This window comes from Phocoena phocoena, chromosome 16 (genome assembly GCF_963924675.1).
Source record: "Phocoena phocoena chromosome 16, mPhoPho1.1, whole genome shotgun sequence".
NCBI classification, from domain to species: Eukaryota; Metazoa; Chordata; class Mammalia; order Artiodactyla; family Phocoenidae; genus Phocoena; species Phocoena phocoena.
In genome coordinates this window covers 73261007-73389554 of record NC_089234.1, presented here as the reverse complement: position 1 = coordinate 73389554, position 128548 = coordinate 73261007, and the positions used below count along the sequence as shown (strand labels likewise).

At 45.9% G+C, this 128548-nt stretch overlaps 2 protein-coding genes across 5 annotated transcripts; one reads left to right on the top strand and one right to left on the bottom strand.

Moving 5' to 3' along the window:
* Window positions 1-30190: 30190 nt before the first annotated feature.
* Window positions 30191-56829, top strand: CSGALNACT2 (chondroitin sulfate N-acetylgalactosaminyltransferase 2). 3 transcript variants are annotated; one of them, XM_065894427.1, is made up of 7 exons: window positions 30191-30851; window positions 33028-33244; window positions 34554-34655; window positions 37920-38098; window positions 39924-40018; window positions 50818-50899; window positions 56537-56829. In XM_065894427.1, exons 1-7 carry the CDS (start codon window positions 30191-30193, stop codon window positions 56827-56829), a joined length of 1629 nt encoding a protein of 542 aa, XP_065750499.1. The 3 variants fall into 3 exon arrangements, with proteins under 3 accessions (XP_065750499.1, XP_065750500.1, XP_065750501.1); XM_065894428.1 differs by having other exon boundaries at window positions 34554-34659; window positions 37924-38098; XM_065894429.1 differs by lacking the exons at window positions 39924-40018; window positions 56537-56829 and having other exon boundaries at window positions 50818-50903.
* An 11110-nt stretch (window positions 56830-67939) lies between these two features.
* RASGEF1A (RasGEF domain family member 1A) lies at window positions 67940-106567 on the bottom strand. Of its 2 annotated transcripts, none has more exons than XM_065893978.1 (13): window positions 106360-106567; window positions 78198-78398; window positions 75724-75846; window positions 73733-73870; window positions 72652-72873; window positions 71963-72037; window positions 71513-71605; window positions 70974-71076; window positions 70806-70885; window positions 69836-70027; window positions 69113-69236; window positions 68609-68681; window positions 67940-68281 (listed from the first exon to the last, which is right to left on the bottom strand). In XM_065893978.1, the coding sequence occupies exons 2-13, from the start codon at window positions 78390-78392 to the stop codon at window positions 68257-68259; spliced, it is 1443 nt and encodes a 480-aa protein (XP_065750050.1). In that variant the 5' UTR covers window positions 78393-78398; window positions 106360-106567; the 3' UTR covers window positions 67940-68256. The 2 variants fall into 2 exon arrangements, with proteins under 2 accessions (XP_065750050.1, XP_065750048.1); XM_065893976.1 differs by lacking the exon at window positions 106360-106567 and adding an exon at window positions 105637-105781.
* Between the last annotated feature and the right edge of the window lie 21981 nt (window positions 106568-128548).

Below are 128548 nucleotides of genomic sequence, written 5' to 3'. Positions count from 1 at the left end.
GCAGCAGTTAGGGCACACCTTCCCTTTAGCGTGAACTTGCACGTGGTGCTTACCCTCTGGGTGGGCCTATACATCCAGAAAACACCCTCCACTGAGGCTGCCTGCCCCGCCCCGCCCCTTCTCCACGGCAGCAACCTTGGTAGCCTCATTCCGAACATTGTAGGGACTTTCCTGGCTGTCCAGTGGTTAGAACGTTGAGCTTCCACTGCAAGGGGCGTGGGTTTGATCCCTGGTTGGGGAATTAAGATCCAACACGCCACGCCGCGCGGCCAAAAAAAGAACTTTGTAGAGTCTCCCACCTCTTTAGGGAACTGGGATTCACGTGAACGATTCTTGGCTGAGATCATGAGAAACCAGAACCTGTATGTAGAGAGTTTTTCAATGTGGGGCGCATTGCTGTGCCTGCAGCTGAGGCTGGATGGGTGGCTGGGTGACAGCTGGGAGAATAAGCTTCACACCCAGAGTTAAAGAGGCGCGTGTGTGAACACTTGAAAGAAATCCCGGTTAATCTGTGCAACTCAGGCTTTTATTGCTGTGTCAAATGGCAAGATATTTTTGCAGATGTTTCTGGTATGTGCTAAACCACAGGGCCTGGCCAACGGAGATCTCTCAGGGGAGCTGTGACAGGGAGGCCGTCTTGCTGTGGCAGCTTCAGGGACATCCGTGTCACGGGGAACTGGGCTAGGCAGTGTGGAGGCAGCCATGACCAGAGACCACGCCAATCACTGTGACTTCAGGACTTGGGTTCCACATCAGGAGAGACCATAATCCTGCATCCTCTCAGATGACATTGAGCAATCCAAGTTCAAAATTGGCGTGGGCAGGCAAGGTAAGGAAAGTACATTCTAAAACTAAGGGGAAAAAAATCATTTTTCGAGAAAGAAACCATTTTGATATTTCATACACAGACTGTATTTACCACGCAGACTGTCAGTTTCTTGAATAAAAGTTCAAAGTTCATTTTTCGTGTCCCTATTTATTGATGTCAGTTTTGTCAACGGTACTCTTTGGCTGCACTTGTTTCTCACCTGTAGTCCAGTCCTTTTGTGCACTTGTCATTTCCCCACAGAGGAAAGTCATTGCTGTGGGTTGGGAAGAAGGAGGAACGTAAGGCTGCCTTTTGCTACCTGAGGCAGGGGACTTTGTTCGGAGGACTGCAGGTAGCCCACGCATGCCTGTGTCACAGCCTCTGTCCTCGGAGTTTCCTCTCAACCAGAGCATGTGCCTTGCTCCATATTTTCTCCCTTTTTTCTGGGAGTTTTAAAGAGCTTGACAATCTTCCTTGAGGCTTTGTGGCCACAGGGCTTGTGAGGCCATAGCTCTTGGATTGCTCAAAACTCCAGGGTAAAGGGGTTGAGGGACTTCATGAATATATAGAAAGAAAGGTAAGATAATAGGAAACAATTTTTAAGGACCGGAAGGACACAGAAGCGGGAAGAATTCCGGTGCCTCACAGGATAGTCACTGAAAGAAGTTAAAAGAAGTGTTGCAGCAGAAAATTCTTTTGTTTGGCTGCACCGCTGCAGCTTGTGGGATGTTGGTTCCCCAACCAGGGATCGAACCCGTGCGCCCTGCAGTGGAAGCTCGGAGTCCTAAGCACTGGACTGCTGGGGAAGTCCCCAAAAGTTGTATTTTTTAAGAGAGGTAAATTACCTAATAATCTTTAGCTTTGCAGAAATAAGTAAGACCACCTAAAGGAGAAGGAGCAGGGGCTATTTATTTTGAACTTAACTACAGCAAGGGAAGAGGCCACCGTCACTTGCTTTTGGCAGAGACTCAAAGGCAGGCAGAGGAGTGGGAAGGCTTTACAGGAAAAAAAAATAGTGGGGAGGCTTCCGGTGTACTGTGATTGGAGGCTGTTTACATGGGGAGACTGGAGGCAGCTAACTAAGAACAGAGCGTCTTGTGATCACTTGGAGAATATATTTGGTTTTCTCTCGGTTTCAAGTTGGAAATTGGGGCCAATAAAATGGGGACTCTGGCAGTCATTGACTAAACTCTGACCGTTCTGGGCTAGTTACTGCAGAGGGAGTGGGTCAGAGTTCGTGGGTCAGAGATCTTCGGTTATATGTGTGGTCTGGCCACTGTCTGTTCGCGTGTTCAGTCTCTCAGTTCCCCCTTTTCGGTAATTTTCTTGCTTGTAGGTTGATGAGTTCAGATAAGTTTAGAAGTCCAGATCTTCACCACTTAGAAACTGATTGTTCAGTCATCTCCGTGGTTAACTGTACTGTGAGGTATTCTTGACCTTTCTGTTGTTGTGTCATCATGGTGATCATCTGATGAGAAAGTGGCTGTGCAGAAGCATTTGAGACCTGGATAGAATGCAGTGGATCAGCATCATGACCACTAGGACAGAAACAAGAACAGTTAATAACCCCCGTAAGATGCTTTGAACCAAGAACCCCAGTCCAAGCCAAGAATAAATCCCATATAGACCATGAGGATCAAATTTAGAGAGCCCAGTAGCTCTGCCTTAAGGCATTGTAAAGTCTGTCCCAGCTTCCCTGTTTCATTGATCCAAGTGTGGTATTAGGAATGGTACAGATCATGACTAACCAACAAGAAATCTAGAGCAACGCACCTGTCCATCCCTACTTGTGCCAACAAGATGGGACTGATCTGTGTTCCATCTAGGGAAGAGGTGGTACTGCTAATGACTTCTGCCAGAGTTAGTGATAAGTTTCTTACAATCCTAGATGCATGATTCCTTACCGACGGGAACACTGCTCTAATTGTTCACATAAATAGTAAGTAATTCCCCCAGGTAGAGTGCTAAATAATCAAGGTGACTGTTTTGGAGCTTGGATTTTTCAGCCTTGGTAATTTACAGACTTATACAGACAAGTCTTGGAATATAATTCCTAACGTGCATGAGATGTTAGTCTGAAGCAAACAGGACCAGGCATCCTGACCACAAAAGATGTAATATCTGGTAGGGATACGTGGAGATCTAGAAAAGAAGTTGTTCGTGACAGAGGGCTGGAACCAGGGCTTACATGAGTTGTGTTACATGTTTAGATCGCTGTTGGTCTCTTACAGGTGGCAAACATTTGACTCATCACCCTATGGAAGTTATTGAATTCGAATTTAGAATTACCTAAGGTCTGGTCAATAGATTGTAATAATTGGTTCTTTTTCTGGGAAAGCAGAAAAGTCACAGGTTAACTTGTTTAAGGTTGTTTTCCATGTTGCTGCAAACGGAGCTGCCAACAGCTGTAGTTCCTTATTGCCTCCCTTGATGAGATGATAACATCCTTGTGGTTTTCATCATGGGGTTCTGGGGATGGAGAGTAGATTCAGCAGTCAGTTTAAGATCTAGGGCACTGGCTACTGCTTGGGATAATCTAACAATGGCATTTAGAATTAGTATGCTCTGACCTAACCATTGTAATAAAGAGAAAAAACAAGAGAGGAAAAGGTCCATTATTGATGAATGACAACCAGGGATCTATAGAAAATGACAAGAAGAATAAACAAGCAAATAAAAAAAAACAAAACAAGAATTAGGGTCTTGATCCGACATCTTGGGCAGAAGTTGTCCACTGTCCTAGGTCATCTGTTGTTCTAAAGGTCTTGAGTCAGCTGTCTGCTTCTGAAGATCAGCTGCTTTTAGAGGGTCTCAGAATCCTCAGTTTGAGGTCCCCTATTGGAATAGCCCTCCAAGTGTGTGGAATTCCAGATTGCTTCCTAGTTGTGAAAGGTGAACCCAAGGATTGACGCCCTGAAGTTTCACCGCTGTAACATATTCCCTCCCCAGGTGAAGGCAAAAGGTATTGACTGTTATTATTCAGCCTTAAAAAGGAATGAAACTCTGACATGTGCTACAACATGGATGAAGCTTGAAAACATCATGCTAAGTGAAATAAGACAGACACAAAGAGACAAGCACTAGATTATTCCACTTATATGAAGTACTTAGAAAAGTCAAATTCATAGAGACAGAAAGTCAAATGGTCGTTGCCAGGCTCTGGGGGAAGGGAAAGTGGGAATTTAATTGGTACAGAGTTTCAGTTTGGGGTGATGAGAAAGTTCTAGAGATAGTGGTGATGGTTGCATAACAATGGGAATGTACTTAATGCCACTGAACTGTATACTTAAAAATGGATAGAATTGTAAATCTTATGTGTATTTTACTATACACACACAAAGAAAACTATTGATTGTCTTGTTCTAGAAGCACACTGAAAAAGCTGAGCTAAGATTCACTACAGCAAGTGGCCTGCAGGATGGTATTTGAATTAGGAAATGAGGAATAACAATTTCGTTGACGGCCCTGTGGTCTTAAACCTGAGCACGGGTTTCCTTACTGCCAGAATGGGCATATTAAAAGGGTGGGGTTTGAGAAGACCTTTGGAGCTAAGGCTTTCAACTATCTGTTTGATCCCTTACTATGCTTATGGCTTCAAGGGATATTGGGGAAGCTTAGGTAATGGTTTGGTAAGATCTATATGAACTTTAGTAGGTTCTGCTCCAATTATTTTTCCGTATCAGTGGAAATTTGAGCCCATAGAGTGTCAGGTTCGGTTTCAATACTTGTCTGGGGTATGCATTAAATATAAGAGAGAAGGCAAAGGTATATCCAGAACAGAATCAACTTGCTTATGAGTAGAGGAGTCCTCTGGAATCTCACAAATAGTCCCAGATACTCTGGTGTATATTTAATATTGCAAAGTAAGTCTCTCCCTATTAAATTTGCAGAGGTGGTATCACAGAGCAGCAAAGAATGTTTGCAATCAAGGGCTCAAGGCTTACAGTTAAGGGCCGGGAGATAGAGAACAGCTGTGGATTATCTGAAACGCTTACCACTATGACGTATGTTTGTTTACTGCCAGGCAAAGTTTGAGCAAAGGTGGCAAGATTTAATGTAGAAATATTAGCACCAGTAGCTACCTGAAACTGATGAGGTTACCATCTATAGTGGCACTGTGCTCCCCACAAGATATGTCCTCACCTCCAGAAACTGTAAATTTGACCTTATTTGAAAATAGGGCCTTTGTAGATGCAAATTGAGATGCGGGCATACTGGATTAGAGTGGGCCCTAATTCAATGATTGGAGGATAATTGGGACACAGAGAAGACACGGGGAGAATACCATGTGAAGATGGAGGCAGATATTGGAGTGATGCAGCTACAAGCCAAGGGTTGCTGGCAACCACGAGAAGCTAGAAGAGGCAAGGAAGGATCCTCCCCTGGAGACTCTGGAGGGAGCATGGCCCTGCCGACACCTTGATTTTGGACTTCTAGCTTCCAGAATTGTGAGAGAATACATTTCTGTAGTTTTATTCCACCCAGTTTGTGGTAATTTGTTACAACAGCCCTGAGAAGCCAACACACTTTCTATATTTATAGTTAATTCACCTGAGTGTTTAAGGGTACGGCAGGTATTGTGTGCTTTTCCTTCCTTGGAGCACGGTTGTTAACCTCAATTGAGGGATTTTTCTTGGTCTTGGTGTTTCTCTCATAAGATGAGACAATCTTCTTCCCAGTGTCTTTTCTGTTTATGATATCTGCAAGAGTCCTTGTCAATAGGTGGTTGGTTGAGGAGTAAGCTACCTGGCTGATCTGCAGGGCCACAAGTTTATCTGGGGTCCTGTCTTGTTTTTGTTCTAAAGTCCTTTTGAAATATTTGCCGGGTATTGTTGTTCAGGTCAAGAGGCTATTTCCCATTTTAATTTCTGTTTTTGAACTGGGTCTCCAATTTCAGGTTTAACTACATTAACAGAATGAATGATGAAAGGGCAACTTTTTAAACTCCCAAATGTTGCTACGATGTATTTTCTAGCCTATCCCGAAGGTCTCCTATAGATTCATCTTTTCTGTTTGCATGATGGAATTATGGCTCAGTCTGGTTTTATTGGAAATGTTTTAGGTAGGGATTTTAGGAGACTTCACCCTACCTTTTGAGTCTTTTTGTGGATTCTCAGGTTTATTATGGAAGGAAGGATCCTGTAGACTCCTTTCCAGGTGAGTCCACTCAGCTTTTCCATTCAGGATTTAACACCTGAGTTTCTGAGCAACACGTGTGCAAGTTGATAGAGGTCAGGTAACCTTGGATCACATACTTCCCCAAATATTCTAAATTATTCTATGAGTAGTTGCTGGTCTTGTCTGGGTTTGAGAAAGTCCTTAATTATAGCTCTTTATTCAGCTTGGATCCAAAGTTTAAATTCTACAGTTGCTGGCTTCATACCTAGTTCATGAGAGGAATGGACCTTCAGAGGCAAATGGAATTGGGGGGTCTTAGGAGAGTTGTTGGGGAGAGGGAAGGGGTCTGGACAAGGGAAAGAAGAAGGAGTGGATGGAGGCTGGTAATAGGTCAGAAGGATGGGGGGAAGGAGGGAGGGTGTATCCAGGAAGGCAACTGAGGGACAAGCAAAGGAAGGTTTTTCTAGGAAAATAAGTCTAGTTAGTTGTTGCTTAAATTTGTCAAATTTCTCATTAGCTTTGGCCAAATAATCGTTTAGGGAAACAATTTTTGAATCAGGATTCTATTTGGTGACCTCTGAGTACCAATCAAAAAATGCTACCACTGGGCCTGAGAAATCCTGTTCCCTTTCTTCTCTACTGCATCTCTCAAATGAACAAACTTGTTCACATAGAATGCTCAGAGTGGCCACTGAAGGCCCAAAGCATCCTTGGTGAAGTTTTGCCATTTAGAGAGATAGACCCAAGAACTGGAATTGCGAAGAGACCACATAAAAGAAGCAGGAGTTTTCCTGGAGGAGGAGAGAACTTAGACTTAGGCAACACCAGGAAAGCTGGCAACGGTGGGTAGGAATGTAATGCTTGTGCACCTCATGTCTCTCCGGACACAAAATCGAGATCGAAGAACCCCACCCAGTTTTACTGGCAACTGCAATAACGTTGGTCCTAGTGGATGCCAGCCCGGTGAGAACCCCAAACTCACAGGTCAGTGAGGCTGGCTGGAGCAACAGGTTGTAGGGCCTACTATGCATGTGTTCTACACCATGATTCTCCTTCTTACGACAAACAACACTTTTAGACAGTACAACACAAAACAGTAACACAAAAGACAGCAAAAAGTATGCAAAAGAATGAACTGATTATATCAAAGATGCCAAACAAATGTGAACCAATAACAAAAGCTGAGTACCAAACTGAGAATAGATAGCCAAGGCACTCAACACAAAGAGCGCAGAGGTAAGACCCAAAACCAAGAACTGCAAGGCACAAGTAGGCCACTGTGGGTGCCACACCTGATTGAAGGCTGTAGTCTGAGGTAACAAGCAGACTATGATGCAGACCATATCTTGGCGGGGCTACCAGGAAAACTGGAAGCAAATGAAGATTGCCCAAATGAAACAGGCAAAGGCTATTTATTCAGAGCTTGTGGTAGCCAGGGCATCAGACCCGTCACTTACTTTTGGCAGAGACTCAAAGGCAGGCTAGGGGAATGGGAAAGCCTCATAGTTTAAAAAAAAAAAAAGCCTCAGATTAGAGATTGATGGGAAATCTTTTTTTTAAAACTACATTCTTCTGATACTAATCATACCACAGTTGTGCTTTAGTATTTTTCCCAAGTGAGCTACTTATTTTATAAGCCCCAGTATATTATCCATTATCTGCCATAGAATTTGAATTAAGCATTATATTCTCTCCAAATTCAAATTACATACATTTAGTATTTGATTTGGCAGTTAATAATAAGCTTACAATTTAAATCCATTGATGGCAGAACCTCAGTTATTTTAAAAACAATTCTAATGGAGGATTCAAAGAACAGTTTTAAAGAAATGACCCTATGCTATGAGTTCATGCCGGGTCCTGTCCTGGGAGAGCTTATGCAGTTTCCTCTCTGAGTTTCCGTTTTCTCTGTTGTAAACTAAGGACCATAACCTACTCCACAGGGATGTCAGGAAACTCACACTAGAACATAACCAGCCAACCAGACCAGAACCTTAATTACGGCAGGCAGAAAATGTAATCAGGCATGCCGTCTGCTCGAGGAGCTGGTCAAGTGGTAGAGATTCTGAACAGGAGAGGGATTGTTGCATGCTCTTATTTTAACCAATTCAATTTATATCTGTTGAACACTTAATATGTGCAAAGTACTGGGAAATGAAAAAGACATGGTCCTTACTTTCAGGAGCTTACAGACCCATGGAGTCTATGACTAGATGAATTCTTTACTCTTGGTCCAGGTTGAGGAGGAAGGGGTGTTAGAACCATAAATGTTTTCATTTGCTCAGAAGTGACATTAGAGAGGAGTGACATCCTGAAGTTGGGTAGAGACTGGACACTCAGCAAGCCTGACTTAGAAATAGGCTGTCCAGACTCTCCTACCCATGGAATTCCCCACAGGACATATCCAAGGAGACCATCCAAGTTAAAGACATCCCAACAGCCATCATCCAATGAAGACAGCTGTGATTAGGAACAGATGCCCCTGGAATGCTGCCACTCCTAAAGGATGCACCACCACAGTCGCCCCAGACTTCTGCTCTAACTAATGCACTTAATGATAACAATGAGCTCTGACTGCCTGCCACCTACCTGCCAAGCACAGTGCCAACCACTTAGAATGCAAAATTGCGTTTAATCCTCACAACAGTCTTAGGAAGCACGTACTATTATTGTGCCCATAACACAGCTGAGGAAACTGAGGCTTAGAGAGGCTAAGCCCACATAGCCTGCCAAGGTAACCCGCTAAGGAGAGCAGAGCCCAGATGGGAGGCAGATCCCGTCTTAGCACAGCCATGTCCTGCCCAGACACAGGCAGGGGCTGGTGCTGCCCGGTATCCCCTCACCTGCTCAGCTCAGGGCCGGACAGAGTGCTTTGGGGATGTCCCTGAAATAAGCATCTGAGTGTAGGGGATGTCAGGGCCACCCACTAAAGTCATACAATGTGAGACCTCGAAGCCATTTTCCAGAAAGTCTACCTCAACCCCCTCCTTTCACATATACGGAAATTCAGATCCAAAGAATCTGACTGGCAGCCCAGGGCTTCCTCGCTGGGGCCTCACGCGCAGCCCAGCCCTCCTGAGGATGCTCGGACACTTCTGGCGACCTGTCAGTCCTTAGCTCAGTGCCCACGCAGGCACTCATCGACCCCTCCAGCTCCCAGGGCAAAGGCTCCCGGGCAGAAAAGCGCTGCCATCCCCCGCTGAGTCCCTCCCTCCTGCAAAGCCAGCCGTCTGGCCGGAGCTGGTACTCCCATCCCTGCAGACGCTCGCTCGGGCAAGAGCGGTTTCCTTCCTCCCGCACTCTCCTAGCCTCCACAAATCGTTTTTTGGGCTACACGCGCGCGCGCGCGCACACACACACACACACACACACACACACACACACAGGCACATTTGTAACAGATACAGGGTTAATCAGTACCGGACGCCAATTACTGAGCTTTTCTATGCCAAGCACTGGGCGCAGGGCGGGCGTGGGCGGGGCCGGGGCGGGCGTGGGCGGGGCCGGGGCGGGCGTGGGCGGGGCGTGGGCGGGCGCGGGCGGGGCTGGGGCGGGCGAGCGCCGCGGCGGCGGCCTCATTTCCTCACGCGCGCCGGAAGTGGAGGTTGTCGGCGCGGCGGCGCGCCCGGAGGGTGGGCGGGGAGTTGGTGGCGGCTCCAGCGAGTTGGGCGCCGCCCAGGTGTGCCCGAGGCTGGGGAGGTGGCGGCGGGGCGGCGGCCGCCGTGCGCAGGCGGGTGAAGTCGGTGAGTACCCGGGCCATCCGGCCTCGCCTGCCCGCGGCTCCCAGGGCTAGGGCCCCGCCCGTGCGGGCTCTGGGGCGCGGGCCCCGGACTGTGGGTTCCCGTCGCTGTCGGGTCACCTCACGGACGAGCTCTCCTGGGGGCCGTGTCCCCGTGGGTTCGCCGCAAGCCCTCCGGAGTCTGCTCCGGTGTCAGGAAAAGCCGCGGTTTTTCGGAGCCGTGACTTGGCTTTTCAGAACTGTGCTGCCGGAGACCGTTGGTTTGCGTGTGTTTTATTTTTATCACTTTTTTTTTTTTTAAACCAACTCACCGCCATCTCTGCTCCCCTCAGTGGGTAAACTTTGTAGTCAGCTGTTACCGCTTTATTGCGTTAAATTAGTATTCTCTGGCGGCAGCCTTTCTATGCCTGCCAGACGCTAGGCACCTTTAAAAGATGCATATTTGTGTAGGAATTAGTGGCGCCGAGGAGACCACGGGACGGGAAGCCTCTTGCATTTTTAGACTTCTTGAAAATTACACTATTCCTGAGCAACTTGCCGAGGAATAATTTGTAAACGCCATAGTGAAGCTTTTATTTATGATGTTATTGGCAGAATGAAAATTTGATTATAAACCTGAAGCTTTTATCCGTCAGACTACTTTTGAGATTTATATGCGATGTCTGGACATTTAACTATCATTGAAGGTTCTCAGGAGCTGGGCCTTGATTTTTGCTGGAGTTAATGTTGTATTAAAACAGGACTTCGAACGTGGAAGTAGGAATCCAAGTAGTATTTTATGACTGAGGATGTTAACGTTCATTTTGTATTATTATTCTGATACCATTTGTCTAAAGTTGTCTTATTACTTAATGTAAAAAGGATTTGGATATCCACTATTTATGGCTCAGAGAATTTTGACATAAGTAAACACAGTTTTAGTTCTCTCAGTTTGGAAATTACATTTTTTTCCTTCTTAACTTTTTGATTGAGATATAAAATATCTATGAAGTCATCAAGCACATAAATCTTAGTTGTACACCTCAGTGAATTTTTGTCTTTATTGTGCAACCACCAGCTTTCATATTATACCTGTAGAGCATTTCCATCATTCCAGGAGTTTCCCCCTGCTTCTTCCAAGTCAGTTATACCCCTGCCCACCCCCCATCAGTATTCTGATTTCTGTCATCATCTATTAGTTTTGTCTATTTGGGGCTTGATATTAATGGAATCCTACAGTATACTCAGCATATTGATTATGAGATCCTTCCATAATGTTTCATGTATCAGTAGTTCTTTTTTATTGCTGTGTGGTAATCCATTGCATCATTATATGGCACTCCTCTGTTGGTGGATATTTATGTTTCCAGTTTTTGTATATTATGTATTTTGAAGAATGCTATGAACATTCTTACAAATGTCTTGGTGAACATCTGTGCATTTCTGTCATCTGTGGAATGGCTAAATCATAAGGTAGGTGGAAAATTACGTTTTAACCATCATGGAGTCTTCCTTTTTAAAAAATACAATTTGTTATTTTAACTTCTATAACATTAAAGATTAGTAAAAAGCATAACTATTATGATTTCAAGACTTAAGTGATTCATTACCGTATTATTATTATTTACTCCTTGGATTGCACATCTATGACAGTCTTCTATCAGACTGTCATTATTTGTTTAAACTGTCTGTTAGACAAGTCTGTTAGAGCTGGTGATGTTCTGTCCCTGAAGCTTGCTGTATAACACTTAGATAAGAACTGTGTTACTCAAGTTAGTGGTTGCTAGGGGAAATGAAACACCAAAAGGATGTGCCTAAAAACGGATTGAAGAATCATAGGATTGCAAGTCAAAAAACTTACATTGTTGTTGTCATACTGCACAAAGTCCTAGGATAAATGTAAAATTGAATTATAAGGTTAGTTACAAATGTGAATTTACTATAGGAGTACAGTGATTTCCACCTGTACTGAGATACTGATAGATTTATAATGGGAACAGACAACAAAAATCACTAAACATTTGTGGGAAATCAGTAGCATGTAAGAGATGGCCCAGACTGAACAGATACAAGGACTGGACCTGAAGCAATGTAGTTCATGTAAGAAAAAGAAAAAAACTTTAAGATAAATGTTAATATGCTTAGATTTCGGAGGGTATCATGCCTACTGAACATATACAGGCTGCCCTGAAAACACGCAATCAGTTCTTGAATATTAAAACATAGAAAGTAGGGAAAAACAGCTAACGTGGAAAATGGATCCAGGAGAGGGCCAGTGTACATCTAATAGGAATTCCAGGAGGGAATAGAAATTAGAAGAGGAGAAATAACCACAGAGATAACAGATCATGAAGGTAGGAGTATCCAGGCAGAATCTTGGGCAGCCTGATTAGACTTCTAATCTGAGACATGGAATGCTGGATGACAGTGGAGCAGAGTTTTAAAAGTGCTCGCTGGACATTTTTTTTTCCATTGGACATATTTCGAATTCAAAATCTTATCCCTAACCCAACTGTCATTCAAAGTGGGGGCAAAATTAAGTCATTTTCACCCAGAACCACTAGAAATACCTCAGGATGTACTATATCAAATGAAAAATTAATCCAAGAAAAATACATGTGGATGTGGAATTCAAGAAACAGTGATCAAAGAAAACAGTAAAACTTATTTCTTTATTCCAAGGCATTGATAACTATAGCTAAGAAATGTAATGCAATGCAAAGGAAGGATTCACAAACCAGAGTAGGTATAGTTTTCAAGTCTGTAATCTGGAAGAAATATTTAACGTGATTTTAAAGTTGATTGGGAAGGTGGGTAATAAATAGGTAAAGGCATGTTGGAAGGCTTATCCTGAGTATCTATGCTATAGATACTGACCAGTTACATATTGGAATGAATGCTTGAAGGAAATTTGTCCCAGCAGTTCCATTTACAGGGATTTATTCTATAGATGAATTAACATGTGGAAAGTCATGTATATACATATAAGACTATGTCTGCTGAGATGTTAATAGTGTCAGTAGATTTAAAAGGATACACAAGGGACTTCCCTGGTGGCGCAGTGGTTAAGAATCCACCTGCCAGTGCAGGAGATGTGACTTCAATCCCTGGTCCAGGAAGATCCCACATGCCGTGGAGCAACTAAGCCCATGCGCCACAACTACTGAGCCTGCGCTCTAGAGCCCGGGAGCCACAACTAATGAGCCCACATGCCAAAACTACTGAAGCCCGTGTGCCTAGAGCCTGTACTCCGCAACAAGAGAAGCCACTGCAATGAGAAGCCTGTGCACCGCAACAAAGAGTAGCCCCCACTCACCGCAACTAGAGAAAGCCCGCCACAGCAACGAAGATCCAACACAGCCAAATAATAATAATAATAATAAAATAAATAAATAAAAGGATACAGAAAAACTGGAGAGGGGAACTGGGCCTCTGGGATAGAAGGGAGAGGTGTCACTCTATGCCCTTATATCGTGTTTAACCTTTTTATCACGTGTATTTATTTTGTGGAATTTTATAAATATAAAAAATTTTTAGGAGTCTAAAAATTGTAAGGGTTTAGAGCATGGATTGCCAAGTCTGGGTGACCACTTGTTTTAGTATGATCTGTGACCTAAGAGTGGCTTTTATATTTTTAAGTGCTTGGGAAAAAAAGAATAATAGTTTGTAACATGAAAATTATATGAAGTTCAAATTTCAGTGTCCATTGGAACACACCTGTGCCATTCATTTACGCATTTTGTGCTACAAGGCAGAGTTAATTGGTTGTGATATTTGCTACTTGACCCTTTACCTAAAATGTTTGCTAACCCCCGATTTAGAGGCCAGAAATAGACTTCCATATATATAGGAATTTTGCATATGATTAAAGTGGCATTTCAGCTTAGTGTCAAGAGCATGGATTGTTTAATAAGTGGTAAGAATTGACTATCTATTTGAGGAAATACATTTTATAGTAGGAATTCCAGGAGGAATATATAGCCAAAATTCTCAAGCCAAAATTGAGAATACAGGAAAAGCTTCTCAGGCCAAAATTGAGAAGTAATACAGGAAAAGCTTGATAGGTTTAACCATTAACAACAACAAAACAAAACTTTGAGTAATGGGAAATAATACCTAAAACTTATTGAACACATATTGTCATGTTTTACTTAATTAATTGTTACAATAATACTCCAAGGTAGGTGCTATAACTGTACCCACTTAACGGGTGAGAAAACTGAAACTTATAACTTGTCTGTGTTGATGAGTTAGAAAGTGATCGAGCAGATATGTGCACTTAGGCTATCTGGCTCCCAAGACTATTATACAGACAAAAACTGAAAGAATTGTTTGTAATTTGTTAACACCATTGTATAGATATTATCTATGTCAGCACATCTGGATCTACCTCATTCCTTTTAGATAGACATTCTATTGTATAAATGTCTGCAGTTTACTGAACCTTTCCCCTACTGATGGATAAAGTTGCTTTTATTTTTATTTAGCTGTTACATATAACACTAGTAAACATCTTATGCATGTGACTTTATATACTAGTATGAATATTTCTGTAGTTTAGAATCTTAAAAGTGGAATTGCAAATTGTTGCACTAAAGGGCATGTGCATTTAAATCAGATTTGTCCTTCAAAAAATAAGAATGTGTGTGTGTGTGTGTGTGTGTGTGTGTGTGTATTTTTAGTTTATCATTCATCATAGGAATTGTAACATCTTGGAAAGAACCTTGACCATCCAAGCAAGTGATTTCTTTTTACAGACGAAGCCCAGAAAAGTTAAGTATTATGCTCAAGATTACATAGCTATTAAGTAGCTATGACACTTGACTCTGTTTTTACTGTGCCACAGGCTGCCTTTGGCACAATTTTCTGCTTTATTTATAAAGATATGGGTATTACTGTCATTTGTTTTGCTGAAATCCACGTACCATAAATTTAATTTTCCCTGGAAATGCTTGTCAAAATGATCCATCTGATGTTACTTGTTCTTGGCACCCAACACAGTGGCTGTCTTAGTCAGTTTGGGCAGTTATAACAAAGTACCATAGATTGAGTGGCTTATAAACAACAAATATATTTCTCAAGTCTGAGATCAGGGTGCCAGCATAGTTGGGTTCTGGTGAGGATCCTCTTCCAGGTTGTAGACTGCCAACTTCTTGTATCTTCACAAGGCAGAAGGAGGGCTACTTAATTCTCTGGGGTCTCTCTCATAAGGACACTAATCCCATTCAGAAGGGCTCCACCCTCATGAACTGATTATCTCCCAAAGGCCCTACTCCTAATACTGCCATATTGGGGGTTAGGATTTCAACATATGAATTTGCCAGTGAGGGTGGGGGAATATTCCATTCATTGCAGTGCCTGACATACAGTAGTAGGTACTCAAATATTTGTTGAATGCATGCTGCCTTTTGGTGATCAGTATTTCTAAATATTTACAAAGTATTTATTCAATGACCTTAAAGAATCCATGTATCATTGTAATACTCATCAGTTGCTCAAGAAGTAAAAAGTTCTAATTCCCTCCTTTACATGTGTCTGTACTTCATAATGTTTTAGTTTAGTCTGCTGACAGAGGTTTTGTTTTCCTAATAATTTTTGTGACTTTTTGTTGTTTAAAAAATGAACTCAAAATTATACATTTAGTATTTGAAAACTTTAGAAATCGTTCAGAAAATTTAGGAAGACTATACAGACTAGAACGTTGAAAATAAATAAATTCAGATTCAAATGGGTTGCTTGTATTTTGCAGAAAGCAGTAGGCTACTCTCATTGCAGAAGTTAGTTTGGCACATTGCCGTGTAAGCATCCTGGAAGTGATTATGAAATGTTTATTGGTAGTTTCATAAAATTATAGAATCAAATGTTTGAGTAGAAACTGGTTAAAGGTCATATTATTTAGGGATCATTACTGTAGAATGAACTATCTTTAATACTCTCTTGTTTTCTCAGAAGCACAGGGCAAATAGAAAAGATGTAACAAGACTTTCAGAGTAATCTGAGTACTACTTTTGTGGGGCCTGGGGCCTGGTGTATGCTTTGTTTTTTGTTTTTTTAAATCCAGATTTTTAGTCAACAAATCTTCATATTTGTCTTAATGAACAAAATGGAGTTTACTTACAAATGCCTCTTTGGCACTACTAAACAGCTTCACTGAGGTATAATTGACTTACAATAAACTACACATGTTTAAAGTATAAAATTTGATAATTTGAACATACCGTATATACCTGAAATCATCACCACAATCAAATGATGGACAAATCCATCACTCCCAAAAGTTTCTTTGTGCCCTTTTATAATTCCTTCCCGGTACGACCTTCCCTACCCTCGCCCCATCCCAGGCAACCACTGACTCCTCTGCTTTCTGTCACTATAAATTACCTTACGTTTTCTAGAATTTATATAAATGGAATCATACTCTTTCATTGTACTCCTTTCTTGTTGGGCTTCTATTATTGAGATTCACCCATATTGAAACATGTATCAGTAGTTTATTCCTTTTTATTGATGAGCTGTGTTCCATTGTATGGCTGTATTAGTTTGTTTATCCATTCACTTGTTAATGGACGTTTGAGTTATTTCTAGTTTTTGGCTGTTTCATATAAAGCTGTTATGAACATTTATGTATAAGTCTTTCTATGGACATATGCTTTCATTTCTCTTGGTTAAATATCTAGGAATGGAATGGCTCAATCAAGCGATAGGCTTATATTTAACTTGTTAAGAAACTGTGAAACCATCTCACATTACCACCAGCAGTGTATTAAAGTTCTAGTTCCTCCACATTGTCACCAACATATCGATCTTTTTAATTTTAGCCCGTCTAAGATTAGCCATTGTGGTGTCTCATTTTGGTTTGAATTTGCATTTCCCTGATGGCTAACAGTGTTTATTTTTTTTCATGTGCTTATTTGAAGTGTTTCTTCAAATCTTTTGCCAATTTTTGATTGTGTTTGTTTTGTTATTGCATTTTGATACTTTTAAAAATAGATTCTGAATACAAGTCTTTTATCATATATATGCTTTGCCCATATTTTCTCCTGGCCTGTCACTTGTTTTTCCATTCCCTTTATAGTGTTCTTCAAAGAGCACAAATTTTGATGAAGTTCAGTTTATCAGTTATGCTGTTAGTGTCATATCAAAGAAATCTTTGCCTAATTCAAGGTCACAGAGATTTTCTCTTATGCTTCTAGTTTTATATTTTAAGGTTTTCATTTAGATCTATGATTCATTTTGTGATTTTTTTAATTGAAGTACAGTTGACTTAAAGTATTAGTTTCAGGTGTACGACATAATGATTCAATATTTTTATAGGTTATACTACATTTAAAGTTATAAAATATTAACTATGTTCCCTGTGCTGTGCATTACATCCTTGTATCTTATTTACTTTAAACCTAGTAGTTCGTACCTCTTAACCCCCTTCCCCTATTATGCCCTTCTCCCCTATAATTCATTTTAAATTATATCGTAGTGCATATGAAGCGGTATCTCATTGTAGTTTTCATTTGCATTTCCCTATTGGTTTATGATGTTGACCATATTTTCACATGCTTATCAGCTTAATCTTTAGAAGAATGTCTATTCATACCTTTTGTTCATTGGGTTATTTTTTAATATTGAGTTGTAAGAGTTCTTTATATGTTCTAGATGCGTCTTATATATTCTAGATGCATCTTATATATTCTAGATATATATATTTATATATTCTATTTCCTAGTAGATATATGGTTTACAAATATTTTCTCCCATCCTTTTCACTTTCTTGATGATACCCTTTACAGCACAAAAGTTTTTAATTTTAATGAAATCTAATTTATATATTTGGTCTTTGGTATTTTGGTGTCATAGATCTAAGAAACCATTGCCTAATCCAAGGTCACAAAGATTTACATTTATGTTTTGTTTATAAGTGTATAGCTTTAACTCTTACATTTAGATCTTTGACCCATTTTGAGTTAACTTTTGACTATAGCGTGAGGTAGAGATTCAGTTTCATTCTTTTGCTTGTGAGTATCCAGGTATCCTAGCACCGTTTATTGAAAAGACTGTTCTTTTCCCATTAAGTTACCTTGACACCCTTGTTGAAAATCACTTGACTTAATGTGAAGGTTTATTTCTGGATCCTAAATTCTATCCCATTGATCCATATGTCTAGTCTTATGCTAGCTCCATGCTAGCTTGATTACTGTAGCTTTGAAGTAAGTTTTGAAATGGGAAAGTTGAGTCCTCCAATTTTGTTCTTCTTAGTACTGTTTTGGCTGTTCTGGGTTCCTTGAATTTCCATGAGTTTAGGATAAGCTTGTCAATTTCTGTAAAGCTGGGAATCTGAAGAGGATTGTGTTGAATCTGTAAATCAATTTTGAGAGTATTGCCATCTTAATAATATCAAGTCTTCCAGTCAGTGAGCATCGGTACCTTTCCACTTATTTAAATCTTTAATTTCTTTTAACAGTGTATTGTAGTTTTCAGAATACAAGTCTTGTACTTCTTTTTTTTTTAGTTGAAGTATAGTGGATTTACAATGTTGTGCTAATTTCTGCTGTACAGCAAAGTGACCTACTTATACAAACATATACATTCTTTTTTTATATTCTTTTCCATTATGGTGTATCCCAGGAGATTGGATATAGTTCCCTGTGCTATTCAATAGGACCTTGTTGTTTATCCATTCTACATGTAATAGTTTGCATCTACTAACCTCAAACTATCAGTTCATCCCTGTTCCTCCCCCCTCTCCCATGGCAACCACAAGTCTGTTCTCTATGTCTGTGAGTCTCTTTCTGTTTTGTAGATAGGTTCAGTTGTGCCGTGTTTTAGATTCCACATATAAGTGATATCATATGGTATTTGTCTCTTTCTGACTTCACTTAGTATGATAATCTCTAGTTGCATTCATGTTGCTGCAAGTGACATTATTTCATTCTATTTTATGGCTGAGTAGTAGTATTCCATTGTATATATGTACCACATCTACTTTATCCATTCATCTGTCGATGGACATTGAGGTTGTTTCCATGTCTTGGCTATTGTGAATAGTGCTGCTATGAACATAGGGGTGCATGTATCTTTTTGAATTGTAGTTTTATCTGGCTGTATGCCCAGGAGTGCGATTGCTGGGTCATATGGTAATTCTGTTTTTAGTTTTCTGAGGAACCTCCATACTGTTTTCCACAGTGGCTGCACCAACTTACATTCCCACCAACAGTGTAGGAGAGTTCCCTTTTCTCCACACCCTCTCCAACATTTGTTATTTGTAGACTTTTTAACGATGGCCATTCTGACTGGTGTGAGGTGGTACCTCATTGTAGTTTTGATTTGCGTTTCTCTAATAATTAGCGATGTTGAGCATCTTTTCATGTGCCTGCTGGCCATCTGTATATCTCCTTTGGAGAAATGTCTGCTACGATCTTCTGCCCATTTTTCAATTGGGTTGTTTGTTTTTTTGTTGTTGAGTTGTATGAGCTGTTTGTATATTTTGGAGGTTAAGCCCTTGTCAGTCGCATCATTTGCAAATATTTTCTGCCAGTCCTCTGTAGGTTGTCTTTTTTGTTTTGTTTGTTTTATGGTTTCCTTTGCTGTGCAAAAACTTGTAAGTTTAATTAGGTCCTGTTTGTTTGTTTTTGTTTTTATTTCTATTGCCTTGGGAGACTGACTTAAGAAAACATTGGTACGATTTATGTCAGAATGTTTTGCCCATGCTCTCTTCTAGGAGTTTTATGGTGTCATGTCTTATGTTTAAGTGTTTAATAAGCCATTTTGAGTTTATTTTTGTGCATGGTATGAGGGTGTGTTTTAACTTCATTGGTTTACATGCAGCTGTCCAACTTTCCTAGTACCACTTGCTGAAGAGACTTTTTCCCATTTTATGTTCTTGCCACCTTTGTTGAAGATTAATTGACTGTAGGTGTGTGGGTTTATTTCTGGACTCTCTTTTCTGTTCCATTGCTCCATATGTTGTGTTTTTGTACGAATACCACACTGTTTTGATTATTGTAGCTTTGTAGTATTGTCTGAAGTCTGGGAGAGTTATGCCTCCTGCTTTGTTTTTTTCCTCAGGATTGCTTTGGCAATTCTGGGTCTTTTATGGTTCCATATAAATTTTTGAGCATGGGAAATTTTCTTTTATGGTTCCATATAAATTTTTGAGCATGGGAAGATTTTCCATTTCTTTGAATCATCTTTAATTTCCTTTATTAATGTTTTATACTTCTCAGAGTTTAAGTCTTTCACCTCCTTGATCAGGTTTATTCCTAGGTATTTTATTTTTTTTGGTGAGATTTTAAAAGTTTTTTTTTTTTTTTTTTTTTTTTTTAACATTCCCTTTCTGGTATCTCATTGTTAGTGTAAAAAAAGGCAACCGATTTCTGAATGTTAATCTTGTATCCTGGTACTTTGCTGAATTCATTTATTAGATATAGTAGTTTTTTGTGTGGAGTCCTTAGGGCTTTCTATATATAGTATCATGTTATCTGCATATAGTGACAATTTTACCTCTTCCCTTCCAATTTGGATACTGTTTACAGTAAGTAAGTCCCCTACATACGAACCTTCAAGTTGCGAGCTTCCAAAGATTCGAATGTGCGTTCACATGTCTAATCACATAAGTTAGTTCTGTTTGACGAGAACTGTTAGTTTTAGAGGCAGAGGACCTGGACGTAGAACAGTTCACAAAGGTTGCAGCAGCCATTCAGAATACAATCCAGTGCTACCGTGTCTTCTATGACAAGAAAAAAAGAGCTACTACCCAGATACCACTGGATCATATTTTCTAAAGGTTAGATAGAATTGAATCCAGCAAGGAACCAGAACCTGTGCCACCAACGTCAGGCATGAGTGAAATTGCAGCTTGCCCTCCATCTCCTATTGCTGATGATCCTTCAACTCTACCATCTCCCACCTCCTCTCCCTCCTCCAGTCAGTAACTCTTCTTGCCTGTTCACTCGATAACCAACCCCTATATGCCCGCTGTTGTACTACTGTACTTTTCCAGGTACTGTACTGTAAGATTAAAAATGTTTTATTTTTTGTGTTTGTTTGTTATGTATTATTTGTGTGAAAAGTATTTTAAACCTATTACAGTACAGTACTATATAGATGATTGTGTTAGTTGGGTACCTAGGCTAACTTTGTTGGACTTACGAACAAGTTGGACTTGAGCATGCTCTCGTAATGGAACTCATTCGTATGTAGTGGACTTACTGTATTTCCTTTTCTTGTCTGATTGCTGTGGCTAGGCCTTCCAATACTATGTTGAATAGAAGTGGTGAGAGTGGGCATCCTTGTCTTGTTCCAGATTTTAGTGGGAAGACTTTCGGCATTTCAACATTGAGTATTATATTGGTTGTGTGCTTGTCATAAACGGCTTTTATTATGTGGAGATATGTTCCCTCTGTACCCGCTTTGGTAAGAGATTTATTGTGAATGGATGTTGAATTTTGTCAAATGCTTTTTCTGCATCTGTTGAGATGATTGTGTGGTTTTTGACTTTTCTTTTGTAATGTGGTGTATTACATTGTTTGATTTGCGTGTGTTGACCCATTCTTGTGAACTTGGGATGAATCCCACTTGGTGGTGGTGTATGATCTTTTTTATGTGTTGTTGGATTCAGTTTGCTAATATTTTGTTGAGAATTTTTGCATCTATATTTATCAAAGATATTGGCTTGTAACTTTCTTTTTTGGTGGTATCTTTGTCTGGTTTTGATATCAGGGTGATGGTGGCTTCATAGAAGATCTTTGGGAGTGTTCCCTCCTCTTCAGCCTTGTGGAAGAGTTTGAGAAGGATCGATATATGTTCTTTGTATGTTTGGTGGAATTCACCTGTGAAGCCGTCTGTTCCTGGAGTTTTGTTTGTAGGGAGTTTTTTTTTAATTACTGTTACAGATTCTATTTCACTGCTAGTGATTGGACTGTTCAAATTATCTATTTCTTCTTGATTCAGTTTTGGTGGGCTGTATGTTTCTAGAAAGTTGTCCGTTTCTTGTAGGCTGTCAAATTTGTTGGCATATACTTGTTCATAGTATTTTCTTATGGCTTTTTATATTTCTGTGGTGTTGGTTGAGATTTCTCCTTTTTCATTTCTTATTTTGTTTATTTGGGTTCTCCCTCTTTTCTTCTTGGTGGTCCTGGCCAGAGGTTTGTCAATTTTGTTTATCCTTTCAAAGAACCAGCTCTTGGTTTTAGTAATATTTTCTTGTTTTTTTAAATCTCTATTTTATTTATTTCCTCCCTGATCTTTATTATTTCCTTCCTTCTGCTGACTTCAGCTTTCATTTTTTCTTCTTTTTCTAATTCTTTTAGGTGGTAGGTTAGGTTGTTTACTTGAGATTTTTCTTGTTTTTTGAGGAAGGCCTGTATCACTGTCAACTTCCCTCTAAGAACTGCTTTTCCTGCATCCCATAGATTTTGTATGGTATTTTTTATGGTATTCTCAAGGTACTTTTTAATTTCCTTTCTGATTTCCTTGTTGTCCCGTTGGTTTTTTAGTAGCATGTTGCTTAATCTCCATATAATCATTTTTTCCTCATTTCTTTTCCTGTGGTTGATTTCTAGTTTCATGCTGTTGTGGTCAGAGAGGATGCTTGAAATAATTTCTGTACTCTTAAATTCGTTGAGGTTAGTTTTGTGCCCTAGTATGTGGTCAGTCCTAGAGAATGTTCCATGTGCACTTGGAAAAAATGTGTTCTGTTTTTTTTTCAGATATAATGTCCTGAAAATATCAATTAAGTCTAACTGTTCTGTTGTATCATTTAGGATCTTTGTTGCCTTACTGATTTTCTGTTTAGAAGATCTGTCCATTGATGTGAGTGAGGTGTTAAAGTCTCCTAATATTATTGTATTCCCATCAGTTTCTCCCTTTATGTCTGTTAGTGTTTGTTTTATGTATTTGGATGCTTTTATATTAGGTGCATATATGTTGACCAGCGTAAAATCATCTTCTTGTATTGATCCTTTTATCATTATATAGTTTCCTTCTTTATCTTTCTTTATGGCCTTTGTTTTGAAGTATTTTGTCTGATACAAGTATTGCAACTGTCGCTTTCTTGTCATTTCTGGTTGCATGAAATATCTTTTTCCATCTCCTCACTTTCAGTCTGTGTGTCCTTTTCCCTAAGGTGGGTCTCTTGTAGACAGCAGCATATTGTAGGCTCTTTTTTTTTTACCCAGTTTGCCACTCTGTCTTTTGATTGAGCATTCAGTCCACTGACATTTAAGGTAATTATTGATACATATATATTTATTGCCATTTTAAACCTTGTTTTCCAGTTGATTCTATGTTTTTTCTTTGTTCCTTTTTCTTTTTGTGGTTTGATGATTTCCTTTTATTTTATGCTTGTGTTCTTTTTGGTTTTTGTGAATCTGTTGTATGTTTTTGATTTGTGGTTGCCTGTTTTTCAAGTATGTTAACCCCTTCCTGTATCTGCTTGCTTTAGATTGATAGTCAATATAGGTTCTAACACATTCTAAAAAAAAGAATCTACATTTTCTTACTCTCTTCCCCACATTTTATGATTTTGATGTCCTTTTTTACATCTTCACGTTTATCCTTTTGTTGTTCCTTGTGTTTATCATCGCTTTCACAAATCGGTTTTTTCTTTTTTTTTTCTTTTTGCTCTGTATACCGGCTAATTTAAGTGATTTACTTTCCAGTTATGATTTCCTCCTTCCTATATCTTCCTACTTCTTTTCTGTTTAGAGAAGACCTTTCAATATTTCTTTTAGGATAGGTTTAGTATTGCTGAATTCTTTTAGTTTTTGCTTATTTGAGAAATTCTTTATTTCTACTCTATTCTAAATGATGACCTTGCTGGGTAGAGTATTCTAGGTTGCAGATTTTTCTCTTTCAAGACTTTGAATGTATTTTGCCACTCCCTTCTGGCTGCACCGTTTCTTTAGAGAAATTAGCTGATAGCCTTATGGGGGTTCCCTTGTAATTAACTCTGTTTTTCTCTTGCTGCCTTTAGAATCCTCTTTTTATCTTTAACTTTTGCCATTTTTATTATAATATGTCTTGGTGTAGGTCTGTTCGGGTTCACCTTGTTTGGGACCCTCTGTGCTTCCTGTATCTATCTGTTTCCTTCTTTAGGTTTGGGACGTTTTCAGCCATAATTTCTTCAAATACATTTTCAATTCCCTTTTTTCTTTGTTCTCCTTCTGGAATCCCTACTGTGTGTAGACTGGCACACTTTATATTATTCCACAGGTCTCTTATATTACTTTCATGTTTTTTTTTTTCATTTGGCTTTCTGTCTGTTGTTTTGATTGGGTTGTTTCCATTATTCTATCTTCCAGATCACATATTCTTTCTTCTGCATTATTTATTCTGCTATTTGTTGCCTTTAGCTCAACTTTCATCTCAGCAAATGAATTTTCCAATTTTTCTTGGCTCTTCCTTATAGTTTCTAGTTCCTTTTTACGGTAATCTTCATTTCTGTTGATACCCTTTCTTCAGTATTTTCATTACCTCCTTTTTATTTTTTTTTTAGTTATTTTTTTTTGCGGTACACAGGCCTCTCACTATTGTGGCCTCTCCCATTGCAGAGCGCAGGCTTGGACACGCAGGCTCAGCGGCCATGGCTCACGGGCCCAGCCGCTCCGCGGCATGTGGGATCTTCACGGACCGGGGCACGAACCTGTGTCACCTGCATCGGCAGGCGGACTCTCAACCACTGTGCCACCAGGGAAGCCCCGATCTTTGTACTTCTTTTGTTAAAATTATTCCTACGCACTTTTATTCTTTTTGGTGCAAATAAATTGTTCTCATAATTTTATTTTCAGGTTATTCATTGCTGGTATATAGAAATGCAGTAGATTTTTGTGTATTGATCTTGTATCCTGAGTTCCTAATTTCTTAGGATTTTCTTTATGCAAGATCACATCATCTGCAAATAGAGATAGTCCTCTTTTTTTCAATTCAGATGTCTTTTATTTTGTTTTCTTGCCTAATTGCCCTGATTAGAACATCCTTCAATACAATGTTTAATAGAAGTGATGAGAGCAGACATCCTTTTCTTATTCCTGATCTTAGGGGGAAAGCATGCAGTCTTTCACCATTAAATATGAAGTTAGCTGTGGGTTTTTTATATATGCCCTTTATCAGGTTGAGGAAGTTGCCTTCTATTCCTCGTGTGTTGGGTGGTTTTATCAGGAAGTGGTGCTGGATTTTGTGAAATGTTTTTTCTGTGTCTATTGATACAATCATATGGGTTTTGTCCTTTATTCTATTGATGTGGTGTATTGCATTAATTGATTTTCAGATGGTAAATTCACCTTGCATTTTTGGGATAAATCACACTTGGTCATGGTGTTTTGTGTTGATAGATTTAGTGTGCTAACATTTTGTTGAGGATTTTTGTGTCTATATTCATAAGAAATATTGGTCTGTAGTTTTCTTTTGATATCTTTATCTGGTTTTAGTAGCACAGCAATACTGGCCTTATAGAATGAGTTGGGAGGTATTCCCTCTGTTTTTTGAAAGAGTTTGTGAAGCATTAGTATTCTTATTAATTCTTGGTTGAATTTACTGGTAAAACCATCTGATTCTGGACTTTTCTTTGTGGGTAGTTTTTGATTACTAATTGAGTCTCATTATAAGTCTATTCATATTTACTATTTCTCCTTGAGTCAGTTACAGTAGTTTGTGTCTTTCTAGGAATTTGTCCATTTCATTCAGTTATATTTGAAAGCAATTTAAATAATAACAGAAATCTTGGGGAATTCCCTGGCGGTCCAGTGGTTAGGACTCAGCACTTTCACTGCCGTGGCCCGGGTTCAATCCTGGTCTGGGAACTAACATCCCACAAGCTGCGCAGTGTCGACAAATAAAAAGAAAGACATCTTGTAATTATCCATGTAGTTAACATTTCTGGTTTCTTCATTGCTTTGTATAGATCCATATTTCCATCTGCTAACATTTTCCTTCCACCTAAAGGACTTGTAGTGAAGGTCTGATGGTGATGAATTCTTTTAGCATTTAATATCTAAAAAAAGTTTTTTGTCTTTGTTCTTGAATACTTTTTCTGAATGTAGAATTCTAGGTAGACGTATTTTTCCTTTCAGTTCTTTAAAGACATTGCTCCATTCTCTTTGTTTTTTGTTTTGTATGATGTGTTTTTTTCCTTTGGCCACTTTTAAGATTTTCTGTTTATCGTAGGATTTGTGCAGTTTGATTATCATGAGCTTTGCTTTAGTTTTCTTTGTGGCTTTTGTATTTGGTATTCGTTGAGCTTCTTGGATCTGTGTTGATAGTTCATCAAATTTGGAAAATTTTCAGCCTTATTTCTTTAAATATCTCCCCTAGCCCCCTCCCCCTTGTTTGGAGAGTCTAATTACGTATATATTAGGCTGCTTGAAGTTGTCACGCAGCTTACCAGGTGCTCTATTCATGCTTTTCATTATTTTTTTCCTTCTACATTTTGAATAATTTCTGTTGCTATGTGTTCAATTCATTAATATTTTGTTCTGAAATATCTGCTGTTAATCCCATTCAGTATATTTTTCATCTCAGAAATTGATGTTTTCATCTCCTTAGTTGAATTTGGATCTTTTTTTAACGTCGTCTGTGTGTCTCCCTACTTTTTTGAACATGATTATCTTTTTAAATACAGTTATAATAACTTTTAATGTCCTTTTCTGTGAATTCCAGCATCTCTGTCATTTCTAGGTCAGTTTCAATCATTAATTTTTTCATTATGGGTTGTGTTTTTCTTTTTCTTTGTATGCCTGATCATTTTTGTTTGGAGGGCAAACATTTTGAATTTTATTTTACTGGATGCTGGATATTTTTATGTTCCTATAAATATTTCTGAGGCTTGTTGTACAGTTATATGGAAACAATTTGATCCTTTCAGGCCTTGCTTTTAAGGTTTGTTGGCAGGATCAGGCCCGTATTTAGTCTAGAGCTAATTATTTCCCACTACTGAGGCAAGACCTTTTTGAGTACTCTACCCAATGCCCCATGAAGTTTGAGGTTTTCCAGTTTGTCTGGTGGGAACAGTCACTATTCTTGGCCCTGTTTGAATGCTGAGTTCTGTGTCTTCTAACTTTTTGTGTGCTTCTGTCCTTAGGCTCAGTTAGTTTCTTCATATGCCTGCCCTTATTAGTGCTCTGCTGTACACCCAAAGGGTGTCCTCTTGAGATCTCTGGAGTTCTCTCCCTGTCCAGCTCTCTCCTCTGGTACTATATCCTTTGAACCTAGCTGCCTTGGTCTCCTCAGACTGTCAGCTCCACCTCATCAACTCAGGGAGTTACCTGGGCTCTACTTAGGAGGGGACTCCCTGTGCTATGGCTTGGAAACTACGGCAGAAAGCTGTGCAATCACTTGTTTTTTGTTCCTCCAAGGATCAGTGTACTTTATTACCTAATGTTCAGTATCTTGAAAATCATTGTTTCATATATTGGGGGTTTTTTTTTAATCGATTTTTTTTGTTTTTAGTTGTTTCCAGTGTGAGAGTAAATCTGGTCCAGGTTACTTGATCTTGGCTATAAGAGGAAGTCTCTTTAGTCTGTTTTAGAGTGTAAGAATTGGTGGCTCCTAACGTTCTTTTCTACTCTGAGCTCTTTGATTTTGTTTTACATATCTTTGACAGCTCAGTTTCCCATTTCCACAGTATCCCATTCTCTCCTCAGAACACTTAACTATCTGCTGTTGGTGCTTGGAAGGTTGCTTAGGATTAACTCTGGGTTGTGAATGAACCTGGTTTATCATACAGACAGACTACATAGAATGATGGCAGTCAAGGTGTAACAGGCAGAAAATGAGTGTGTTCTCTAATACTATTCTTAACATATTTAGAGTTGTCATAATCTAGTTTTTTAGGATGTTGTTAAAGAGTTCCCTTCAGGGAACATAAAGGCAAATATGACTTTAATTGGAATCTTTTATGTTTAACAACCACAGAGCTGTGCAACTAACATTTATATTCTAAAATAATTACAGGGACTTCCCTGGAGGTCCAGTGGTTAAAACTTCACCTTCCAGTGCAGGGGGTGCGGGTTTGATCCCTGGTCAGGAAGCTAAGATCCCACATGCCTCATGGCCAAAAAACATAAAACAGAAGCGATATTGTAACAAATTCAATAAAGAGTTTAAAAATGGTCCACATCAAAAAAATCTTTAAAGTAATTACAGCAACTTTTCTTTCATTTCAGTGGATAATATTTAACCGTAAGATATTCAGCTATAAGATAAGCATGTAAGATATCTCAGACCTGTATTTTGCTTAAAGGAGGGAGAAAGAAGACCTTGGCTTTCATGTTGCCACTTAATAGTTATATAACCTTATTTAAATCTTTTCATTTCTGAACCTATTTTTCCTATACAAAAGAAGATACTAGCAACACTATTCTGAAAGAATGACATGGGAAATGTATAAGAATACCTTATAAATCAGTATTTTTCAAGATTTTTGGATCACAACCCACTTATAAATTTTATGTGGCTAGCTCATGCATATGTGTGTATGTGTATTTGCAACACAAAATTTACTACTATATGTGATATGCACCAGTATTTCCTGTTCTATTTCACTGAAAAGTAAACCTTTGGTAGTGACCCATTAATGAGTGATATCTCACAGTTTAAAATACATTGTCTATATAAAGAAAAAAAACATGAGGTACCATTATTAATATAAGGTTGACATACTTAGCTTATATGCTGTTAGTTCTGTTATCAAGTTCGAATATAGTATAGTTAAATATATATAACTTTATTAACTTATTCAAGATTATGTTCCCACATTTTTAGTTTTAATCTTTCTTTTCCCTATAAATGGGCTAGTAATAACTTATAGTTAAGAGATACCTCTGAGTTTTAACTTTTAAACAATGAAATTTAAGTGGTTTCTTATGCTAAGAATTACAGTTCTGAGACATGTTAAAGTCCTAGAACTAATACTGGCTTTGTTTTTTACTTAGTTTTCTTGATACGGTACCAATATTTTTTTCCTATTTTTTCCTATATCATTTGAAATAAATAAGATTTATAAGCAGTAAAACAGATGCTATCATAGTAAAACTTGTGAATTAAAATTTTAAGAATACTTGGTTATCTTTTGGTTAATTAAAGTAATAAATGGCTAAGGGTAGTTAAGTCCACTGTTTGTGATCCACTAGCCAAAAGAAGTTTGAATCTATCCTACATTTTGTATAAATATGTGCCACAAAAAACACACATTGCAGCATTTTTCACAGAAGGCATCCAGGCTTTCCTAATCACCAAGAAACTGACAAGGGCTGATGCTCTCTAGTGACCTTCTTCCATAGGTTCTGCTGCACTGGTAGAAACCAATTCTGTTAAAAGCAGGCTGTAGTATCACATATTCTTCTTGACAAACCCTTCATTAGAATAGAAGTTCTCTCTGCAGTGGAGGCCTTCCCTGTTTCCTGTCTCCTAGGTTTAACCTTCTCTATTTCTAGAATTAAGGATCCTTAGTTTAGAAAGAAACATGGAAGAGCTCACATAGCTGGTTGTGGTATGAGGGATAGCATGTAATTTTGTAAATTTATAAACGGTTCTTGGATTTTGTTTCCCTATGGATAAATATGTTCCTGTTTTTCTTTATATAGACTCCAAACTTTCCAGAGTTGTAGGAAATCTGTTGCTGTGTAATACACTGGAAAGAATTATGTGATCTAATGCTCAAATAATCTACTGGAGGACTTTGGATGTAAAACTGTTTCTTACTGTGTTTTCCAGATGTCTGTGACCTGTTGAAATTGCTTTTCCTCCCAACTTAATTTTAAGGCTCTTAGATTGACTGAGTTGAGCTATAGAAATTAATGAAGTAGAATGCTTGAATTGAATAAACTGGAAGAAAATATCTCTCTCTAGAAAGCCATTATCAACATAAAAACATTTTATAGAAACTCAGCTCCCAAATGGTGATATGTTATAGGTGGGAAATGGCGAGTTAATTGAAATATTATGTCAATAAAGAGTTATACATGATGTAATTTTCAAATAGTTAGGGACCAATAGAATCTATCTATTGTAACACAAACTATGCTAAACATAAGTTTAATGTTTCTTTGATTCATTCAGTTTATGGATGTGTAGACATTGTGGTTGAAAGTATTACATGTGATATTTTAGTGTTTCATAAGGTATTTTTCTTAGTACTTTCTCCCAGCGTTTACTGGATATTCTATATTGTATTAGTGCCTCTCCTGGTGCTCTGCCTATGGTAGTCACATAGCTAAGTTTACTGAAGCTGTCAACAGTGTGATATACTTAAAGAAACAAAATTCTGATTGATTCTGATCTGTTTCTTTCAGAAAAATCACCACCCATGTCATGGATTTTATCTGATTGTGTAGATCAGATTTCCTTATTCTGGATATCATGGTAACAATATAGGAAATATGCATTATTTCTGCAAGTAGAATTCACTGCTGAAGGAAGAAATTTTTTAAGCTACAGCCAAATTCATTTTGGTACCTTTTATGGAAATCCTGATTTTGTTTTTACTTTTTTATAACCTTTTGCAAAAGGTATGAACAAGCAAAGAGCACATCTCATTAGGCAAGTCCACATTAGTAAGAATGCCTAGAAGAGGATTAATTCTTCAGACCCGGACCCACTGGCTACTGTTGGGTCTCGCTTTACTCTGCAGTTTAATATTATTTTTGTACCTTCTGGAATGTGCCCCCCAGACTGATGGAAATGCATCTCTTCCTGGTATTGTTGGGGAAAATTATGGTAAAGAGTATTATCAAGCCCTCCTACAGGAGCAAGAAGAACATTATCAAACCAGAGCAACCAGTCTGAAACGCCAGATTGCCCAATTAAAACAAGAATTGCAAGAAATGAGTGAGAAGATGAGATCATTGCAAGAGAGAAAGAATGTAGGGGCTAATGGCATAGGCTATCAAGGCAACAAAGAGCAAGCACCTAGTGATCTTTTAGAGTTTCTTCATTCACAAATTGACAAAGCTGAAGTTAGCATAGGAGCCAAACTACCTAGTGAGTATGGAGTCATTCCCTTTGAAAGTTTTACCTTAATGAAAGTATTCCAGTTGGAAATGGGTCTCACTCGCCATCCTGAGGAAAAACCAGTTAGAAAAGATAAGCGAGACGAATTGGTAGAAGTTATTGAAGCTGGCTTGGAGGTCATTAATAATCCTGATGAAGACGATGAACAGGAAGATGAGGATGGTCCCCTTGGAGAAAAACTGGTATTTAATGAAAATGACTTCATAGAAGGTAATGTGAAAACAGTGTTGGTCCATAGTTACGTTAGTATGACAAAATTCTGTTATTGTATGCTGGTAATATGTCAGTCATTATCCACAGTATTAAAACATTTAAATTTTTACCCACTAAATTCCACCAAGAATTTGAAGTGGCTTTTTAGAAAAAGTTATAATGTGATCATGATAAAATAGAAAATAAGGACCAGGGAAATAGAATAAATCTAAGTTTATATAGCAAAATACTCCCCAAGTTGAAGGGCTCTTAGGATTGTATATGTATTTGCACGTATATGTATTTGCACTCATGTCTTAACTGGTCTTGATGTTCGTTTTTTATATTTTTTAAAATACATGAACTAAGGCTCAAGATTTGAAAACCATTTGCTAAAGGAAAGAAAAAGAACCTAATTTAGATTAGTGATCTATATTTTTGAGGAGAAACACATGTCAGAACATCAAGAGGCATACATAGTTTTGAAAAGCATATTTGGCATTTGGAAAAGTAAAGAAATAAACCTATTTTCTTAATACAGGCTGCAGAAAGGGCATAGGATTTTTATATGTCAAAATGGGACGTGACTCAAAAGTTGAGGAACACTTGTATAAATTTAAGAAATTTGTTGATTAATATAAACAGGAATAATTATAAATCCCAACCCATCTCCATCTTAATACCCCCTGCTAGATATTTAATTGTAGACTTAAAACCATTTTGGATACAAATATGTCTTGAAAGTCCTCTTTGCTCGATTCTGTAAACAGTATACCACGTGTAGTTTGTTTTTTTTTTTTTTTGACCCTAAATCATCACGGGTATCACTTGCTGTAATATAATATGATACCTTGAGCCTTTGGAGGCCATCAGGGAGGGCCTTGTGCTTTTCTGTGGCATTTTAGCTGTCTTCTCCCTATAGCCACCTCTTTTCCCCTGTCACTTCCTGCAATTTTTGATGGGTTGTTTCTTTCAAAACGCTTGTAATTTTTCTGAAAGCTCAGCTTTTTGTCTTTTCGCTGTGTATGTTTGTAGCTTATGGCAGAATTGAAAGCTGCAGAGGAAATAAGGTAACTAAGATATGTAAAATGTCTTCATGTCTGCCTAAAAAGGAAGGAACCTATGCCAGTTTTATATTCTGCAGCTTCTGCTTTTCTTATAACTCTCCTCGGATTCTGTCACTTACAGGATTTTTCTCTGCATGGAACACATTTTGTCCCTTGCTTTTCCTCCACTGTGCTGCTTCCCTCATCAAAAAAAATAATTACTGACAATGATTTAGTAACTCCTGTTTCTCTACCAGACTTCAGCTTCGATGTCACTTCTTCTGGGAGGTGATCTCCAACCTGCAAGTTTAAGATAGCAGTACTTCTTCTACCCTGTGTCCCATCTCATAGCATTTGTCATAGTATATGGCATTTCCCACTTCCTGATTTGTAGTTCCTGATACACTGTAAGCCTCAGGAGGAGTGGGACCAGTCAATCTTGTTTACCATTTTATTTCCAGATATTGACTGACTCACACATCTGTAGGTCTAACCTCTCCCCTGAGTGTCACACTTAAAAACCAGATTGCCCAATTGACTTCCATACTTTATTCCCAAAGGTGTCTCATATCACCATGTTTAAATTTATACTGATTTTTCTTTGTCTGACTTCATTCTATCCAGAGTCTTGTGTGTTTGCATGTGTATATCACTATATTGTTATTTCTTTATTTTTCTGTCTTCCTCACTAGACTGACCCTTCCAAAAAACTGGGACCATGTAGCCTTCTTTATACCATCAGTGCCTGACACAAATGCACTCAATTCATTTTTGTTAAGCTGAACAAAGTAATAGATGATTTGACTGTCAGGTCTAGAATTTAATATTGCTAGAAGTAATTTCTTTATTTTCATCATTTGGTTTCTGTGTTGATAGACTCTGCTATTAAAGTCATGTATGAAAAGGAATCATTGTCATTTGGAGCATATTTTATGGGTTGAATAATATAGCAGAGTGGTGAACATTTTTTTAACCTCTCCTTTTAAAGAAACAGTTGTTGACTATACTGTGGGGATAAAATTTTCACAAATATATAAAAACCCTACAAATCTGGTATCACACTTTTGATCTTTGAGTAAAATCAGTAGTCATATTGAACTTGTAAACTTTGACATGGAGACATCTTTGTTCCTAACTCTTTCCTTTAGGTTATTATCGCACTGAGAGAGATAAGGGCACACTGTATGAACTCTTTTTTAAGAAAGCAGACCTTACGGAATATAGACATGTGACTCTCTTCCGCCCTTTTGGACCTCTCATGAAAGTGAAGAGCGAGATGATTGACATTACTAGATCAATTATTAATATCATTGTGCCGCTTGCTGAAAGAACTGAAGCATTTGCACAGTTTATGCAGAACTTCAGGTAACTCCCGGGGCTTAGTGATTTGACTGAGCGCTCCTAAAAAAAAAAAAGCACATTTCATGCCATTTTATTTAATTTACCTTCACTGAGTATGATTACTTAGAATTACAGAACAATTTTTTTGGCTTTAGGGAACTTTATGTTTTGATATTCCCTTTTTTCTTAAGGCATGTATAGTATATTGTGTTACTGACAGCTTGAACTGTGAAGTAAATTGAGGGTGACTATTAGAAACTAAATTTGATTACCTTTATAATTGTGTTTGAATTCATTTTAGGACAAGTTGAATTTTTAAAAATAAAGTTATTGACGTGTAACTTACATAAAATAAAATCGACAAATTCCAAGGATAGAGGTTTCATGACTTTTGACAAATGTATACACCCATGTAACTGCCTCTCCAGTTATGATATAGAGCGTTACTATCTCCCCAGAAAAATTCCCTGAGAACAATTTGAATTTAAAAATTGAAAGAAATTTTAGAAATACAAATATTCAAGTAAACGTGGGAGAATGTTATTCTCTCTCGGGAAGCAGAGACTATAGCAGTTTTTAAAAGAATTTTTTTCTTTTTCTTAATCATTAAATTTGGATATTTTTAAATGCTGAAGTGTTAAAAAATTAACAACTACATATTAGGGTAACGATTTGAGGAAAGTTTTACTTTTTTGTTTTAATTGAACAATTGTCATGTTTTTAATACTTTAATATGATAGTTTTAATTCTTTGTAGTCCCAGTCTTTGTTCTCATTGAAGTTGTTGGATGTAAAAGTTAGTTAACACAGTTCTGCTGCAGAATATCTAGAAGTCATGCTTCCAAATGAGTTTTACGTTTTTGAAATTGCTCGCTTGAGATCTGATTTCCTAAAGCATTTTTTAATTGCCTTTCTTGGAATTACCTTCAGATGCTACATTATTCTTTACAGTTACTAATCTCAATAATGACAAATATTTACTCCTTGATGATAAGTATAATTTCTCTAATTAGCCAATCTGAAGACAAAGTAACTCTTGACCCCAAACTTGAGTTATTTATTTATTTGGTTTTGAACTGATTGAACTTATTTCCTTGAGTAGCTTATAATTTGCTTCTGAAGGCAATACCAAAGCAAAAGTTCCAAAAATGTTTTGAAATATGACAAAATTCAGCAATATTGCCAGTTTTATATTTACTTAAAGCTTTGTGTGATTTCATTCTAAATGAGTAACGCTTCATTTGTTTTCTTGTTAAAGCTTCATGTGATTGCTTTCTGAATGAGTAGTGCCTCATATATTTTCCTGAATGAACTTTATTTTTCAATTCTGTTAGGGATGTATGTATTCATCAGGACAAGAGAATTCATCTCACAGTGGTGTATTTTGGTAAAGAAGGACTATCTAAAGTCAAGTCTATCCTAGAATCTGTCACAAGGTTGGTGAGCCATGTCCACATTGAAGTCCTTTATATATAATAATAGAAGAATGAGAATTTCAGATACTTAATGAATGAATAATTTTGAATAGCTGCCGTTAAAAGTTGGCTGAGCATGTGAGTGGTGGTGCTAGTAAGTTCCTCATTTCACCCCTAAGTTCACTCTAAATGACTCATCTTCCCTTAACCTCTTAGACAGTGTGGCATGATTAGGGTGTACTCACTCTGCGGCCCACTCACCTTGTATATATTTGCCTCCATTTATTCTTCCATTTCCTTCTTTTTGAACTCTTTCCCTTTTTCTAAATCTAATCCCTTCACTTGGATATCATCTCCTGAGCTTGTCTCTCTTGCTTGCCACTTTTCTTTCCTTCCATTTTCCTAAGTTCCTTCTCACCCTGCAAATGATGCTTAGGTCTCCCCTATCCTTAAGAGACCCCCGCCTGACTCTAGAGTACCCAGTAACTGCTATTAGGTTTCTGTCCTTTCACATCTGAACCTCACAAAACAGTAGCTATCTAACCAAGCAACTCATGTAGTACCTGGCACACAGTAGGTGCTCAGAGGTTTGAATGAATGAATTAGTAATTCCTTAATACTCCATTATTAATTCTGTAGCTTCTCAGCCTTTTCATCTCTAAGTTATGGGCCTAGAGTTATGACCTAACTGCCAGATTCAGCCTTTTCTCTGTCATCCTCTTTGCTTTCTTACATTTGATACCTAACCAGTACTTCCTTCTTCAACCTCTCCTCTGATGTTTGTAAAATGTAAATATTTTGTAAATGTAGATATGTTATAATGTAAGATATAGGTTGATTGACTTTTCTGACCACATCAACTCTGTATCCTTTACTTGCTTCTTTACCTTTCTGCTAGTTGTGGCCATTCCCTAAGAGTCCAGCTTTGGCCGGCCATTCTTCTCGAATCGTTCAACTAACATTCATTGAGTCCCACCGACTATGTTCCAGGTACACTGCTCGGGAGTCTAACTGGGGTGGTTGGGATAGGACTGGGCACAGAGGAGGGAGTTGCAGTCCCTACCCCAAAGGGACGCTCACAGCATTGGAGTAGGAAAAACAAACACTGTCTCCTCCTCCGCCTTCACTGGCTCCTCCTCCTGATGGCCCTCTTTCAGTTCAGACGAAGGTTCTCATGATTCCCTGGGCTTGATGTCTGAGGGCCAGCGTCTTTCACTCATTCTCTACCTCTGATTAATCGGTTTCTGCTCACCGCACAGGACCTCTGTTCTGTCCTTTCCTTGCTGCTGCCACCACTCTAACCCACGCTCCCCTCCCTCCATTTCTTCCCTTTGTCTCTTCCCTCCTTACCATTTACAGATCACCTACTAAGTACCAGTGACTCACGTTGGTATTACTGAAGTTGTCCCTGCATTAATCAAGACTCCTCTGTGGCAAATGACGGAAACTTATCTTGAATTTGGTTGAGGAAAATGGGAGCTTTATTGAAGAATCTTGGATAACTCCCAGAATTAAAGGGATTATTATAACCAAATTAATGAGAAGAAAACCAAAAGAGCTTTGGTATCTTAGGGACTGGGACCAGAGACTTGAATACCATCAGAATTCTCTTGTCTTCTTGTCTGTTTTTCTCTGCATGTTGACTTCATTCTCCTGTTGCAGATTGGCTTCTTCCACATGTGAGGTATATGGCTGTTGGCGGCTCTGGGCTCACATCTTCTCAGCTTTGCCATCAGAGAGGAAAGAGCTTTCTCCCAGATCCAGTTGAGAGAATCCCAGGGAAGGACTTTTGCCCACTCTTGAGCCAGTCACTATGGCCAGGTGGGGTGGGGGTATTTTGATTAGCCCAGCTTGAGTCTGGTCCTTGCCCCTAGGAAATTACTGCGGTTGGGGTATTCTGTGATTAGTTCCTCCGCTTGGTGCTGGGAGTGTGAGGTGGTGATCAGCAGCTTCCCCAAAAGAAGGGAGAGATTTACAATCTATAAAGGGGGTGGGGGAGGCATGGGCACTCAGAGTACTTGGAGTCCACTCCATGCCCTGTTTGAGTCTTTGCTTCAGTCTCTCCATTTCCCATTCTATACTATTTTAAGAGTAATCTTTTAAAAATGTTCCTTTTTTGATCCAGCAGTTCCCTAGTGCAGCAGTTCTCCAACTTTAACATCAGTAACCTGGAGTGACTTGTCCCAGGAGAGACGCAGATGCTCAGCTCCTCCCCTAGTATCTGATTCAGGGGCCTGGGGTGGGGCCTGAGAATATGTATTTCTGACCTGTTCCTGGGGAATTCTGATGCTGTGGGTGCATGGACTTGGCTGTGATAAACCACTGCCCTGGTGGAAAGACCCTGACTCCTCCTTGACTTTAGAACACTGACCAAGTTCTTCAACTTCTCATGGAAGGTACTCCTTAGTCTGACCCTTTTCTGGTCTTCTCTCATTGTTCCATTTTAGAATCCCTGTGTTCCAGTTTGACTTGTCTGATTCCTGTTCTTTAAAAAACTTTCTACTTTACCTCCTTGCCTTTGAGAATAATTAATTGGAATGACCTTTACACTCACCACTGAATTCAGGATTTTAACTAAGGCATAACTTAAATTCTGTTTCTAACGTCTTCTCTAACTACTTCAGACAAAAGCAATCTTTTTTCCTCAGAACTGCTGTTCATTCATTCATTCAGAAAATATTTATTGAACTCCTACCCTTTGAGGGGCGTTGTGTCCATAGTAATGAACAAAACAAAATCCCTGCTCTCATGGAGCTTACATTCTAGTGGGAGACACTCAAACAAACATGTCTGGTGGTACTGAGGAAAACAAAGCTGGGCAAGGGAATAGAGATTAAAGAAAAGGGAGGTCAGGGCTACTGCACATGTAGCATGAGGGGATCCCTCTGATAAGGGGACATTTGAGCAAAGATCTGAAGAACTAGAGAGAAGAGCACTCTTTGTATGTATCATTCATGTGGATTGCATTATTTATTACCAAATATTATACTGTTTTTCCATGTGTATATTTCTTACCTCCCTAATAGGTTTTTAAGATCCTGAAGAGTAGTGGCCCCTCAACACTTATTAACTTCACATCACTAGCATGTTGCCTCAAATGTGGGCATTTAGTTGACTGTCTGTCCCTGATGATGATCATACACATGAAACTGATCATTGTCTTTCCTTATATGAATGTAGACCCAACATAATAAATACCTGAAGGTAAAATATATTTTGTAAGTTGCGTTAAGAGAGTCAGCTTTAAGTGGGGCTTACCATTTGTTGTATGTGCTTTCCTCATAGTGAGTCTAATTTTCACAATTACACCTTGGTCTCATTGAATGAAGAATTTAATCGTGGACGAGGACTAAATGTGGGTGCCCGAGCTTGGGACAAGGGAGAGGTTTTGATGTTTTTCTGCGATGTTGATATATATTTCTCAGCCGAATTCCTTAACAGCTGCCGGTTAAATGCTGAGCCAGGTGAGTAAAATGTTAGTAGGTGGGTTGAGTGTAGAATTTAGAACAATGTCAGCACATCCCATATTTTGAATCAAGTTAATTATGTTTTTTAAAGGTTATATTTGGTGTAATTTAGCTGGAATATTAAGTAGAAAAGTGAAAATTTGCCCCTCTGAAGAAGTTCATACCCCTTGTTCTATTATGGCCAGATTCCATTGTATACATTTGGATTCAAATAAACAAATGCAAAGAAATAAATCTTGAAACTGACAAGGAGGAAGTAGCACCCATCAAAAAAGAGCAAAGTGATAATGTGATGTGTGAGATTCAGAAGCACTCTACCTCAGGCAGGTGGTGCCAACACAAATGCAGGCATGCACTCACGCAGAGGTCTAGATACAGATGGCGCTTGGTCTTCGGACTGTGCATTTTGGGGTGATTACTATACTTTGTTTTATGTTGTACATATTTTTTGAAAATGTTAAGAGCAAATGACATTTTTATATATCAAATATTATTTTAAATGTGAAAAGGAAGTTTTCTATATTAAAAAATCTCATAGTAAATGTTTTTTTATATAGAACTACTCATATCGTACAAATTATTATCTTCTTATTAATCAATTTGGTTAGGGATGGTTGTCAGGAACTCTCTGAGAGTCAAGTGGGTAAATGAAGGTTAGATTTACCTTTTTTTTACCAGGCAAAAAAATATATTTTATATATATTTTACATTATTTCCTTAATGTAAAAGAAATAGATTTGCCTCTGGGAAATTGAGCTCCCCTTCCCTAAGTGGGTTTTAATGAAGATGAGATGAACATCTGCTGGGGATCTTGTAATAAAAAGGCTGCCACATTACTTACAGGGTCCTTGACAATTTCTGAGTGCTATATATTATCACGTCTGATTGAGGCCAGTCTCAGCAAGGGGATCTCTATTGAGAGAAGATGGGCTAGTTAGTTAGCCTTAAAGGGTCCCTTCAGTGCTAACAATCTGAATGCTAATGACAAGGCCTTTTGAGGGGGCTATTACATCGTGTATTTTTTGTGCGTTTTTTTTTTTTTTTTCGGTATGCGGGCCTCTCACTGTTGTGGCCTCTCCCGTTGCGGAGCACAGGCTCCGGACGCGCAGGCTCAGCGGCCATGGCTCACGGGCCCAGCCACTCCGCAGCATGTGGGATCTTCCCGGACCGGGACATGAACCAGTGTCCCCTGCATCGGCAGGCGGACTCTCAACCACTGCGCCACCAGGGAACCCCACATCATGTATTTTTAACTCAATCTTCCCAAGTTTTCCAAATCTTGTTTAGATCTGTCTGCAGTTCTATATTCTAATTATTATTTATGTATCCATTGTACAATATCCTTTGGATTCACGGTTTTTATGATTCATTTTGAAGGGTGAGTTTAACAGAAGTTTCTAAGTTTCTTGGTGATTGTCAGAGGTTAACCTACATCTGTTACTGCTAATTCGATGACATAATGATTAATAAATGGTTCACCTCAGAACAGGTGAGAGAATGCTTTTGTGCATCGCCCCGGAGTCAACGGGAATAAACATGTCAAAAGGGAATAAAGCACCCTTTAGTCTTTTTTTCTCTGTTCTTTTGCAAGGTTATAGTTTCATAGCCAAACTTATTGATATGTTATAAAATCATCATCATGTTCATCAACATGAGGTTTCAGTAACCTGAACATTGATAAAATACAATATCAATAAAATAAGATCATCATATGTAACAAAGAAACACTTTAACGAAGTCATAGTAAAGACTTTACTGCAATAAAGATCAATGCTTTATTTTATTACTTCTTTTTGTGATGTAAACATATTTTAATTTATAGGTAAGAAGGTGTTTTACCCTGTGGTGTTTAGTCTTTACAACCCTGCCATTGTTTATGCCAATTTGGATGTGCCCCCGCCTGTGGAACAGCAGCTGGTAAGACTCTTACTATCGGTTATGAAAAGTCTCAGAGATCCTTGCCTGGTTCCTTTATGTTTGTTTCACAAACAGAAAACATAGTTTCAATTAAAAACTGTAGTTACTATGAACACACTTTCATAGTGTACCCCCTCCATAAAGTGTGATTCTGGCAGGGGGTTGGGGGCTGGGCAGAAAAGTTTAGGCTACAGAGAAAAATTCAGGTTCTAGATTGTGAAAATTGTACGGTCATTTCTACCAACTTATTTTTAGTAATACTAAAAATAAATTTTAATTTTAGAAACCTTACTAACTAGAAATTAAAACTACTAAATAAATAAGAAGGAATAATATACTATGGGAAATTACTTAGAAAGTCTTGGAATGGGAATGCCATATATCAACTTACAGTTATTGACAAAGTTACAAAAGTTTTGAAAAAAATTTAAGTAAACGTGGAATAATTTAGATTTACAGAAAAGTTGGAAAGATAGTATAGAGAGTTCCTGTACTTCACCCAGTTTCCCCTATTGTTTACATCTTACATAGCGATGGTTCATTTGTCAAAATTAAGAAATTAACATTGGTAAGTTACTGTTAACTACACTATAGATTTTATTAGGATTTCACCAGTTTTTCTACTACACCTCCTCTTTCTGTTTCAGGATCCAGTCCAGGATACTATATTGCATTTAGCCTAATCTTTTATTGTTAACATTAAGAACAAAAAGGAAACAAATGAACTAAGAAGACAATTTAACATGTTTAAAAAGTGAAAAGTAACTCCAGGAAAGAAATAAAGATAAAGGTGGAAATAAATGAACCAAAAATAATAGATTGACAAATATAGGAGCTTATTCTTTATGTGCAGAAAAAATGTAATCATAAAGTGGGCAGATTCAGGGTAAAATAGAAAACAACAACGTACAAAATTAGAATAAGAAAACATTAAATCTATTTCATATAGTAAGTTTTAAAAATTCTAAATAAAAGGAAAGATTTGAGAGTTTATAAAATATTAGCATGAACTAAATTCATGTAAATTTTTTTTTTTTTGTACTTTTATTTTATTTTTGGCTGCACTGCACAGCATGCAGGATCTTAGTTCCCTGACCAGGGATCAAACCCACACCCCCTCCATTGGAAGCATGGAGTCTTAACCACTGGGCCACCAGGGAAGTCCCTCATGTTAATATTTTATAAAAGCTCATGTTAGTATTTTATAAATAAAAGAGATGGAAGCTCTGAAGAGATGAAGAGCAATTTAAAATATTAGAACAGTTATCAAACATTTAACCTGCAGCTACATAGATATGTTTCACTGGTGAGTTTTTCCAAACTTTCAAAGAACAGATAATATTGGTGCCATAGGGCCTTCCCTGGTGGCGCAGTGGTTGAGAGTCTGCCTGCTAATGCGGGGGACACGGGTTCGAGCTCTGGTCTGGGAGGATCCCACATGCCGCGGAGCGGCTGGGCCCGTGGACCACAACTACTGAGCCTGCGCGTCTGGAGCCTGTGCTCCGCAACAAGAGAGGCCGCGATGGAGGCCCGCGCACGGCGATGAAGAGTGGCCCCCACTTGCCACAACTAGAGAAAGCCCTCGCACAGAAACGAAGACCCAACACAGTCAAAACTAAATAAATAAATTCTTTAAAAAAAAAAAAAAAAAATATTGGTGCCATATGATCTACCTAATGTATTGTAAGAGGCCAGCATTATCTTCATATCAACCCCTGGCAAAGCATGTATACATAAACATACACACACACACACACACACACACACACACACACTTCTACCTTATCTGTAGGCCAGTATTACTTAGGAATATAGATACAGATGGGGTCAAAGTGGCAAACTGAGCATCTACATCTGCCCTATCTGACACCCTAAATCCTTTGTAGAAGTGAATTATTAAAAATAAAAAGGCATATTCGTATTGGAGAATGAGAGAAGTGCCATTAGGAGATCTAAATTTTGAGAAATTTCTGTAAGATGACAATAGTTGTCATAGGGTTGATTAATGAGGAGAGAACAGTCTGGAACATATTCAGGACAACACTGAAGATGGGGCTGCCTTGCATCCTCTGAGCTCATAGAAGACAGGGAATGGTAGAGTATCTGTGCTTCTCTGGAAGTTGTGCTGAACAGCAGGCATCACAGGCACTGACCTACAGGCTGAGGCAGTGTGTGTGGTCCCTGGAGCTAGAAAGGCAGGGTAGGGTCCTAGGAATACTGAGTTGTAGGGTGGATAGGGAGCCTCAGACTCCAGAGGTGAGCTGTCATTGGCACATTTTGCCCAAGACCACGTTTAGCCCCTCCTTCACTATTGCTGGAGATAGACCCCTGTAATCATAGCTAAGAACCAGGGGTGTTTGAACAATGATTTTTGAAACAAAAATGAGTAGCAGCTAACCACAGCTAGCCAGACATTTGAGGGAAGCTAACACAATGAAAGAGGCACCAAAGTTTAATAAATAGAAAAATTAACAAATGAGAATATGAATACAGGTAGAAAACAACTTTAAATATATGTTTAAGGAAATTAGAGAAAATGTTGATTTTGTAAAACTATTTGTTGCTAAAAATAGAGTCAGAACTTGGAAATTGTGAAAATATAAAACTCAGTAAATGGGCTGAATAGCAGATGGTCACAGTTGAAATAGTTTATAAACTGGCAGACAGGCCAAGAGACAATGTGAGAGAAAAATTGAGATGCGGGAAATCAATTCAGAAGCTCCCAGATTGTTTAATAGGAGTTCCAGAAGAGAAAGAAAAGAGAATAGAGAGGGGAGGAAATAGAAGAAAACTTCAAAGAACTAAGAAAAGATAAGTCTTCTGGCATTTGAGAACAGAAGTCAAGGGACAATCCTAATAGTTTCCAGAGATGCCAAAAATAGCAAAACCTAGCTTGTCTACAAAGGAATAATAGGTTGGCACTCGCGGCCTTCATGATAATATTGGTATTAGAAGATAATAAAATGATACCTTGAAAATTCTGAAGAAAAATAACTTCGATTATAGAATCCATATTTGACTTACTTGAGGGCAAAATAGGCATTTTTGAACACTGAAGAACTCAGAGTTTATTTCTCACAGACCTTTTCTAATTCAGCAGAATGAGAATGAGCACATTGAAAGAGGAAGACCTGAGAATAAAACAGTGGTCAGGGGCTTCCCTTCTGGCGCAGTGGTTAAGAATCCACCTGCCAATGCAGAGGACACAGGTTCGAGCCCTGGTCCAGGAAGATCCCACATGCCGCAGAGCCAAGCCTGTGCACCACAACTACTGAGCCTGTGCTCTAGAGCCCGTGAGCCACAACTACTGAGCCTGAGTGCTACAACTACTGAAGCCCATGCACCTAGAGCCCGTGCTCCCCAACAAGAGAAGCCACCGCAATGGAGAAGCCTGCGCACCACAACGAAGGGTAGCCCCTGCTTGCTACAACTAGAGAAAAGCCTCTGAGCAGCCACAAAGACCCAGTGCAGCCAAAGAATTTTATTTAAACGCAACCAAAAAGATTTTTATTTAAAATAAAATAAATTATTTTTAAAAAGTGGTCAACAACAGCAAGAACCTAGTAAAACTTTAGTTTCTTTAAATAGTTGTTGATGAAACACATAATAAAAAAGAAGTTAATAGCAATTTAGGATTAAAAAGTCAAAGGGTATATACATGGTATACATACATTATGACCTAACTCTGTCCCAAGAGACCCAGAAGCAGTGACATCTTTAGAGTAAAAGGCATACCCAGCTCCCAGATCTTAGTGCTGGGACAGGAGATAGAGGAGCCTGTAGCATCTTGTAGCTCTAGAAAGTAAGGAGCTATTCAAATAACAAAAGGATGAGGGTATGTCAGAGGGACACAAGAGCCTGAAAGGGCTCCCAGTGGCCAAGCTGGAACATTTTGAGCAACAAAATAAATAACCTAGTACTGGATTATAACACCAGAATAAAATAAATATCCATGAGTCCATAATGATATAAATTTGTGAGTGAGTAAATAAGTAATAATAATGAATGAACTGGATAGATTGATAGGTTGATTAGATTAGGGGGAAAAGAGACAGATCTTCCCTACCAAATTCTAAATAACTTGTAGATACTCCCTTTTCCAGAAGGTGGAGCTAGGTGACTCACTTCCAAAGAAACAAGTATGAAAAAAGAAAAACTAGTAGGTTTCAACAGAGAAACCTGGCAGACACCACCTTAAACCAAGTAATGAAGGTTAACATTACTAGTGTTGTCATGTACCCCCTCATATGATGTAACAAGAAAGGCACTTCACCCCTGTGGTCTTTCTTCCAAAAACCTATAACCCCAACCTAATTATGAGAAAAACTTCAGACAAACCCAAATTGAGGGACATCCTATAAAATACCTGACCATTACTCCTCAAAACTGTCAAGATCATCAAAAACAAGACTGAGAAAATGTCACAGTTTCTCAGGAGACTAAGGAGACATAACACCAAATGCATTGTGGTCGCCTGGACTGCATCCTAGAACAGAAAAAAGGACATTAAAGGAAAAACTGGTGGAATCCAAATAAAGTCTGCAGTTAGTTAATAGTAATGTACCATTGTTGGTTTCTTAGTTTGGACAAATGTACCACAACGGTGTAAGATAAGAACATTTAGGGGAAGCTAAAGCTACAAGAGAAGTATATGGGAACTCTTTACTATGTGGCAACTTTTCTGTAAATCTGAAATTATTTCAAAATAAAAAGTTTATTTATAAAAAATTTTACTTGGAAAAACAAACCAGAAGAAGTGCAAAATGGACTCAGCCTATGAGGGTGAAGAGCGAATTTTCTTGTCTGGTTTGGGAGGATGTGGGCGAAGAATGATTTGAAAGTGGACTCATTCTAAGATGTATAGAAAAATAAGTTTAAGTACTTCCATTTCAAGTTGTAGTTTCACCGGTTTGTAAGCATTGCAATTTATTTAAACTTTCTGAGCTTCATTATTCTCACTTAAAAAGCATAAGACAAAAGTTTGCTCTCCATAATGTTTAAAGTTGTATTAGAAGTAAATAGGAAATACACCAAATAGGAAAAAAATAGTTAAAAGGCATTTGATAATAATTCACAGTAAACATATTTAAATAGTCATTCTTACTAAGAAAGCATTAAAACAGCAGTGCGATACTTTTCTTCTGCTGTGAAATCGCTGTTTTGAAAAACAGCCAAGTGAGTGAGGCTGGCGGGGTAGGGGCGTCTCCGTCCCTGCCAGTGGTGTGGGAATGCAGGTGAGCTTTCTGGGTCAGGAGTTTTCAAACAGGTTCATCCCTCTGATCCAATAATTTCCGCTCCCAGGAGTCTCTCCTGAGGAAATAATCAGAGGTGTAGAGTAGCAATATGCATAATATTGACAAGATTGAAAGCAAGCAAAACTCTAATAATAAAATGATAAATTGAATTACAGTATATACTGTGATGAATGTTGTGTGTCAAGAGGAAAGTGTTCATGAAATGGAAATAAATACAACAGTGTAAATGTAGAGGTAAATGTGAAGTTAAAAAATGGTAAATGGTGTATATATATTTTAGATATTTTGATGCTATAATAGCTAGTGATTTTACGTACCCTTTTGTTTGTGCAAGGTACTGTGCTGTTTTTTATACACGTTAACTCATTTAATCCTGTAACAACCTTTGAGGAGGGTGCTATTATTACCCCTGTTTTACAGATGAGGAGACAGCTGTGCATGGATGAGTGCCCCTCCCCTAATGCACAGCTGGCCAGGATGGGGCCAGGAGCCCAGGCAGTGTGGCTCCATAGTCTCCACTCTGTTATATTAATTCATCAAATAGTGAACGTCCATTCTATGCCAGCCATTATTCACCGCTGTAACCCCAGCACGTAGAACCATACAGACGTGATTGTTGTTCACAAGAATCTTTAGTCTGGTAGGAAAAGACAGAAAATAAAATCAATTAACAAATACCATACAGATCATTAAAACAGGCTGCGTTGTGAAGAGTGATTAGGTGGTATCTGTGTTGCGTTGGGTCAGAAAGGCCTCTCTGAGATGGGGCTGTTGGAGGGGCTTCCGAATGAAAGGAGGGAACCTGCTACACAGTGACTGGGGAAGGCAGTGCCAGGCAGAAAGACAGCTAGTAGATTTCCTAAGGTGGCTGGAGCACAGGGGGCGAGCGGGCACAGAGCTGGGCCAGGTCATGTAGAGCTTGCTATACCCCTGTAAGGGGTTTGAATTTTATGTAAGTGTGATAGAAAGCCTTGGGAGTTTTGGTTCTTTGGAGAATGGATTGTGTGTGGCTCTAGCTGCAAGTAGCCAGTTAGGCTTTTGCAGTAGACCAGGGGTGGTGCTGTGGCTTGGGTGAGGATGGTGATTGTGGAGAAAGGTTTGGCTATGATTTAGAGACAGAACTGACAGAGCTTGCTGGTAGATTAGATGTGGGGAGTGAGGGAAAGACAGGAGTGGCAAGAGGAGAGATCAGGACTTCAATTTGAGCATGGTAGGTGTGTGTTGGTTATTCGACGTCCAAGGGAAAATGCCAAGTTGCCAGGGGGATTCGTGGACCTGCCGTCTGTGAGCAGCTGAGGGCTGGAGATGTAGGTTATGTGTGGATAGCTGCATCTCCCACATGCTTAGGAGAAAGAGTAAAATGCAGTAAAATATTAACAATCAGGGATTGTAGACAATATGAGTTTCCTTCTACTTTTCCTCAGTGAAAATGTGCTGATTTAAAAATCAAACAAAACCATCTTTTCCCCAAGTCTGATAATATTTGAAGAATTTTTAAAGAAACTAAAGTTATAAATGAAGTCATAATATTTATAAAATCAGAATTGGCCTGGGGTAGAAATGTCAGAGTGGATGTTTTAATACTTTGCACCAGGATTATATATATTATATATTTTTGACAAAGGAGATAAGAATATTAGAGCCCACTCTTGGTTTTGCCACAAAACTTATGCCTTTATAAATTTATTTATTCATTTAACACGTATTTATTGAAAGCCTATCCTGTGCCTTGCATTGTTCTAGGTACTAGGGATATAGCAGTGAGCAAAATTAATAGCAAGCAAAATTAACAAAAAGTCCTGCCCTCAGGAAGAAGCCTTCCGCCCCCCACCAAATGTTAAAGGAAAATTTGTATTTCATTTATTAGCTCCTACTTGAGCCAAGTCCTCAGTACTGCCTGGTTCATTCTGTTTTCCAGAGTGGTTCTCCCATTCTGCACAGCAGCTTTTTCAGACTGTCCCACTCTTCTCAAAAGCTGCCTCCTCTACAGACCTGTATGTTCCTATATTCCTGCTATCTGCAAGAATTTCCAGTCTGTGGTTGCCCTACAGATCACTGAAATTCATTGTGTGCAGAACCTAGCTCCACATCATCCATCTCTGGGCTGGTCCTCCCCCGCCCCCAGCCCCGTGCTCCTGCTCTTGTGGGGGAGGTACCGTCACATACCCATTGTCAGGACCACAGTCTGCTGTCATCCTTGGATGATCCTTCTGTCTCATCCCCTGCTCCTGCCCATTGAGTCACTTGCTGACTTCTGTCAATTCTGTGTCCTAAATCTTTTCTGCATCCATCAAATTTTTTTTCTTTCTGGACATACCATGACAGTCTATACCACCAGCCTCTTATCCCCAGATTATAACTGTTGCCTCTTAACCAGCCTCACTGCCTCCATTCTTGCCTTCTTACCTCTTCTCTCTCCTTATCTCTTCTCCCTTATCATCCAGAATGATCTTCCAAAAACATCATCTGATCACATTACTCCTTTTGCTCCTACTCTTCAGAGAACCCCCATTACCATTAGGATAAAGCCCAAACCATGTGACCAGGCACACGTAGTTCTCTCTGATGTGGCCCTGCTGATCCCTCTAGGCCAGGGGTCAGCAGTCTGTGGCCTGCAGGCCAGATCTGGCCTGCTGCCTAGTTTTGAATGGCCCATGAGTTAAGAATGGTTGAAAAGTATTTTTAAAAGGTTAATATTTCATGGCACATGAAAATTATATGAAATTCAAATATCAGTGGCCTTAAAGTTTTTTGGAGCACAACGTGTTCATTTGATTATTTAATTGTTAATGACTGCTTTCACACTACAGTGACAGAGTTGAGTAGTTGAAACGGAGATTCTATGTTCTGCAGAGCCTAAAATATTTACTGTCCAGTTCTCTATAAAAGTTTCCTGAGCCCTGCTCCACATTTATGGGCACCTCTACTTCTGACCCCAGTGTTTAGTCCCACCATCTTTCATGCACAGTGCTCTCTTCCATCACAGGCCTTTGTGTAAACTGTTCCTTTGCCTGGAACTTTCTCCCAGCACATCTTTCACTTAACTAACTCCTACTTATCTCTCATATCCCAGCTCTAACTTCATTTCTTGGAGGAAGCTGTCTCAGAATGCTGCAGCTTGGGTGAGGTGCCTGTCTCTCTCCTCTCTGTCACCCTCCTCACATCCATATCCTCATTTCCCTCCTTACCCAACTCAGACTCCATGGTCAGCTGTTATCCACAGCCTCTTTTTTGCCATACACTCACCTCCTTCATCCCTCACTCCTTCCAGTGTTTTCTCTTAGAACCCTAACCTGGTTAAGGACAACTCTGTCAACCTGGCCCCAGAGCAGCAGAATGTGGAGAGTGAGAGACACACAGTCCCACTACACAGCATAGCTTTAAATGTGACCACAGGCCTCAGGAGTCCCAGACTGCCCTGAAATCCTGTGCCTTACCCTAGTCCACCCACTCTTTTTCCTCCAAGCCCGCCACACTATCCTTCTCACGCCTCCCAGCAGCCCTCACCACTCCTCACTCTCCACGTATCTGTTTCATTTAGAAAAGAGAAGCAGTCGGATGTTCACTTCCTTATTCTCCTGTCATGAGATCCATCGGCCTCACTGGCTCTGTATCACATTCTCCGCCTCTCTCCAGTCCCAGCGGAGGAACTGCCACATTCCTTCCTAAGGCCAGCTCGTCCTTTTGTAGTGAGCTACATGGAGCTCATCCGTCATGCCTAAACAAGGGCGCCCCTCAGCCATTCTTCACTCTCTCCTATCCTAACATTTTGCCTCTTCTAGATCATTGCCATAAGCCTACCAAAATACTATAATACCACTTATGTTTGGAAAATGTAATAGCTGTTTCTTGACCTGGGGCCTCATTCTTCTTGCCCTTGTTTTCTGAGCTATTGCCACAGTTGTTTCTTTACTGTTTCTCAAACACTCCAAGTGAGCTCCTCCCTCAGAGCCATTGTATGTGCTTCTGGAATGATCTCCACATATTTGCATAGCCCACTCCCTGATTTCAGTAGGGTCCCTGCTCAAACGTTACCTCCTCATAGAGGCCTTTTGTGGGCATCATATCTAAAATAGGCTTTCTATCTTGCTCTCTTTTTAGCCTACGGCATCTTTCTTTCCAGCATGTGTCACCACCTGAGACCTATATTTATTTATTGGTTATTTTCCCATCAAAATGGAGGCTCTGTGGTAGCAGGGATTTTGTCACCTCTGTTCCCTGCTGGGTCCCAGCTCCCAAAACCAAGTCCAACAGATTAAACACTTGTTGAATGTATGAATTTTAAAAGGAGGTTTATCAAGCTTCAACTTTTACTTCATTCTGCAGGCGCAGTGTCATCAAAGCTCTGATTTTCTTTTTCTTTCTCTGATTGGACTTCAGTGGTGACTGCTCCATTTTAAAACTGGTTTCCCTCATGGTGGGAAAGGACTGCAGCAGTTCCAAACTTCTCATCTATACCCTACACCAGGGGTTGACACACTTATTCTGTAAAGAGCCACATAGAAAATATTTTAGATTTTGCAGACCATACAGTCCCTGTTCCAACTATTTAATAACTCTGCCATTGTACCGCAAAAATACCCATAGACAATTTGTAAACAAATGAGTGTGGCTTTGTTCCAATAAAGTTATTTGCAAAGCCAGGTGGTAGTTGCTTACTCCTGCCCTACACCATCCAAAGAGAGCGAGTGTCTTTTCTAGTAGCTCTCAGAAGAATGAGGGGGCTTTGTTTTCCAAAGTTCCCAATAGCCCTCCTGTTTTAGCATGTTGACCTGAACTTTGTCTAATGCCTAATCAGTTCCTAAGTGAGTAGGGTGAGACCGTCTCACTGGTGTAGCGTGCTCATGGCCCAGTCTGACGCTGCCAGTGGAAGGAGCGTCCCTGAAACTCACGGGCTGCATGGGGCCAGGTAATTACCAGAGCAAAACTGTACACAGTTAGGAAAGCGGTAGGGGAATGGATGCTGGCCAGGCACCAAATAAGGTCTACTGTGTAGAAGTGATCAGTGTATTACGGTATGTGCTTGTGCAACTGGTGTCCTCCTTAAACAGAATGTAAGCCCCCTGAGGTCAGGCATCAAATTCTTTGATTGTTAGTAACCTCAGCTTGCACCTTGTACAAAGCTTGAACAAATTAGATTGAAAGTAGAGAACAAAAGTATGGGCACCAAGTGGGGACAGCAGGGTAGGGGGTGGGGCAGTGGTAGTGGGATAAATTGGGAGATTAGGATTGACATACACATACTAATTTGTATAAAATAGATAACTAATAAGAACCTGCTGTATAAAAAAAGTAAAATAAAACAAAATTGATAAAACAAAACAAAACAACAAAAAAGTAGCAAGAATCCTATGCTCATGGGGATTACTGTATTTTTGTTGGTTTTGTAAGGATTTAGTAATATAAAGGCATCTGGTCCATTATCAGTCACATAAATGCCAGGAAAAAGTATTATTTGGAAAATATTTTAATTTGTTTCATTGTTGATTGAAACTACTTCTAGTTTTTGAGGGATTAAATTGAATTTTGTTTTTTAAACTTAAGGTTCACAAAAAGGATTCTGGCTTTTGGCGAGATTTTGGCTTTGGAATGACTTGTCAGTATCGATCAGATTTTCTGACCATTGGTAAGTATACCTTACATTTAAGGATAGGACTTTAGGTATATACTGTAATATGGCATTTTTCTAAAAGGTCTCAGATGTAAATGTTTTCCTATTAAATTTTGAATGTCTGAGATTAGCTGAAGAGTCTGGAAATATGAAAGGCAAAGTGAGCTTATAATTAGTGTCTTTGAATAGAAAAATGAGGTCATAATGATAAAATAAAATACCCATATTTGCAGTTGTTTCGAGTACTCTTACAAAAGATCTGTACCTGGCTTTGGTGGTGTACTCATGAACTGTTACAGCTAGAAATAATGTCGGGTTATCTAGTCCAAGGGCTTTCATATTTTTTACTTGGAGAGGAAACCACGGATTTCTTGAACATAATGCAAAATCCCAGTACTTAAAACAAATGGGAAAACGCCTACTCTTTCTAGCTCTCGTTGAAGTTGGAGTGGGGAACTTGGAATCACTGGCTTAGTTATCCACTCCCCTAAACCAAAGCTAACCATGAAGGATCTCATCTAAGCTACCTGCCCCACTGTACCTTTAGTCTCACCCAGCAAAAATTAAAGTATCAGAGCTTAGTTTAAGGAAGCAGGCTGAAACCTGATTCATTCATTCCATGTCTCCTGATTCATTCAGGGGCTACCTTTCCACAGCGTGTTAGAATACATGGTATATATATTTTTTAATAGAATATATTTTGTATATTTTTTATGTCCATCTTACCTTCATTTTTATAATCAGCCATTTGTTTTGGAAATTCCTACACCTTGTCTTTTTTTTTTTTTTTTTTTTTGGCCATGTTGGGTTCTCGTTGCTGTGCGTGGGCTTTCTCTAGTTGCAGTGAGGAGGGGCTACTCTTCGTTGCGGTGCACAGGCTTCTCATTGTGGTGGATTCTCTTGTTGCAGAGCATGGGCTCTAGATGCGCAGGCTTCAGTAGTTGCAGCACACGGGCTCAGTAGTTGTGGCACACGGGCTTAGTTGCTCCACGGCATGTGGGATCTTGATCAGGGCTCGAACCCATGTCCCCTGCATTGGCAGGCGGATTCTTAACCACTGTGCCAGCAGGGAAGTCCTCCACCTTGTCTCTTTATCTCTGTAACAAATGATGGAAAATCAGCAAATAGTAATAAAAAAGACTATTACATGAAACTAATGCCTTTTTCCCTGATTTCTTGCTTAATAAAATAGTAAGGATACATCACTGCCTTCTGACCTCTGTTATTTCTCACTGCTCCTTTCTCATTGTTTTTTCCTTGTATTTCTATTAGGTACATGTTGGAGCAGTTAATGGTATCCCACATTTCTCTGAGACTGTTCATTTTTCTTCATTCTTTCTTTGTATTGCATAATCTCAATTGATCTATCTTCAGGTTCACTGATTCTTCTTTTGTTAGTTCAGATCTACTGTTGAGCTGCTCTAGTGAATTTTTCGTTTGAGTTATTGTGCTTTTTAACTCTAGAATCTCATTTCTATCTCTTTATTAATACTCTCTTCTTGATGAGACGTTGTCATCTTACTTTGTTACTTCTTTAAGCATGATTTCTTTTAATTCTTCGAACATATTTATAATGGTTGTTTTGAAATCTGCTAAAACTGACATCTGGGTGCTCTCACAGGCAGTTTCTGTTGCCTGCTTTTCTTTTGGTATATGGGTCACACTTTTCAGTATTCTTTCAATACTTTTTTGAAAACTGGACGTTTTAGATAATATTTTGTGTTGATTCTAGATATTGACTCCCCCTGCCTCCAGGGCTTGTATTTTGTTTTGACTTTGCTTATTCATTTATTAATTGACTTGGCTTTACTATTTTAGTGAATTCTGTCTCCCTACCCTCTGCCTACCAACAATATGAAGCTTCTCATGTCTCTCATCAGGGCATGTTGCACAGCCATCCTGGGATGACGTTGGATTTAGCGGGGCTCTCTTTGACTGTCTCTTTCCATGACTGTTGATGTCACTCCTACCTATTAGGCTGCACTAATTTGCTCTGATTTGACAGTGCTCTGGGACATAAATTGCTCCATAGTCTGAACCAATTAAATTGAACCCTTTTGCAGGGTAGTTTTTGGGGCAAGTTTTTGAGATTTACTTGGACCCAAGGAGGGCTGTGCACATGGCCTGATGTCTCCCTGCCTTAGCTGTCTCTTGGCCTGCCTCGTTCTGGTAAACTGGCTGGCCTACATTTTAGCTTGTTCTAATGGGGCTACCAGCCTCCTCTTAATTGTTTACCACCAAATCTCCAGTATTTTCAAGAGCCCCCTTAGGCCTGAACTTCTGCACATTCTCTTTTAAATAAAGTCAGTTCCTTTGGGAAAAACTCTGGAGCATTTGTTCTTATGGACTGCTGCTTCCCCTGAGCCTCTGCTCCAGACCTGGGGGTGGAGATAGTGGCACACTTCTCTCAGAGGGACACCCCTGCTTTATGAGCAGGACATTAGGTGGCAGCAGAAGGGACTACTCCCTCTTGGAGAGCCTCTACCCTATGAATGTGGGCTGGGTGAGAAAGGGAGCCCCTGCCCTCTCAGCAGCACTTGTTTGCAGTTTAGCCTCTTTCATTTGGAGCTTCTGTTCTTGTCCCTCTTTCCTGTCCTTCTGGTATTCCCATTATACATATGTTACACCTTTTGTAGTTGTCCCATAGTTCTTGGATATTCTGTTCTGTGTTTTCTTTTCTTCCCCTCCCCACCCCCCGCCCCCAGTCTTCTTTCTCTTTGCTTTTCAGTCTTAGAAGTCTATTCACCTGTTCTCAAATTCAGAGATTCTTTCCTCAGCCAAGTCCAGTCTACTAGTGAGCCCCTCAAAGGTATTCTTCACTTCTGTTACATTGCTTTTTTTTTTTTTTTTTTTTTTTTTTTTTTTTTTTATGCGTTACGCGGGCCTCTCACTGTCGTGGCCTCTCCCGTTGCGGAGGACAGGCTCCGGACGCGCAGGCTCAGCGGCCATGGCTCACGGGCCCAGCCGCTCCGCGGCATGTGGGATCTTCCCAGACCGGGGCACGAACCCGTGTCCCCTGCATCGGCAGGCGGACTCTCAACCACTGCGCCACCAGGGAAGCCCTACATTGCTTTTTATCTTTAGCATTTCTTTGTGATTCTTTCTTAGGATCTCTATCTCTCTGCTTACATTAACCACCTGTTCTTGCACATTGTCTGCTTTTCCCATTAGAGCACTTAGCATATTATAGTCACTTTAAATTCACAGTCCTTTAGTTCCAACATCCCTGCCATATCTGAGTCTGGTTCTGATGTTTGCTCTTTCTTTCTGATACTGACCAGGGTTCTTAGCCTTCCCCAATCAATAGAAATTGACTAGAGGCCAGACAAGAAATTCATGCAAGGCTTTACTGGGGCCCCTGCTGCAGCAGCCGGGCAGTGAGAACAAACGACAGGTTCCCTTGCTTGCTCACTCGCTGAGGCAGGGCGAGCTTGTTCCTTATACGGGGTGGGGATAGGCGTGTGTCCAGGGGTCGGAGCAGAGGGGTGGCTTAGATGGTCTGCCCACCCCTTGGTGGGGTTGAGTGCAGGGGGCATGCGCAGTTCCCTGCTTTTGCTCCTGACACCCAGTTTTTGCTCCAGGCTCTTTAGAAGTGGCAGTTGGGTTTTTCGATCTTTTGTATCTTTCTATCCATAATTTGCCCCAACTGCGCATTCATGCAGTTATTTTTCGTCCCATACTGTTTCTTTGTATTTTGTTGCTTCGAGGAGAGGTGTGTCCAGGTGTAAGCACTGCAGCACTGCAGCACTGCAGCAAAGGGTCCCGGGTCCCAGCCGGTCTCACTTCAAACTGTTTTTTGATTTTTAGTTTGCCTAATTTTTTTCCTCATAGCTGAACATGATGTACTGGGTAAAGGAAACTGCAGTAACTAGGCCTTTAGTGATGGTAAGGTGTGGGAGAAGAGGAAGAATTCTGTAGTCCTATGATAAGGTCTCAGTCCATCTTTAGTGAGCCTGTGAGCCTGGACCATGAACTTCACAATCGTTTCACAGACACAGCCCCCAATCTTAGGTGGGACAGGATGGCTAGAGTGGGCTGGAGTTGGGTATATCCCTTCCCCCACATAGGTTAGACTCTGGTAAAATAGTTTTTCCTACACACAGGCCTTATTAAGAAGAACAAAATGCCCTGGCATATTTCAGAATGGTTACTTTCCCCTCCTTCTGAAAGCGCTAGGGGATTTTTCTCCAGTCTTCACTGTGAGAACCTGGTAGACCTAGAGGTAAAACTCACAAAAGTGTGCAGGCCTCTCTGGAATTTTCCACTCTTAGACTTTTCCACTGAGCCTCTAGCAATTCATCAATTACAGTTCAGATTTTCCTACCCCAGTACTGGTTCCCATGGAGATTTCTACTAGTCCATTTCTTCCCTAATAGTTGTGATTCTGTCTTACCCACCTATCTGTGTCTTCACAGTTTGCCCTGTGACTTTATTTCTCCGAGGGATCTGAAAAGAGTTGTTGAGTTTTCAGTTTGTTCAACTTTTTACTTGTTGTCAGGATGGAGTGATGACTTCTAAGGTCTGTACATGCTGGACCAGAAACCGGAAGTCCTCTGTTTATTTTTATACCGTCTCCAATATTTGAGGAGCTTATTCATATCTACAAGGGAGAAAAGCCAAGATATAATCAGACATAGCATTTGGTAAAGCTGTGACTATTTAAAGTAATATTTTTCAGAGATCTCAGGATTATTGTCATCCTATGAGAGTGAAATTAAGTGACATAGAATTATTTGACAAGACATAATTTGGAAACCTAGCTTTTAATTAAAGAATTCATTTTTTCTCCATTTTTAAGAATCTTTTCTAGCTTTTCAAAAAACTCAAAATAGATTGTATTCTCCATGCTTCTTTAAAGTTAGTTCAGCTTAAACCAATTTGAAAATAGTGTGAACTCTATCTCCCTTGCTCTAAGTAAGGCTCTAAGTGGCGTTTACATTGCCAGGGCTACTTGATCCTCTTTAAGTTCTTAATTGAGCAGCACACACTTGACCATTTCTTTCTCAGGATGCTTTCCTCACTTCACTACTGTGATAGCACATTCTCCAGATTTTCTCCTTCTTCTGGGGCCGCCTCTCAGTCTCTTTTGCTGACTTGTCTTTCTCTGCCTGTTTACCCTCTAGATATTGACATTTCTTAGCATTTAGACCTAGGCCCTGTTTTCCCTGTAAACTCTAGTAATTTCACCCACTTCCATGGCTTTAAATCATCTGTGTGCCCATTCTCAACTTTATGTGTCCACCTTGGCCATTTCTTGTGTTTTCCCCTCTGGAGAGTTTTCTGTGACCCAGAAGAACTTGGATCTCAAAGGATAGAAAGAAAACATAATAAAACATTAATGGTGGTGATATTGTGGGTAATTTATATTTCCTTCTCCTTTATTTGACTTTCTAGAGGTTTTCTATAGAACTCTGAAGCTTACAAAGTATTCTCAAATGTTTAATCTCATTTTGATACTCTCAACAACAGATTGTGAGCTTCTAGATGTCAGCTGGTAACTGGATTTCTAAACCGGGATGTCAGTCCTCTACTTCAGGTCTTTGGATTATACCGTGCCATCTCATTTGAAGCAGAATGTTTAAATGTTTATCAGGTTTGACTGTGCTCTGGCTGCCAGGCAGTTATTTAACAGTGTGCGTTTTGATCCTGCAGGTGGATTTGATATGGAAGTAAAAGGTTGGGGTGGAGAAGATGTTCATCTTTATCGAAAATACTTACATGGTGACCTGATTGTGATTCGGACTCCAGTTCCTGGTCTTTTCCACCTCTGGCACGAGAAACGCTGTGCCGATGAGTTGACACCCGAGCAGTACCGCATGTGCATCCAGTCCAAAGCCATGAACGAGGCCTCTCACTCGCACCTGGGAATGCTGGTCTTCAGGGAGGAGATAGAGACGCATCTTCACAAACAGGCATACAGGACAAATAGCGAATCTGTTGGTTAATGTCATCAGTGACACATTAGTCTGAACCACAAACCAGCACTATTTAGCCTTAATTCCAATTCCAGATGCAGTGCCTCTTTCAGAGAAGACATGCTTATCTTTTGTGTTCTTGCTGACATTACTTTAGCAATTTAACTTAGTGTGAGAAGAAAAAGCAAGTTGTGCAATGCAAAGTCTCTGTTTTGTGGGTATACTTCACTATGGAATCATTGACAAATCAAAATCTGGTATTTGTTCTAAGAGTAGCTTTGAGTTAATTTTACCCGGCTTCATGTTCTGATGTGTATCCTGGTTGCGTCTGGGCTGAGGGATGGAATGTGTTGTGCTGAAGGTGGGTCGGGAGCATCCTGTTCCCAAAGAGAGGACAGAGTGTTATGGGTGGAGTGTGTGGATAAGGGCTCTTCACCTACCGACCACTGAGTCAACCTACTTGGTTTTAAATTAAGATCTTTGGGCAGTTGCTTAAAGGATCCTTTTTCACTGAAGCAGAGAATAATTAAATGACACATCTAAAATCCCCAACTAATCAAGAGAAGGCAGAGACAAAAATCCCTCAACTTTGTGTTGTTGCCTAGCCCCCTCAGTGTCTGTTTTTAAACAAATGGGTAATAGTAGAAAATACTAAGGTTATAATCTGTGGCTTGATTAAAATTATAATGTGTTACAAATTTAGCATCATGTTCGGGATTAGGAGTCAAAGTTGCTGTAGACTGTTTTGAACAAACAGAAATAAACATGGAAACGTCTTTAACAGAACAGTTAATTATGCTGGAGTATAGGACACTAGGGGTGTCTGGGACATCAGTTTACATGAGCCAGGGCCCTATCAGGGCCTTCTTGTGGTGGTTCAGAATAGATGAACATAGCATGGTGTCGTGTGTTTTTGGCTTTGTATTGTCTTATTTAGCATGGATCCATATGTATGTATTATCCTTTTTTTCTAATATGTTGATTAAGCTACATCTGTGTTATTATAATACTTTGAGTTGAGGAGGAGTTTCACTGAAGGAAGAAAAACCAAACAATTTAATGAGGTATACCATAAGATCATACTGATTTGAGAAAAGGGGAGGAGGGGAAGGTTGTCTAAATGGAAATCTGAATTACAGAATATTTTAGAGAAATATATAACTTGCAGATAGAATGATGTTTTAATTGAGGTGTAACTTATATTAAGGAGACAAGATGAGTAAGAAATTATATTCACATATGACTGTACTGTGTTATTTATCACACATGGATCTTTTACCATATGGTCAATTGCTAGATCCACAAATTGGAGATATGGTGAAAGGCATGCATAGATTTTTGAGCCTTTGGCTTTTAAAAGGGACCTATATTGAATTCTTTCTATTTGTATAGAAACCCCTGAAAATTCATAGAAGACAAATCATTACTCTTTTTTCTCAGTAAATCATATCATCTGAAATATTATATAAATCCCAAATTTCTTGGTGCTACATGAATTCAATTTTATAATAACTCTTACTAAATATTCTTACAAGTTTTTAGTTGGGGTAGCATTTAGGCTTAGTTTTTTAAGATGTGTAAAATGTTCTCTGCAAAATTGTTCAGGCCATTGTCTCCTTTTATATACAGTTATTTATTGTGAAGACCAGTGAATTAAGGTATTTAAAGTGAGAGAACCTAACTATTTGCAAAAGTGAGTTGTAGCTGGTTTTTTGACAGAATCAAATGATTTTTTTCCTTTTTTTTAAAAAAAAAAAGCTTTTCATTTAAAGATGGAAGCTAAGCAATGGAAACATTACTCTGTTTTTGACAGTAAAAGGTACCAATAAAGTATTTTATTACCGAAAGTTAAATGAAAATGTGATAAGTTAATTTCTTTCTGTTGTAAAATATCATAAATACAGAAAAGTGTATGACATGTAAATGTGTACTTTAAAGAATAATAAAGCCAACGCTAGTGCACCAGCTGTTCAGATTAGGATATAGAACATTATCAGTGAAAGGTCTCTGTGTGCCCTTTCTCGATCACATACCCTCACCTCACTCTCTCCATAATAGTCACTATCCTGATTTTTGTGATAGTTTTTCACTCATTTTTCTTCACAGTTTTCCCAACTATGTGTGTATCTCTACCCAATGACTATTTTGCCTGTTTTGAATTTGTATGCATATTATTTCATTATACTCTAACTTTCAGTATTTTGTTTTTGAGGTTCACTCATGTTAATCTCAAAATTAATTAATTTTCATTACTGACTAGTATTCCACTGAATGAAAATACTGTAGTATTATTCTACTGTTGATAGATATTTGGATCATTCATCATTTTTTTGTTGTTTGCTTATTTGCTTTTGCTATCACAAGCAATGTTGTCATGAATACTGCTGTGCGTGTCTCTTAGGAGTGTGCAAGAATTTCTCTAGGAGTAATGATGCTAAGTCATCGGTCGTGTGTACGTTCAACTTACTTTCCGAAGTGGACCACTTCCAGCACCGTAAGAGATTCAGTTTGCATCCTTGGCAATACTTAATTTTGTCAGACTTATTAATTCTTGCTAATCTAGTGGGCTTTAGGCATGAATTGTAATTATAATTTTCATTTCCAGTCTTTTTGCCCATTATTATAAGTTCATAGGAGTTCTTCACATATTCTGGGTACCAATTCTTGTTGGTTAAATGTTTACAAGTAACTTCTCCCAGGATGTGGCTTGTCTTTTCCCATTGTTGATGGTACTTTTTGATGAATAAAAATTAACTTTAATGTGTTCAATTAATCTTTTTCCTTTATGTTTTCTTTTTATTACTGATTTATGACCTCATAATAGAGAAGGGTATCTTAAAGCTATTGTTCTGTATTATCTTCTAAATACCTCATACATAGCTTTGCTTTTTCCCAGTCATAAAAGTGGAAGAGGTTTTGTGTATTAATGTGACATAAGGATTGCATTTCACTTTTTTCCAGCGTCGCCTTACTATGAAGTCCATATTTTACCCACAGATCTGCAAAACCGCTCTCATCCATCAGATGTCACACACACACAGGTCTGCTCCTGAGCTCTCATCTGTTCAGCAGATTAGGCTGTCTCTCACCATGTTATCACATCACAGTCTAATATTACTGTAACATTATAGGAGTTGATAATTTCTGAGAATTAATCCGCTCACCTTGTTCTTGAAAATTGTCATGGCTGTTTGCAGCCTTTGTACTTTCATATAAGTTTTAGAATAAGCTTGTTAACTTTAATGAAAACTTGTGAATTTTTATTAGAATCTCATTGAATCTATAAGGTCACTTTGGGGAAAATGTACATCTTTATCATACAGAGCCCTCTGATCCTTGAACATGACATTATCTATTTTGGTCTTTATTGTCTTTCAATTAAGTTTTATACTTTTTCACACAGTGGATTTTCGTGTATTATTTTCTTAGATTTTTTTTTCTAGGTAGTTTGCATTTTTTATGCCGTTGTAACTATCTTTTATTTATTTTTATTGTCTATTGCTGGTATTTAGATATCAGACTGATTTTTGTGTGTTAATTTTTGTGTTCAGTTGCCTTGCTGAGCACAATTGTAATAATGTATTTCTAGTTTCTTTCGCATTTTTCTGTTATCTATGAGTAGTAGAAGTTTTGTTTCTTATCAATTTTTATATCTTTATTTTTCTTGTCTTACTGTGCTTGTTAGGATTTGTTGTGCAGTGTTGACTGGAGTGATAGCAGAGGACTTCCTGCCCATATTTCTTATTTCAAGGGAGACATTCTCAGTGTTTCATCAGTAAGTATGGTATTTGCTATAGGTGTTTTTATAAATACCCTTTATTAAGTTAATAAAGTTACCTTCTATTATTACTTGGCAAGTTTTTATCATGCTTGAGAGCATTTATCAAATGTTTTTACTATATCTTTTGAGATAATTATATGATTTTTTCCCATCTTTAATATGTTAAATTGATGAATTAGGTTAATTGTCTGAAGTACCCTTGCATTCTTGGGGTCAGTGCCAATCTGTCATGATATGTTATATTATCCTTATACATTGCTGGATTCGGTTTGCATGCATACACAAACACATATTTATTTACATATTTATATATATTTGTGGGGGGGTGTATATTATATATGTACTTTTTTCAGGTGTTTTTCATCTGTGTTCATGAGTAAGATTGCCTGTGTATATACTTCCTTTCCACCCTTGGGCTTTTCTATTAAGGTTTTACTAGCTTATAAAATAAGTTACAGGTGTTCCTTTGTACTCTGTTTCTAGAAAAGTTTTGTAAGACTGTAATTATTTCTTCCTTGAATATTTGACAAAACTTCCTGAAATCCACCTGGGCCTGAACTTTTCTATATACTAAGATTGCTGATCACTGGTTCAATTTATTTAATGATTGTGGAACTGTTCAGATTTTCTGTTTCTTCTAGTCAGTTTCGATTGAGTTCTTTTAGGTAAGGTGCTGTTGTCTAGGAATTTATCCTGATAAATTTGAAATTTTAGATGAAATGTACAAAGTTGTTTGCCATTTCCTCTTGTTATCTGTGTAATGTGTATGTGATCTATAGTGATAGCTTCTTTCTCATTCCTGATACTGTTTATTTGTGCTTTTCTTTTTTCTTGAATAGTCTTGCCAGGTGTTGGCAAATTTTTCTCAGTCCTTCCAAATAACTGACCCCCTGCCAGCCACATATGAGAGACCCAGTTGCTTCACATTCTCCCCAGCACAGTATTTTCAGCGTTTTTAATTCAGACTCTTTAATTTCTGTTGGGTGTGTACAGTTATCTCCTTTTGAGTTTAGTGTAGTTTATCTAATCAGGGAAATGATGTTGAGTATCTTTGCATATGCTTATTGGCCATTTGGATATCTTGTTTGTGAAATGCCTATTCCATTTTTTTGCCCTTTTTCTTTAACTGGCTTTTTTTTTAATTGATGTGTAGGAGTTACTTATATTTTCTGGATATGAGTCTTTTGTCAGATTTATGTATTGCAAATATCTTCTCCCAGGCAGGGGACTGTTCTTCATTCTCTTAATGTTATCTGTTAATAAGCAAAAGTTCTTAGTTTTAATAAAGTCCAGTTGATCGGTTTTCTTTCTTTTATGGCTAGTGGTTTTGGTGTCCAGTTTTAAAAACCTTTCCTACTCCAAAGTAAAGAAGAAACATTCATGTTTTCTTTTAAATGCTTTATTGTATTGCCTTTCATATTTAGATCTATGATTCATATAGAAATAATTTTTATATAGTATGCAGTAGGAGTCAAGATTCATCCTTTAGCATTTCTTTTAGTGAAGGTCTGATAGCAAACTCCATTTTAGTGTATAAATATCTTTATCTCATTTAAGAAATATTTTTTGAAGTGTTGAGAATTCTAGATTGAGAAATCTTTTAGCACTGTCAACTTTAATACTACAATCAGTTATTTTACCAGGAAAAGCGAGTTTATTCGGGAGTAGCCAGAGGAATTGCAATTCTGGGTACATGAACTACGGTGGACCATAGGCAAATCAGAGAGCAAGGAAAGGAAACTTGCTTCTCTAAGGTAAAAGGGGGAATTGGGAGGGACTGTATTAACCCAAGGGTCCACTGGAGGAAGCTGGGAGTTCAAAGTATGGAGACTTCTCATTGGTGGGCTTCTGTAGTCTCTGACTGGCTGGCCTGTGCTCAGGGGAGAGAAGTTTTCTTCTTCCTGGTTGGTGGTAAAGCAGGCAACACCTTTCTGTGATGGAGATGTTTGCTCTCTCTGTAATTGGTGATGTGTAGCTAGGTATGAGAACTTCCCCTCCAGGCCTGTCCCAACTCTAACTCTAGCTCAGGTTTCTTTAATTCCACAGCACATTGATGTTATTATTCCACTGTCTTCTGCCTTCAGTTATTTCTGTTGTGAAATAAGCTATCAGCTTAACAGTTGATAATGCCTTTGAAGGTAATCAACCTTCTTTTTCTCCAGCTGTCTTTAAAACCTCTTCTTTATCTCTGTTTTGTATCACCAGGATATGTCTGTGTGCAGATTTTGTTTTTGTTTTTTGTTTTTTATCCTGCTTCAGAATCTTTGGGCTTCTTGGATTGTCTCTTGTCAATTCTGGAAGATTCTCAGCTATTTCATTTTCATTGTCTCTGCCTTGTTCTCTCTCTCTTTCCTTCTGTAACTCTGATAACATACGTTAAACCTGTTTCATATTTTCCAATCTTTGTCTCTCTGTGTTACATTCTGATAATTTATACAGAATTTTGTCCAAATGGATTTGGAAAAGAACCAAATAGAGCATCTAGAAATGAAAATGAATTTTTAAAATCCAATAGGTGGGTTTAACAGAATATTAGACACAGCTAAGGAGAGACTTTTAAAACTAGAATATAGGTTAGAATGTTTGCTTCTGCTGAGTAACTTAAGGACAGTACCAGTTCAGGGCCATGTTAAACTAAATTCTCAGCTTAAAGTTTTTTTGACCAGTGTGATTTGTGCTGCAAAACTTTGTAAAACTCACTGACTTGTGGTTATAAAGTATCAGGGGCAAATTTTCCCCATCTCCATTCAGTGCCAAGGTTCAAAACAGGCAATCTTCCTTAACCCCCTTGGTGGGGTTGGAGTAGGAGTGCTTTATTTCAAGTTCACTGTTACACTGAGGGGTGGCTTTTTGGGATGTCAGCTTTATGGGCTAGGGTCTCCTATTTGACCCTTCTTCTTGAGCAAGTTCTGGACTTCCTTCTCTATCCCCCTTGTGGATTGGAAAGTGAAGCTCTGGGTTTCTCACTTGGATGTTAAAGTTTTGCATAAGTTTATTAGTCAATTTCAGTAGGCAAGCACTTAGTCTTTCATGCTGCCAGAAATGAACAGGTGCTTAACTTAAACTTTCTTATATTCTTGACAACATTGTCCCCTTAACATTGTTGCTGAAGATCCATACCTGAGAGTCCTGGGTATGCTGAGATAGAAGCATGTGGGGTTTGAGCAGCAGCCCTCCACCTTCCTCCTAGCATCATGAATGCCTTTTTGAGAATAAAGATAGAAATTATGTTGGCATGATCTAAGGTTACCAGCCTATAGGTGGATAGTAAGTTTTTCATTTAGAAAGTAGTTTTGGATCCCAACTTCGCATGAATTTCTTCTATTTTTTTTTTAAGATTTTTAGTTTTGTTTTTTTTAAATTTATTTTTATTTTTGGCTGCGTTGGGTCTTTGTTGCTATGCATGGGCTTTCTCTCTAATTGTGGCGAGCGGGGGCTACTCTTCGTTGCGGTGCATGGGCTTCTCATTGCGGTGGCTTCTCTTGTGGAGCACGGGCTCTGGGTGCGCGGGCTTCAGTAGCTGTGGCACGGAGGCTCAGTAGTTGTGGCTCGCGGGCTCTAGAGCTCAGGCTCAATAGTTGTGGCGTATGGGCTTAGTTGCTCTGCGGCATGTGGGATCTTCCCAGACCAGGCCTTGAACCCATGTTCCCTGCATTGACAGGGAGATTCTCAACCACTGTGCCACCAGGGGAAGCCCTCTTCTCATATGTTTATATGTTGGTTATATTTGACACTTAAATGATTCTTTGGTAATGTTAGAATATATTTGTATTGACCAGGACTTGAGTTGTTCCTTTGAGAATGGCACTTAATAATCCTTTGCCTCACTTTTCCCAGAAGATTCCTCTCTCTGTGGGAGAAGTGGCATTCAGTTTCATCAGGCGTGCCACTGCTGGTACACAGCTAACACCACTTCTAATGCAGGAGGCATTGCACATTCTGCCATATAACATTACAACAACCCCTGAGATCAAGAGTATTGTAATTCCATTTTAATCATGGGAAAATGGAGGCTTAAAAAGGCAGACAACTTGTCCAAGGGTACCCAGCTGGGAACTGGAAACTAGGACTCAAATCCAAAGAGTTTAGCTCTCGATTCCTTGCTCTTCCACTTACCCTGTCTTGCCTCCCTGAGGAACGTGACACGTTTTACAAATGTGTAGGTGTGATAGGTGTATAAAAATCTTAGTTTTGTCACAGAAGTCTCTGTGGCCTTAGTAGAGATTCTTAGCTTATCTTCCTGTCACATCTGATGCTTTTAACAGGTTTGTCCCTGAAACGTGTGTGTAAAGTGAAAGGTGGTAACCCTCGGTCATCCCATGGCGTTAGGAGCTGCACACTGCACTGGTCGCCGGCCACACGGCTACACGCCAAGAGGCTTCTACACAGAAAGAGCTGAGGCCCTAGTGCGTGAGACGGATGCCGACAGTGTGTGGTGTGGATGGTGGGGCAAGGCCAGAGGAGCACGAGCGCCACGCACCAGGAAGATGTAAGGAGGCTCAGAGAACGTGTGTGGGAGAACGGGGTGGCAAGTGTACTGGAGGAGGTGCACGTGCACAGCATGTGAGTCTAGTGCCCGAGCAGCAGCGTGCCCCTGGGAGAGGTGGGACATGGGCAGGAACCATGTCCTGCAGAACCCTACCCACCAGGAGAGCTTCTCCAACTTGCCTGGGCTCCCCGCTCCCAGGTTTCCCATTCAGCAGGTCTGCGCAGGGGCCCTGAGAACATCTCAGACAAGTTCCCAGTGTTGCTGCTGCTGCTGCCAGGCTGGGACCCACACCTTGAGAAGCACTGCCTGGAGGGACCACCCATGGGTGAAGGACAGGGCCGTGCCGAGCCAAGCCAGCTCGCGTCCTGCTCCCAGCTCCGCATCCAAGATGCAGACCAGATGATGTGCTGCTCCTTCTTCAGCTGAGGTAGGTAGAAACTTGCAAAAGTAACTTTACCAAGAAAGTAAGGAGGCCCTTACATGGAAGGACCTAAAAAGTGTTGTCACTTACCTAAAAGTCACTTAGGCATCCTCACAGGGGTCCTCGTTTGCTCCACAAACACCTGAGCACCTACTGTGTGCTGTTACTCCGCAAGGCATGTGGAGCAGCGGCAGGTGACAAGGCCCCGCAGGCCCCGCCTTCTGTCCACTAGCTATTTAAACGTACGTAAGGTTAGAAGTTCTGTGCTTCAGTCGCACTGGCCACATTTCAGGGCTCAGTCCCTCTGTGTATCTAGCAGCACTGCACTGGGTGATGCAGTAGAGAATACCCCCTCAGCACAGAAAGTGTTCTGCTGGGCGCTGCTGCTCGAACGGGCTGAGTTGGCCCTGGAGGAGCAGAGTCAGGTCTGGCGAGCTGTCGTGGGCAGACCTCATCCAGCCTGGGCACTGGTGACAGGGTGGCAGTGGGAGACAGGCCAGAGAAGAGCAGTGTCTGAGTTCTTTTCCTTCAGTGCCACAAGCTCTCGTGTGCCCCTCCACAAATCCCTTTTATTTAGTGCTCCTGAGCATGACCCATTGAAACGGAAGGAGAACCACGCAGCAGAAAGACGTCGGCAGGCACTCCCCAATGTCCCCAGCCCCCGGAGAGACTCACAGCACCCGTGGACACTGAAGGTTCTTGTTAGTCCCTGCAGTAAAGGAACCTTGAGAGTCGTTTAAGGTAGGCTTCCTGAACTGACATGGCCATGTAATTCAAGCTGCTAGTGATATCCTTCTGGATCTTTCCTTGAGGAAAGCAGCAGAGAACATGCCTCTTATACAGCTTTGTTTTGTTTTGCAGTGTTTATTTGAAAAGCCCTTTGTCAGAATGTGGAGGTGAGAGCTGCTTGCTCCATCTCTGAAAGGCCCGTGGTGGCCCTGGCAGTCTTGTCCCCCCCCCTGGCCCGGGCATCCCCACGCCTCCTGCCAACACAGAACCGCGCACAGAGAACGGGCACACGAGGGGAGCAACATGTTCTTTTATTGATGCAAGTACGTCCAGTCACACCAACAGTTGACATCCTTTATTATTATAAAGTACAGCTTTATACGCAGAGTTCATCTCGAAATACCAAAACATCATAGGGTATGTATCAAATTGGGAAAATAAAGTAGCAAATGTAGCACTGTGTCAGGTCGGTACTAGAACTGATGACCAAGTGAAGCGCACACAGATGTGAAAGCTCCTTAACACATGGACAGAAAAGGTTCTAACGTATTCCAAATATATATTCTCAAGTTTTAAACCTTTCTTTATCTCAAATACATAAAGCAATATGTACTGTCAATATACAATATGTACTATCTAGAACGTCTGGAAAGTGCAAAAACACTGTGACAATACAGTGTAAATATCCTTGCTCCAACCTGGGCTGAGGGCAACATCAGCAGCGGATCATGGAGCCACCTCCCCCTGAGGCCTCGCCTTCACATCTCCAGGCTCTCCTAGGAGTTTTGGGAATTAGCAACTAACTGTCCTTACCCAGGCCTGCCAGCTGGAGGCTCCGGCGGAAGCCAGCCATGTGGAGAGAAACAGGGTGAGTAGTTCCAAATCTGCTTGGATGGAATGACAGCCCCGCCATGAGGGAGATAGAGTCAGCATGGATTGCCCATTTCTGGCCTTGGAGGGAGCAGGGCTGTCACTGTCCCATGGCCGGGAAGTCAGAAAATGGAGAGTACTCCTCGAGTTCGGGTGTGGAAAATACCTCCAAATGTTGGGCAGCTTTACGTGAGTGGGCTCCAGCAGGTACTGGCCTGGCTAACCTTCCATGTTTCACATTCTTTTAGGGGAGCCCAATCCCCCACCCAGAGGGAAGGAGGATACTGATTTGTAAGTAAGTTGCTTCTTTTGACTTTGTACTTGAGTTTCAAGATGGCTTTATACGTCCCCATCCTTAATTGTACTTTGTATTCGCTTCATTACAGCTAAGTAAGTGTGTCAAAGTTACAGCCTGGAAAACGGACAATTCCATGACTCCCTCCTTACGTTATTTTAGATTTTCTCTTTTCCTAAAATGTACGTGAAGAACAATATGCCAGACATCTTCCAACAGAAAATATGCTGCCAGGTGTCCCCCTGCCCTCCCCCCAACCCCCATAAATCCCTGATAAAGGAAAATGAAAATGTAAACTTTGGAAAGCCCGTATTCAAGGTTCACTTCTGGAAGTATGCAAATGAGACCTCCGGGCCACCCGAGCCCTTCTTGCCAGAACCTTGTGGGCCTGCGCTTTGAGGGCAGAGCTTCCCCGGTGCCTCCAGCGGCACTGGCTGCAGGCGAGAACGGGCCCGCCAGAACCCTCTAAGGCACTCACCCCGACATCAGAGACACTGGCTGGACAGGAGGCAGGGCTCACGTTGGTTTTGGTTGGGTTTTTTTAAGTATTTTTTTGTAAGATGTTTGTTAATAATCAAAAGTAGAAAATAAAAATCTACATTTCATTAGAATAAGATGTTATCATGGATGCCATCTCCCATGATACTCTTTCCCCACCCCTCCCCAAAGCAGGGCCCTGCCCTGTCATAAACAAAAAGCTTTAAGTGCCAAAGGTTGATGCATGAAATAATTGCTTTTTTTTTCATAAAAGTTAGTTATGTACAAAATGGACCCCAACCAGTGAGGCCTCATCTCAGCCCATTATCACTCAAGATTAAAACTCAGTACGTAGGTGTGCTTAATCCCAGCGTCTGCAGGCTGCATCCATGCCTTCAAGCTCTGTTAAGGAGAGTGGTCCTAAAGGTGAGCAGGGAACGAGGAAGTGGTCAGGCGGCCGGCAGGCCCTTCCCCTGAGCAAGCAGAGGGCAGGCTTGTGCTACTAGGGGAAGGCCCAGCTGCCTAGAACCGCCCATTGAGGGAGGGGTCAGGCATGTTCAAACCCCAAGTCCTCAGCCTGTACCGGGGATGCCTTCCTCTCCCCCGTCTGCAGAGAGGTGCCCTCGGCCGCCTTTCAAAAGGGCAGACCCATCATGCCTACCCCCACCCCGTCCTTTCCCTTCCTTGTAGACTCTGGTATGGGGCTGGTCTTGGGGGCTCACCGGACTGCTGCTGGAGTTCTCCTACCTGAGGGTCTTCCAGCTGTCCTTTTCCATGTGGTTCTCGGGACCTTCACTTTCGAAGGAGGCGATGAAGAGAGCTGAGAGACGAGAAGCCCCACAGAAGCCATGTCCACACCCGGTCAGTCTGCCTCCCACCCCGGTTATCCCTTCTCAAACTCTCCCTCCCAGGGTGGAGGGAGGCCCGGGAACAAACTCCTAAACCAAGGGGGCAGCAACTTCGGGCCTCGGCTGGTCCACAGGCCTCTGCTGCATGGGGTTCCTGGCAACCTGCCTGGGGACTCAGACGTTTCCTGGTTCTGCAGCACTGGCCCAACCACGTACTGGCTCTCTCAAGTGGCCTCGGGAGCCTGATCTTTTCTTGTCCTTATCCTTCACCTGCCATCCACCCATGGCCCACCCTCATGCACTCACCCCTGCGAGCTGAGCTTCCCCATGGGGAATAACAACCCTGGGAGGGCACCCTGCACGAGTCAGGGTGACCTCTACAGTGTGCAGAGGTGGACCTCACCTTCCTCGCTGTAGATGGGAGCCGTCAGCAGGTAACTCTGAATCTTCTTGTCCTTCTCGAAGGGACACTCTACCTGTGTCCATGTCATGAACTCATGGATCTGTCTGGAGATGTCCCAAAATTTCTGAAGGGGCAGAAGACCAACTGGATGTTCATTTGTCACCTTAAGCTTGAAAACCCTGGTTAGGGCAGGGGACGTAGGCTCTGGCTTTGGTCGGCTGATCATTTCCCTGGTCCCAGAGAGACTGGACGGTGGCCCTACAAAGCTGATTCCGTAGCCGTGGAATTCCAGCCGGTGTCCCCAAGGCCATTCAGTCCTGCCCTCTGCCTGAGCCACTGGGCTGCAGCCAGGTCTGTGCTTCTGCTGTGCACGACCCCTGACTGCTGTGCAGTCACTCCAGGCTGAGGCAGGCGTCCCAGCCACACCCAGCACAGCACCACCAACCAGAACACCCCAGGATCTCACTCTGGGGCCCTCGGGCTCCTAGCACTGTAACCAGATCATTCACCCAGAACTGGGGCCATACCTTGAGGTCACGGCACCCATGACCCACCCTGGAGCCTTCAGTCCTAAAAGGCCCTTCTGCCACAGGGCCTCGGCCTGGCAGTTCTCATGGCACAGACGGACTCTGCCTGTCCTAAAGCAAGGCCAGGAAGTCTGCCCTACCCTGTGCTGGGACAGCCTGGCCCCCTCCCCTCAGACCACAAGGGGGCTGAGCTGACCTTGAAGTTAATGTGTCCATTGGGCAGGTGGTTGGTGTGGATTTTGTGCAGGAAGTAGATGTCCTTAACGAAGAGGTTGAACACAGGGATGACGATCTTCTCCCGGCTGCTGTTGGCCATCTGGGATCTCTGTGTGGCCCCCTGCAGGGCTGTGCGGTAGTTGCAGAAGTTGCTGGATGGGTCCATGTGGTGCTGTGGGCAGACGGGAGGATATGGTGGGCACTGCTCCCCCTGTACCCCTCAGAGCTGCTCAGGAGGCCTCTTTGCAGGAAACAGCTCGGGGTGGCCCTGTACCGTCACCAGAAGAGGCCGCCTCTCCAGGAGTGAGCACAGGGGAAGGAAGCCCAGAGGCACGTGTCTGAGCACTGGGCCGGGGCTTTCTGGCTTTGGGTCCAGGCGTCATGGGGCAAGCTGTAGAGAAATCTTGAAGCTCACACACACCTCCTCCCTGCCCTGCTAAGTCTGGGTCTCCCCTCCTTCCTTTCAAAACCTTCTTTTGCCCTCCTTTGCCCTTGTGCTTTCACGGACACCTCCCAAACCTGACCAGCTCCACAAGACACACACTTGCAAAAACTGGATTCTCTGATCAAATACATCTGGTCAAGGCTGTAGACTCGCCTCTCAGCCCCTGGGCCCCCCAGACGGTCCGGGACCATGGAAGTCGAATGAGAAAAAGGCCAGTCTCTGCTTGGTCGGCACTGCCCAACCTGGGGCTGTTGGCCTGCTTTTGCTGACAAACTCCTTGCTGATCTTTCCCCCGAGCTTTGCTTTAGGCGATGCCAGTTCTGACTCAAGGCCCAAGGGCCGAGGAGAGCATGGGCTACCTGCCTTCTGGGGGCGCCGCGGCCAGGTCAGCGGACACACCCAACATCAGACGGCACTTGGGGCAGCAGGCCCTCAGCAAGGGGCCAGAGCGTAATGGGACGCCCAGCCCTCCTCAGGCTGACTCGGGACAAGACAGGGTGCCTACCTCTAAGACGTCGAACTTGGCCGTCTTGACTTTGGACCAGGTTTTCTTCAGCCTCGCCACAGGACTGAGGTTCATGCCAGCTGCAGGGGGGGCGACAGCGAGGGTCAGGGCGGGAGGAGATGGGCCACACCGTGCTGGAGGGGGAGCCCCTGGGGCCCACACACTCACAGATGATGGCCATCATGGAGTTGAAATTCCCGATGTTGAAGCACTCTCGGGCCACATCGATGAAGAACTCCAGCATGCGAGTCCGATGCTTCTTCTTCACCACCTGGAGGGCAGCCAGACTGCTCAGCACGGTCCCCACCAGGGGTCATCCCCTACCACACCAGCCCCCAAAGGGCAGTGCCCTGGGCCCAGGGAGGGGCCTCCCCAGCAGGGAGCTGCCCTGGGCCCTCAGAGCTGTCAGGCCGGGGGTGGAGGGATCCTTGCAGGCTGCAGGGGCAGGCTGAGAGGACCAAGGGAGACCCAGATGAGCTGACAGGCCATGCTGGGCACAGGCTGCCTCCCCGGATGGGTCTCTGTTGTAATTTAAGGCATTACTGTTGGGGGTTGGCGCTCCCAAGGCCCTGGCAATAAAAGCTTCCTATCTCCACTTGCAAAGTTCCGTCCCCTGCGGGGTACAGGGGTCAGAGCCCCAGGCGGCACGGTGGGGTCGGGAGGAGATGAGGCCGGCCCTGCTGCTGTGTGCGCCGCACGGCACTTACCCGGCACACCTCGGTGGCCACCAGCATGCTGAGGCAGTTGAACCAGTTGTCGTAGGCCTCCAGGCTGTAGGTCTTAATCAGGTCTCCTCGGCACTGTGGGGACACAGCAGGTCACAGGGAGCCCGAGGACCCTGCCCGTAGCTGCTGCCCCAGCCCCACCCTCAGAGCCCTCAGAAGGAGCTGTGGCCAGAGGAGGAGGGGGTTGGCTTTTGGACTGGCCCCCTGGGCCCGCCCGGGTCTCCCAGGATGCCCCCACCCGGCCCTCCAGGGCTCCCCGGCAGCATGCAGCACCCTGCGTGGCTGTCCACTGAGCTGTGGGGCAGGCACTGGAAGGCCAGACCTACGTGCGTCGTCAGGTTGTGAGGCGCGACACTCCGGAGGCGCTCAGGCGTCTGGGCGAGGGCCCCGCACCCTCCCCCGGCCACCCTGGAGCACGCCGCAGGCCCTCACCCTATGCTTGTCCCGAGAGTCCATGTGGCTGACGATCTGCATCAGGTCCTCAGGGTGGATGCTGCTGACCCTCTCCTGGATGGAACGGGGAAACATCCCAGGAGGAGTGACAAGCCTGCCACCCTCAGGCAGGCCCCACACGCAGCATGGAGGGCGTGTCAAGAGCAGCAGTCACGACCTCCCTGCAGGCGTGCCCCTCAGCCACGGCCCCTCCTCGATCAGAGCACCCAGACAGTGGGCAGGCCCCCCAGGTGTACTGTACCCCAGGGTCTGGAAGGCCCTCCCCTGGGAGGCGAGAGCCTCAGCAGCGGCTGCTATGTGCAGGGCCCCTGCCCAGCCCAGGCACAGGCAGGATGAGGGGACGGGCCGGGGAGAGCCGTCCCCCTTGAAACCCTTCACCTCTTCCCAAGCCGCTCCTCCATCCTGAGGCCACTGCAGTCCCCATCGCCCCAGCCCCTCCCGTTAACATGGGGCTGCCATGATCCTGGGGACCCAGGTACCAAGAAACCCTCTGCTCAGGTGGACACACAGCCTCCAGAGGCAGTGCTTGGGGCTGCCAAGCGGGCTTCCCGACACCCCGGTCCGGCCGGCAGGGGAAGGCCCTGTGGTGCCATGTTGGGAAGGTGCCAGCGTGAGCATCAGTGAACACGCCCCAGCCCGTCCTGGGAAGGGCGCACTGCAGCACTAACCAGCTCGATGTGAGTCAGCTGCTGGGCCAACACCAGGGGGTCACAGCACACGCCCAGGATGTCCTTCTGCGCGGCTGGCGGCTTGGCCTTGAGGATGGGCCCTTTGTCCATGGCCGGTGAGCGGAGCTTCTCACGCAGCTCCTGAAGCTGGCTCCGGGCAGCCAGGGACAGCAGCAGGCTCTGCGTCATTTGGGCGATGGCCTTCTTCACCGTGCCATTCTCCTGGGAGGGGCGGGGGTGGAGAAGGTGCTGGCCTGGGCTGGCAGCAAGACCTGCACCGCGCTGGAGGAACCCATCTCATCTCCAGGGACGCGTCTAACTTTGAGCCCACGTCCCCTACCCAGACCTGCCATGAGCACTTGGGCCTCTGACGGCAGAGTGGGGCACAGTGTGGGCTCCACCGAGGGCTGCAGGGGAGGGTGACTCCACAGCCGTCCTGAGGAGAAGGGAGCTGAAGGCCAGGGCTAGGCTTCTGGGTATGAAAAGCATGGCTTTCTGGGTGGCGGCCAGCTGAGCTACTTCTCGTGGCCTTTCCACCGTAGGAGGGGCCCACGGTAGGGACGAGGGACTCCGGAAGGGCTTCCTCCAGGGCTAGGAGCCTTCCTTCCCTGGGTGGGAGCAACCCTGGCTCTGCCCCACTCTCCCTGGGCTTTGAGCCCTCAGGAAGGCAGAAAGTGCCGAGCACACGGAGCCCAGGCTCCCACGATGGGGGCCGGTGGCAGGACCAACCTCTCTGGAGGGCCCGTCTCAACGCTGCAGACCAAGCGGGAGCTGGGAGCCAGGAAAGACGGACAAGGCCTCTCGCTAGGCCCCCACTCCACCCACCCAAAGAGCGGGAGAAGGTGGGGCCTGGGATCACCCCACTCGGGCCACAGGGTCTCCCGTGTGCGCAGGATGCCAAGGGCAAGTCTGGCCGGTTGCTGGCCAGCTGAGTGGCCCTTGTGGGGCTGAGGGGCAAATGGAGCCACCCAGCAGTCCTCTTGGGAGAGTGACAGCAAAGGGGACCACATACAGAGCTGTCCCTGAAGACCCACCCCTCCCTCAGACAAGGAACTCTGCCAGGCTCTGAGGAGGACCTCACCTCGTCACACTGTGTGACCCGGTGGGTGATGGCTTTCAGTTCGGCCATGGCCTTCTCGTCCTGGAAGTCGTAGGGGAAGGCCTCTGTCCACTCCTTCAGTAGCTGCACGATCTTGGCTGAGAAGGACTTCAGCCTGGCCTGGGGAGGGTGGGGGGAGGGGGTCGGGAGATAAAGCAAGGCCTGACCCTCCAGAGTGGGCGACAAGATGACAAGCGGTACAAGCACCCCCAGTTCTGCAACACCCTCTGACCCATTCCCCCACAGGACCTGTGTCCTCCGCCCCGACGCTGGGGTGAGGGCTGCTGGGTAGGGACATCCTTCACCCTGTCCACCTGCGGTTTTGTCATTCCTGCGTTGCTTCACATTCCCCTTAAGCCAGCTCTCTTTTTCACTTAAATTCATTTTCAAAGAACCTGTCCTATCGCTACCGTGACACAGAAAATTAGTTTCATTTGCTGTAATTAGAAGTTACCCATAAAAAAGGACACGATGAAAACCAAGCAAAATCATTAACGTTAAGCAAGAGACCCCAGCCACCTTCTCTCGGTGAAAAGCAGGTTGGCAAGTGCTGGGAAGGGCCGCAGACACACCAGGCATCCTCTCCCCGGTTCCCACTAGCCCAGGTCCACACGCACATACAGTCCAAGGAGGGCGTGCGGGATGCCCGGCCGTGCTCTCCTGGCCAGTCCTCTATGCCCAGCCCCGCGCTGGCTCACGTACGCTAAACCATTCCTATGCCCACTTTGGCTCTGCCTGGCCCTGACCAGATCCCCGTGCCTGCCTGGCCACCCTGGACCGTTCCGGCCCTGACTACCCTCGGGGCCCAGCTCCTTCATGACCCAACTCCCCACATCTACACCTACCTGCCCCCCTCCACCCACCTCTGCTCCGCTGCCTCCACCCAGCTGACACTCCCCCCAGGTGCCCGCTGCACCCCGCACTCAGCAGGAACTACAGCCCTGCGTTCCCTCCTCAGAGGCCCCGCCCTGCCTGTCATCACAGACGAAGGCGGGAGGGCTCACCCCAGGCTCCTCTCAGGCTTCTACTGTCCCCCTGCTGACCCTCAGCCTAGAATTTCATCTCCCACTCACCCTGTTCTGGCTTCTCCCCACCCACGCCTTCAGGCGCCTTTCCTGATCCCCGGGCTGCAATGGGTGCCTGTCTCTGTCCCTGCCCAGCACACCCGGGGACGCGCCCCTCTGGAGAAGAGACTGAAGAGGGCACAGATGTCACAGGCCTTTGCTGTAAACCTCCAGAGGCAGGAGGTCCAGCCTGGTAGAGGGGAAGGTCATCCGGAACAGGCCCTGCCAGCGCCTTGACAGTACGCCCACCAGCCCTGCTTCCACACCAGACCCCGGGCCTGCCCCAGGGCCTCAGGGATGAGCTGTGGTTTCTTACCCATCTTGACTGCCCAAAGCCCGACTCAATCAGAAGACACGACAGTGAAAAACAGCCCTATTTGAGTCTCTGAAAACTCTAGCCTGAGGGTGCTGCCCGCCACCCCCTTTGGAGGGAGCAGTGACCCAGGCTGCTTCTCCACCAGCTGGAGCCGGACCCTCCCTTCCGGGTTGTCTGGCACTGAGCAGGAAAGCCGGCAGGGCTGTCTGCTGTGGCCCTTCCCCGGGAGGGGGTGTGAGCACCCGCTGGCTCACAGCATGCAGGGTGCTGCATGCTGCCGGGGAGCCCTGGAGGGCCGGGTGGGGGCATGCTGGGAGACCCGGGCGGGCCCAGGGGGCCAGTCCAGCAGCCGCCCCCCTCCTCCTCTGGCCACAGTTCCATCCAGCGCCCTGGGAGGTGGGCGCCCCTGCAGACACCGGGGAGGCCTGCTCCAGGGATGTCAGGAGGCCAGACAAGCAGACCTGCCCCCAGCAGGGAGGGGCCCGGGCCGGGCTCAGCCAGGCCCCGTCCTGAGCAGCATTCTCTCCCAAGCGTGAGAGAGCGGGGAAGCCAGGGGCACGGAGACGGGCAGCAGCCCGGGGGCTCGCCTTTACCTTATCAGATCCGGCCTCCAGCTGCTGCCTCTGCTCCAGGCAGATCTGCCCCACGCGGGCCAGCAGGTCATGAGGGGGGATGAAGACCCGAGAGCTCAAGAGAAACGTGAAGATGTACGTCCTCTGAAGGAAGGAGACAGAGGGTGAAGAGTGAGTCGGGCCCGGCCTGGCCCCCAGGTATAGCCGCGGCCTGCTCCTCCGCCTGGTCCCCGCCTCCCGGGCCCAGCATCACCTTCTGCGTGGTTTACCTCACCTCGAATGCCCTTCCTCCTCTCTCACTGCTCCCAAATCCTGCCCACCGTGCAAGGCACAGATCAAACCCCACTTTGCAGCAGCTCTCAGAGGTATCCCTGACAAGCTCAGTCCCAGTGGTTTTACCCAGCTGGGATGCTCCCCTACCCCACGCCGGGAGCTAAACCCGGACCTGGATGTTGGCGGTGTCTCTGGGCCTGTGTGGGCCTGTGGCCTGGCCCACGGTGCTCCCCGGGCCAGGCGCCCAGCCTGCTCTGTGCCAGATCCTCACTGCTCAGTGGGGCAGGGCCTGGCTGGGGGGCGGTGGGAGCCTCCTTGGCCCCAGGACCCCACATCGGGAGCTGCTGCAAGCCGCTGTGCGGTCACTAGCCAGCTGTGGGCCCCGTCCCCACCTGCCACACCAGGGCCCCGCAGTCCCAAGGCCGCACGTCCTCGTCACCTGGTCGCGGTGCAGGCTGAGGGGTGCACCTAGTCTGGGCTGAAAAGCGGCAGGGAGCAGAGCCCAGGGCTCTTGGAAGCTTTTGGCTGACGTGGGATTTACCAGGCCCCTGCCTGCAGACAGGGCGGACTTGGGGGCGGGGAGGCTGCCTGGGGTCTCCCGGGGACTCGACTCAGACAGTGATCTACTGCCATATGGCTGCTACAGGCGGGGGGCCCAGGACCCTCGGCCTCCACTCCAGGCCCAAAGGAGCAGGTCTTCTGTGCTCCAGCCTAACGCAGCCTCCCAGATCGGGACTCGGCCCTCAGGCCCTCCCTGCCCCGATGCAGCCCTCGGAGGCCGCTGGGGAGGCTCTCCCTGGAGCAGCAGGGTGTCCCTGGGCTGTGCAGCACGGGTGACCCAGGGGCCCGGCCCGTCAGTGGTGGGACCTGCAGGGGCCCCTCCTGAGCAGAAGGCTCAGAGCGTGAAGGAAGGCTGCACCTGTTACACCTTGGAGCTCTCAGCCAGGGGCAGAGGAGAGCCCAAGGCAGGAGCTGCGCGGCTCCGGCAAGGAGCAGGGAGACAGACGGAGCGCCGTGTCCCCAGCTGCCCACGTCTGTAGGGCACGGGCCGTGAGGGAAAGGCGAGGAGCCCAGGTGCTCGGCAGCTGGGCTGATGCCTAGCTGGACCCCCGTTCGACCTCCACCGCCCCTTGGGTCTCTCCTGGGAAGCAGGCTGGGACCCCAGGGCACAGTACTCTGGGGACAACACTGGGTGAGCTGGCTGAGGCTCCCCGGGGACAGGCCTGAAGGAGGCGAGGCCCCTCCCCCCGCCACACAAGGCCACTGTCGCACAGACCAGCACTGGGGTTGGAGGTCCCAGCCCCTGGGGGACCGCGGCCCTGCTCCTGATGTCTTCAGGGCCTGGGGTCCCCTCTCCCCGGCTCTGCCGCCTGGCCCTCAGCTGCCACAGCGGCACCACCAGCCCCAGCCAGGCCCTGAGAGGACTTCCGGGGTGGATGGAAGGACAGACAGAGGAGTGGACAGAGCCCTAGGAGGGAGGGAGGAGGCCTGATATGTCTGGCGGGGTGGGGGTGGGGGGCCGCCAGGAGCCCCGGAAACCCAGCTGGAGGGCAGAGGGGGCAATTCCTCCCCACCCTCCCTCGCAGCCCCATCTGTCGCCCGGAGGCCACGCGCAGGGCCCTGCCCTCAGGAGGGAGGGGGCACCCATAGGGGAGCAGGTAACAGCCCCACTGCCACTATGAGACGTCATCTACTGGAGGCGGAAGGGAAGCCACACGTGACAAGGGAACTCTTTCTCGCTCTTCCGAGAACGCGCAAATGTCACCTTGAGATGAAGAGGGAGGATACGGGTTGGCAAAGGCCCGTCCTGCCCGCACACGCATGTGCCCAGGAGGGCACGGAGGGGCCGACCCTCTACATTCTGAGCCACTGCGGTTCATGCACAAAACAAACTTTCCAGCTCAGAGACAGGACACTGATGGGTGGACCCTCACCAGGACCCTGAAGCACTGGCCTTGCCCCTTAGACCCCTCCTGCTCCTCCAGGGCCACCTCCTACCTGCCTGGGGACAGCAGGGAAGTCGCTGCCGGCTCCCCTCTCCTAGGCTGGGGGCCAGGGTGGCAGGGAGCAGGAAAGTACAGGAGGTAGGGCCGGGGCTCCCTGCCGCCCTGCGCCTCCCCTGCCTCTCCGTCCAGCTCTGACTGATGGGGGACCTCCCTCTCCATCCCAGCAGCAGCCTCCCTGGGAGCCCAGGTCGATCCCACCAGTCACGGGGCACTCACATCGGGGTAATAGTCCACTGTGGGGACCAAGTGCTCCATCAGGGCCTCCAGGGACCCGGAGATGAGACGTCCGTCTTGGAAGACGAGGTCCCCGGAGCTGCCGGCCCCACCTCCTCGCTCCCCCATGCCGGGCTGCACCTGTCCACTACAGCTGGGCCCGAGGATGCTGGAGAAGACCACGGACGTCTGGGGCATAGTTTCCTGGGAGAAAAGAACGAGGCCGTGAGGCATCAAAGGCACCTCGCCAGGCCCTCCTCCCAGGCTGCCTGCAGCCTGCGTGCAGGTGCAGAGCCTGAGCCCAGCAGGGCCGGGAGTGGGGTCATTAGACGTCAGCACAGGCAGGCGGGCAGGCTCCTCAGTGGCCCCGAAGCCGCTGATCAATGTGTCTGATAAATGTTTCTTCAGCACCTGCTCTGTGCATACCAGGCCTCATTCCAGGCATCTGGACACAGAAGGCCCTGCCTCCTGGGGTTCCATCCCAGTGGGAAAAGAGAAACTATGGAGAAAAACAGCACCAGGAGGAGAACACTGAGTGTGCGGGGTGTGATCAAGGCGGCCTCGGGGAGGGGCCCTGAGACAGACTGATGGTGTTAGCTGTGCAGCTTCCTGGGATAAAAGAGGGAGGTTCGAGGCAAAAAGGACAGCAGGTGCCAAGGTCCTGAGGCCAGTGTAGGGGAAGGTGATCAGCAGGGGAGTGGTCTGGCCAGACAATACACACCTGGGGGCCCAGGGTGCAGCATGTGAGACAGGAGGCGTCGGGACTCCGGACAAAGGAGTGACCTGACTCAGGGTGAAGGTCACCGTGGCCGCCGTGTGGAGACCCAGCAAGGGAGAGATCTAAAAACCAATCAGTGGGTTTTGCCATGACAAAACCCTGGGAGACATCGCTCAGGTCAAGTGATGGCAGAGGAGGAGGGGAGGAGGGTCAACTCTGGACGCTGTGGAGAACGGTCTTCCACCTGAGAGACTGACCAGCACGGGGAAGGGCTTGGAGGGTGGGGTTTGGGGACAGACCTGGAACTTGCTTTTGGACACGTGGATTTGAAATGCTTATTAGACACAGATGCTGGGCAGCAGTCTGGGGGCTCAGTGTGATGGAGGCTGAGGGTCCCCACCTCGCACTGCAGCCGGGCTTTGCTGCAGGCTCTCATGAGGCCCGGGAGAGTCTGCAGCCCTCTGGACCTCAGTTTCCTCACTGCCCGGGGCAGCTGGCCGCGTCTGAAGGGGGCTCTGAGGCATCAGCGTGACGCACACCTGCCAGCCCGAGGCCTCAGAAGCTAGTGCCGTGGGTGCACTCCCCCTCCTGCTGGCCAGGGGTGGCCTGCCCCGCCTGCTGGGCTAGTCCCACTCTTGGAGGGCAGGGAGGCTGAAGTCCGGGGGGAGGAGCTGGCCCTTCCTGCCTTGGCGGGGACCGTGGCCAGGTGTCACCCTCTCTGGTCACTGGCAGGCAGGCGCCGCTGCCCCACCCCTAGCTCCCCAGGCCGCCGCGTTGGCCTCCCTCTCTGAGCCGGGGCTGCTCCCCACGCCTCAGGGGGGCAGAAAGAGCCCCCAGCGCTGAGCTTGCCGTTGATGACGCCTCCAACCAGCCCTGGCCCGCTCTCTTGCCTGGACCAGGGTTGGCTTCTGAGCCCTTCTGGCCACAAGTCTCCCCACTGGGCAGAGCATACAGCAGCCATGAGTATTTTACTGCCATGAGGGGCCCCTCCAAGGGCTTTACAAGGAGAGCCAACTCCCACCCCAGCACATCAGCTGAGCCTCACACCAGGGCAAAAGGGGCCCGGCCCAAACGACGCTGGCTTCTCTGCCAAACGCCTGGAGGTCGCCTTTGGATTCTCAGCAAATCCTTTGCAAGGAGGGCAACCGCTCAAGGGAAGTCCCCGGGGACAGGCCTGGATTGCAACGTCTGTGGCCCCCAGGCTCCGTGCTGCCCTCGTGTCAGGTTGGGTTCAGACTCACAGAACACTCCCCTCAGCCCACGTTAGAATGCACAGTCTCAGGCCCCACTGTGTCAGAACCCTGGGGTGGGTCCTCTTTGCCACTCAAGTTAAAGAACCACTGACTTGAGCAAACCCTTCACTTTTCACATAGTGAAACAGACTCAGCAAGAAGGAACTCAACCGAGGAAATCAGGATTTCCAAGTCCAGCCCGGGTGTCACTACCCCTAGGAAGCCCCCCCGGGTTATTCGCTAGACTGCTGACCCACGAGGCCAGAAGCGGCTGACCACCTGCCTCCACGTCTTCCTGTCTGGCTGGAACCCGCCCCATGACCGTGCTCAGTAGCCTCCTGTGGGGGGAAATAAGGAAGGTGGGCTCCCTGGGTGCTTAGCAGTGGCAGCTGCTCTACTGTGCCGTCACTGGGACCCGAGGGGACACGACCCCCAGCACTTCAGCTGAGGGCCATGCGCTGCAGGGCGACTTTCCTGAGATTACACAGTTCCAGGTTCAAAAGCTGACCCGAGAGTGTAACCTTGGCCAGTTGGATATCCTGACCCCAAGCTTCTTGGTCATCAGAAATGGCATTTTCGGAGCCTCTGGCCTCTCCCACCGTGGAGAGAGCAGGCTGCTCTGGTCGGAAGGTGCTACGGGGGGAGCACACTGACACCCCACTAACTCACAGAGCCCCTACCAGGTCCTCCACAGGGCAAGGCCGCCTGCAGGGACACCTGCCCCAGGGCTAGCCAGTGGGGAGCCAGCCTGGGGACTCAGCCCCCCAACTCTGCAGCCCCCCGTGGGGGGACAGGTGAGCCTAGCAGGAAGCCAGGGGGCCGAGCTCTACACTGGGCACCGGCCCACAGCTCCCTAGGGAGCCTCAGATGGCACTCATTGTCCCCCTCGACAGGGGAGGGGCGTGCGCTCAGGGTACAGTCACCTACCCCGGGGGTGGGGCCCCAGCCCATGTGTCCTGCACAGCCACCGGGCGGCACGTCCCTCATCACGCTGCTCCTCCCCCAGGGCTCCCCACCCGTGGGGGGTCTCAGTCCTCCAGAGACTGCGTCCCGCCTACACCATGCCCATGCACCGCCCAGGAGGCCACGGGAAGGAAGGGGCAGCCACGTGAGGCCCATCCCTTCAGCCTGGGGCAGTGACCCCTCTAACAGCAGCTGGGCCAAGGACCCCACCTCTGAACTCCCCAGCTGCACAAGATCCTGCACCAGTCACTTTTAAATGACATAAACAGGCGTGTACATGACATGTAAATAAAGGCACAGAAAACATCTGGCCACCCGTGGCCACACTCATTACAGACTTTACTGCAACGGAGCAGAAGAGGGGGGAGACTTTCGCTTTCCGTTCTACACATTTGTCATCTATTTGGTAACTTCTAAATGGCACATCTATTTTGTCATCTTCTAAATAACTTTGTTTTTGAGTGCAAAGAAGCTGAGTTTTGAAATCAGCTCTTTTTATAAAGTCATAATAAAGAGGCTGCAGCCCCAGGGCTGGGTCTGCAGACAGAAGCATGGCCACCATCTAGCGGGTCATAATGTGAGGATGGGCTTTGAGGTGGAGGCCCAAAACCCCCTCGGGGAATGGGCAGAGCCCCCAGGGGTTGTGCAGGACCACCCAGCCTCTCCCCTAACCTGGGACTCTGCCTGGGGCCAGGTCTCTCTGACCACGTCTCTCCCTGCTCCTCTGTACACTGAGCCCTGTGGATCCTGGGGACCCCCCCCCACAGAGGCCCTTCCTTTCCCACCCAGTCCCTAGCAGAGCCCACCCCCGCCAGGCCATGAGCACCTTGGGAAGGGTCTCCAGGCTCAGTGCCAAGTGGGAGGAGACAGGTTCCCCAAGTGGGTCGTCCTGGACAGGAATTTAGAGCCCCCTTGGGTTCAAATCCCAGCCCTGCAATGAGCCAGCTCCTTGTTCCTAGACAAGTCTAACCAACCTCGATTTCCTCAGCTGTCAAATGGGGATGATGGCAGGACTACCCGTTAAGACCTCTGCTTGGCATCTCTGCTGGCCACCCCACCCCACTCTGTGGTCCCTTCTGCTCTTGCACGTGGGGTCCTCCTCTCCTGTCCCAGCAAGAGCAGGGACTGAGGCTTCTGGCCACATACCTATGTGTCCATCACCCCCAACTGTACCCTTTCTCAAGGAAGGGCCACTCAGAGCAGAGCACACAGGAAATTTGGGCTCCTGTCTCGGGAGGGAACACATAGGAAGAGCAATCAGTCAGAAATACAGTAGCTATTAGGAGGGGCTCCCGCCAGAGTAGCCCGTGTGTCCCGGTCACTCGCAGCCTCTGCCCCATCCCGCCTGGGCGGGCACCTGTGCTCCGGGGAAGCCTCAGGAGCAGACACTGGTGGGTGACCCACATGCAGAGGTGGGGCTGAAGTCACAGCTGAGCCCCAGGGGCCATGCAACTAAGGAAGAAGAGCTGAATCTCTCCTCGCGGCTGTGTGAAGCACAGATTTACACCCCTCTGACCGGCTTTGTAAACTCAGAGCTGCAGAACATCCGAACAGACAATGAGTGCTCCCACCACTGAGATGGGTCTAGTTTTAGCAGTGGTGGACTTTGTGGGCACATACACACAGGGGTTGGGCCAGGCCAGAGTCTGAGCTGCCCCCACAGCGCCCACAGAAGGGTCAGATGCATGATTACTGCAGTCCTGGGACATGACTTCAGTGGATCTCCGCTGGTGGCCTGGTGAAAACAACACCTGAGAGACACCAGGGCCAACTGCCAGCATATCCACGGTTAAGGTGGAGCTGAGAGCAGTGCCAACAACAGTGTAATCTGTGAGCCCGCACAACAGGTGAAAGGTGACACAACAGAGCACGCTCACAGGTGAACAGCTCCAGAGGAGGAATACTCAGGGGTTTCTCTCCCAGTGGGACTGCTCCAATCCTGCCTACCTTGCACCGCAGATCAGAAACAAAACAGATCTGGGGGCCTCTACAACAACAACCAGGGAGCAGACTCCACCCCTGAGAGGGCGGTGACAACCACAGACCAATACCCAGTGCAGGCTCTGGTCACACCACCAGTCAAACCTCCTATAAAGGGGATAATGGCCAGCATACACTGAGGAAAGAGGTGGTAGACACCCATACTAAAAACAGCCCTTGCACTAAAAAATATTAAAATCACACAGGCTATATAGGGACGTAAAAATAGCCCTTCGAGACAGTCTGAGACTCTGGCATTGGGAGGAAGAACCCCCAGAGCACTCAGCCCTGAAGGTCAGTGGGGCTTGAGAGCAGGAGCTCCACAGGGCTGGGGGAAACACTCTGGGAGGGTGCATACAAGAGTGCACTGGGACCCAGCACAAAGTAGTACCTCCATAGGAACCTGGGCTAGACCTACCTAGGGATCTTGGAGGGTCTCCTGGGGAGGCAGGGGTTGGCTGTAGATCACTGTGGGGGACAAGGACACTTGTGGGGGGAAGGATCAATATTCCTCAAGGAATACTGATCAGCGTGAGCTCTCCCGGAGGTCCCTCTGTTGGCAGCAAGACCTGGTCCCACCCGACAGCCTGCAGGATCCAGTGCTGGGATGCCTCAGGCCAAACAACCAGCACATAGGAACACAGCCCCACCCATCAGCAGACAGGCTGCCTAAAGTCCTACTGAGCTCACAGCCACCTCAAAACACACCCCTTGGCACAGCCCTGCCCACCAGAGGGACAAGACCCAGCTCCACCCACCAGAGGGCAGGCACCAGTCTCTCCCACCAGGAAGCCTGCATAAGCCCCTGGACCAGCCTCACCCACCAGGGGGCAGACACCAGAAGCAAGAGGAACTGTGATCCTGCAGCCTGTGGAAAGGAGACCGCAAACACAGAAAGTTAGACAAAATGAGACAACAGAGAAATATGATGCAGATGAAGGAACAAGATAGAAAACCCAAAAGGACAACTAAATGAAGAAGAGACAGGTAATCTACCTGAAAAATAATTCAAAATAACGATAGTAAAAATGATCCAAAACCTTGGAAAAGGAATGGAGGCACAGACCGAGAAGATACAAGAAATGTTTAACGAAGAGAAGATTTAAAGAACAACAATAAACAAAAAGAGATAAACACCACAATAACTGAAGTGAAAAATACACAAGAAGGAATCAAAAGCAGAATAACGGAGGCAGAAGAACGGATAAGTGAGTTGGAAGACAGAGTGGTGGAAATCACTGCCATGGAAAAGAAAAAAGAATGAAAAGAAATCAGGTCAGGGACTTCCCTCATGGTCCAGTGGTTAAGACTCCACGCTCCCAATGCAGGGGCCTGGGTCCAATCCCTGGTCAGGGAACTACATTCCACATGCATGCCGCAACTAAGAGCCCGCATGCTGCAACTAAAGACCTCACATGCCGCAACTAAAAAAGATACCGCATGCTGCAACTAAAGATCCCAAATGCTGCAACTGAAGATCCCACGTGCAGGACTTCCCTGCTGGCGCAGTGGTTAAGAATCCACTTGCCAATGCAGGGGACATGGGTTCGAGCCCTGGTCCAGGAAGATCCCACATGCCACGGAGCAACTAAGCCCGTGTGCCACAACTACTGAGCCTGTGCTCTAGAGCCCATGAGCCACAAATACTGAGCCTGTGTGCCACAACTACTGAAGCCCATGTGCCTAGAGCCCATGCTCCACAACTAGAGAAGCCACCACAATGAGAAGCCCACGTACCGCAACGAAGAGTAGCCCCTGCTTGCTGGAACTAGAGAAAGCCTGCGTGCAGCAATGAAGACCCAACACAGCCAAATAAATAATTTTTAAAAAAAGATCCCACATGCCACAACTAAAGATCCCACATGTCACAACTAAAAAATCCAACATGCCACAACTAAAGATCCCACATGCCGCAACTAAAGATCCTACATGCAGCAATGAAGATCGTACATGCCACAACTAAGACCTGGTGCAGCCAAATAAATAAATGAATGTTAGAAAAAGAAAAAAGAAATGAGAACAGTCTCGGAGACCTCTGGGACAACATTAAACACACCAACATTTGCATTAGATGGATCCCAGAAGAAGAAGAGAAAGAGAAAGGGCCTGAGGAGATTTCAAACAGATTTCAAATAGAAATCTCTTCTATTTGAAGAGATTATACCCAAAAACTTCCCTAACACGGGAAAGGAAAGAAGTCACCCAAGCCCGGGGGTGCAAAGAGTCCCATCCAGGATACAACCAAAGAGGCCGAAACACATATTAATCAAACTGACAAAAATTAAATACAAAGAAAAAATATTAAAAGCAACAAGGGAAAAGCAACAAATAATATACAAGGGAATCCCCATAAGGTTATCAGTTGATTTTTCAGCAGAAACTCTGCAGGACAGAAGGGAATGTCACGATATATTTAAAGTGATGAAAGGGGAAAAACCTACAACCAAGAATACTCTATCCAGGAGGGCTCTCATTCAGATGCGACAGAAAAATAGAAAGCTTTACAGACAAGCAAAATTTAAGAGAATTCGGTGCCACCAAACAGGTTTACGACAAATGCTAAAGGAAGTTCTCTAGGCAGGAAATGCAACCCAAAAAACTACAATAGATACACACACAAAAAAGAAAAAGCAACCAAACACAGCACTAAAGATAGTCATCAAATCACAAGAGAAGAGAAAAAAAGAGGAAGGGAAGAAAAAAAGACCTACAAAAACAAATCCCAAACAAGAAAATGGCAATAGGAACATACATATCGATAATCACCTTAAATGTAAATGGATTAAATGCTCCAATCAAAAAACACTGGGTGAATAGATACAAAAACAAGACCCAAAAAAAAAAAAAAAAAAAAAACAAGACCCATATATATGCTGTCTACAAGAGACCCACTTCAGACCTAGGGACGCATACAGACCGAAGGTGAGGGGATGGATAAAGATATTCCATGCAACTGGAAATCAAAAGAAAACTGGAGTGTAAATACAATTATCAGACAAAATAGACTTTAAAATAAAGACTGTTACAAGGGACAAGGAAGGACACTACACAATGATCAAGGGATCAATCCAAGAAGAAGATATAACAGTTGTAAATATATATGCACCCAACATAGGAGCACCTCAATACAAAAGGCAAATGCTAACAGCCATAAAAGGGGAAATCAACAGTAACACAGTAATAGTGGGGGACGTTCACACCCCACTTACACCAATGGACAGATCATCCAAACAGAAAATAATAAGGAAATATAAGCCTTAAATGACATATTAGACCAGACGGATTGAATTGATATTTATAGGGCATTCCATCCAAAAGCAGCAGAATAAACTTTCTTCTCAAGTGCACATGGAACATCCTCCAGGATAGATCACATCTTGGGCCACAAATCAAGCCTTGGTAAATCTAAGAAAACTGAAATCATATCAAGTATATTTTCTGACCACAACACTATGAGATAAGAAATAAATTACAGGGAAAAAACAAACATATGGAGGCTAAACAATATGTTACTGAACAACCAATGGATCACTGAAGAAATCAAAGAGGAAATCAAATAATACCTAGAGACAAATGACAACAAAAACACAATGATCCAAAACCTATGGGACACGCCAAAAGCAGTTCTAACAGGGAAGTTTATAGCAATACAATCTTACCTCAGGAAACAAGAAACATCTCAAATAAACAACCTAACCTTACACCTAAAGCAACTAGAGAAAGAAGAACAAGCAAAACCCAAAGTTAGTAGAAGGAAAGAAATCATAAAGATCAGAGCAGAAATAAATGAATAGAGATGAAGAAAACAACAGAAAATATCAATGAAACTAAAAGCTGGTTCTGTGAAAAGATAAACAAATGGATAAACCTTTAGCCAGACTCATCAAGAAAAAAAGGGAGAGGGCTCAAATGAATAAAATTAGAAATGGGAAAGAGAAGTTACAACGGACACAACAGAAATACAAAGGATCACAAGAGACTACTATGAGCAACTCTATGCCAATAAAATGGACAACCTAGAAAATATGGACAAATTTCTAGAAAGGTACAACCTTCCAAGACCGAACCAGGAAGAAATAGAAAATATGAACAGACCAATCACAAGTACTAAAATTGAAAAAGTGATTTAAAAACTTACATCAAACAAAGTCCAGGACCAGATGGCTTCACAGGTGAATTCTATCAAACATTTACAGAAGAGTTAACACCTATCCTTCTGAAACTCTTCCAAAAAACTGCAGAGGAAGGAACACTCCCATGCTCATTCTACAAGGCTACTATCACCCTGATACCAAAACCAGACAAAGATAGCACAAGAAAAGAAAATTACAGGCCAATGTCACTGATGAACATAGAAGCAAAAATCCTCAACAAAATACTAGCAAACAGAATCCAACAACACATTAAAAGGATCATACACTATGATCAAGTGGGATTTATCCCAGGGATGCAAGAATTCTTCAATATATGCAAATCAATCAATGTGATACACCATATTAACAAATTGAAGGATAAAAACCATATGATCATCTCAATAGATGCAGAGAAAGCTTTTGACAAAACTCAACCCCCATTTATCATAAAAGCTCTCCAGAAAGTGTATATAGAGGGAACCTACCTCAACATAATAAAGGTCATATATGACAAACCCATAGCTAACATCATTCTCAACAGTGAAAAACTGAAAGCATCTCCTCTAAGATCAGGAAAAAAAAACAAGGATGTCCACTCCCACCACTTTTATTCAACATAGTTTTGGAAGTTCTAGCCATGGCAATCAGAGAAGAAAAAGAAATAAAAGGAATCCAAATTGGAAAAGAAGTAAAACTGTCACTGTTTGCAGATGACATGATACTATACATAGAAAATCCTAAAGACGCTACCAGAAAACTACTAGAGCTCATCAATGAATTTGGTAAAGTTGCAGGATGCAAAATTGATACACAGAAATCTCTTGCATTCCTATACACTAACAATGAAAGATCAGAAAGAGATATTAAGGAAACACTCTCATTTACCATCACATCAAAAAGAATAAAATATCTAGGAATAAACCTACCTAAGGAGGCAAAAGACCTGTACTCAGAAAACTATAAGACGCTCATGAAAGAAGTCAAAGATGACAAACAGATGGAGAGATATATATATCATGTTCTTGGATTGGAAGAATCAATATTGTGAAAATGACTATACTACCAAAAACAATTTACAGATGCAATACAATCCCTATCAAATCACCAATGGCATTTTTCACAGAATTAGAACAAAAAATTTCACAATTTGTATGGAAACACAAAAGACCCTGAATAGCCAAAGCAATCCTGAGAAAGAAAAACGGAGCTGGACGAATTAGGCTCCCTGACTTCCAACTATACTACAAAGCTACAGTAATCAAAACAGAAATACAGATCAATGGAACAGGATAGAAAGTCCAGAGATAAACCCACACACCTATGGTCAACTAATCTATGACAAAGGAGGCAAAAATATACAATGGAGAAAAGACAGTCTCTTCAGTAAGTGGTGCTGGGAGAACTGGATAGTACATGTAAACAAATGAAATTATAACATTCTCTAACACAAAACACAAAGACAATCTCAAAATGGATTAAACACCTAAATGTAAGACTCTCTGACATAAATCGCAGCAAGATCTTTTTCGATCCACCTCCTAGAGTAATGAAAATAAAAACAAAAATAAATAAATGGGACCTAATTAAACTTAAAAGCCTTTGCACAGCAAAGGAAACCATAAACAAAATGAAAAGACAACCCACAGAACGGGAGAAAATATCTGCAAACAAAGCAACCAACAAGGGATTAATCTCCAAAGTATACAAACAGCTCATGCAGCTCAATATCAAACAACCCAATCAAAAAATGGGTGGAAGATCTAAATAGACATTTCTCCAAAGAAGACATACAGATGGCCAAAAAGCACATGAAAAGATGCTCAATATCAGTAATTATTAGAGAAATAGAGATCAAAACAACAATGAAGTATCACTTCTCACTGGTCAGAATAGCCATCATAAAAAATCTACAAACAATAAATGCTTGATAGGGTGTGAAGAAAAGGGAACCCTCCTGCACTGTTGGTGGGAATGTAAATTGGTAGAGCCACTATGGAGATTCCTTAAAAAACTAAATGTAGAACTACCATATGATCTAGCAATCTCACTCCTGGGCATATACCTGGAGAAAACCATAATTCAAAAAGATACATGTACGCCAATGTTCATTACAGCACTACTTACAAGAGCCAAGACACGGAAGCAACCTAAATGTCCATCAACAGAGGAGTGGATAAAGAATATATGGTACATATACACAATGGAATATTACGCAGCCATAAAAAAGAACAAAATAATGCCATTTGGAGCAACATGGATGGACCTAGAGATTGGCATACTGAGTGAAGTCAGCCAGAGAAAGACAAATATATTGCTAACATGTGGAATCTTTAAAAATGGTACAAATGAACTTACTTACAAAACAGAAATCGAGTCACAGATGTAGAAAACAAACTTATGGTTATCGGTGGGGGATGGGGGAGGGATAAACTGGGAGACTGGGATTGACACATACAGACTGCTATATATAAAATAGATAACTGGGCTTCCCTGGTGGCGCAGTGGTTGAGAGTCTGCCTGCCGATGCAGGGGACACGGGTTCGTGCCCTGGTCCGGGAAGATCCCACATGCCACGGAGCGGCTGGGCCCGTGAGCCATGGCCGCTGAGTCTGCGCGTCTGGAGCCTGTGCTCCGCAATGGGAGAGGCCACAACAGTGAGAGGCCCGCGTACCGCAAAAAAAAAAAAAAAAAAAAAAGATAACTAATAAGGACCTACTGTATGGCACAGGGAACTCTACCCACTACGCTGTAATGACCTGTATGTGAAAACAATCTAAAAAAGAGTGGATATATGTACAACTGATTCACTTTGCTGTACACCTGAAACTAACACAACATGGTAAATCAACTATACTCCAATAAAAATTGTTTTAAAAAATGAAATACAGGAGCTAAGACTCTTAAGTACTTCACGTGCCAGCAGTGACAGTAATGCTAGAGCTGAATCATCTCATTAATCCTCACAGTAACCCCACGAGAGAAACCATTACTCTCTGCACGCTGCAGGTGATGACAAGGCACAGAGAGGCCAAGTAACTGCCCCAGGTCACAAAGCAGATAATCAGAGGAAGGGGACGCAATGAGGGCTTCAGAGCTGCCACTGACAAGTTTTACGATAAACCTTCAGTAGGTGACGATGATGAAGGCTTGGAGACGTTGGAAGAAGACACAGAAGAAAGTTCAAGAATGCGGAGATTGCAGCAGGGCCAGGATGGAAGCAAAGGCAGTCAGGCAGGCCTGAGTTTGACCCTGGCTCAGCTACTTGTGGCTTTATCAGGATCCTCAACCTCTTGGAGCCATAATTTCCTCATCTGTAAAATGGGCCCAGGGAGCACTACTTCAGAGGTTTGCTGGGAGGAATGAATGCGCTCACTTGGGTAAAGCACTGCACGCTAGACAGGGTAGCACCTTGCAACTGAGATGCTGACTCCCACAGGTGTGCCTGCTCAGAGCCCCACACAGGCCATTCCAGACACACAGGCCCCCAAGGTTCCTAGGGAGCCAGAGCCTGCGGGGCCGCCCTAAAGCAAATGCAGTGCATCAGCATCACCAGGAACTTGTCGGCAGCGCCAGCGCACCTTCCCCCGAGTCAGAACTCAGCCTGCTCTGGAGTTTCAGATCCTCTCCTATATAGAGCTTCGCTGCTCCTCCTGTGGCCCAACCAGCAGTACCATCACCTGGTCAATCACTGAAATGCAGGACCTCGAGTCCGAGCCCAGGCCTGCTGGGTCACGTCCTCACCTTCCCTGGACGTGCTTATCCCTTGGAGAGTTTCATCCTCCAGGTGATGAGAGCAGCTTCACCTAGGTCAGTGCCTCTGGCTGTGGCTGCACAACAGAATTACCTGGGGAGTTTAAAAATCCACTGTGCCCAGCTCCCACTGCCACAATTCTAACTGGCTGGGGGTACAGCTTGGGCACTGATGTTTTCCACGGCTTTCCAGGTGAAAATGGGAGCAGGAAGCACAGGGAGCCTCTCTCCTGCCTCGGCTGCTCCTGGCTGCAACCAGACCCACTTTGGGGCTGCAGACTCAGACATCGGTGGACAGCTCTGGAAGCCTCCAGAAGCCAGCCCGAGGGAGGGGGAAGATGGGGCTGGGGTGAGCCCAAGGATGGAGCCCCCAAGGACCCGCACGTCTGCCCCAAGTCAGCTGGCGCTGGTCTGGACAAGGCAGAAGCCCTTTACGGGGCAGTGGGGGACGGACTTGCACCCAGCCTGCCTCCTCTGAATCCTTACAGCTGCGCCTCTGTTCCCACAGGAGGAAGGCCAGCACCTTCTAATTATAGATGCAGTCGACTCACAGCCGGGCGGGTGAAAGTGATTCACCGGCTCCTAGAAGCCAGGCCCTGCGAGTTTTCCACCTTTCCCACCTCACGCGCAGGCCCCGGTGGGCGTGAGGGCATCCCAGGCGCAGGGGGGAAAGGAGCGCTCCTGCCAGCTCGGGAGAGAGCTGGCTCTGAATTCAGTGTCAGCGCTTGCCCGTCTCTTCCCTGGGTTTACTTGGCTCTCTGGGGGCACCATGGAGGAAGAGGGTCCTCCCTGCATGTGGGCCCAGGGTCCCCATGGCCCAAGCCTCAAAGGGTGCCGGGGTGCCAGGCGAGAAGGCTACAGCCACTGCCCCCGCACAGGCAGAGTGGCACGGTGGCGGTCAGGGGGTGGGCAGGGAAGACTGGCCGGGCAAAGGCTGAGCCTGAGGGACCCTTTGCTGCCTGTCTGGATGAGCCGCCACCAGCGGGCTGGCCGTGGGTCAGGCGGGCCAGGTGGGCGAAGCAAGGAGGCGTACGAGTTTCTTGTGGCGGCACTGTTGCCCTCTCCGTCTTGCCGCCCCTCCCGGGGCTCCCGCCACCACTCTGCCTGACACAGGCTGTCCCGGCACCCCTAGGCTCGGCCGAGGCACTCCATCCGACTAACTCCTGCCGCCGCCCTGAGCGTGATACGGCTGCAGCTACCCCTACACCACGGTCCAGCCCAGCCCCCCGCCTGCTGAAACTCCATTCCTGCAGCGCTCCCTGTCTGCACCCTCACCCGTGACCCTCACGTGCACACCTGCCGAGTCCTTTCCTGTGGTTTCGGGCCTGGGTCTGGGACCTGGCGACAGAGTCCAGGCTGGAGTCAGGAGACACTGTCTCGACGACGATGGGGAAGCCTCTGAGCTGCTCTGAGCCTGCATTTCCTCCGCTGTAAAGTGGGCGTAGAGGTTCTTGCCCCTCCTCCCTCGCAGGGTTGCGATAAGGGTTCGATGAGAAAACATGCCCCTGGGAGCGGGAGCAGTGCTGTTCTGTGCCACCCGCCTCTGTGCCTTGCCTCGATGGCACCCTAGTGGCCCAGCACGGGCTGCCGCCACTTCTGACCCACGGCCTCTGACCTAGGGCCTCACAGCCATCCGCAGGCCACTGGCCGCCTGCGCGGGCTGTGGGTTCTGCTCAGGTGCGAGACCCTGTGGCTCCACCCCAGCCCATGCGTGCCTGCGCTTGCGTACAACCCAGGCGTCCGGGGGTGGGGGTGGGGGAGGTCGGGTAACACCCTGGGGCAAACTCGGATTAATGAGGCACAAAAGCTTCCCATCCCCACTATCTACTTGCTCTCCCTCCCTCCCTCCTGCTTCCCCGGGACCAGCTCCCCCGTAAAGTGGTGGCACGTTAGCTTTGCCTCGATCTCTAGGGAGGCTGGGCTCAGAGAAGGGCAGCCATTCTTCTTGCTTCCACAGCCCCTCCCATGTCGAGATGAGGCACAGCTGAAGGCTCCCAAGCGCCCAGAGGGCCAGAGCTTAGGAGCCCACACACCCAGTCCCTGGCCCAGGCCTTCTCCAGCTGTTGGTTTGCGGCAAGTTACTCCATCCCTATGAGCCCCAGCTGTTTGTCAAACAAGACACTGGTCCCCAGACTTCCCGGCCTGGGTGTGGGGATACAGGAGGGGAGAAGGCAAGGAGGGTGGCTTCAGCCCAGAACAAGTGCTCACACACCCGAAGTGTCGTAGTTCCGAAAGTAAACAGCGTCCTCTGGGTTCCGCTCAGCCCGGCCAAGGCCTGCATGAACATGGGATTCCTTCCTGCGGGTACAGCCCGGAGCTCTGCGTCCACACAACTCAGGCTGGAGGCCCCGCTGAGGCTCTCGGTGAAAACCTTTAGCTTCTGGGTACGTGCAGCTGCCCTGCACACACAGCACACACAGACACACAGACACATGCGCACACCTTCTAAGGAACACACCGCTCCAAAGCATCAAGGACATGGAAGCCGCTGCACTGAGGGCCCAGGAGGAGAGGGAAGCACAGTGGGGAAGTAAGAGGAGATCTTAGGCAGCCCCACTGCTGTGAGAGATGCCGGCAAAGATGGGAAAAGAGGGTTTTTAGGAACTTGCCACAGAAGATTATGAATGAAATTCCCTTCTGCAGCCTCTTCAAGAGACTCGGCCACGCCACACAGCTTGTGGGATCTTAGTTCCCCATCAGGGATCGAACCCGCACCCCCTGCAGTGGAAGCGCGGAGTCTTAACCACTGGACCGCAAGGGAAGTCCCTCTTCAAGAGACTTTGGCTAGAGATCTGGGTGCCGCTCACTGCTGCAGTGCTTTCTAATGTGGCCCTAGCGAAGGGGAGCCTGCAGGCAGCAAAATCGGGAGGAGAGTATCTGTTCCTGGCTACACGCGTGCAAAAGCCGGACACCCGCCGGGAGGGGCGGCCACACACACAGGCATGTGTGTACGGCTTTTGTGACCCGGGGCACAGTCCTTCCACTCACAAACTCCAGCTGTGCCCAAGACGGCCTTCAGAGACCCTGCACTCCACTCTCATCACACAGGAGCCCCCTGGACCCCTGGGAGCCGCAGCTGTGACAGTGGCCCACATGGTGCTGAGCCAGGGCTGCTGGACTCACTACGACAGCCAGAGCCCACCGTGTGCACCCGGACGCATCCATGGCTACACCGTCATGTATCTTCATGTTCTCCACTCACACACTCGTCCAGGCCTGGGTACAGGCCTTTCCCAAGTGCTTTTCCTGCTTCCTCTACTGAGAGGCTCAACAAGCCCTGGGGAGGCCTGACACTGCCCAATGGTCTCGTAAAAGGTTCCCACAGCGGAGGCTGTCACAAACAATTTACTTAAACATACTTGGGTAAGGAATGCACGTGACACTGACTCGAGACAAACATCCAATTACTGCAGCATCTGTGTGCAGGGTTGTCCGTGCTCACAACTGTCCGGGGCAGCGCTGCACAGCTTCCTGGAGGTGTTCCCATGCCCAGGGGCTGCTCCTGCCTCATCTCTTGCCTCCGGGCCCTTGAGGGGGAAGGTCCCTGCCCAGAAGCAGGGTCCGGGGGCCTCCAGTTCAATGCCCCAGCTCTGGGCAGGAAGGCGGGCTGGGAGGGGATGGCAGGAAGGGACTTGGGGCTACAGGTGGGGCAGGGACCTCGTCCTTCAGGAGCCACTTGGGAGGGACCCCACCCGTGGGCTCTCCGGGGTCCGCAGGCCTCCTGGCCTCTGATGCCCAGCTACCTGCTCCCAACACCACCTCTGCCCTCGGGGCACATCCTGGGAAAGGGGTGGCAGTGCTCAACGAGCATTCACTGCGCCCCCCCAGGGCAGCCTCAGACACAGCCAGCTCGGCCCCAGCTGAGAATGGGGACAGCAGCCCAGGGAGGGGACAGCCTGCTACACAGCTGGCCGGGAGCAGTGTCAGGCCCTCCACTCAACTCTGAAAGGGAGGAGCTGTCTGGGGCAGGTTCCCAGGGCACAGTCAGAATTCAGGATCCCTTCCAATCTTGGAGTCTGCAATTCCGGAAATTTCTAAGAAATGGAGAAGCAGGGAGAAGCTTTCTTTGACTAACCTTTGGTACTTTCAATGTTTATCATCAGGAGTTGGGAGCCCAGCCATGTGCTGGGCTTTACATATCTCATCTCAACGCAATCCCTCCAACCTACGGGGGGCGGTGTGGAGATGCCCATTTCTTAGATGAGGTTGCCAAGTGCCCACGACTTGCACTAAGCGGCTTAGGCAGGCAGTGGTGAGTAGGTCTGTCCAGGCCTGCCTGCCCCACTGCCCTGCTCCTTCTGGGGACTGTCATTTCTCCTCATCATTGTGCCTGGCCGGGGTATAACCTTCCGAGCATCAGATGAAGGCTGAGGCCCTCGCCCTGGGCACATGGATAAGTGCCCATTCCCACGGCATTCTGCATATGATTTCAGGGATTGACGGGCTCCCAGAAGCTCATCCATGGATGCCAAGTTAAGCATCCCAGCTTCCTGGAAAACTGGGACAAAAATGGCCCTGAGGGCCCATCTTGCATGAGCCCCCAGGGATCTGCTGGGAGGTGGAGGAGGGGCACGAGTCAGCCCCCTGCCTCTGCCAGGCTTTGCAAGTGGTGCTTCTTTCGGAGGCAGCACATGGACTTCTATTTTTTAACCTACTCAACAAAATGGAGACTATTTTTAGCTCAGCAAGCTGCAGGGCATCACAATTAGCAACTGAAAATTACACATCTTGCCAGTCTCCCCTCTGTTGGCTGGAGGAGAGAGAGAGAAAGTGCTCCTGGGGTGAGCTGGGTGCCAGCCCTGGCCCACACCCTGGTGGGCCACTTAACCAGGAGGGCAGCCTTTGGCCGAGATTTCAGAATGAGTGCATTCAGGGGGCTGTCTCTGGTTTCATCCCAGTTCCAGAAAAATCCAGAGCTGGTGGGAGCCAGGCAGGAGCCCCATCAGCTCTCAGAGGCCACAGTTAGGGAGAGACCCATGCTGGCTGCTTGAACCAGGGCCAGCAACACTGGAACCCAGCTCGGCTGGGGACCTCGGGCAGCTGAGGCCAGGCCTCCTGCCCCATCTGCACAATGAACCCAACCACCCTTCTAGGGCTAACTGTCTGGTTCTCTGATGTCACTTGCACTGGGGTGGGGTAGGAGGTGGGGTGTTCCACAGAGCCCTTGCTCTTCAACCGACAGACTAACCAATCATTCACTCACAAATGGCACCAAGGACCTGCCTAAACACTGGAGATCCGCCAATGAAGGAAACAGGGTCTCTGTCCCCACTGAGACCCCCGGCGCAGCCTGTGGCTGTCAGGCGTGATGACCACACAGATGAGGATGTGATATTAGGGGTTAGAAGGAGAGCAGTGCTCTGGAAGAGGAGAAGAGGGTCGGGAGAGCAGCTGCCAGCCTGAACCCAGACACTCCTAAGGCAGAAAGCTCCCTCCTGGGGGCCCTTCTTCCCCTCCCCAAACCCCAGCTTTCAGAGTTTCCTAACTTTGAGCTGAAATGTGTGTCTCTTAAGCTCCAGAAGCCCTGGTCCTATCTGCTGGGACCACATGCTGAAGATCTGGCTGCACACGAGCGGCTGGGCGAGGCCCGGCCACCCCATGAGCTGGGACCCAGAGGCCTCTCTGTAAAATGGCACCTGCGGCAGCAACTTCACAGGCAACAGTGAGCACGGCCGGAGGCCACCGTGCCCCAGACACGCTTAGTACCTGCTGGTTTCGGTGGAGTCAGAACTGCAGGACACTGACAGGCACTTGGGAATACCTGTCCTCCAGGTTACCCACCGCCTTCCTAGACACAGTTATGGCAGATGGTACTGCCCCTCTCCTGATCCCGCCTCTGAGGCCCTCTCCCCTCTCCGCAGCCTGGGCAGCCACGGGGCCCTGGTGCGGCCAGGAAGAAAGTGGGGAGAAGCTGCCTCCTCTGTCCAACCATACAGATCCACTGGCCCAGCTGCACTGCCCTGTCCTGGCAGGTGGCGCTCAGAACTGGCTCTGGGGACTTCCCTGGCAGTCCGGTGGTTAGGACTCTGCTTTCACTGCCGAGGGCGCAGCTTCGATCCCTGGCTGGGGAACTAAGATCCCGCAAGTCTTGCAGTGCGGCCAGAAGTTTTCTAAAAAAATTTTTTAAATAGAAGAACTGGCTCTGCCTTAGAGGTGGCTGCTCTGCCCGGGGTGGGGAGTGGTAGGGGTGACATGTTCTCTTTAGTCCTCACCCCTGTACTCCTGTGGCCTTGCCAGCAGGGAAGAAGTCCTCCTGAGGGCACGGCCGGCCCCATCCTCGCAGGCGGGGCCGCGGGAGCACCCTGCAGCTCCCATCCTCCCAGCCTGATGGGCCTCTGGGGCAGGAGGGCGAGGGGTGACGTTTTTCACATAAACCAAGCTTCAAGAAACCGTACTCGCAAGTGCCGGGAGGAAGAGCCACATTTACCTTCGTGTACCCTTGGGGCCACCAGGGCAGGCCCGGCCCCAGTGCAGGGCTGCAGGCTGGGATCCAGCCAGGAGGTGGCTGGCATGGGAACCAGAGCCACGCAGCACTTCGGCACCTTCTCCACAAAGGCCCGGCCTCCAAGAGATGCGAAACAATTAGAGCTTTGTTACAGATGCATGATTCATTTTTTTTTTCCTTCTGAATTCCTTCCTATTACCAAATCCTATTTGAATTGACTACAGGAATCTTGCCATCTCCTCCTCACACTCCTAAATACAGATTCTGCCGCGTTGGGGTTTTCTCCTCCTTCTGTTCTGCCTTTCTGTCCAGTCAGCTTCTTCTGGTGGCTGCTCAAGGGACAAAATGTCATTGTCCACCAATAACCATCCCATTATTGAGCCTTGAGAGGCCCGAGGAGGAGCAGGTAGGATTTCAGAGAATCCCTGCCCTCTCCCCACAGGGCGGGCTGCTGGCAAGCCGGCCTCCCACTCAGGGCCCTCAGGGCAGGGCGAGGGTGCCCAGGGCCTCCCCTTCCACCACCCACCACCCCCCCACCCCACCCCCGGCCTCAGATTCCAAAGGGGTCACCCTGCGCTCCTGCACGCGGCCGGGTGACGCTCAGACTCCGTGTGGAAACTGACATAACCTTGGGAGGCACTCCTGTCATTTCTGGGGGTTCCGGCAAGGTGCCATGGAGGAGGGCGGGCTGGAAGGCAGGGCGCAGACCCCCACCTCAACTGGAACGGCACCTCTGGGATCCCCTTCCTGTATGGGGCATCCACTTAAGGCTGCTGCTCAGAGCTCCCCCCGACCAGAACCCCAGGTTCCAGGCGGCAGCATCTGACCCAGGCTCCCCCTGCTCCGGCCACAGGAGCCAGGCAGGACCCCAAGGAGCGGCAGGGCGTGGCTGTGAACGAGCAGGATAACAGGGGACTGCGTCAGAGCTCAGGGTCCTTCGGAGGCAGGGAGGCTGGGCCCCTAGGGAGAGAGTGGGGCGGGGTCCGAGCCACGCTCAAGCCTTTCCAGGAGTGAGTAGCAGCCTCTACTCCACCCGCCAGGCTGCATCGGGGGGCGGGGGGGGGGGGGTGCCAGGGTACAGAAAAAAGAACGTATAGTCCTTTTATTTTTAAATGACATCTAATTAGGCTGAGCAACGACTATCCTTTGTGTTTAAAAACAAATAAAAATCAATTTCCTTCGCTTGAACTGTCATCCTCCTGGCAGACACCCAGAGTGGCAGCCCTGGGATCCCGCTGCACTGCAGGAGCTGGAGACTTCTGTACGCTGACCTGCTGGTGGAGGGCAGCAGGCGTCCAGCTCCCTGCTGGGCCTGGACAGAAACAGGACCAGGACGTGCGTCTTGACCCTCCAGCAGAAACATCTCCCACTCCCTGCGCACATTCTCTGTACACAAGCAGCTTTCCTGCCACATGCCCTATGTCCCCTGGCCCTGGGGGCTGGTAACCAGGTGTCTAGCCCAGCTCCCAGGAATACCAGCAGCACAGCTGCCTGCATCCCTCCCCAGGGCAGTGCACTTCCCCGCACACCACCCTGCACACACTGCTGGCAAGGCAGCTGTCACCCCATTTTCCAGACAAGGAACAAAGCCCCAAGGGTTTAAGTCATCAGCCTTAGGCCTTACAGTTCCAAAGTAGGGGAGCTGGGATTTGAACCCTGGTGTGTGTAACCACCACGATCTGATAGGAAACCCAGGACCGTCAGCGCAGGCTCAGGAGAAGGAAGGGCAGGTGCGAGGCGAAGGCAGGTGGAGCCGGCCAGGGTCCCCGCGAGATGGGCAAGGCCTGGCCCAGAAGGAGCCACCTGCTGGCAGTGTGCAAGGTGAGGCCAACGAGCGCAGCACTGTGGGGAGCAGGGCAGGGTCCAAGGGCCAGCTGTGCGTGTGCCCGCACGGGGCCCCTTGCTGGACAGCCCGATCCAAACCCTCCCTGAAACAGCTCAGCAGCCACACCGCCAATGAGTGACACTCACAGGGGGTTTCCACCTACTGGGCTGTCCTACACATCCCCACAGGGCCCTCCAAGGCCTTACTGACCATTGTCCAGATGAGGTGCGGCCCAGGAGGCGAAGGACAGCCTGAGGCCACACTGTCTGGCAGGGCAGAGCCAGGAACAGCCCACGGCTCCTGCCTGCAGGCTGGTTCTTTCTGCCAAGAGTTGAAAGTGCAAGGCAAACTGCCAAGAACACGCCTGCCCCGCTGTGCCCAGGAAACGGGGCCAGTGCCCAAGCACAGAGCAGGGAGCTCCTCTTCGTGGACCAGAGACAGGCAGGATGACAACTAGAACTTTCTACAATTCCTGACACGTGGTTCAGACCCAAAGAGACGAGTGGTAGAAAGGAATGAAAATACTGCAGGGCATTCTCTCAAGACGTGGGAATGGAAACATAAGGAGAAAAATGCATGAAATCCCATGGCGTAAGACAGCAAGGCATATCCTTCCACCCGAGAGTACTCATCCACATTGTTCATACATCATTTCACCAGTGAGACCCTGATGGAGTTCCCAAACAGAAATGTACAGGTGACAGAATGATGTGTCTGGACATTAATAAACACAGCTGGATATTAACAAACAAACGATGAACCCAAAAAATTCACCCACTTGATTAAAAAACTTCCCTAAATCATGTTTGTGTTCAAGTAGCACTCAAAACTCCAATTACAGACACATCAGAAAAATAACCCTTATAAGAAATCTCCTCGTGAAATTCGACATGGCCAAAGCTGTACTCAGAGAAAAATTCATGGACTTCAATATATTTTAAATAAACAGGAGGAAATGAAAACAAACTAAGCACTTGATTTAAAAAGAGCTTCTAAACAAAACAGACATACAGCAAAGCAAACTAGAGGAAGGAATTACTAAAAGATAAATGAGTGGATTGAAGGAAAGAAAGACAGTAGAACTTGCTGATTACATTCAAGAGCCGATTTTCTTTGGGAAACACAAATTAAAAAGATAAACCTCTGGCAATTCTAATCAACAAAAGGATGGAAGAAAGGAAGGAAGCTGGCAGACAGGGAAAGAGGGAGGGAAGGATCGAGACTGGGAGGGAGGAAAGGAATGAAGAGAGGGAGAAATGCAAAAACAGAGGAATGAGAAAGAGACTCTAACCACAGATGTGGAGAAGAAACTTTAAACGAATAGATGATGTAAACCTGTGCTAAAAGGTCTGAAAGCATTTTGAACTAGGATATTACCTAGAAAATATGAATAACCGAGATAGACTAGAAATGTTTAGAACGCAAGAAGACCAATAACCATAGTACAAATTAAGTAAGCTGACAGCCAGCTAAACCTCAGAGAAAAACAAAAGCGAGCCCCGGCTGAGCCAGTTTCCAAAATGAATGACTTCAACCCTTGAAGAGTAAGATAATTTTATATGATATTTAAACTATTTCAACTACATAATTCATATTGAAAACCTTTCCTATTCATTTTATGAAGCTAACATAACCATGATTTATAAATGTGACAAATATCTCCCCTAATAGAAAAGTAGGTATAAATTCTTACCTATGAAGATAGAGGAAAAAGACCCCAAGCAACATATCGGCAGAATGAACCCAGCAGCGTTTCAAAGCACAATCGAACCTGACCCAGTGGGATTTATTCCAGAAACAGGATGATTTAGCTCAGAAAAGCTAATAAGTCAACACATTAATAGGTCCAAGGAGGAAAGGAATTTGATGATTCTGCTATATACAGGAAAGCCTCGTATGATATCCATTCTTGGTGTACACTCTCGGTACTTCATGATGAAGATTATGTATTTGAAATTTAGGGCCAATTTCAGACTTAACAGTAAAACATTAGAGGCCTCCTCATTAACATGAAGATCAAGCCAAGGACAACTGCTAGAGATGTGGGGACGTATGTATATGTGTAGCTGATTCAATTTGTTGTAAAGCAGAAACTAACACACCATTGTAAAGCAATTATACTCCAATAAAGATGTTAAAAAATAAAAAATAAATAAAAAAATAAAGTTGCTTTGTACCTTTCAGAAAACACACTAAGATAAGAAAATGTTAACAAGATACATTAGAAATGAATTAAATTCATTCCTGGGTTTTCCAGGGAGCCCAACTGAAAAATCTGTTCAAAATACTGAGAGTTTAATTACCAATTACCTAACATACATTTTTTAAAGATCGCTGTCTTACCTATCAACCTCGCCTGGAGACAGGCATTCCCATCCCCAAAGACATCCTGACTCAGTCCGTGTGGAGTGCGTGCTTCCACCCCAGCGGCAGAAGGGAGGAGGGTGTGTGTGAGCCAGTGCCTGTGTGCGTGCGTGAGTGCGTGCGTGCGTGCGTGCGTGCGTGCGTGCCCTGGGGCCTCCCAGCTCTGCAGGTCTCCCAGCCTCTGGGCAGGGACGTGTTGCTCCCAGTGGGCCTGCCCTGCCACCCAGGTCAGCCACCCAGCCCACAGCCCCCTTACTGGCCACACACCCCTGACACCGCAGCATTCTGCCCTCTGGGCTGGGCATCTCTAGGGGGCTGCCACCCCTCTTCTAAGGAGGTTGCACGGGGCCCTGGTGCGCGCAGGGTGGCCAGGCTCTGGGGTCGGCCAGCCCCAGAATGAATGTCGCCTCTTCCTGCTCTGCTCATGGCGCTGCCTTACACCTCAGAGCCTCAGCTTCCTCTTGTGTCACTGGAACAGCCACCTCGTGAGGGTTAAAGGAGACGCGAGAGCTGGCTCCAAGTCCTCTGACTCACACTCGCCACAGGGGGCGGCTCGTGCGGCAGCGACACTGACCTTTGGGAAATGCCGTGGGCTTGGCCCCAGCCAGGCAGGCCGGTGTGAGCGGGACAGTGAGGGTGGGGTTCTTCCACTGGAGGCTGAGACACAGGGCAGTGGGTTTGCCAGAGAAACCCCACCGGCTGGCTGGCGACCATGAGGCCACAGGGCCAGAACTCTTGGGGGCTGTAGGGCTCCAGGGGGTGAGAAGCAAAGAACCACGGTGGAGGTCCCTGGCTGCTTTCCTCTGGAGACCCCGGGGCCACTGTCCACATGACCTATCACCCAGGGCCCTCCAATCTGTCTGCCTCTGGGCTCCCCTTGTCCTGGAACCCACAGGGCTCCAGCCAGCCCAGAACCTGGCATAGTGGACATCCTGGGCAGGGGGCCAGCTGTGACCCCTGACACCCTGGCTGATCTCAGGCAAGCCGCAGCACCTGTGGGCCTCAGATTCCCCAAGTGTAACACATGGAAGCAGAACTAGGCAGTCTCCGTGGGCCATTCCAGCCCTCGTGTCTGTTTCTCCCTTCCCTCGCTTATTCAGTCAACAAACCCCTGAGGTCCTACTGATCCGTGCTGCACACCTGGAAATGGAAGAGCCCATGGGGCTCAGTGTGTGCCACTAGGGGTAGAAGTAACCCCGCAGCGCAGTGTGCTGGCTGGGTGTTGAGGGGGCACAAGGGTGGAGGGACTATCTCTGTAGGGAGAAGTCAAGGAGGGCATCCTGGAGGAGGCGATTTGGAGGTGGGCTTCCAAGGATGAGCAGGGGGTTTCCAGTGGGTTAGGAGAAGGAAGAGCAGGGAGATAAAACAGGTCTCCTGGCTGACCTCCTTTTATCAGGACTGTTTGTCAGGACTGTGACACCACAGTCCTGACAGACCAGCCCTTTTCTGGTCACTCAATAGCAGCTCCCCAGAGGGTGAGGGCCAAGAAGCCCAGCTCTGTGGAGGGTGCAGGCAGCTTCCACAGGTACCTCAGCTCCGTCTCTCAAGTCAAACCCTACCCATCCCAAAGCCAGTGTGTGACTCCCCACCCCCAAGCAGCTCTCCCAGATGGCGTAGCTCGCAAAGCCCCTGCACCACTGTGGTCCCTGTGCTTGGTGGGTACGTGACCTACAGGTGGTACTGCCCCAGTGCTCCTGAACCTCGGACGGGGACGGCAGCCAGGTCGACACAAGATGTTGTGGCCCCCCCACCTCACCTTGCCTCCCCCGGTGGAGCTCACACGAAGCTCCTCCAACCCCAGCAGCTGGCAGGCCCAGCAAGATGAGGGCGTGGTGCCTGGACCAGGCTGTCCTGAGCCAGCAGGTACAGGTGTAGGCGGCGTGGCCAGGAGGCAGCAAGGGCTTGCAGGATGGAGCAAGCTGGGGCTCCAAATTAGCACCCCAGGCCAGACCCTCCCCTAACTCCATACACCCAGCCAGTGCCAGGAGACATCGCCCCGGGGTGCCAACCTGTCCCACCTCCTCCCCGACTGCACCCCCGCTCCACCTGCATCCTTTCCCGCCTCTCCTTCCTGGAGTTGGCTGTCTCCTCTCCATCTCTACACCACAGCTCCACCGTCAGCAAGGCCACCTGCTTTACCTTCAGAGTAAATCGGCCCTTCTCTCCTCCTCCGCTGCCACCTCCCTGGTCTGAGCCCCTGGGCCCCGCGCTTACGCTCGCCAGCTCTGCTCCTGACACCGGCCTCCAGTCTGGTCCTCTTCGAAGACTTGCCTGACCTCTTCCTGCTGTGCTCCTCTGCTCCCACTGCCACGTATCTCCCTCCCTCTCCTCCAGCAGGTCCTCAGGCTGAGGCCTCCCCTGACTGCCCCACCCAAGGCACAACAGCTGCCCCACACTGATGGTCAGTGCGCTGGGCACCAAACGTGTTGGACCCCTGCTCGCCAGGCTGAGCAGAATTGTCATTACTGGTCCTAGCGAGACTGAGTGGGGCCCTGTGACTCATCTGGCTCAAGAGCAGTGAGTAGAAGTGACGTGTGGCACTCTGAACTGGGGCACTGAAAGGTTAGTGCAAGGGCCTCTCTCCCCCTCTGCCATGGGACCTGTCAGCCCAGGTCCTTGAGTGAGGAAGGCTTGGAGCAGGGCCCCGCCAAACCATGAAGAACTTGCTGATAAGTGAAAATTACAAGGTGTTGTTATAAGCTCCTGGCTTTGGGGGTTGTTTGGTTACCGCTGATAACCTAAACTACCCTGCCCTTGATATGTACCCTTGATATGTTCTATTCCTCTTTCCTGCTTTACTTTTTCTCTTTAGCACTTATCACCATGTAACATTCCATATTCCATTTCTTGATTGTGCTTTTCTTTTTCCCTGTCTCTCTTGCTAAAAGGTGAGCCATGAGGACAGGGACTGTGGTGTCTCTGGTTCCCTGCTGAATCCATGGTGCCTGCACACAGCAGGTGCTCAATAAATGTGCACTGAATAAGTGAAAGAATGAAGGACTAAATGAGTCCTGCTTCTTGGGCACAGCCAGGCCCAGTCAGCCCAGCTGTGGCCCCCTTCTGTGCCCCATGCTGCACTGAGCCTGAGATCTACGCCGGTCAGCTCCAGGCTGAGGGTTTAGAACAGCGGCACCTGAATCACATTGCCGGATTCCCTCAAAGGAAGGGTTTGAGCCATGGAAATGCAACACTGCCTCATGCTCGGGATTAATTCCAGGACAGGTTCTCAGCCTCCCTTCCTGTAGAAAGGAAGCTGCCCCTCACCTTGGGGTCCACACCCCTGGAAGCCCCAGGCTGGGCCTCACTCTCCTTAAATACACAGGTGTCTGTGGGCCCACACAGGCACAGTCCTGCCCGCCCTGCCTCTCCCTCTCTCCCACACACACACTCCATATATAAACATGCCCACATTTTCACATACTCTCACTCTCGCCCACACATCACACATACACACCTCCCACGTGCCCACCTCATCTCAGACCTCCTCTCCCGGCACCTCCTCCAGGGTAAACAGGTGGTTCTGTGTTCAAGTCCAGAAAAGGATCCACTGTCGTCTTGGCGCTTATAAGCCTGTCTGTGCCAGTCCCAGGGCAGCCACCCTCCTGCCGACCCTGTCACTGGGGCTGCTGTCTCCTGCTTCTCCGGCCCTGTCCACCCCACATGGGTCCCTACCAGGTGTGCAGGTGCCACGCGGCCACAGACTATCACCGGCGTCCGCAGGCCGTGCCAGGTAGCAGCCTGGGCTGCCCATCCGTTCTGAGCCCTGGGCGCAGCCCACCTGACAGCTGGTGTCCCAGTGGGGACCCACAGAGAGAGTGGTTCCCAAGGGCAGGCTTCCTCCGGGCCTGGCCAAAGATGTCCTCAGGATGGCCACACTCCTTGTCCGGAGGTCAGGACTGCTTCCCGAGCTCGGCGGCGCAGGAACCCCTGACCCCGCAGTCCGACTGCAACCAAGGGGTTGCCCTGCGAGCCCGTCCACGTCACCGCCTCCGCGACCCGCCGCCCCGCACCTGCCACGCGCCGCAGCCCTACCTGGGGCTCCAGAAACATCCTGGCTGCCTGCTCCCAGCGCTGTCTCCCGGCGCCCCGGGCGTCCCGCGTGCGGCCGCTTCTCTCCCCGCGCGCCACTGCAGCTCCAACCCTCCGCCCCGCCCGCGGACTACCACACGCCCGCCTCCTCCCGGGAGGCGGGGCCCGACCAGGGCCGGGAACGCCAGGATTCTGGATGGGGCGGAGGTGAGGGGCCAAGGGGTAGCGACGGACGGGGTGGGGCCGAGGGACCTCGAGGCAGCGCCAGGGGCGGTCCGGGGCCTCGTGGAGTTCGAGGGGGGCGTGGCGCAGGGGGCGGGGAAAGGACCGGAGGGGCGGGGCGCTGCTTGGAGAGCGGTGGCGAAGGTGCAGGGGTTGGGGCGCCGGGAGGGGCGCGGCGTGGGCAGGGCACACAGGCCTGGAGCTGGATTTGGGGGCGCTGGGAGTGCAGGCGGAGCGGGCCGTGGCGTCAGGACGGAGGCCATGGCAGGGTGTCGGTGCTGGGTGCGCCGGGTGGGCTTGCGAAGGGGGGCCGTGTGGGTCGGTGCTTAGCGCGCGGTAGGAGCGGTCGTCCTGGTGAGATCCAGCTAACGGAGAGCCCCGTGCGCCCCCATATCCTCCCTCGAGCCTCTCTTCCCCCTGCCCGACCTCACCTCATCGCAGAGGTCCACTACAGAGCTACGGCAGCGTGCTTGGCCAGCGTCTGGCTTGAATGCCTCCCCTCACGGGGCTCTCACTCCACACAGCTCTGGCCTCGAGCGTCCCACGAAACTTTCTGTCCTTCCGTTTCCTTGAGTGAACACAGGGGACACGGCAGCTGCTTTTGTGGGAGGACTACTCTAAGACACAGCGTGGGTCGGACCTGGCACATGGCACAGCGAGGCGTCCTCCCGCCCCCAGGCCCCGGCGCTCAGAAAGAATCCTGTCCGGTGACGGATCTTCCCCTCCCTCGCGTTCCTGCGTTGCCCCCAACGCGGGCTCTGAGAATCTGAAAGGAAAAGGTGGACTGAGGGAAGAGCGCCCTCTCTGGGAGATCTAGAACCGGAGGGCCCAGAGGCTGAGTGGGGAGAGGGAGGGGGTGGGATCTGGAAGAGCTCAGGAACAAGCCCTGGGGCTGGGATGGGGAGAGGTGATGCTGTCAGTGTCCAGGCAAGTCCCAGGACGCCGGCCCCCAGCAGCCCGTGAGACAGCCATCTCTCTTCCCAGCTACCCGTTCTCCTTTGCCTGTTCTCTCACCAGTAGCAAGATTGGCCCTGAGGCTGAGTCCTGCTGGACAGCTATTTCCGTCTTGAGGAATTAGGGGCTGTGCTGAGTCCATTCACCAGCCTCCTCCAAGAGAATGCAGGAGTTTGGAGACAGCTGTCCTTCTCTTGGAGGTCTGCCCCCACCCCACTTTCTCTACTAAGACTGGAACCCAGGTCTCACTGCTCCAGCACCTGCTCCTGTGGGTGGGCAGTCAGGAAGAGGGGGGGCAACATTAGCAGAAATGACCAGGGCTGCAGACTGCTGGCACATCAGCCCCCCAAGCTTCCACACTGTCCGTCTCCCCCTGCTGCTTCTGCATCTCATTTCAGGCCAGTCAGAGGATGCAAAGCTAACACTGGCCTCTGCAGGGGACTTGTGGAACCAGGACCAGCCTGGGCCCTTGGTCCTGAGCCCGCCTGGCCACTCTTCCCCTTCACACAGCTCCACAGTGCCAAGAGGGGTGAGGGGTTTTGCCCTGAGGGAGCTTGCCAGGCACCTACCCCTGCTGTCCCCGGCCCTACCCCACAGCCCTGCAGGATATCTGGGCCCTCAGGCAGCCACAGTTATTTCCTCAGGAAGTCCATGTGGGCAGTTAACACCCTCTGCACCCCGAGCAAGCCTTCCCCTCTGCTTCTCTAGATGTTATGGCCCAGAGGAGTTGGCTAGGCCGATATGCAGCACCACTGCACCTTTCTGTACATGCTCACTCGCAAATTTCACAAGCATCCCTAAGAACCTTGATAAAGTAGATGCTTCCCCGGGATGAAGCAGCACCCTCTGCCAGTAGTCTCTGCAACGGGAATGTCCTCACAGACACAGGTGGTGCTCTCTCGCCTTTGCTCACAGGTGTGACCTCAGCATTCACGTGTGTACATGGACTACATCCGCATCCCAAGGCAGCAGGGAGATGGGCGTGCCAGGGCTGTCCCCTGCCAGGGTGCTCCCCTGCTTGAACCTGTGGGTGGAGCTGGGCGTAGAGAGCAAGGTGCTGCAGGGAGGACTTGTGGGGACCGGCACAGGAACACACTGACCTTGCCAGAGCTGGCTTTAGAAAGTGGAGAAGGAACCAGCTGTGGTGCGGCCAGCAGACATGTGCTGGGGGCTTCTGGAAAGATGAGGCACCCCAGATGATGTGGGCTGGCCAGGAGGCCAGGAACAGTGCATCCATCCCGTGACCATGAGAGGATGCTCTGAGCAAAAAGCAAGGAAGGCTGGTTCCAGAATGACAGTGCCCCTGGACATCCTCACAAGTACGGACACCTGGGACAGACGGGAAACTGGGACAGGAGGCTGGACTCACTGCTACAAGCTCCTAATCAGTGTCCTTGCTTCCACCTGTCCTGCCTCAACACAGCAGCTGGATTGGCCCTGTTAAAACCTGAGTCAGGTCCTGCCCCTCCTCTGCCCAGACCCTCAGTGAAATGAAAGCCAGGGTCCTAGTGGCCCTGCAGGCCCCATTGGCCTGCCCCCATTTGAATCCTCCCACCTTCCATTCACCTCTGCCCCCGCCGGCCCTGCGTGTCTGCGTGGCTCTCCCACTTGGGTCTTTACTGACGTGTCACCTTCTCGGTGACATATTTACAGTGTTAACCTCCACTCCCACACTTCCTCTCCCACTGAACTTTCCTTCTCATGGCTACTTCAGTTGACATATTCTTTCTACTTCCTTATTTGTTAGTCTCCTCTAGGGAGAATTCGAGCTCCATGAGTGCAGGGCCCTTGTCGGTTTTGTTCACTGCTGTGCCCCAGTGACTGTGACATGTTTGCATATGGCGGCACTTGACACCTATCTGTTGAATGAATATGTGTGTATGTATGTCTGTGTATAACTGTGCAGATATAGATATAGGTGTATGTATCTAGTATAGGCCTCATATCCAGAATATATAAAGAACTCATAAAAATCAAAAAAGTCAGAAGACCCAACTTTTTAAAAATAGGCAAAAGACTTGAAGAGGTACTTTACCAAAAAGGATATCCCAAAGGGTGATACACATAAGAAAAAGCATTCATTAGTCATCAACGGAAGGAAAATTAACACCACAGTGTGATACTGCTGTACACCCACCAGGATGGCTAAAATGAAAAGGCAGAAATATCCAAGTGCTGGCAAGGATGTGGCACAACGGAAACTCCCAGCCGCTGGTGGTGGGAGCTGAACTGGTAAAGCCACGTGAGAAGATGAACCCATAGTGCCTACAAAAGTCGAGCATATACAGGGCCAGAAACTCCTCCCTGGTGTAGACCCACCAGAAATGCTTACATACTCACACCCAAAGACCCATCCATGGGTGTTTATAGGAGCACTCTTCACAGTGGTTCTAAGCTGGGAACCACCCAGCCGCCCTCCACAGCCAGGAGGTGTAGTCACTCAGGGAGCACCCCACAGCAATGAGAATGAACGAAGACAGACACACACAAGGAGCAGTCTCAACCACCATCACGTGCAGCAAGAGATCAGGCGCGAAAGAACATCTAATCAGCATCTTACGGGGCTGCTGGGGCTGCGGCTGGGTGCTGGTCACCCACGTGCTCACCCCGTGAAAAGTCACTGAGCTGCAACATTTATGACTCATGCACTTGGCTGTATGTACATTACACTTCAAAACAGTTTATGTTTTAAAAAAAGAAATAACTTCCCAAGCAGAGCAGGCAAAGCTGTCTGAGCCCCAAGGCCCTTCCAAGTCTGCTGTGAGCCACAACTCAGAGAAGCCGAACTGGGGAAAGGAGCATTTTAAGGACACTGGTGGTCTCTGCCTCCCTCTCCTCATTCCCCTCAAGACCAAAGGCACCTCTGGTAAAAAAAAAAAAAAAAAAACACAAACAAAAAAAAGTCTGCTCCTTCCTTTAAAAAGGTACAGCCTGCAAGGTTTTAGTTTTGGAAGATGGAAGGTGGCCTGATGTGGGGTGACCAACTTTGAAGAACAGAGGAAGCAGGAACCCAAGTGCCCACACAGGTGGTGCCCACACCAGCATCACGACAAAGCGCCTGCAGAGGCTAAAACCTCAGAAGCTAGGGTTCCAGGGCAGGGGGGTGGGGGGCAGCCTGCCAGAAGACGCAGGTGAAAGTCTGATGGTATCTGCGGGACCACGCAGGGGTGAGCACCAAGGGCGAGGGAGCAGGTTACGTGCAGCCTCTCCTTCCTGCACGGACTCCCCTCCCCACGCTGCCCAGCTGGGGCCACCCTCCTCCATCCCCACCAGCCACTTATCACCCAGGGCAGCCATGCAGGCAGAGCTTCGGCTCCAACTCTGAGTGCGATGGATGAGGTGGGCGCCTCTCTGAGTTATCATTTCCTGGTTATAAAGCAGGGTTCATAATACCCAACTCACAGGATGGCTGGCAAAACATGAAGCCAAATGAATCAATCACTGGGTGAGCCCTAGAGACTTCTCAGTTTCTAGTTCCGAGGGCTTGAGCTGTCCAGGGGCTCTACGCCTGCCCTGGGAAACAGCCTGGGCCGCCTGCACTCAGCAACCGTCCACTGAGAGGCCTTCTCCTGTTGCCTCCACGCCCCCGCAAGAGGGCTCAACAGGACCCGGCTGGGACATGGTGTGGCCTGAGGGCCAGTCAGCACTCTGGGTGGTCAGGGTCGCCCTGCGGCAATCACACCCATGCAAACCCGTGAGCTTCAGGGCACACGCATGGCTGACACCCTGGGGAAGGGCGAAGTGCCAATTCAACTCAGCTGCTGACCCTGTCCCCGGGCGACCTGGAGCAGTTGGGCACAACGATGTCCTCTGAGGAACACACACAGGTCTCTGCATTTCCCTAACCCTGTCTGATTAATACTCCCCTTTGGAGAATAATGTTGGAAGCAAACAAATCATTACGGTTTTAGGTGCCACTGAAGCACAAGGTATGGAGGAGGGCAAATGAGGGGACAGCTGACCGTTCTGATGCCCCCCTCATATCACAGAGGTTACTGCTCTGCCTTAAGAAACAGCCCCCAGCAGGGCAGGGTCCTCCACGAGCCTCACCCCATAGCCTCTGCTTGTCCCCCACTGTAGGTAGAACTGCCCGCTCACCCCGGGTGTGTCACTTGCTGCATGCGTGTAACCGGGCATGTAACGAACCGTGACTAACAGCACGGATTGCTTGGGACAGCGGCTACTTGCTGCACCCGGGCCCTGTCATCACTCTCCCGTCAACAAGCTGGGAAAGGAGCAGGTGGAGATGGGACTTCAGCTGGCCACAGGGCTGTGTGGTCTCTGCAGCACGGCCCTCTCCACTGTCCCAGCTCTCACGCCTCCCCCACCAGGCGCAGGGACCAGTGGGTGTGCTAGGGGTACCGCAGAGCCAGGTGGGCTGGGTGGGGACGGTTCCCCAGGGGCCTGGCCAGACCCAGAGGGTCCTGGGGGCTAGGGAAGGACCTGGGTGGCCCTGGCGAACAGGGCTGGGAGGATGCAGAGATTTGGTGCGCGGGGCAGGGGAGGGCCGTGCTCCCACAGAGGGCGCCCGGAAGGTCCCGGACGTTAGAGAAGCAGCCCTTTGGAAGGGGGATTGGGCGCATCAGGAGAGTAATCGCTCCCTGCTAGGTGCCACCTCCGCTTCCAGAGAAGGAGGAAACACAGGTGGGAGGAGGGTCTTCCCTCATGCAGGTGAGGTCCCTCGGTGGAGAGAGGGAGGGAAGTGGGGAGCCTGGGCACGAGCACGTCTAGGTCCTGTCCGCCCAGTGAAGGGGGCGGTTCCTAGCAACGCCCCTCCCTGACCACACCCACCTGAGTCTTGCCGCCCCTTCACACTGAGTGCCCACCGATCCCGGCGGCAGTGGTGGGCAGAGCACAGACCCGAGCCCACTGCACGAAGATCACCAGGTAGAGGTGGAGCGACCTGCCCAGGGCGGCCTGCAGGAGCCCCTGGGATGGTGCCCTGGTGCCTATATGGGGAGTGGGCCAGGATGGGGGGTGGGGACGTGCCAGCACCAGGAGGGCTGCCCAAGGTCACACTCCAGCCCTTTCCACAGCCCACCCCGAGGCCTCAGAGAGGCCACACTCAGGTTCCTGCTCTCAAAGAAATAAATTAATTTCTCCTAAGCAAGGTTTCCTTTCAGGCAACACTCCCTAGCCAGTCCAGCTTCCGGAGTGAGGCTGTTTTCTAGTCTGTGTGTGGGACCAGCCACCAGCATTTATCTTCTGAGAGCAGAGGAGGGGAGAGAATGCTCTCCCGGGGAAAGGTGGGAAGAGGATCCACTCCTTCCCCCAAGGAAGCCCAGACCTGCCTCCCTGGCCGGTGCCAGAGGTGGGAGCTGCAGAGGAAGCTGTCTGCTCACCTGGGCAGATTCCCCCTGGACTGGAGTGGCAAGGCCCCACCTGCCACTGCACCCCAAAAGTTTCCATTCCTCTGACTCCGTTTGGCCGACAGACAACCCTGACATTGAAGGGCCTGGTCCTTTCCGGTGCTGGTCATCGTCAGAGAACATTCCTCTTGCCAAGAGAACATGACCTCCCCATTTGGAGGCCCTGCCGCAGGGAAGCTGACCCTGGAGGGGTCACATGGAGGTCAGGGCCGAGGTGAGACTTCTGGGTCTTGCAAGGTCCCAAAGCTGGGAGGACGAAGATCCTGAGGCTGGGTCCTTCGGAAGGCCCATGACCGCAGGCTGGGCAGCCCTGTGGCCTTGGAGCCCCGCAGGCCACTCTGTCCAGGACAGTGGGTGGTCTCTGGGTGGCGGTGAACCAGGAAGCACACGGGACTCTCAGCGAGCTGCCCCCTGAACTGTGATGTCATTAGCAGACAGTCCTGGACCAGGTCACAGCCTCTGTGAGCCTCAGTCCCCCACCCAAAACCAGGACTCTCTACCTGAGATGAAGCAGGTCACGATGTAAGCCAGGCGCCCATAAAGAGCCTGATGAGAGTATCCGCAGGGACAGCGGAGGCAGGGGGTGTAAAGGGGAAGACGGAGGGAGACCCTTCCCCACACAAAGCTCCCACCCGAGCGGAGGACTGCCTGGGGAACACGGACAAGGCGTGAATGTCCTTGTGGAACCCTGCAAAGCCTCAACCTCAGAGCCAGACAGCATGCAAATGAAGAAGCAGGAAAGGCCCATCCACAAGAAGCAAACTGCTTCATGGCAACCAAAAGCCCGAGTCATCAATTTTCACCTGTGCAATCTGCAAAACTAACTTTAAACGTAACACAGGGTGTTTGTGCAAGTGTCAGGGTCACTGGTGGGAAAAAGGGGAGAAACGGGTGGCAGAGATGGGTTCCCTCAAGGCACCTCACGGGAGAACAGCCCCTCCTTGGCAGCAGGCCTGGCTGAAAGCATAACTGGTCCATGCACACACACGTGACCTTGTGCATGTGCACGTGTACGTGTGTGCATGTTTGCACGTGTGTGCTTTGTGTGTGAATGTGCATGTGTATGGCGCGGGCACGTGTGTGTGCATGCACGTGCCTGTGCTCTCCATGTGCACGTGTGTATGTGCCTATAACACAGACTGGCGTACACCCTCTGGAAGGTTAATCGGGGTGCCTGCCCGCCGTTGGCCATCTCTCCAATGGCCTCTTTTGCTCTCTTCTCTCCATTTGTCCTCGTTGAATGCCTTCCAGGTTTTCTCCAATGAACGTGAAGGGCTCTGTCACTGGCATAACGCAGTGCATGTTCTTTCGCTAAAACCAGGACGTGAGGCTACAGTACTCCTCTGGAGGATGCCTGGCGGGAGGCCACGGGGGGAGCCCACGGCGGGGGCCTGCCCTTGAGCACCCTCACCGGCTCCTAGAGAAGGGAGACCCGTTCCCGCCAGCCGGGGTATAACCAAGGGAGGAAGGGTGCCCAGGGCAGACAGGTGGCATGGAGAGTCAGCGGAGCCTGAGGTTGGGTGTCAGGAAAGGCTGCATCAGGCAGCACGGCTGCATGGGAGCAGCACCCTCCAGACAAGGGACAGGGCCCCGTTCCGTCTCACCCACCAAGAGCGTGATCTGCTGCGTGTGCTCAGCAGCGCTCATCGCTTCTCTCCTTACGTCCCACTAGCTTCTCCCTCCAGCTGGCAGGCCAGAAGGCTCTGCTTGGTACTGGGCAGGGCAAGCTGTGCGAGTCAGCCTGACAGGTGCCCTCCTCTCCACATGGGCTGGTTTTCACCGTCTCTGGGATGTGTCCACTTGATTCTTACCTCCAAGACTTACGTTATCACCCACACTCCACACTGTCCTTCTCCTTCCCCCTCTGTCCCAATACCTTTCAGGCCCACCCTGTCCCCTCCTCCAGGAAGCCTTCCTGACTCTTAGAACATGTTTGAGGGCCTTGCCCTTGGACTACCAGCCCATTCACGAGGTGCACCTTATACCCTAGTCTTCTTCCCACCACCTCTTAAGGAGAGCTAGTGGCTCCCTAGAGGCCTCCCCGAGGATCGGAGCTCCTGTCTGGGCTCCATAAATCCAATGTGCTGTGTTGTATTAGTGATGTCTGCCTCAGGTGAGGCTGTGGAAGAATAGGGTTCCAGGGCCCTGGATCTGCATCCCTCCTCCAGCTCCTCATTGGTGGGCTCCTCAACCACTGGGTGGCATTTTGCATTCCTAACTAGACTATTCACTTATTCGTTTTTTAAAAGTTAATTGAACACTTACTACATGCTAAGTTCTCAGAGACACAGTCCCTGCTCTCAGGGTTTACTCTCAGGGCTGTGGGAGGGGAGAATGGTAAACACAATACAGCTGGTGATGAGAAGGGCGATAGCACAGAGTCTGTGGGTCAGAGGGCGCCTCCCTGGGGAGGTGAGCCTGGAGAGGAGGCTGGACTGCTAGGTGGGAGTGTCCTGGTAAAGGTACCAGGAAAGGTGTGCCAGGCAGAGGGCACAGCAAGTGCAAAGGCGCCCAAGAATGGAAGGAGCTTGGTGCATTCAAGGCACAGAAAGACCAATGTGGGGACCTGTAGTGAGAGACACCTGGACACTATGGCTGTCCTGGGAATTCTCCAGAAGCTCAACTGAGTGGCCAAGTTGGGAGAGGGCAGGGACGAAGGGAGACCCAAGCTACCTGGGAGGCTTTCCCCAACAGAAGGTGTGAAACAGAAGGTGCAGGGTTTGACACCCCTCTCGAGACCCTGAGCAGTCCCAGTGCAGCTGGGTGCCAGATTTAAGCCCTTGGGGGCTGACCTAGCAGCGAGCTCCTAGGGATGCTCAGGGAAGGCGTGGTGGGGCTGGGTCAGTGACCACCACCCACACGGTCATCTGGCTTCAGGTCTCAGAGGAGACTCTGCCAGAGAACTCACACCTGAGGTCCCCTGTTGAGCGTGTGTGTGTTGGGAGGTGGGGCTGGATGCTTTGGGCCTGCTGCTGTGGGTAGGGAATGGGGGCAAAGAGTCAGTACCAGCCTGGTTTGGTGGAGCAAGGGGGTTGGAATTTGGAGCTGCCAGAAAGTGAGGCGAGGGACTTCTTCTGTCTCACTGGGTTCCCCTTATCTGTGCCCAGCTCCCAAACTCCCTCCCAACCCCCCTCATGCTTCTGGAGCTTCTTCTGCCCCTCCCCCTGCCCTGTCCCTGGGGGCTCCCTGTCTGCTCTCCCACTTCATCCTCCCCTTGGGATGGAGCCCCAGCCAGCAGGTGGGCCAGTCCTTGGAGCCCCCCGGGGGCCTCTCCTCCCTCCCACCCCCTTCTCCCCTTCAGCCTCTCTCTCTGCCTCCCCTTCATCTCAGCTCTGCACTTCTCCAGACCCACAAACACAGTCTCCCTGACCTCCCACCCCTTTTAGCTGCCTTCCAATTTCTTCTTTCATCCACATTTCTAGAAAAAGCAGACGGCATCTGCCACTTTTACTTCTCCTGGTTCCACGCACACTCCCCAGCCCAGGCCCCCTCACCTTCCTCGGCCTCTGGAACAGTCTTCCCGCCTCTTCCCTCCCTGTGGCTGCCTGACCAATCCTGGGGCACCTGGCTGACCCAGGCCCTGGATTTCAACAAGACATAACTGCTCACAGCCGAGCCTCAGCCTGGTGCCAAGCCCAGGCGCCCGATGCCAGGGAGGTCCACAGGGGCTCCATGCAGGATTCTGGGCTGACCTGGGCTTCCCTCCTCCTGAGCTGCTCCTCCGCGGGGCCCACCGGCCGGCAGGAGTCCCCAGGGACCCGCTCACACACACAGCCAGGCCCACAGCCACCAAGACACATGTCCTGGGACCACCACAAGCCTCCCTCTTCGTGGTCGAGAGCAGAAGCTTGTCCTGCGATCTCTCGGGCACAGGCAGCAGGGGACCCACCCCTTGCACACCTTGGACAGCGACCTAGGCCCCGTGAGGCCCTGACCCCGACGGGGGAGCGGCGGCCGGCTGTGCAGGTGGAGATATGCCAGGCCTGACACAGGTATGTTTGAATTCCACCTTCGGGAAAAGGTTTTAACCGGAGCAGAACATATGGTCTCCTACGCTCGAGCTTCTCTATTTACTTGGCTGACTTCAATATTTTGGAGAGTCACATTACACTTTTTGACAGTTTACTTATATTTTGAAGGAGAGTTTGGGTTCCTCCTCCGACTTCCTTGATCACTGTCCCATCCTCATACCCACATATAGTCCTGCCGAGATCCTGCAACCCGGACAAGGCACCAGGGCCATTGCGAGGGCCCCTGGGCTCTCCCCCCGCCCTCTCTCCTGTGGCAGGAAGAGGCCGACTGTGGTGGACAGAGAGGCATCTGAGCAGGGGAGGGGCACTGGGGGACCGTGACGAGCAGCCAGAGGGGAGGCTGGTGGGGCTGACTGGCGAGCGCGCAGGTGGTGGCCCCCTGGGTGTTCTGCCCTCCTTCCTGGGGATGGACTGCAGCTGCCTGCCCATGAGAATCCGCTCAGCCCCAGCCTGTCTTGAGCCAAAGAGAACGATGCTCCAGGCTGGCAGGAAGGGACCTGATGCCAAACGGACACAAGGTGACCTGTGTGTGCTTCTGTGCGCATGCCTGTCCCTAGAGCAGACACAAATGTCCCCAGGAGGGGTCTTTCACAGTCCGGCCCAGAATCACGGGCTCTTGAGGGATGCCACCACCGTACCCTCTCCTCTCACCCCAGAGAGCTGCAGCTGTCCTGAGGACACCCAGTAAAGGCACAGAGCTGAGAGAAGAGCATGTACCCTTCCCCTTCAGGGTCCCAGCCCTGTCCTGGACCCTGTAGGAGGGAGAGTTGTAGGCACAGCCTGCAGGGAAGTGTTCTCCATTCTCCCAGCCTCCCAGCCAGAACCAGGGCCCCGGGGGAGGGGAGGAGACCAGAGTCCACAAAGACACCCACAATTAATTAATCTTGGGTGCAACCACCCAGAACTTTCTGTGTTCATGGGATGATTTCCATGTGCAGGCGGGGTTCTTTTTCTGAACTAAAGGGCTCACACTTCACACATTATTTTCAACTTGCTCTTTTCTCTGGGCAACTCCTCATGTTCTGTACCAGCTGCAGGGCATTCTGCTGGGTGGCTGGGCTGTCCCCTAGCACAAGGCACTCAGGTGTGGCATGACGTGGTGACCACAAACATACCTCAACGACCATCTTGACCAAGTGTCTTTACTCAAATGTGTGACCATATATGAAGAATAAACTTCTTAAATTAGATGTGTTAGATCAAAGATTATATGCATTATAAGTTTAAAGAGACATCACAGACCCGCTCTCAAAAGAGGATGGACAGATGTCAGCAAAATGGTATAGTAAGGACCTCTGAAAAGCCTTTCCTCATAAAAGCAACAAGAAAACTGGCAAAAATAATTAGAATCAACTTTTTTAGAACTTCGAAAATCAATCAGAGATGTGGAGCAAAGCAGGGAGCATTTATTCACAAAAAGCAGCTGAGTACCACTGAGAACTGTAAGCTTTGTGGTGTGCTAACTTGTCTCAGTCTCATCCCCAGTGCCTTGAAAAACAAGACCCTTGCCATGGAAACCAGTAGCCTGGGAGCCACTGGGGGGAAGCCGAACAGGGCTGAAACTCTTTCAAGGCCTCATTTCCAGAAAATTGTCATTGTTCAGCCTGTCTGGTGGCTTCCCGGAAGACTCATTTGCAAGGATGTCTCTCTGACTCAGAGCTCACCCTGTACAAAAAGCCTATTCCTGAGGGTTGATTGTCAGAGATAATTACAGGCATTTAACTTCACAGCTGCCTGAGGCAGTGGATAACATTTGGAGCAAACATCTGACGAACCAAAAAGCTTAAAAGACAAAGCTCAGCAATGAGATGTCCATAGGGGCTTTTAAAAGTTGCAGAGTATTCCTGGGAATCTAGAAGGCCACATGCATGCCCAGGCATGTGCACATGTTTAGGTAAGACTTGGGAAGGCCCTCAGCTCTCATTCTGGCTGACTTTGAAGCTCTGTGCAAACAGGAAGTGAAGGCTAAGGCAGAGTTGTTAACTGCCTGGCTGAGAGTTGAAGATGCGCCCCAACATGCACACAGAGCCCCTGGGCCGAGACTGGGAGACTGGTTCCAGGCATTTAAGGAAACCTCTGTCCAATCATTAAATGGCAACTAAGATAACCAAACAGAAAGTACAGTGGCCATACACAACAAAAGAATAGACTTTGCAGAATTAATTCAGAAAAGTCACTAAACAAACAAATCACAGTGACTTCAACAAACAGAAACAGCAACAAACCCTGAAGAGGAGTGAGCATCTGACTTCCAGAGCTGTCACATGAAATTATTTAAAATGTCCAGTTTTCAACAAAAAAATTACAAGACATGCAGGGGAAAAAAAGATATGTTCCACAAGCAAAAAAGCAATCACCAGCTGTCCCTGAGGAAGTCCAGACATTTGACTTTGTTTTAAACAAACATTTTAAATCAGTTATTTTAAATATATTAAAAGAAAATAAGTAAGGTAACTTACAGGTTGGGTGAAAATATTTGCAAAGCACACATCTGATAAGGGGCTAATATCCAAAATATATAAGGAACTCACACAACTCTAGAGCAAAAATAAAACCCCAAACAATCCAATTTTTTAATGAGCAAAGGACCTGAATAGACATTTTTCCAAAGAAGATATTCAAATGGCCAACAGGTATATGAAAACTAACTCAACATCACTAATCATCAGGGAAATGCAAATCAAATCCACAATGAGACATTACCTCACACCTGTTCTAATTGCTGTCATCAAAAAGACAACAGGTAACAAACACTGGCAAGGATGTGGAGAAAAGGTGGGAATGTAAACTGGTGCAGCCACTATGGAAAACAGTATGGAGGCTCCTCAAGAAATTAAAAATAGAACTACTATATGATCCAGCAATCCCAGTTCTGGATACATATTCCAAAAAAATACAAAATCACTATCCCAAAGAGATATCTGCACTCCCATGTTCACTGCAGCATCATTTACAATAGCCAAGACATGGAAACAACTTAAATATCCATCATTGGATGAATGAATGCAGACAATGTCACACACACACACACACACACACACACACACACACACACACACAAATAGAATACTATTCAGCCATGAAGAAGAAGGAAATCCTACCACTTGTGACAACATGGATGGATCCTGAGGGTGTTATGCTAAGTGAAATAAGTCAGGCAAAGAAAGACAAATACTGTATGATCTCACTTATATGTGGAATCTCAAAAAACCAAACTCATAGAAACAGGTAAGATGTGGGGTTGCCAGAGGTAGAAGGTGGACGTGAGGGAATAAGGTGAAAGTGGTCAAAAGGTAAAAACTCACAGAAAGATAAATAAGTTCTGAGAATGTAATGTACAGCATGATAACTATAGTTAACAATACATACAGTATGTTTAAGAGTGGCTAAGAGAGTAAATCTTCAGCTATCATCATAAAGAAACTAAATTTGTAACTATGTGGGTTGATGGATGTTAACTAAACTTATTGTGCTAATCATTTTGCAAAATGTACGTATATCAAATCATTATGTTTTATACCTCAAACTTACACAATGTTATATGTGAATTATATATCAATAAAATTGGAAAAAAGGAATTAAAGAAATTAAGAAAACTACATCAGAACAATTAAAGCATGGAAACAATGTTTCACCAAATAAAGAGTATCAATAAAGGAGTATAAATTATTTGAAAAAATAGAAATTCCAGTGTTGAAAACTACAATAACTGCAATGAAAATTTAACTGGAGGGACTCAACAGCAGATTTGTACAGGCAGAAAAGAGAATCAGTAAACTTGAAGAGAGGTCAATAACTGTCATCCAGTCTGAGGAATAGAAACTAAAAAGAAAAGGAAAATAAACAGAGCCTCAGGTACTCCCATGCATACCAACATATATATAACGGAAGTCCCAGAAAGAAAAGAGAGAAAGGAGCAACAAGAATATTGGAAGCAGTAATGGCTGAAATGTCCCAAATCTGATGAAAAACATTAATCTACACACCCAAAAAGATCAACAAACTCCAAGTAGATTCCCCATCAGAAACCAGAGAAGGGCAGGGCAGAAAGCAGTGGGATAACATATACAAAGTACTGAAAGAAAAAAGATGTCAACAAACAATTCTTTATGCAACAAAACTGTCCTTCAAAAATGAAGGAGAAATTTCCCAGCAAATAAAAACAGAACTCATCATTAGGAGATTTACCCTACAATAACTACTAAATAGAGTCCTTCAGGCTGAAATTAAAGGACATTAGCCAGGGAGTTCCCTGGTGGTCTGGTGGTATGGATTCCGGGCTTTCCCTGCTGTGGCCCAGGTTCAATCTCTGCTCAGGGAACTGAAATCCCGTAAGCTGCATGGCAAGGCCAAACAAACAAACAAACAAACAAATAAATAAATAAATAAATAAAAAGGACATAAGCCAGGACCTCAGATCCAGATGAAAAAATTAAAATTTTCAGTAAAAGTAACTATATAGGTAACTACAAGAGACAGTACAAATATATTTTATGCTTGTAACTCTTTTTTCTCCCATCTGAATTAAAAGACAACTGCATAAAGCAATAATTATAAGTGTGTGTTGATGAGTACACAATGTATAAAAATGAATATTTTATGACAATAAAAGCACAAAGGAGAGGGGAGGTAACAGAACGACAAAGGAGCAAAGTTTTTGTACACTACTGAAATTAAGTTGGTATTAATCTGAACTATATTGTTATAAGTTAAGACATTAACGTTAATCTGACAAACAAAAACTAAGGAAATAACTTAAAAATATATAGTAAAAGAAATTACAAGGAAATTAAAATGGTACTACCAAATATCTATTCAACACAAAAGAAGGCAATAATGGAGGAATAGAAGAACAAAAATGACATAACAATTGAAAAACAAATAGCAAACCCTATCTTACCAGTAATTGCATTAAATGTAAATAAATTAAACACTCCAATTAAAAGTCAGAGATTGGCAAAATGAATTTAAAAACACGATCCAGGGCTTCCCTGGTGGCACAGTGGTTAAGAATCCACCTGCCAATGCAGGGGATACGGGTTCGAGCCCTGGTCCGGCCCACATGTCATGGAGCAACTAAGCCTGTGCGCCACAACTACTGAGCCTGCAAGCCACAACTACTGAATCCGCATGCCACAACTACTGAAGCTTGCACGCCTAGAGCCTGTGCTCCACAACAAGAGAAGCCACTGCAATGAGAAGCCTGTGCACCGCGATGAAGAGTAGCCCCCACTCGCCGCAACTAGAGAAAGCCCGCACGCAGCAACAACACAGCCAAAAATAAATAAAATAAATTTTAAGAAAAGAAAAAACATGATCCAACTATATGCTTTCTACAAGAGACACACTTTAGATTCAAAGACAAATAGGTTGACAGTGAAAGGATGGAAAATATATCGCATGTAAACAGTAACCTAAAAAGAGCTAGAATGGCTAGATCAGTCAAAACAGACTTTAATATCAGACAACATAGACTTTATCAGACAAAAAGGACTCTAAGAAAAAAACATTACTAGAGACAAAGAAGGTCATTTTACAATGATAAAAGAGTCAATCCACCAAGAGGATATAACAATTATAAACATAGGCACCTAACAACAGAGCCCCCAAGTTTAAGAGCAAGAACTGTTGGAACTGAGGGGTGAAACAGACAGTTCAACAGAAATAGTTTGAGACTTCAATACCCTACTCTCAATAATGGATAAAACAACTAGAGAGTAGATCAGTAAGGAAACAGAAGACTTGAACAATACAATAAACCAACCAGACCTAACGGACATGTATAGAACACTTAACAATAACAGAATAAATATTCTCCTCTAGTGCACATGTAACATTCTCCAAGATACATGAGTTAGGCCATAAAACACATTTTAATAAATTTAAAAGAACTAACATCATACAAAGTGTGTTCTGTGGCCACAAGGAATAGCAGAAATCAACAACAGAAAGAAATCTGGGAAATTCACAAATATGTGGAAATTACACAACCCACGCCTAAATAACCAGGGGAAAAGAAGAAATTACAAGGGAAATTTTTAAATGACTTCAGATAAATGGAAATAAAAACACAACATACCAAAACTTATGGAATGCAGCTAAAACAGTGCTTAGAATGAAATTTATAGATGTAAACACATGTATTTAAAAAGAACAAAGATCTCAACTTCTATTCAATATTGTACTAGAGGTCCTAACCAGGGCAATTAGGAAAGATATAAGCCATAAAAGACATCCATACTGGAAAGAAGAAGTAAAACAATCTAGGGCAAGTTACATGATCTTGTATATGGAAAGTCCTAAAAAATACACACACACACACACACACACACACACACACACACAAGCACACACAATTAGAACTAATAAATAAATATACAAAGAGCTCATGCAGCTCAATAACAAAAAGACAAACAACCCAATCAAAACATGGACAGAAGATCTAAAGAGATATTTCTCCAAAGAAGACATACAGATGGCCAAAAAGCACATGAAAAGATGCTCAGCATCACTAATTATTAGAGAAATGCAAATCAAAACTACAATGAGGTATCACCTCACACCAGTTAGAATGGCCATCATCAAAAAAATCTATGAACTACTGCAGAGCAGAATAAAGAAAAAAGATTGAAAAGAATTGAGGACAGTGTCAGAGACCTCTGGGACAACATTAAACGCACCAACATTCGAATTATAGGGGTCCCAGAAGAGGAAGAGAAAAAGAAAGGGACTGAGAAAATATTTGAAGAGATTATAGTTGAAAACTTCCCTAATACGGGAAAGGAAATAGTTAATCAACTCCAGGAAGCACAGAGAGTCCCATACAGGATAAATGCAAGGAGAAACACGCCAAGATACATACTAATCAAACTATCAAAAATTAAATACAAAGAACAAATATTAAAAGCAGCAAGGCAAAAAAAACAACAAATAACACATACAGGAATCCCCATAAGGTTAACAGCTGATCTTTCAGCAGAAACTCTGTAAGCCAGAAGGGAGTGGCAGGACATATTTAAAGTGATGAAGGAGAAAAACCTACAACCAAGATTACTCTACCCAGCAAGGATCTCATTCAGATTCCATGGAGAAATTAAAAGGTTTACAGACAAGCAAAAGCTAAGAGAATTCAGCACCACCAAACCAGCTTTACAACAAATGCTAAAGGACCTTCTCTAGACAAGAAACACAAGAGAAGGAAGAGACCTACAATAATAAACCCAGAACAATTAAGAAAATGGTAATAGGAACATACATATCGATAATTACCTTAAATGTAAATGGATTAAATGCTCCAACCAAAAGACATAGACTGGCTGAATGGATACAAAAACAAGACCCGTATATATGCTGTCTACAAGAGACCCACTTCAGACCTAGGGACACATACAGACTGAAAGTGAGGGGATGGATAAAGATATTCCATGCAAATGGAAATCAAAAGAAAGCTGGAGTAGCAATTCTCATATCAGACAAAATAGACTTTAAAACAAAGACTATTACAAGAGACAAAGAAGGACACTACACAATGATCAAGGGATCAATCCAAGAAGAAGATATAACAACTGTAAACATTTATGCACCCAACATAGCAGCACCTCAATACATAAGGCAAATACTAACAGCCATAAAAGGGGAAATCGACAGTAACACAATCATAGTAGGGGACTTTAACACCCCACTTTCACCAATGGACAGATCATCCAAAATGAAAATAAATAAGGAAACACAAGCTTTAAATGATACCTTAAACAAGATGGACTTAATTGATATTTATAGGACATCCCATCCAAAAACAACAGAATACACATTCTTCTCAAGTGCTCATGGCACATTCTCCAGGATAGATCATACCTTGGGTCACAAATCAAGCCTTGGTAAATTTAAGAAAATTGAAATCATATCAAGTATCTTTTCCGACCACAACACGATGAGGCTAGATATCAATTACAGGAAAAAATCTGTAAGAAATACAAACACATGGAGGCTAAACAACACACTACTTAATAACCAAGAGATCACTGAAGAAATCAAAAAGGAAATCAAAAAATACCTAGAAACAAATGACAATGAAAACACAACGACCCAAAACCTATGGGATGCAGCAAAAGGAGTTCTAAGAGGGAAGTTTATAGCAATACAATCCTACCTTAAGAAACAGGAAACATCTCGAATAAACAACCTAACCTTGCACCTAAAGCAATTAGAGAAAGAAGAACAAAAAAAACCCAAAGTTAGCAGAAGGAAAGAAATCATAAAGATCAGATCAGAAATAAATGAAAAAGAAATGAAGGAAACGATAGCAAAGATCAATAAAACTAAAAGCTGCTTCTTTGAGAAGATAAGCAAAATTGATAAACCATTAACCAGACTTATCAAGAAAAAAAGGGAGAAGAATCAAATCAATAGAATTAGAAACGAAAAAGGAGAAGTAACAACTGACACTGCAGAAATACTAAAGATCATGAGAGATTACTACAAGCAACTCTATGCCAATAAAATGGACAACCTGGAAGAAATGGACAAATTTTAAGAAATGCACAATCTTCCAAGACTGAACCAGGAAGAAATAGAAAATATGAACAGACCAATCACAAGCACTGAAATTGAAACTGTGATTAAAAATCTTCCAACAAACAAAAGCCCAGGACCAGATGGCTTCACAGGCGAATTCTATCAAACATTTAGAGAAGAGCTAACGCCTATCCTTCTCAAACTCTTCCAAAATATAGCAGAGGGAGGAACACTCCCAAATTCATTCTACGAGGCCACCATCACTCTGATACCAAAACCTGACAAAGATGTCACAAAGAAAGAAAACTACAGGCCAATATCACTGATGAACATAGATGTAGAAATCCTCAACAAAATACTAGCAAACAGAATCCAACAGCACATTAAACGGATCATACACTATGATCAAGTGGGGTTTATCCCAGGAATGCAAGGATTCTTCAATATAGGCAAATCAATCATCGTGATACACCATATTAACAAACTGAAGGATAAAAACCATATGTTCATCTCAACAGATGCAGAGAAAGCTTTCAACAAAATTCAACACCCATTTATGATGAAAACCCTCCAGAAAGTAGGCATAGAGGGAACTAGACTGTATATGACAAAACCACTGCCAACATCGTCCTCAATGGTGAAGAACTGAAACCATTTCCACTAAGATCAGGAAAAAGATAAGGTTGTCCACTCTCACCACTATTATTCAACATAGTTTTGGAAGTTTTAGCCACAGCAAGCAGAGAAGAAAAAGAAATAAAAAGCATCCAAATCGGAAAAGAAGAAGTAAAGCTGTCACTGTTTGCAGATGACATGATACTATACATAGAGAATCCTAAAGATGCTACCAGAAAACTACTAGAGCTAATCAATGAATCTGGTAAAGTAGCAGGACATAAAATTAATGCACAGAAATCTCTTGCATTCCTATACACTAATGATGAAAAATCCGAAAGTGAAATTAAGAAAACACTCCCATTTACCATTGCAACAAAAAGAATAAAATATCTAGGTATAAACCTACCTAAGGAGACAAAAGACCTGTATGCAGACAATTATAAGACACTGATGAAAGAAATTAAAGATGATACAAATAGATGGAGAGGTATACCACGTTCTTGGATTGGAAGAATCAACATTGTGAAAATGACTCCACTACTCAAAGCAATCTACAGATTCAATGCAATCCCTATCAAACTACCACTGGCATTTTTCACAGAACTAGAACAAAAAATTTCACAATTTGTATGGAAACACAAAAGACCCCGAATAGGCAAAGCAATCTTGAGAAAGAAAAACGGAGCTGGAGGAATCAGGCTCCCTGACTTCAGACTATACTACAAAGCTACAGTAATCAAGACAGTATGGTACTGGCACAAAAACAGAAATATAGATGAATGGAAGAGCTCTGTGCTTTGTGACCACGTAGAGCAGTGGGATAGGGAGGGTGGGAGGGAGGGAGGGAGATGCAAGAGGGACGGGATATGGGGACATATGTATAACTGATTCACTTTGTTATAAAGCAGAAACTAACACACCATTGTAAAGCTCCAATAAAGCTTGTAAATACTTGTAAATAAAAGCCTGTAAATACACACCATTGTAAATACTCCAATAAAGATGTTAAAAGTAAAATAAAATAAGGACAGAAAGCACAGGTAGGTGTGAGTACCCATGCCTCAGTACATTAGGTGAGACTGGGATGGGAAGCCAGGCAGACCCTAAAATTTGAGGAAATAGTATGACTTTTCTATAAATGTCACACCTTGGATGACTCCGGCTCTAGACATAATAGGTCATTTGGTCACTGACAATGGAATTGGATCCTGGAAAATGCAGCTTAAGAGAAAAATGAAAGCTCAGTCCTTATTCCTGAAGTAAGGTTCCCTTTCACGAATAGTCAGTCAGGCAGCTGAAAAAAAAAAACAAAAAATCTACGAACAATAAATGCTGGAAAGGGTGTGGAGAAAAGGGAACCCTCCTACACTATTGGTGGGACTGTAAATTGATACAGCCACTATGGAGAACAGTATGGAGGTTCCTTAAAAAGCTAAAAATAGAACTACCATATGATCCAGCAATCCCACTCTTGGGCATATACCCAGAAAAAAACATAACTCAAAAAGATACATGCACTGCAATGTTCACTGCAGCACTATTTACAATAGCCAGGAAATAAGTGAAATAAGTCAGAAAGACAAATACCACATGATATCACTTATATGTGGAATCTAAAATATTACACAAATGAACTTATTTACAAAACAGAAACAGACTCACAGACATAGAAAACAAACTTATGGTTGCCAAAGGGGAAAGCAGGTAGGGGAGGGATAAATTAGGAGTTTGGGATTAGCAAATAAAAAACACTATAAATAAAATAGATAAACAACAAGGTCCTACTGTACAGCACAGGGAACTATATTCAATATCCTGTAATAAACCATAATGGAGAATATGAAAAAGAATATATATATATATATATATATATACACACACACACACATATATATATAACTGATTCACTTTGCTATACATCAGAAACTAACACAACACTGTAAATCAACTATACTTCAATAAAAAAGAAGTTATTGCCAAAAAAAAAAAAAAGAGAGAGATTGTACAGTCACTTTGGAAAACAGTCTGCCAGTTCCTTAAGATTTTAAACATAGAGTTACCAACATTTAAAGTCCTAGGAACATAGTCAAGATATTTGGGAGCTTACACTCACATAAAAATTGTACACAAATGTTCATAGCAGCATTATTCATTTTAGCCACAAAGTGGAAATACCCCAATATTTATCAACTGATAAATAAACAAAATGTGGGATATCCATACAATGGAATATTACATGGCAATAAAAGGAATGAAGTACATACTACAACATGGATGAACCTTGAGAATATCATGCCAAGTGAAAGACACCAGACACAAAAGGCTGCATATTGTATGACTCCCTTACATAAAATGTCCAGAATAGGCAAATCCATAGAGTTACAAAATAGATAACGGTTGCAAGGGCCGGCGAGCGGGGGAAGGGAAGTGGGTGTTAATGGGTATGGGGGTTTCTTTTTGGGGTAATGAAAATGTACTGGAATTAGACGGTGATGATGCTTCTACAACCCCATGAATACACTAAAAACAACTGAATTAGTCACTTTAAAAAGGTGGATTTTATATTATATGAATTATATATTCCAATTTTTTTTTTTAAAAAGAGATAGCCCAAGTTATACTCCCAGGACAGGACCCAATTCCCCTCACATTCACTACAATCTAATAGGTGACAATGGTCTCATTGCAGACTTAATTTGTATTTCTTTAATTATGAGTGAGACTGAGGTAAAAAAGGCATTTTTTTTTTCCTGGAATTGCCTGCTTTGGGGTTTTCCCCCTTTATTCAACTGGTTTGTGGATTTTTCTTATTCATTCATTCAGTAATCACATACTGAGTATGTGACTTGCACTGTTCTAGGCACTAGCGATACAACCATAAATACAATCAACAAAGTCCAGGCCCCCATGAGGCTCACGTGGTAGAGAGAAGACACAAATACTACACAAGTGAATGGACCCCAGCTGTCAGGAAGTGCTGTGCAGAGTACCAAAGCAGGCAGCGTGGACCAGGAATTGATAGGGGAGGCGGGGCTTTGTCATTTAAATCAGGCAGTCAGGGAAGGCCCTTCTGATGAGGTGACTTAGCAAGCCCTGAATAAAGTAATCCATGTGGATCTGAGGGAAAAGCAAGTGCAAAGTTCCTGGGGCAGGAGCATACGTGGCCTGTCCAAAGAACAGGCCTGCTCAAGGCCAGGAGTGCTGAGG

Bases quoted from the DNA above. Each gene is read 5' to 3' on its own strand.
- CSGALNACT2 (XM_065894427.1), top strand. From the start codon at position 30,191: ATGCCTAGAAGAGGATTAATTCTTCAGACCCGGACCCACTGGCTACTG. The intron at 34,656-37,919 runs GTTGGTGAGCCA...CTTTCCTCATAG, and splicing joins ATCCTAGAATCTGTCACAAG to TGAGTCTAATTTTCACAATT. The intron at 50,900-56,536 runs GTAAGTATACCT...TTGATCCTGCAG, and splicing joins ATCAGATTTTCTGACCATTG to GTGGATTTGATATGGAAGTA.
- RASGEF1A (XM_065893976.1), bottom strand. The intron at 72,874-73,732 runs GTGAGGTCCTCC...CGCCCCTCCCAG, and splicing joins GGGTCACACAGTGTGACGAG to GAGAATGGCACGGTGAAGAA. The intron at 71,606-71,962 runs GTGAGGGCCTGC...GTGTCCCCACAG, and splicing joins ACTCTCGGGACAAGCATAGG to TGCCGAGGAGACCTGATTAA.